The following is a 104,886-nucleotide window of genomic DNA, read 5'->3' as shown; positions in this document are numbered from 1 at the left end:
TTGGAAGCCTTACATTATTTATATGGTGGTCAGTCATGTTTCCCAACAGTAATCTTCTTGTGCTAAAGTTGCAAATCTCTGCTTTTTTGCATTCGGGGGATGAGACAACAAAGAATAAATCAGTCCAAAGGCTTAGAGATCAGCACACCATCAACTCCCTTAAAAGGTGCAGAACGATGCAGTGAAGTATGCCCATTCTCCCCGGAGATCACTGCTAATAAGAGGGCCTGTATTTATAGAAGAGCCCCCCTAGTGGATACCCCATAATCCTGCCTGACCCCTTTTCATCCCTGCCCCATCCCTGTGCCTCTGCAGTCTCTGGCTTCAGTCTCATCCTCACCCTGAATCAACTGAGGTAGAGAACTCTTTAATACAACACTGTTGTTTTTTTCCCCTTTAAATTATTTTTGAAAGAAGGGGAAATTGCTTGTCCTCTTTACTTGCTTGATGAGAAAGAGGATAAATTGCCTGGACTATTATTACTTTTCCCTATCTCTCCTGTTCTTCCTTATTGTTCATTTTTTTTATCCTTCTGCTCTCTTTGACCTGCAGCTAAGAAAAGCAAATAAGATGCCCACCAGCGAGCGTTTAGACTGCCATTACTGCAAAGACTCCCTGCTGGGGAAGAAGTACATAATGAAAGATGACACGCAGTACTGCACTAAGTGCTACGAGAACTTGTTCGCTAACAACTGCGAGGCATGCTCCTTACCAATCGGCTGTAACTGCAAGGTAAGGAAGCAACAGTGTAGACAGTGAGAATAGTGTAGTGCGAGATGAGAATGTGAGGTTAGTGGTTTGAGTCTGTAGATGAGAAATGTGGAAGGATTTCAGTTTTAGAGCTGTTAAATGAACCATTAGCCTTACAGAACATCAATAATAATCACATGCAAAATATTTGCAGGATCTCTCCTATAAGGATCGTCACTGGCACGAGCAGTGCTTCAAGTGTGGCAAGTGCAGCCGCTCTCTAGTGGAAAAGGCCTTTGCCGCCAAGGATGATTTGTTGCTCTGCACTGAGTGCCATGCACAGGATTACTCCTCCAAGTGTACCACCTGCAAGAAAACCATCATGCCAGGTACATGCAGTGATGATGGTACTGGATAATGTCACCTGAAAGCTAGATCATAATATAGTGTTAAATATATATTCAGAGGTTATGGCTAAAATTTAAGGATAAGGCAGCAATGAATTGGTGAAACCTCTTAAAGTATCGACTTTGAAGCTACAATGAACAAAAAGATATGCCTGGGAAAATCTAAATTCAACAAGTTTTTATTACACACATTTATTACACACATTTATTACACACATTTATTACACACATTTATTTCTTATTGGGGGAAAAAAAGAGTTCAAAAGACTAGAATTTCTTCCTTTGCCTAAAATTCTTTCCAAGATTATTTCAGTTGCATCATCCCCTCCCTGCAGACAAAGCAGGCCAGCTTTGGGCCGCGGTGTGTTTCTGTCATAGAGGGACCATATGCTGACTAAGCTGCTCTCGTCCCGTGTGCCAGGTTCCCGCAAAATGGAATACAAGGGGAACAGCTGGCATGAGACCTGCTTCCTGTGTCACCGCTGCCAGCAGCCAATAGGAACCAAGTCCTTCATCCCTAAAGACACCGGTTACTTCTGTGTGGCCTGCTTCGAGAAGCAGTTTGCATACCAGTGCTCCGCTTGTAAGAAGGTAGGGTTACAGCTGAGTGGATTACGTGTATTGAGTGCTACAGTAAATCCCCCTGACTCTGGCATTTTTGTGTTAGTCACACTGCAGGGAGGAGAATAAAGAGAAGAAATGGGAATAGCACTGTATGTCTCTTTTTGCTAAGCGCTCTATTTCTCTTGCTTGTGCTTCTTCTAGGCCATCACAACAGGTGGGGTGACCTACCAAGAGAAGCCCTGGCACCGCGAGTGTTTTCTGTGCATTGGATGCAGAAAGCAGCTGTCAGGCCAGCGCTTCACCACCAGAGAAAATTACCCCTACTGCCTGGAGTGCTTCAGCAACCTATACGCAAAGAAGTGTGTGGGCTGCACCAAGCCCATTACTAGTGAGTTTTCATTCTACTCACATTTAAGCTTTTAAGTTTGTGTTGTCGAGGGAGTGTTAGCAACACAAGGTGATGATTTTACATTGACATAAATGCATGGCTCTCTGATGCATGCAGGTCTGGCAGGAGCCAAGTACATCTCCTTTGAGGAACGCCAGTGGCACAGTGAGTGTTTCACCTGCATGCAGTGCTCTGTGTCACTGGTGGGGCGTGGCTTCCTCACCCAGCGTGACAACATTTTGTGCACTGACTGCGGGAGGGACAAATGACCTTTACATGCCAGGATCACAGCTCTACCCAAATGACAACAACGCCTGCTGTCTGATAGAAATACTGTGGATCTACGAAAGTCTCTCACAAGAATGCCTTGCACATAAAAAGCCTTCAAGTGTCATTATTTTAGTGTGTTTGTTTTTTTTTTAAAAAGAAGACATTATCTCTTGTATGTCACTCACACACACCCACACACAGATTTTAAAGTTAATCTGGCATGTATGTTTTTCTTGATGACAAAGCAATCATTAGCTGTCTGATGCAGTTTATTGTACATCTGTTGTGCCTAGATATAAACGTATCCACACTAAAGAAACAATAAATGATGCATGATTTTTGGATTTGCCTCAGGTGAAATATGTCTTGCCATATAGATCTTTTTTAGTATTGCTTTTGTTCATCTCATCATAACTTAATCTGCTCCGGGCCTTTTGTATATTTAACTCAAATTCCATAGTGAGGACAGAGGGCACAAAGTTCACTGTAACAGATATAGCTGCGGTGGTAGGTTTTTTTTCTGTTTTTATGACCACAGTGTCTTCTCTTAGTCATCCTTGGGGCAATCATCGCTATAAAACAATCCCCCTTGCTGTGTTTCTGTTGCCTCTTGACCTCATCACACCCATCTCACGGACATTGTAAACAAACTCAAACAAACCACGATCAGCAGATCGCTTCTGCTTGTCCATTATCCACTGACCAAAGTGACCGCTTCAGCCCTACGCGCATACCAAGAACACAAGAAGCCGTAACTGTGGCCACCTCAAAAATATCCATCTTCTTCACCATGAACTTGTAAAAGTTGGTTTTCTTGGTGAGGCTGTTGGATGAGTTGTGTAAGTGTCCTCACATGGCAGGATGAGCGGTAAAAAATGCTGACATAGATTTCCTGTCAGGATATAGTCACATGGGGGGAGTTGTAACTTTTTTACACTTCATAAACTTGTAGAGGAATTAGAGGAAGGTTGGACAACAGAGAGGTAGGAACATCTTACTGTGTTTAGCTTTGATTTAAGCATATATCAGTGACTTTTGAAAGAACTCCTTTTTCTTCTGCTTGAACTGCATCCCATTATTCAACATTAATACTTTTTTGCAATGGCTTTTAGTGCCTTCAGACAAGCTCACATATATGAAAAACGAGCAGTCTCGAAAGAGGACAAATCCTGCCTCCAGTGCCTTGAGTGCTATGACCAAAATGTTTACATAGGGACTAAAGATGCAACAGTCCAACACCTCATTCTGACAAGCAGCACAAATGGAGACAAGAGCCCTGGCCTGACCAAAATCAGAGAAGGTAGGGCAAGAAAACTAGGCTCAAGCAACTCTGTAAATCAACTGAGGGCAGTCCCACTTTTCAACCATCTGCTGGTCCTGTGGGACCGGAGCGTTACTGCCCTCAACATGTTTTCCTTAGAGCCTGTTCCTGCTCTGAAGAAGATCCAGCATGTGTCTTTGTTTGAGGTGTGCGACTCATTGCTCGCATCGGAGGGGACGTGTGTGCAGATGGTGACGTCTTCCAGCCGCAGGAAAGTGCTCCGGATCCATGTGGTGGGAGTGGACAGGTGGGAGGTTGTAAAGGAAGTCTCTGTGCTCCAAGACCCTGTGGCCTTGGCGGTGGATGGTGCAACTCTGTGTCTTGCCACCAGTGACAGGTACCTCCTCTGTGATATTCAGACTGGCAGCTGTGAGGAGCTCTTTCCTCATAATCACAGCAGGCAGCATGTTATCGTTACCTCACTGGGAGAAGGAGAATTCCTCTTGAATGGGCCCGAATTTTTAGGTAAGAGCTGCCAAAATATCCAACAGGCTTTACATTCATGTGCCATTATGCTTAGCTTCTAAAACAGCTCATTTCATATCACTCATAAGTCATTAATCCATCTAGCCAGAGGATATTTATTTTGCCAAGATATCATTTCTCCATTCTCATCCCTCAGGCATGTTTGTGATGAAGACAGGGATATGCCAGCGCCCTCCCCTTCAGTGGCCTCAGGAGGTGCTGGCAGCCGGGGCATGTTTCCCTTACGTCCTAAGCCTGCAGCCCGAACTGTTGTCTGTTTACAGCATGTTGGATCAGCAACGCAAACAGACTGTGAGTCTCACTGGAGCAAGGGGTCTACTTTCCACTTCAGGTAAATCCAGCGACATCAGTTTCTCATCTGATCCAGGTCAGATTAATCGCAAAGAGCCTGCTTTTGTTTTTAAAAGACGTAGTCATGTTTGTCTCAGTTTGCTCAGATATAGTCAGTCGTTCTTGCGCCTTCTGAGAGTTTCTAAAAACCAAAAGCAAATGTCCCCTCAGATGGTGTGTTAGTGTTCACAGAGAGAGACATTTTCAGCCTGAGCCTGGTGCCATTCGAAGAGCAGATCCAGGCACTTGTAAGGCACCAAAGGGTTGAGGAGGCCTTATTGCTGCTGGAAGGGGCTCAAAGCCGTCATCCACTTGACTCATACAAGGTGAAACAGAATTTATAGGCACACTGAAGGATGCAAACTCACATCACACTGATTTTAAAATATAGCTTTGGCGTTATCAGGTAGCCTCCAAATCTTTTACTTTTGCTGCCTGCTTGTGTGCTGCTGTAGCTCCGGCTGCTTTGTACAATCATATTGACTTTCAGATTCATGCATTACAAACCCAACTAGCAATGCATAATATGGTTTGAATTTACCATTGATCAGACTGTCAAAGCATAGACTTGTTACCTTACAGAGAGTATACGCAGGTATATTCGATATCGATGAATGCAACTGAAGGCAGCAGATGGCGTTTGACTTTTAGCGTAATCTGTGCCACATCTCAGCTTACAGGTTAAAGATGAAGAGGCTAATTAGCACAATCATGAATCATAGACATTTCCCATTTTTCTGCTACTTGTTTTTCTTGAAGTGTAACATTTTAGCCTCAAGAGAGTCACAGTGTCTTCTGCCTCAGTTATTTCAGTTCACATATTGGTGCGTTAAATATGCTCATACAATATGTGCCTGGTTTAAAAATAAGACTATTTTCCCCTCGCAGGAGCTACAGAAGGCCATCACTTGCCTGGCTGGATTTGCTCATTTTTACCAGGAGGGTTTTTCCCAAGCCAAAGATCTATTCATGTGAGACCAAACTCCCTCTCCCATAACAAAACACTCCAAAATACATGCTAAATAAATCTCAGAACACTGCTTTAAAGATGTGTACTTTCTGCTTCTTCCATATGTAAAAATGTATACTTATTACCCACTTGAACAGTAAAGGTGAGCTGGACCCGAGAGAAATCATCCGCCTCTACCCGGATATGTGTCTCAGCGAGGACTTTCAATCTCATCTTGATCAAATAAACAAGGGCAGAGATCTCCAGGTGCTCAAGAAGGAGGACAGAAACAAATTTCATCATTACCTGGCCTTCCTGGGAGATTTTCTCAGAGCAGTAAGGGGGACAGAGAGAGGCCTGAAGTGCAGTAAGGAAGTGGACAGCACCCTCCTGAGGCTGTATGTAGAAATGAACGATGATGAAAAACTCCAACAGCTTGTTGCTTTTCCCAGTAAGTGCAGTCTGGACCTCTGTGTCCCTGTTCTGGAGCAACACCACAGGTGAAAATGAATCATTATTAGTTATACAGATGATCTGAAATCACACCTATAAATCTGAATATTTTGCTTAGGACACAACCATGCTTTTGATTTTAGATTATTTATTTCAGATAATTTACTTTTTGAGAATCGTTTTGACTTCTTTTCTTTTTTTCTTTGTCTTTTACAGATTTTTTGCTTTAGGTTCCCTCTACGAAAGCCACGGGCTGCACACTGATGCAGTAAAGGTACACCCCCCCCCCCCCCAATCCAAAAAAACATCACATATGTTCACACAAACTTGATGTATGAAAGCAGTGTATTTTAACTGGTTGTATTCTTCCAGACTTGGGTGAAGATTACAGATGGCTTGTGTAAAGATTCTTCCTGCTCAGATGTATATGGACACATCGTGGCGACTCTCAGTCAGCTCAGAGACAAAGACACCGTGTGGGCATTTGCAGATTGGACTTTACAAAGAAACCAAGAGGTGCCTTTTTCATTTTTCACACTCACTACCAAACTGCAGAGGGCAGAGTTGTACAATACAACTATGTATTGCAGACATAGAAAAGTGACAAATTAAAGGAAAATCTGAATTGCTTTGTCTGATTGGTGGAATGGCTTCTTCCAGGACGTTGATACCCTCATCTGCAGTAGAGTCACTCAATGGTTAAATACATATGAAACTGTCTGAATCACCTGCAGTGACCTTTAAGGTTTGGTAGTGCATTGAACCACTATCATCAAAACACCAAATGAGGGGTTATCTTTAGAAAGAATCATATTCCATCCCTCCATCAGAGTCTGAGAAATGCTAAATAAATAAATGGTAAAGTGCATTAAAGCTGCTAAAGTGATTCATGGTCCCACTCCCATGCTTTACTAAGAAACAGTGAGGTGTTTTTTTTTCCTTTAATCTGTCTCTGGTCTACATAAACCATATACTGTATATGTGGACATCAACCAGTGATTTATGTACTCCTGTTTTGAAGCCTTGAGCTGATCATTTTGGCTGTCATCGTCTTGTTTTAAAGAAACTGAAGTTGATGACGGGTGTGGCAGATATGATTGAAAAACCAAGGGCCACTTTGTGCTCATATGGTAGCAATTTGTCAAACATAAAGTCAGTGGCAGAGCCAGAGGTTTTTTTATGTTTAAATTCTTGTTTTAAATGCCGATAAATCCCATAAGATTATTGGAATATAAATGTATCTGTGACTGTATACGTCAACAGCTCTAAATGGCACCACCTTTTTTGTAGAAATTGCCTTATAAACCAATTTGTAGTGATTAAATACATTTTACTTTATTTGATAAAGACAGGTGTGCAGATTTTCATCAAGCGCCCACCAGATGGTCAATTTGAAACACAAGATGTCCTCACATTCTTGGAGACGTTTCCACTGGCATTGATTTTCTATCTTGAGTACTTAATCCATGATTTAAATAGCGAGGTGGGTACACCAACAGCTCCTTAATCTAATAACCTAAATTAAATGCGCAGACATGATTGATGTAATCTGCCCCCAGGAAGAGAGCCATCACAACCGTCTGGCCCTGGCATATGTTACTCAGATGCTGCAAAAGGAAGATGAAAGAGTGAGGGTGACCAGAGGGAAGCTGCAGCAGCTGCTATGGGAGTCCAAATTCTATAACATCTCCACAGTGTATGGTGTGTGAATTAGTTTGCGTATTAAAATAAATCATTGTGGAATTAGCAGCAAGTTAAAGTAAACGTCATGATTTTTAACTCATTGCAGACAGAGTAAAGTCAACAACCCTACACCCAGAAAAGGCCATTCTCCTTGGTAGGTCTGGTGAACACTACCAAGCACTGCAGATGCTTGTACATGAGGAGAAAGACCTCCAGGCTGCAGAGGCCTACTGCTGCAGGGCAGCCCAGGACCAGGACTCACAATTCAGGGAGGTCCTCCTGCTCACTCTTCTCCAAATCTACCTGAGCTCCAAGGATCTCACAGGCGCAGCTGTGGATCTTCTTAACAGCCAACCTCATGTTTTTGCACTGGAGAAGGTACTCCAGCTCCTTCCTGAGTCCTGGTCTGTTCAACTGGTCTCTCAGTTTTTAGTCGTATCCCTCAGGGAAACCTTCCACCAGAGGCAGATGGTGAGATTGCAACAGGCTTTGGCCCAGGCGGAACTCCTGAGGCACAAGGTCACTTGGGTGAGTTTAATGATACAGTTCACATTTTTACTGCAGTGAACACTGAATTTCTCCTTTTTCTTTATGAGCCCTGTTGCACTTTTACTCTCTCGTCTGCAGATGCAGGTCTCAAAAACAAAGTTCAGAGTGGACAAGGAGCAGAAATGTAGAGTTTGCCAGAGAGAACTTACAGAACCACACTTTGTCCGTAACCTGCGAGGTGAGGTGGTGCACATAAGCTGCATGGGCTACTCTGCATTATAACAACAGACTTTTTTTTCTCACTGGACTTTTAAGAATCTCATTCATTTTTTACATTTCTGCTTCCAACCTGATGATTGGTCTGATCATAGAGCCAGACTCTACCAGAATCAAAGTCAAGGACAACTTTGCTACTAAGATTTAAAAAAAAAATGTTTAAACAAAGGGATTCAAACTGGAAAAGAACAAGCAATGCAGTTTTTGCAGGCAACCATTTTTAGACAGATTGTAGACATCAAGAGCAATAAAGTCAGTTGAGAAAAACCCTCAGGGGTGTATATTCACTGATCAGACAGTGGTATTTTACATGGAAACCACCTGTGGTCACCCTGATGACCAGAAGGAATATGGCCGTCCTCCACTGCTGTATATATACATCCCTGCCATCATGGTTTCCACTGTGTATATTTGTGTACACAGAGCTGGAAATAGACAGTCAACAACCGAGAGGCTGCACGTGAGAGACTTTTTTTATTCAGCACAAGCATTAATAAACGTTTATTACACCCTGAAATAGAAATCACAATTGCAGGTTTAAAACTGGAACGTAAACACTGTGGTCAAAGTTTTGAGTCACTTTAATTTAATAAACTAATTTTACGAGCAAGCAAATGACATGTCTGCACCATCTATAGAATATTTTTTTCCCCAGCATCATTCCTGTATCATTAGAGAGCTTCCAAAAACTATCACACAAACTCCAGTGCGTCCACATGTACAGCATGGAAATCATCTGAACACTTAAACATATATCATTAAAGTCATAAAGTATTTGTCTGTTTGTGCTGTAATTTTGTCATTAAGGCTAACCATAGCAATTTCTTTATTCTGATGCATTTTGAGATAAGCGCTCAGGAGACGCCTAAAGCAGCAGCACTAACTCGGGCATGTGGTTGGACTGCTTAAGGTTTCAGCTGGAGCTGAGTGACTAATTGTAGTACAGATAAATGGGGAGGGGGGTGGGGGGGATTTCGTTGTTCTCACTGCAGGTCTTAAAGTTCATTTGATGTTCCACAATGTTGGTCTTAAGAAGCGTTTTGGGAGCGTAGCTAGGATTAAAGGCTACACGAATAATACACTTGACTTAAGCTTTAACTTGAAAAGTGTCACCCTGGATGGATATATTTAACTTCAGGCTCTTATAAAAATGACGTGACTCACAAGACCCCAAAAAACTGTATTTTTAACTTCTTGCTTTCATGTGGATGCAGGAAAATTGCCACATCTCCTCTATCGGCTCCTGATAATTTTAACAATCTACGCATTTAGTTTTATATCATAAGCAATCTTGGATGGACAGCTGAAAGATATGAGTGTCCCCCCCTCCCTTGATTCTTACTTGTTCCTCTCAGCTTATATAGACAGACAGGGAGGGCTGCTTCCATGTCATTGGCTGATCTTTGGGTTGTGCTGATGACCAGTAACCACTGGGTGGATCTGGGCCCGTGATTACGTCCACTTCTTTCCTTCTCACGGATATCCTCAGGGACCGTTAATGCTGTTTTGAGCACTTGTGGTGATGCTGTACCTCAAAAAATGTTTTTCCCACTTTGATTGTGTTGACCAATAGCCATAAGTAACCACAAGGTAAAAATACACAGGTACAAGTATGAATACGTCTTCTTCCACATAAACTAAGGCTGCAGAAAGAACATTTTGTGCATTAAAATGAGTTAAATTATTGTAATATTTCCAATTTGGTGCAAGCCTGGATCGTCCAGGATGGCACTGATGATCATTTTACATAAAAGAGGAATGGATTGGATGCAAACATCAGCAGTTATGGAGGAAAGAGTGGTAGGCATCCAGACGTTGGTCTCCCATTATAAATATCCATGTCACCACAAAGTCAGCACGAGAGAGGAAAACAGGAACATTTTCTGCTTTTGCTTTTCTAAATTTAAGGAGGAAAAGAACTGTCTGATGTCTGGATTTTTGCATGTAGCTGTGTACATTGTTTTGGACTTTTTCTCTCCAACACTGTTTTTAGCAAATTAAAAATATACTTGACATTGTTTTGCCCCCTTGCTATATGAGAATCCTATGTTAAGGTGACAAAAAAAACCCTTTAAAAAATGTCTGTCCTCACACACGAAGTTTGAGGTCACGCAAAAAATGTAGCATATGACATAAATATTAATCAGAAATGTTGAAACTGACAGTAATTAAAGAGATCGTTCTTCATAAACCATTTAAGAATTTGCGCAGACATACACAGGCCCATTTTCAGAAGTCGTCACGCCAAAAACTGCTGATTAAAGACGCAATAAATTCTGCTAGCGGAGCATCTGGTGCACCATTCTGTTTGAGTTTAATCATAGTCTCAATGTATCTCAAAAGAAGGGGAAACTGCCAAAGGTTTTCACACAACAATATCAACCACTCTGCACACCAACACAATTGTGCCATAATGGGTACCATTTAATGAAACTGCCAGTTAAGGACCTGTGAGGCATCTCTGTCTCGACCTAGAGACTGATTTACTTACCCTCTGTCTCATTTGTGCAGCGGGGCCTCCCACTTTGTTCTTTTTTGGTAGGAGCCAAACTTTGCTGCTGTGTAACCTTGTAGGAGTATGAAATCCATCGTTTCAGAATAAAGTACTTTTTGGGGGGCGTTTTGATTATCCACTAGGCTGATGCTCCAGACACTCAACTAGCCAAACACATGATCAGTTTTAAGCTCTGCTAACATGACTAGAAAAGAGTTTAGCCTTTTATCGTGCTGAACTGCATTGCAGTTTGGCATTGGAACATAGGAGCATTACTTCTGCATTTATCTCTGTATGCCGTGATAAATGCTGATCTATTTATTTGATAAGTTCTGTATTTGCTTCCTAAGACTAATAATTTCTTTGAGTGATCTCGGTAGAAACTTACATAAATGACAATAAAAAGATTAAGCTGTTGTCTTAATACTAAATTAGTTACTTGTCCGCCCCTCACCCCAAACCAGTCATGGCAGTTGGCTGCCCTACGCTGAGCCTGGTTCTGCTGGGGGTCTCTTACTTTTAAGGGGTTTTTCCTTCCTACTGTTGCCAAGTGCTTGCTCATAGGGGGGTCTTCTGATTGCCGGGGATTTCTCTGTATTATAGTAGGGTTATACATTTACCTTACACTTTAAAGCGCCTTGAGGCAACTGAGCCCTTTGTCAGATTGGCCTCCTGTCTAGGGTGCATCCTGTCTCACACCCTATGAACCAAAATCAGAATACTTTATTAATCCCTGAGGAAATTATGTGGCCACAGTTGCTCCAAGACAGTAAGAACAGTAACTAAACTAAATTAAATAATACAATAAATAATACAACTAAATATATATGATTGAAATGGCAGCTGACAGGTTGATCCCTGAAGGATAAGTGGAATAAAATGGATGGATTGATGGAAACAACTGTTGTTGTAATATGTTGCTATATAATAAAAAGCTGAAATGAAGTGAATTGTTTATCCAGCTATCTATTTTCTTAATTACTTCAGTATTTAAGAAACTTAGTTGTTAATTACCTTAAAAGTTATGACGATATCTCTGTGTACTCCTCATTTTGGCAACACCTCTAAAAAGAGACTCTGTGGAACATTATATATTTAAAGTTATGAAAATTGCAGCAGGTACCTCACTTAACAAAGCCTCTGGGGAAAATGAATATACTGTGTTTCTCTATGTATCATGCATCATATTTATAGCCAAAACCACAAATTACTGTATCATGTCCCTTATGACGTATTTTTCAGGCTTGGTGGTTGACAAGAGACAAGGAGAATCTCAATTTGCAACCTTTTTGGTAGCAATAATGGTAAGGTAGCAGAAAACCTAAACGATTGCACTTAAAGTCCCATTTTAACCAGCAATACTAATTCTGTAGATATAGCTGAACAAGCATGGGAATAAACAGCCAAAGAGGATGATCAAAGCATAACTTTTTTTAACTCCTAAGGCAACACTCTCATTTTCATTGCGTGCTACCTTGGGGGTTTGGCAGAAAGCCACTGGGTTAAATGTGCAGGGGGGCCCACTGGAGACACTGAGAGCAGAGACAGTGACCACAAGCACCCACCCTGCCCTGCTGCTCCAAGGCATGGGTTATATGCATCATACTGTGTCATATAGAGAGTTTACAAGGTCCATGCTGTTTCTCTTTACCTCACTCAGCATTTAAGTATTTTTATAAGGGAGCTATGATATATCTCAATTTTGTTAATAACTTTCATAATAATCATGTTTGCTGCTAAACTCTGAGCTATTTGCCTCAAGATAATTAGTTTATCTAAGAACTAAATAAAAATATAAGCAACTGGTAAAGGGACTGCACCAATATTTTGCAGGGGTACAAAAATTGAGAGGGAACAGTGAGTTTATTATCATCATTATAATTATTATTTTAGGGAAAATGGGGAAGAACTGAATGTGTTTTATATATCAAACACCTGCATTCTGCATGCATACTTTTGAGTCCATAAGCAATTTAAGCTCACCCACTTTTATACGCCCACCATTAACTAAAGCAAACCACCATGTAAAATGTAAACAAATATTTTGTTCTTTATACAACCAGGTGATACAGAGCAAATATGCAGTACTATGTCTTGAACCATTCCTCATTTCTTCTTATTTTGTTTCCAATGACCATTTTCAGATGAATGTTTTTATTTTTTTTTATTTGTTTCTTTTGTTGTTGTTGTTTTCTTTTGTTTTTATTCCCATTTCTCTAGTTGAGTCTGAAAAATCCCAATGATGATATAGTTTGATAGACATAAAACAGTTTTTGCAGCAGCAAGGTGATTCCAAAAGAGCTATTAGCCGAAAACTTATCTCAGCATTGAATGCAGTGTGACCTTAAAAAAATCTCAAGACACTGAACAGTGTCTGAAAGTCATCACTTAGAAATAGGCCTTTTCTTGACACGGGATGTGAGAGATACATCTGGCTTTTCAATTGATCCACCTACTGAAGCTTCATCAGAAATGGTCTGGAGAGTGGCTGTCAAGAAGCCATTTTTAATGAATGGAAAGAGGGTGAAAAGGCCGAGGTATTACAAATTTAATAAGAACTGGACTGAAAATCAGGGCGAAACAAGTCTTATGCAGTGACGAATTGAAATTTGACATTTTTGTTTCAAATTGTCATCGACATCTACGGATGAGGTCAGACACGTGCAATAGTGAGCGTCACAGCCATCTGTAAAACACAGTGGAGACTCTGTCATGGTTTAGCTCTGCATTCAGCCAGTTTCTTGACAGATAGATGGGAAAATTAATGCAGAAAAGGAGCATCAGGCTTTCTTCCACAATGTAATATCGTGTGGAAAGCGTCTGATTGGCAACAGCTTCTACAGACAACGCTCCCAAGCACACTGCCAATGCAGTACAAACATACTTGGACAGAAAACACGCAGTGGAACATTATCAGTCAGGACTGGCCTCCCCAGGGCCTGGACCTCAATAATATGGAAGCACCGTGGGATTATCCTGACAGAAAACTGATAAGATCAAAAGAAGAGCTTGGAGATAAGTAATTCTCCAGAATTTCTTTAAGCTCTCGTTTTGGTCTCCACCAGCTGCTGAGGGGATGGTCTGGCTCTCATGGTGCAAACTGTCATTTCATGCATCAAAACTATTAATAATACTTTGAAGCCTTGCTTGTGGATATTGCTGCAAATAAAAAATAACATATAAACGAGTAAAACATTTGGTTAAACACTTCAGCAAATCAGTTTCATGGTCTGCTTTAAACTGCTTTGCCCCTATAACATAAATGTAAATCAACAAAGACAAGATAAAAACATAAAGATATCTTTCAATCCACCTTCCCACCCCACTTTCAAATAAACAGAAAGCCTTTTCAAACACTTCTTTCATTAACCTGAAGTCAGCCATAAATAGATAAATTCCGAAACAACTTAATTGGCATTAACTTAATGATGTGCACTTTGCGAGCCTAATGGCTCAATTTTGGATGAAGAATGAGAGTTGGGTTTGGAAAGTGTAAGCTGTTTGGCAGCTGCATGTGTTTACACTGCTCTTTTCTAATGAGAGAACTTCAGGTGGAGAGTTAAGTACTCAGCTCATGGGGTCAAGCTGTGCCCTTCCACCTGGTTTGTGGAATTTAGAAGCTCGTGTCTCACATCCAGGTCTATCAACTTTCATGTGTGGCCAGTTTGGCGCTCTGGGAACAGAGGCAAAAGGATCTGCTGAGTACTCTAAAAGCTGGTGAGAAACTGCAGTTTGGGCCAACTGCTTTATTGTTAAAAACTGAGTCATATAAATTAACTTTATCACATATAAGCTGAACAAGCTGGAGGTGATCAATTTAGTCCCACAAAAATGGCCTTTACTGTGTGAAAGAAACATAATTAAAGCCCTCAACAAAAGAGGGGACGTGCATACTGCACCAAATTAAAGATTTATCTGTGAGAGTGTGCCTTATGTGGTCTTTGACATTACTGATTACAGAGCACGTGCTACATCAAGTTACTGTTACTGTACCCTGGGAACGCTGAAACGTAAGGCCATACATAATTAGACAGTTAGCACCAATCCTCCCCTACATATAAACACTCCCTTCACCACAACAGATAGGCCAAGCAGTTAAAATTGTCCCAACAGCCCCAATATCGTCTCTTGGAGTCTGAAACACTCTGCCTGTGCTATCAAGGACTGAACTTACTGTAACCCACACAATAAAATCCCAAGGGGAGAATGAAATACAATACTCACCTCAAAAGACCTCATTTAATCGACTGAAAAGTCTCCACAGCGCTACAGCAGAAAAAAAATCCAGTGACCTATCATAAACTTATATTTAGCAATCAAAGCTCCAATCAGAGCACTGACAAATTAGGGGTATATTGTACTTAAGCATAGAATTACAATTCTATTTCTACAGATCGAACATCTCCGCAGGCATCGAGAGAAGGTTATTTCAAAGCTTTCATTAAGTCTTTCACGACCCAATTCTCTGCTGATGTGAAACAGCACAAAATCTCTGCAGTTTGTGGTCGCATGCACCAACACATACCCATACTTGAGAGTATTTCAAGAGTGACCAAGCATCACTTTGCATCTAAAAAAACGCAAAGAATTCTCAAAGAGTACAACATGTACTCAGACAAAAAATAAATAAATAAATAAACGCACACATAAAAAGTGTTTTTTTAAATCATTAATTTGGGTTGTAGTGTCCAATTTTCCTTTTCATTTAGTTGTTAACGTGACGTTTTCAGCAAACAGTAGCTTCTATTGTGTTATCAAAGTCTGCTTATTGGTCTTGGAAAGCAATATGCTTTTTAAAATGTGGTATAAATCAGATAAATTTCAAATTTCACTTGAGCAGTTTTATTTCAGTCTAAAGCCAATGTGTTAAATAAAGATATTTAAAAAAAAATATTACAGAAGTGCCAACTTTTCTACATAATAACTTCACCTTACACAGTCTGAAATTGAGACAAACGTTCTGGGATGTTTATTTGCCTAATTTTAAAACTCAGTAAAGACCAGGTGATTTTTTAAAAATAACGTACTATACTGACAAGTAAAACCTTTCTTTTTGCCATGATTTTATCTATTACTCCACATAATGCAAAAACGAACTGGAACACTATTAATTTGAATACCAGAAATGTATTTATCCCTAATTTTTTTAGATTAGGGATTTGATTTTCTCAAAAAAGCAAAGACGCTAAATTATCTTAACTAATGCCTTATTTCATCACTACATTTTTAGGTGAACTTTTTAAAAGGTTTGTAGATTTAGTTACTTGAGTATAACACTACTTAATTACTTCCTTCAGCTTTTTCTGGTCTATCGTCTGGTCATCGATGTCCTCTATCAGTGATGGATTATTTGGTGAATGATGTATCCACTATAGTTTTCGGCATCTACTCAAACTCCGTGGGTCCAGATGTAAATCAAAGAGCGGCCGTCATTGCGGGAAAAGCACAGTGAATCACAGCATCCTAAATAAAGCTCTCTAGCTTTCCTTTGTCTAAACACCAAAACCAACTTTCAGCTCTATAACATAACATTGTGTATGCTTAACATGTTGCTTAACGAAGCAACAAAACCATGGCAACAGCCACTATTATATGTATGAGTAAACCAGAGCGGGCTTGTTGTTAAAGCCCATAAAATCTAGGGTAGTGCATTTGCACGCTGTGTTTATAACCTGTGGCATAAACTGCTTTATATATTTTCAACCCTTTGTCTTGAAACTTTAGTGAATGTTAGATTAGACGAGAAAAAAGCCAAACTGGTCTGTGTTGTATCGTCTAAGCTTCCTTCTTATGGCTTATGTTGAGTCGCCTAATCTTACATAGAGCACATGCACAGAGTGCCAACTCTGATTAATAATTGAATTATGAATTAAAGACACTGCTTACATTATTACAAAGTAATAGATACATCTTTTTTTAAATCTCAAATCATGAATAAAACCAGAAACCGCCAACTTTTAAAAAGAATACTTTGTGTGAATGATGAACAAACTGAGTTTTCTGTAGTGGCTGTGATTTGAAAAAGCTGAGCACACCTTCCAGCTAGGACCTGATTTGAAAATATTTTTGACAAATAGTCTGTGCACCTCTGTATGACTACACATAACAGTCTCTTTTCTTTATCCCCAGGTGATTACTGACATTTAGAGTCTATCGCTGCATTTCATCACAGGGCAGAAATCCCAAAATGTCTGTGGAAGCACATTTCAGCTCTCCCGCTCTATCTGCACAAGCAGAAGGGAAAAAACAGATTTTCATAGTCTGCAGCTTAAGCTAAGCTCTCAGTTGGCGGCTGATGTCAAACTGGTGCAGACTGACAGACTGGAGCGACTGGGCAGCTTTTAATTCTCAAAAAAAAACCTGCTTATAATGTAAGGTTCTGGCACATTTCCGACCTTTAATTTGGAAGAGGGTGTTTCACAGTCATGAAACACTAAAGAGATAATGGCTAGTGAAAGTACAGCTTAGAGTAAATGCGTGTGTTGAGGTGTGGAATATAATTAGTCTAATTTCAATGAAGCAAACCGCTTGTCTGTGAGGTTACAGAGGGGATCAAACTCAACAGAGGGGTTTCGCACTGTGATAAAGTGAAAGTGAAGGGCTTTGAAATAAGAACACAAACATGAAACCTATCTCATTTAGGCTTTTAATCTGTCATTTCAGCAAGGAAAAGAGCAAATGTATGCAATTTTTGCATGACAAGGCGACAAAAGAGGCCAATCCAGTCATGAGAAATGCAATGTAATCACCGATAACAGACGTTTTCCAGTCACTCATAAATCACCCCTCACTTTTATGTCAAACATATAATGTATTTAGGCATACTGAAGTTCAAACTGAGCATCAGGACGGGGAGGAAAGGTGATTTAAGTGACTTTGAATGCTGGATGGTTGGTGGTGCTAGACAGGCTGGTTTTTAGCAACTAATCTACTGGGATTTGACCATGCAACTATCTTAAGGGTTTACAGAGAATGGTCCACAGAAAGGAAAATATCCAGTGAGCTGCAGTTCTCAGGAAAAATGTTGATGGGAGAGATAAAAGGAGGGCGGCCACACTGCTTCAAGCTGACAGGAAGGCAGTAACTCAAATAACGACTTGTTACAACCAAGGTATGCAGAAGAGCATCTCTGAATGCAAAACAAAAGCATAATGGAGTTTCAGTGGTGTGAGTGGGGGATATATTGTTGGCAAACGATGAGCATTTAAACACCATGGTCTACCTGAGCATTGTTGCTGACCATGCCCATTCCTTTGTGACCAGTGTGCCATCTTCTGATGGCTGCTGGAGCCTGCCACAAAGCTCAAATCATCTCAGAGTGGGTTCTTGAATTTAACAATGAGCTCAGTGTGTTTAAATGGCCTCCACAGTCACAAGTTCTCAATTCAATAGAGCACCTTTGGGATGTGGTAGAATGTTCTCATTATGGTTGAGTAGCTGACAAATCGGCAACAACAGTGTGTGATACTATCATCATGAACCGAATGGCCAGCAGGGATTGACCTCAGTTGTTAAAAAGAATTCTGATTGTATAGAAGTCTACAGGAAAGTAACTGCATGGTCCCAGCTGTTAGTTTTAAGACTCCTTCAATACAGCATCATACGTAAATTATTGTGCCACTGAGAGCAAACCAGACAATAAAGCAGGACAGGCTTTATGGTGTGGCTCCTCGATGACTGACAAATCACTACCAAATGAGCGTGCAGTGGTCTCAGGTTGTCAGTCAAATCCACCACCCACCACCTACTCATGGCATCGAGTTGCAAAACATCAAAACGGTGAAGGCCAAAATGCCAAATTAAAGGCTTCAAAACAACAAGCCCAAGAAACAGATGATCTCATGATGCCTTTGTTCATCTTTTATGACGACATCACTCTTATCGACTTGTTTCCAGTTTCAACAAACGCTGTAAAAACTTGGAAAAAGCTGTTCACACTGTTGTTCTGCATCAGACAGACAACGACATCTAATAACTCCTGAGCACAGGAAAGTATTGAGCAGAAATACTGTTAGTTTTTAGGAGTTAGCAGTAAGGCCAGAAACACTGCACTAAATAAAATGCTAATATTACACTGTATATTATGCAAAAATGCAAAAGTTTACTAATCATTACTGGCATTAATTTATTTAGGATATGTTTAAAGTCTGTGCTTGAGCACAGCACAGATGCACACTGCGACTAGCTTTCTTTGGTGATCCTGTGAAATTAAGTACAGTATATACCAATATACCCCAAATTATTAGAAAGTAATCTGTGTTTATATAAATGCACAAATTGACCTTATAAAAACCAGTCAGACGGCTGAAAATAAAATAAACATTCACTGCCCGAGTACTTACCACCTAAAAATGGCCAGTTTTGGCACACTGAGTGACATGCACGTGGCAGCACAATCTGCTAGTGAGGGGGTTTTCCATTTACGGGAAAACATGTCTGATCAAATGTTCTATCCCTTTATTAGAAAGCCACTTGAGAAAGCTGTTGCCATCTAAATGCGACTGCAAGAGTTTCCAGACAGAGTCCACCTGTCTGTCTGGAATAAGATGGGTTTCAAACAGCAGCGGCAGCAACAACCACAGTTTTACTCAACCACATGCTGTTGCAATCCAGAAAGTGACTAGACCAATGTAAACACTGTAGCAGAAAAAGCGCAGCAGTATTAAGACTGTAATTCTCTCTTCCTTCACCACAGGACCTCAGACTTCCACATTTGGAGATTTTGTTTGAAATACAGAACCGTAAATAGCTGAGAAAAAGACAAATTGGAAAGTCTTTTAAGTCTTATGTGTCCCATTCAGCCGAGTTAGCAGTTCACCTTGTGCCACTTGACTGTCCAGCTCCAACTCACTGCCATAGAGGAAGACATATATTTACAGGGTTTAAGAGAAAAGCCCATAACCTTGGAAAATAGTATTTACAGTAGATGCATTATCCAGAAAAAAGATTATAGAAGAGATTAACAGAGGCTCTTTGTCGGGAAAGAAGGTCAGAAACCCAAAATAGTCATCAGGCCTGTCCTAGAAAGATCCTGCAGCAAGCTGTCATTGCAGTTAAAGCTATACATGCTGCAATTGAGGGAGAGAGCTGGAAGTGACATTATAATTATTACGTTAACAGGAAAGGAAAGTCTTACATGTGGATCGGGCCGGTTAACAGGTCTCCAGTCGTGGTCACTTAAGACAGCTGCAGTGTGCCTAAATTACAGAGCACAATGACTCACACTCTTTCTGTGTTTAAGACCACTTGGCTCTGCTCGCGAGGGGACAAGCCCTCACAGTGAACTCGACTCTCCAAAGCGAAACTGATGGTTCAACAAAATGACAAACTCCTTGTTCTGCTTTGCAATGCTGGATGTATTACTGGCTGTAGGAAAAATAAATCATCTAGACCCTCCAAGAAGATTATAAAATCCTGTTTCCTTAGCTTCAATCCGCTGGATGTCACAGAAGCTCGGCTACAAGTCCTCCCAGCAGGCACCTAAGGTTTAGTCACGCAAGTAAGAATTTTATGTACAAGCGCACAAAAAATGTTATATGCCTCTAAGTTCTAAGCGTGCATATTCCTTGTACAGCATCTTGAACTCCAAGTTACCTGCAAAGCATTTGGTGTTTCAACAGCTCATTTCATGTAAATTTGGGTCTAATAGCTCCTTTAAAGATGTACTAAACCATGTTTTTTGTCAGGAAAAAAAGTTTAAATTGCTTGTAATTTCACAGCATCATGCAGAACTGCAGACACGGGCACTACATCATACAATTCTGACTAAATGTGGACATTTAGTCAGAATTGTCTATTTTAGGCTACAAGTTCTCTTACAGTTTCACTACAGATTTGTTTTGTCTAAATGTCAGGGACGGTCTCACATGACCTGTGGTTAGGCAAGTTTAATGCACTATATTTTCCTTTATAGTAGGCGATCAAACGATACACTGAAGAAGAAATACCTCGGACCCTTGCTGTGTCAGACAGCTTTCCTTTTCCACAGTCCCGGCCCATGTAAAGCTCTGGACAAACTCACTCAATACAAATGTTTTTGGATCCACCTTTGGCCCGTCTCTTCGAAATATTCTGCAAATATAAAGTCTGGTCCCAAAACCCCCTTAAACAAACACAATGAGACGCCAACTGCCAGCTTGTGTGTTCTCCTCCTGACTTATTCTGGGATGTTCTTGTGTTTGTGGATTACCAACAACAAACTCCAAAACATCTGCAGCGAGCCATTCGTCTGAATAACTGTTTTTCAAATAGCCAGCCAACTGAATACTTTCACATTGGTTTTTTATGGCAACGCTTCAGATTTTTGGTCACATCTGAGTTCAGTTTACAAACCAGCTGCATATTTGTCGTTTTTATAATATTTTGCAGAGGTTAGTGTGTGTCTTTCATTACTGGTTTTTCTGATGTGTCAGTTTCCGTTTGGTGATCGGACTTTATTTTTTTCTTTTCCAATTACAAACAATAAAACTCAATAAAATAAACAAAGCACAATGACATAACTCGGATCCAATGCTGCACTGACTCAGAGCAACTAAGGGGGTGAAGCCGTTACAAAAGACTGTGTATAAAAAAACTGGAATAACCAGTTTAATAAGTTTGAGCCTACAGTACAAAACAATATAAAACTCATTTGCAAATCACTATCCAGTGTGCCCCCAGTCCTGGTCTCAAGCAAGGATAAATGGTGCTGCTGGCCAAGACGGTGATGGTGGAAACTATGCTACTGTTGGCCGAATACAGAGGAGGAGAAGAAGGGAAGGTATGTTGTAAGGCAGCATGAGGGAAGGAAAGGTAGGAGTATGTTAGTGAGAATAGAAACTTTAAATGTTGGGACGATAGAGCTGCCGGACAGAAGGAAAAGAGGAAGAACAGAAAACATTCAAGGATGTAGTGAAGGAACAGGAGAAGCTTGTGTGACAGAGGAGGATGCTGGGATAGGGTGAGATGGAAGCAGATGACCCGCTGTGGCGACCTCTAAAGGGAACAGTCGAATCCATCCATACATCACTCAGGTTCACCATGAGGCTGAAACCTATCCCTGCAGACACTGTGTCAGGTCAATACTTCATCACGAATCAACCAAACCAAATAACAAACTTAAACCTTATAAGGAGAAAACTCTGTGTGCACTATTATTTTTACTGCAACTATATTTTATAGAAAGTAGACAGCACACTATTGTTTGTTAGTGTTTTATAATGTGGACTCGTTCCCATTTAGACACAGTTAGGGTTACTGTTTCAGGCCCAGTCAAAGTATCAACCCACACAGGGTTCATCAGCCAGCAAAACAAACCTCAAAACCACAGCGATGGAGCCACGGCCCCGGCATTGTTCTGGACACGCTGTACATTAAACTCTAGCTAACTTCCTGTGGCTGTGTCTTTATATAAGGTTTGTGAATTGTGTGGGTGCTAACTCACAGGTTAGCCCCAACACTTATTTTGAGACAGACATGGCTCTTCCCAAATATAGTGTACAGAAACAACACTTGTCTTGTCTCTCCAGCGGTCATTATGGCGCAGTGCTAACAATCTGCTCCAGCAAGTGAGGTGACATTGTGTTGTGTAAACATGGTTCTTGGTTGTCACTCTGGATTTGAAGCACACAAAGTGTCATTCCCCCACCACACGTTCAACTCAGATGTGATTATGAACAGACAAGACAAATAAATAATAAATCCACCTCTGCTCCTCCTGCCTTTCACAAGCACTTTCCTACACACACACACATACACACACTCTAACAGATTCTCTTGCATTCACTGATACAGACGGTGAAACCCTAAATTTTCACAGGCACGATGTAGCGGATTAGTCATTATCCTTAAATACAGGACTCTGCCACCTATGCTTAAGCGCTGAAAATCCCATTAAGGTCGTTTTATTTCGCTTTGATATCTTTAAATGATCCCACAGTAAACAGATAGTCTCAGCAGTCTGTCCTCTGTTTCACCGTTTGTTTGTTTCAATCCCCCAAAAAACAACCTCATGATAAAAACGATAACGAGCAAAGATCGCCTCCTCGCTTGAGGACACAACAAGCATGCGAAAAATATCTGTATGTTCTTATGACCTTTTTACCTTTGAAGTAAATTGGGTGCCCTGTAGCACCCCATAAACTGTCTGGCTGAGTACTCATTCAATTAGTTTCTGGCTGCTGCACTTCTGAAGGCCTGATTTCCTCTGCAAAACTAAAGAAAGCTGCCCGAAAATGACAGCTGAGTCAGACCTTTCTATAAGTAAACATACAGCATACTGAACTATGGAAACAGAAGCAATCAAATCAAGTAGCATTCGACTCGCTTCACTGGCAATAAGCAAGTCCTCATTTTCAGAAGTGCGTCTAGCACCAGCTTCAACAGCCAGAACGGCGATACCTTCACAAGCAGGCAGTGAGCACAAATTTCAAACTATTTCCAACTTATCGGCTTAATTACACAGCAAATGTAGTGTGTTTACGGGGGTAAAACACCCTAAAGTCAAAAGAATTTACGTTAGATTACCATGCGGTGTCTGGCTGAGGAAAGCTTTCATGTTAACACGCAGCTACATGCGTTTACACCTGGCATCTGTCAAAGAACACCCAACAGGCGCTTTCTCATTCATCCCCCCAGTTTTTCTGCCTTTCTGGATTTCAAACTGGTGACCTCCCAGACACCAGCTCTCGTCTCTAAAGCTACCGCTGCCATTTTTCAGTTACTTTTACGCTTCCGGCACCATTTGGGTCCCTGTTTGTTTTCAGGACCCTATAATTTCCCCACCAATCACTCACATAGGCCCCTGTCAAGGCTGCCATTCATAAAGTTTAAAGTAGTTTTTAGTGGTCCGTGGAGTTTATTGAAACATTAAATTTGTATCCCAGCAGTGATGGTGTATCTTTAGCCTTTAACTCACGTGCTCGGCCCGGGCCCCCTTACATCAACCACCAATTATGTGCCTCTGCTGGGTGTGGGTTGAGCCTCGGCCAGAATGTCGAAGAAACCAAAAACATCGATTCCTAGGCAGTGGAGCGCACAGAAAGAGAAACAAAATGCGAAAAGCTTTCCCTCAAATACTGTTATCATTGCAGAGTACAGGCACAAACATCACCAGCATTGCCAGTAATGCTGTCCACTCTCTGGGGATTTTAGTGAAATCCACAGGCTGTTGTTAGATACGGATGAAGGCCTGAAGAACATGCAAGGCCTCAAAATGCCAGTTCATGTCCTCTGCAGAAGGGTCAGGCAAGAAACTTTGCCCTGTCATGGCTTCCCATGCTTGTTTTTATCCTTATTTCAGCCCATGTTTGTTTTGTGGGGCATATGAAGAATCTACAAAGAGTTATGCTCCAAAATAAGAGTTTCTGATTGGACACTAGCAGCAATAAAAAAAAGTATATATGAATCCCTGTGTTATGCAATAAAAAAGCATTGACATATGACTCCATTAATAATCTGAAACTGCAAAGCTACTAACAAGAGTTGTGAGACAAATATAGTGAAATAAATACTGCAATAATTATTGGATAGTGAAGTACCAAAAAAGCAAATACTCAAGAAGTACCTCAAATGACTCCTTAAATGACTGCTGTCACTAAACTACATGAAAAACAGCCATAAAATCTGTGCGATCTTAAAACAAGGAGCGATTCAGCTTTCACTTGCTCCCAGTGACTTTGGGCGTGTGCATAATTAGCTGTTTTCTCTGTTTTCTAAATTCAGTAAAAAAAATATTTGATGTCACATATCAAGGGTACAAAGTGACACAAAACTGAAAGCATGTGTGTGTTTTACAGTGGGGGGCTCACAAGGAATATAAGCACGAAGCGACGTCACTACCTCAAGTTTGAAGGCCGTTAACCTAATTCCTAATGGTTATTACAATGAGGCTTGCCAGCCACATCAAGCTGCTGCGGCGAAGTAATGAGAAGAGCAGATAGAGCTCTGCCATGTACTTTTCACAGCCTTCAATTCAGCTGCTAGAAGGCACAAGGACACTGCGTCCTTCTCGAATAAGTGCAGTGGCGTGTTAAGAAAAGCAAAAAAAATATATGCTGCAAGGTTATAAACAACATCAAAATTGCACTGTCAATTCAAGTCTTCCTCAAGCCAAAATGAGCTCTGGTTCCAAAGCGCAGCATGAGCCTTCCTGTCGCTTCACATGCAAATGCATGATGGGAGTTTTTTTTCATGCATAAAGAGATGAATCATTGTTTTCAGAACAACAGACTAAAAACAGAGAGCCTCTTTCGCATTGGCTTTGCCTTGTTTGAAAAAACATAAACTGAAATGATCTGAACCTAAACATACAAAATCCTAACTCCACCCTCCTTTGCTCTGTTCTTTCATCTAAATCTGACTAAAGCCGGAAAGCCTCGGCCTCCTCCTAGGGCACAAGCATAAAGAGATTTTAAAATAATAGAGCATAACTTAAAAAAAAATACATAGAACAAAACTGGTGGCACACTGATGTGGCGTTGGTGTGGCATTCACCAGTAATTTCATCAAAATAGAAACCTTCTGCTGTATATTTGCAGGAGAAACCTGATTTTCCAAAGCTGATGAAGCAAGACTAAACATGCACATTCAAAAGGAAAACTTCCAGTAGTGATAACTGGCTTAAGTGCTCTGCTCCTTCCAACTGAGACACACTTCAAGTAAATGCAATGTAACTTCTCTCTATCATTTTACTGCCTCTGGTAGTCAGTCTACACCTTTGCCGCGAGCTATCACTCCCAACTCTTTCATGAGCAAAATTTCAAATATTTGAAAATGAAGATCGCAAATTATATTACGTTTTATTTGACAGCAAGAGTGAACTTAAACAATACTTGCCAAACGTGATTAAGTGATATGAGCCGGGTGAAGGTAGCACTTTGGAAAATTGCAGATAATTTGGTCTAATTTACTAAAAAGGGGGTTCCAACAACCCATGTTGTAGAATCTTTAATTATATATGTGGTGGAAGATGCCAGTCACGGTCACATGTAGTATAGACGCCTTATGTAGAAACATTTTGAAGCCCTCAATCACGCAGTTCATCATCATTTCTGCAAATATACACATGTTGTCAGCAGTATGTATATACATTATAAGAACACAGGAAGAACATGTGCCATAACTGGCTGCGCCATTCACCAAGGAGATTTTGGGATGGGCCATGGACTACCCTACACATCGTTTATGGCTACTTGTGTGTTTGAGAACATGTGATTATTTGGGTGTATGCATTTCCTATGTGGCTGGGGTGAAACTGAGAAATTACAGTTGGAACATCTCAAAGTAAGCAACACAAGGTGGAGGGTGAGGGCGAGGGAGGATAATACTGGAGGACAGGAGTGAGGAAATACAACATTTTGACAGGAACTAGCTTTTATTGTAGGGATAGGACTGAAACCTCTGATGATGCACTGAGGCGGCCAAAAATAACAAGTGACCACAGGAGCATGGCCCCTTCTCTACAGCAGCGGTACCTCACTCCAGGGATAGGTGCTGTACCTCAGTAAAACCTGCCCTCTGGTGTTTAAACAGGAGTAGTGAACTCTAGTGTAGCAAACACTGCTACACTAGAGTGCATTTACAAGACTGCACAGAAACAAGCCCAAATGCCTTTCCCAGTGGCTCTTTATATAGATTTATTAGCTGTTTTGAGGGTGAAACACATACAAAAATATCCAAGTTAAGAAAAAGTGTTCATCTTGAAATAGAGGCTGAAATGAAATCTACTTTGTCCTCTATTAGTCACATAACAAGCTGACCAAATAATAATACCCAGGAAATGTACTGAACTAAATATACGAATCTCTTAAATGACGCCTTCACATCAGTGAAAAAAATATTTTTAGTTCATTTCAGTCAAACTCCACAAAAGCTACTGTACCTTTCATGAAGGCAAGCTTTCCCCACCACTTCCCTTGTTTATGTTATCATGCAGGCATAGAGGTGTCCAGACAGACGGCACAGGTAAAGACAAGTTTCACCAGTCGGCTGGACAAGATGTAAATTTGGAGATGAGACATATAGTGCACTATACATCCTCAAAGCACGCTTTGTGAAGCTATACAGGTGCCGTTACAGACCTACAGTAGCTGTCTGTTTTGACTACCTTAAGATATTTTCATATTTAGAAAGAGGAATTTTAACATAAACATGTCCAGAGCAGATTTTTAAATGCCTCCTGTAAAATGCCATATGCATGTAACCAAGATGAAAATGAAAGGTGTCCTTGTTGCTCTCGTTGAGATTGTTTTTGTCCATTGCAAAAGTATACTTTTTTATTGTTTTATAGTTCAGGAGAAGACAGAAATAAGTGATAATCATGTGTCTGGATATTCAAGACATGGAGGAACCCTGATGTGACATGCCCGCTTTGGGCAGATCTTTCTGCTAATTACAGCCTAGCTGGAGGAGGGAGGTACTTGAGTGGTGGGGGCTTTTTTTTTTTTTTTTTAATGATGCGCAGGGTAGATATGGTATAAATACCCACATCATTGTACTGGAGGGCAGCATATCCTCAGTTGTGCTCCTACCCTAAGGATATACAGCAGCACCGGGAGCTCACTGGTGCTGAGGAGTTTGGTTCTTCTCGTTGGATGCTGGTATGTGAAATTTCCTCTCTATCTCTAGGGGAGTGCTGTCAACATCTAGGCTTTGTGTGGGCCTTCAGTCATTCCTGTGACTGGTTGGAGAAAAATAGAGCAACTTCTGCTGCCTTTTACCTTCATTTGTAATACATGAGCCTGAAGTGTGGAAATAGAAAATTGTGCTTTCTGTTCTTATTTGTTGTCTAGTATTGTTTCTGTAAGAAAGATTAAAGCATGTTCTTGTACCAGAAAAGTTTTCAGGCTCTCTAAAATTCACACTAATACAAACACTAAAGCTTGATGGCACTTTTTATACCTTGAAAACAGATGTACTGACTTTCTTCTTCTTCTCCTCCTCCATTGCAGGTTTGACCTTGCAAGATGGACATACGTGTAGCGACCATCCTCCTCCTTGTGGTGGCCTCTGCAGCAGCCCACGGAAAGGGTTACGTAGTGAGGAAGGTGATGCCTGTGAAGAGCCATGGTAAGAATACGCATCATTTCGCCCTGTGTTCAATCAGTTTGTGAGCTTCACGAACAGCCTATCAACTTTATGGGAGATCTTCTTCCATAAAGTTGGTCTTATTTGAGCAACACTGTATGGCAGGATTTCCTTACCTTCAGTGAGGGGGATAGCTATTTTGACCAATAGAGGTACCGTAAGCAGCCTGACAGATGATAGGCACAGCTGCACTTTACTTTGAAAGCTGAACTCCACCTTGCTCTGGGCCAGTGTTGCTCTCTGATTGGCTACAACAGGTTGCATGCCTCTCCTGATTGCAGTGAGGCCGGAAATTGCAGGTTATTTGCACGAAGCAGAGCTTGCAGGTTTTTGTTTTCCTCTAAATCACCAGATTAAATCTCCCTCTGTAGTTTTTGTAGCATTTCCTGTATATTTGTATCCTTATATTCACCCAAAGCGCTAGCTCCGTAGTGTAGTGGTTTAAACATTCCCCAAACAAGCAAAAGATCCCTGGAGGAGATAAAAAAAATCTTGTTAAGAAGGGAATCGAACAGGCGGAGCTTTTCTCTGTGGCGACCCCTTATGACTAAGTGAGCCGAGTTATTCACATTAGCAACAGTTTTATTACTTTATTTTATTCTATTTTGCGCACGTTTCACAGGAAGGCACTTTAATTCTGTTTACAATCTGGCAGAGTTATTCGCTCTATTTGTTAAGCAAGCGATTTATTTAATTGTTAACATGAGTTACGTTTGATTTTCTTTTCTTTTTATTATTTTGCCAAACACAAAAAGAGAGGTTGTGTGTTTCCCAAACGCAGTGCAAAATGTGAAGTGTCGCTTTTGTGTCATCAGCTCATTGCTGTTTCTATTTGAGAAAGTAGCTGTTATGGGGTTATTTTTAGTTTCACACTGACAATTAAAGTCCAGTCACCCAGCAGTGTGGTTTGTTTGGGTGCGCCTGTTTAACGCAAAAGTAGAAACATCTGTTTGGCTTTATCCAAACTAAATCAGAATAAGCCAAGGAGTGAGCCTTTTACACTCAAACCCATGTGACCACATTAAGGCAGCAAATAAAAAAGAGCTCCCTCTTATTTTGCTTGAGTAGCTCCTAAACAAATCATAAGGCTCTCATTAAAATCTGAAACCTGTACTTTGTATTAAAAATAGTCATTCAGCAGGTTACATGCAGCCATATTTCTTTACGTTATGCTTTTTCTGTATTAAAATTAATTATTAGAATAATACTAAACATGCATCTGTTTATAAGGGGTTGCTTCAAAATAAAATATGCATGTAACATCTTATAATATCTGTACATCAATAGGTGAGTTGTATGTGGGCGTATCTCACAAGTTAGACCATTGCTTCATTAGAGTTAAACATGCCCCGCCTTCTGGATCAATTAGTCGATCATGTTTCAGCCATTTTAAAAAATAAAGAACATTATGTAGAGAGGTTTTCTTAAAAGCTAAAATTCAGCTCATATTTGATTGCTGAAAGTCATATTGCTTGTGAACACTGCAAAACTGATGCACACTCAAACACACTAAGCACTGAGAGCTGGCCAGAACATCCATGACCCAGCACTTGTCCCTTGAATGGGATGCAGTCAGAGTTACTGAACATCCTAAACAGACCCTAATTTGAAATAAGTGGTTGAATTTTATGCACAGACTTAAGGTATCCTGAACATACACACAGAGATTTCTTTCACTTTGTTACTTTGTGTCCATTTTTGTTTTTTGTTTTTGTTTTTTTGTTGTTTGCTAATGGAACTAATGATGGTTTCTCTTTAACTCTTCACAGTGGTGTCAGTGGCAGGTGAGCCTGGTCCTCCAGGTGAGCCAGGCCCCGAGGGACCTTCTGGCCCTCCTGGCCCACCAGGTGAAAATGGTGTAGGCTATGCTGGACCTCAAGGACCTCCCGGACCCCCTGGATCTCCTGGCCGCTCCATTGCTGGTAAACCTGGATCTCCAGGTGGTCCTGGCAAACCTGGCAGGCCTGGAGACTCTGGTGAGAAGGGAGATACTGGAGCCACTGGCCCTCAAGGACCTAGGGGAGTCCCTGGATCACCAGGAAGCCCTGGACCTGCTGGCCTCTCTGCTACTGGCAAGCCTGGACCATCAGGTCTTCCTGGAGCAATGGGACCTAGAGGAGAGCCTGGTCTGAAAGGACATCCAGGTATCCCTGGACTGCCAGGTTCTAAGGGTGATAGAGGGGTGGGAGCACCTGGACCTCAGGGTGAGACAGGACCTGAAGGGCCTATGGGTCCACCTGGAGCTACAGGTTCATCTGGAGTTGGAAAGCCAGGAAAACCAGGTTCCCCAGGTGAGCCAGGAAAATCAGGTAGCCCAGGTAGCGATGGTGCCCCTGGTCCCATGGGACCTCAGGGACCTAAAGGACACACCGGTGCCCCAGGTGTTGGTATTCCAGGTAAACCAGGTGAGAATGGTGCCCCCGGTCTGCCTGGTCCAAGTGGCCCTAAAGGCAACCAGGGACCTACTGGATCCACTGGTGCCCCTGGAGTGCCTGGATATGGAAAGCCAGGTGCAAATGGAGAGAAAGGAGAAAGGGGAGCTACAGGTAGCACTGGTGCTACAGGCCCAAAGGGTGAGCAAGGTCCAACTGGATATACTGGTGCTACTGGTGCAACTGGCCCAACTGGTCCTACTGGACCTCAGGGTGAAAGAGGTTTCACAGGTGCACCTGGTGCTGTTGGCCCTAAAGGTGACACAGGAGCAACTGGTCCTCAGGGACCTAAGGGAAACAAGGGAGATCAGGGAGCACAGGGTTTCCAAGGTAAGCAGGGTTACCCAGGACCAGCTGGTCCTGCTGGGGCCAGAGGGGAAACTGGACCCACAGGTGAAAAAGGAAATGGAGGTGCCCCAGGTACCCCAGGAGCCCCAGGTATCCCAGGCCCTGCTGGACCCAAAGGTCATCCTGGTCGCCCAGGTGAGCAAGGTCCCTCTGGATCAGATGGTGCACCAGGTTCAAGAGGACCTACTGGGCCTCAAGGTCCCGCTGGTGCTCCAGGCCTCAAGGGACACCCAGGTCTCCCTGGTGCCCCTGGCCCCGCTGGTTTGGCTGCTAAGGGTCTCACTGGACCTGAGGGTCCTCCTGGTCAACCTGGTGAGCCCGGCTCTGATGGAGAACCTGGCCCAGCTGGCCCTCCTGGTCCCCCTGGCCCTCCAGGTGAGGTTGTATTTGAGAAGGGCAAGGGCATGGAAGTGAGCGAGATTATGGTGAAGTCCCCCATGTCTGCTTTCACTGCAGCTCTGACCACCCCCTACCCTCCTGCTGGCAGCCCCATTAAATTTGACCACATAGTGTATAATGCTGAGAATCACTATGACCCTGAGTCAGGCATTTTCACTTGCCAGGTTCCTGGAGTGTACTTCTTCTCTTATAGCATCCATGTCAATGGAGCTCATGCCCTGGTGGCTCTGTACAAGAATGGCCAGCCTGTTATGTTCACTTATGATGAGTACAACAAGGGTTTCCTTGACCAGATGTCTGGTAGTGCTGTCCTCTTGCTCGATGAGCAGGATACAGTTTACGTCCAGATCCCTGACGATGAGGCCAATGGCGTCTTTGCTGCAGAGAATGTCCACTGCTCTTTCTCTGGGTTCCTCATCGCTTCAACGTGATACGTTGATTCAGTAGTTTCCGAAAGCCAACCAACTAAATTTGCCATTTCTCAAACTAAACTCCCTGTTCGTTTTTCCTCAACCTAACAGACAGGCAGTTCACCATTTTTGAGAAATAGTTGCATCTCGACTTGAAAACTACAAGAAATAGGTGCTTAGAAGAAGGAAAACTAATTTATGAACACAGGTGATCAGGGGTGGGGTAAGCAATCCACAATGTTACCAGTGAGATTTTAATGGAGACAGCATGTGAAATTGAGATGTTAAACTGTGTTATGTCCTGACTTTTTCTTTTCCATTCTGTTCCTTTTACTGACTTCAACTGGTGACTCTTAATTTAGTGTTTGTCTGCTTTTGTTTGTTTTTATACAACCTTGTTTTTTTTTCTTTCAGTTTTTTTGTTTGGGTTACCAATAATCTTATTAAAAGTACCCTAATACTTTTTTCTGTGCAACCTGTTGTACTAAATGTGACTTGAATATATTGTGAAATGGTAATGGTCAAATTGACCGTTATGACGAAATAAGTCACCAAAATGCTGTCATGGAAACACAAACTGTTTTAACAGCAACATCGTTGTATCCCTGGACATACATTGTGTCATGTAAACCATAATGACCAAAATAAATGATGTCTTAATGAATGTTCTGTATCAGAAGTTTTTTTTTTATTTAGCAGCTCATTTAATTTGAAAACTAAAAAAGAACTCAGTTAGAGGCACATAAAACAACACAAAAACTGCTTAAGAAGACACACAGTCATAAGAGTCAACTCACTTTGAGTATTTTGTGAGCACTGGTTGAGTTCTGTAAAAAAATAAAACCCTAATCCAATTTAGTTTTCCTGCAGATTCATAAATTAAAACAAGAAATCAAGTTATAATTGTGATCTGTGACAGGTTCAACACAAGATTAAGTTATTGTGAAAAAATACAAAAGTAATTTAATATAAATATTATTAATACTAAAGTTACCTAAGATGAAGCATCTTAAGTCAGCAACATGCATTCATCTACTTAATGGAAGCTTATTCCAGCTGACTACCACAGAAAGGCGGGGCGTACCATGGACAGGTATGCCCACAGAGACACAGGGATAAGATGAACAATCCACAGCGAGGCTCTAATCACCCAGCAGGTTCAAACCAAGCACTGGACTACCATGCCATTATTTGTTAGTAACAAAACGTTTTAATTTTAAGCACTCATATGGGTTTTGTAAGCAAAATTTTGGCTGACAAATGTGAAGTGGAAGTATCAGGTACTATAAAATGGATCTTCCTACCAACGTTACTGTTGGACTTACTGTCCTCAGTGTAATGTAACTTATATAATTATATATAATGTACATAATGATGTATTTCTATTCATTTGTGGTCATTTTGTTAAATGTATCACCATAAATTGGTATCCTGTGCACAGTATTAACTACATGCAGCACTGTGCAAAAGCCGCCCCTCATTTCTCTATATTTTGCTGAGAAAATGGGAAATAGGTGCAGCAGACATGTGCAAACATACATGGATATACAGTTTATAAGGGGAAAACAGCGTTTGAACATTTCTAACAAGCTTAAAAGTCAATATATGGTATGACCACCTTTATTCTTCAACACAGTCTTAACTCTTAGGCAATAATAGTAATTATTATTATGTAAGACCAACCATTGCTAATTTAGTCTACCCTTGAAGTTGAGATTCTCTCACAAATTTGCCATTGATCATATCAATTTAACCAGCTTGTAGTCAGTATATGTGTTTAAAAAGTGCTTAAAATTCACACATACTTCAGTGCAGTACATGGTCCTAAACAGAGGCTAAAATAGATTAAATAAAAAATCTCTCTCCACATGATGGCTACCAGTTGCCTGCTTGGCAGCCAAAGTTTACAAAGGCTACTCTACCATGCAAGCCTCAATATGAGAGTGCTGAATATAGTTTGGGTGTGGAATGAGGGACAGGGATGGTCCTTTGGCAGGGAGGCAGCTGTTTGATCTCGCTTGGGGGAAAGAGCGTGACAGTGGTTAGGTGAGGGGCCCAAGGGAAAGAAAAGAGAGGAAGCTGGCTGAAGTAAACTGCTGGGGATTGCCATCTGAGGGTACTTCCATTTGGAGATGGCCTGTGGTTGTTGCAATGAGGTGGGACAGCGCAGATGGAGAGCTGCCTCTGGCTGACTCCACAAGCCGCACTCTAAAATTATCTGCTGAGACTACGAAGAATAATTTACTTTGATATATTTTTGTTAGTAGGTTCACCTTGTATGTCTATCTATACAGTTGTGCATCTGTTTGGAAAGAAAGAAGCAACGCAAAGAGGAACCAGATGTTCTTGAGTAGGATGCAGAGAGATGTGTGTATGGCAGCATGTGAGGAACACTGGGTGTTACAAGAAGCAGCACGTCTCTCAACAACCTAACCAAAATGGACAAGCAGTTTAAGAAGCAGAAATAGAAGTATTATGTGTAAAACACACTCTTTTTGCGGTGGCCAGAGCTACGGTGTCCAAGGTTAGAGTGGGTGCAAAGGAAATAGAGGGTTTGAAATGTGCACGGGTAGAGCTGTGTGCTGCCAAAAAAACACCCTGCAGGAGTGTTTTGCTTTCTCCTCCACTCTTAAAAACATTCTGGTGTTTATGGGGTTTCATGGAAGGAATCTCGCACAGGCATCAATTCAGTCTATGCTGTTTGCGAAAGACACTAAACCTCCAGACGTCGTAAAAATGTTTGTTTCAAACACTATCATTTATGGTCCAAAACCAGAAACTGAGTTCAGATGCAACGCTACTGACCCTGAATCATGTGGCACAATTATGTTGTGTAGTTCCTTCATTGGTAAATCACTAAAAATACTATTGGGCAGCAATCATATCTCACTTTAGGTTCACTCCAGATTAAGTTTGTTTTAGGGAAAGAAATGTGCCTGTCTTAAACGCAACAAGGTCCTCAAAGGCCAACTTCACCAGCTAATTTATCATTACTTTTGCTCTAATTTAGTAAATGAGGTGAATATTTAAATAAGTGACCGTCGCCTCTTCATTACAAGGACTGCAGTTTTCTTCTAACATCTTGGAGTATTACCTCAAAGACTTTTGTCAAATTTAGTTTATGTTGATGTTGTGTAATGTATGTATGGTCGGAAGGGTAAGATGGCACTGGCAAAAGGTCAGCAGCCTTAACCTAATTTCCTTCGGGTCAACCTTCAGGATCAATAAAGTTTTATTGAACTGAGTTGAATTGAAAATCATTCCCCTCAAGGCTTCTAAAAGTAGGATAGGGGGCAGATCTAGACCCCTCTCCTGAGGAACTAGCTTACAGTTTGGATTTAGCAGACAAATACTTAGAATCCTAAATACAACTCATTGCATTAACAAAAAAAAAAAAAAAAAAAAAAAGCCTTCTGTATGTGTAAAATCTTTCAGTGCACCACACGATGGTGCTGTGAAACAAAGAATCTGTATATCTGTGGCTACAGCAGCCGACCTCAGCTCTGAATACCAGTCTAAACTCTCCCACTCCCTCTCCAGATTTATGATGGGTATTATAAAAGGGCAGCAGTGGTGTTTTTATGCTTTTTAAACATAAATAAAGGAGCTCAAGAGTGCCAATCCACATTTTGTTGCTTTATTCTTCAGCAGTACTCACATATAATAAACTGAACACCTTAATACCAGTTTGCAGATATTGTTACATTTCATGTTGAATAAGGTGAGTTTCATATACAAAACAAAAAGAGAAAAAAAACAAAAAAAAAAAAAAAACCCCAATGCTGTTTAAAGACAGTACCCCCAACCACAGATTTATGTGCTTTCTTGTGTAGATTTTTAGGTATTGTAGGCATTGTAGTCATCACAGCTTGATGCGAAACTTGCTTAAAACATCTCCCAATTTTATTCAATCTTACAAATGGTGAAAAAACAAGAAAACTTCATTTACAATGGGTAATCTGTTAAAAACATCAGTCATTTAGGTACATCTCAGTCATAAAACCAGTAATATCAAAGTCTATACAACGTGCATTACTACAGAGTTTGGAAACAGTGGAATCTAATGGAAAGTGATGAGCACCTACTGTTTTAACAGTTGACTAAATCTAGTTCATTCAGGAATGGTTTGTGTTCACAGGAGTGTTGAGCTTCAAGAGTTGTAAACAACTGTGCACTGCAATGACAACATTTAAGACTTGGACTTTCCCTTTAAATACCACAATGTGTCAGATCTTGCAGACACAGCTTTAGCTGCTACATCCAATTGCCCAGCACCAAACACTTTTGATTAAATATGTGTCAAATTCAGCAACGTGTTGACAGTCACGGTTTCATGTAGAGAAAAGAAAAAAAAAAAAAATAGGGGGAAAAAAAAAGTAAAAAATTCCCACTCACATTTGCACTCTCACACTCACCCATATCACAAATGCAAGCACCAATAAGCAGTGAGGAAGCAGCACACTCTCCATTACACCTCCTGTCCATCACTGCCAGGGACATTGCAGTTATGGATGAGATGGTTGCAGAGTAGTAAACAAACACTAAAGCAAAAAAAACAAAAACAAAAAAAATCCCTGGTTTTAGACAAAGTCCTCGCATTCCTTCAGATGGGCTACATTGTCTCCTTCATTCTGTTGTCTGGTTCAGCAGGATTACTCGGCGGCAGCAGCGGCTTCTGGACTGGCTGCCGTTTCTGGCTCAGTAGGTGAAGCTTCAGCTGGCTTTTCCTCTCCTGCGGTTTCCTCTGCCTTCCCCTCCTCGGCCTTTGGCTCCTCAGCTGCAGCTTCCTTGGCTTCCTCGCCGGCCTCATCTGGCTTGGCCTCTTCAGTAGGTGCCTCAGATGTCGCCTTCTCCCCTTCGGCTGGTTCTGCTGCTGCTCCCGCACCGTCCTCTGTCGCCTCTTCGGACTCTTTCTTGGTCTTCTTGAAAGAGAAGCCACTGAGCTTGAAGGCCGGTTTCTTGAAAGAGAAACGCTTTTTCTTCTGCTTGCCATCCTCGCTAGTAGACGGAGTGCCTTCCTCAGGTTTGGCAGAAGCTTCTCCATTTGTGGCGGCAGGCTCCTTCTCTCCATTGGCTTCGGCACCCTCTACCTTTTCACCTTCTTCTTTTGGTGCCTCCTCAGTAGGAGTGCTTCCATTGGCCTGCACTTCGGCTTTGTTGACTTCCTCTGTAGCAGGAGAGGTATCCCCATTGGTCTTGGCATGGCCATTTTCCTGGAAGAAAACAGAATAAAAATGAAATTACTGAACATGCACTTATTTAAGTTCATTAGGTCAAACACACTCATAAGTGTGTGCAGGGCTATCCCCTGCAAAGCCTGGTGTCCTGTGATATTTAATTATACTCACAGACTAGCAGTAACCAATAAGAAAAAGCTCCTTAAACTGCAACAACATCTGTTACCAGGAGAGTGACGACAGATCTGTGGCTTACAGCAGTAGGCTAGTTGCTTAGACGGTAGTACAACCGGGATCCACGAGGTGGCGTTCAGATTGAAGCCAGTGGAAACAACATAGGAATTCGCAACCCCCCCCCCCCCCATCGTCTCATCCCTTCCTTTAAATGCCCCGTGTAGTCCACCAATGTGCACCATTTTTAAAATTTTCATGCACTTAGCTCATCCTACTCTTTTCTGCTTTTTATAGTTTGCGGATTCTGCGGCCCGTGTCTGCAACAAAAAAAAGAAAGAAAAAAAAAACCGTGGCTCATTTCGTCAATCTGGCAACAAAGGCGTGGTACCGTTTTTTAAAATGGCCATGCCACATTGAGAGCGGCCACAAACCCCTGCTGCACACATTTCAACCAAATGAATAAGCACAGGCGCAATGTTTAGACACAGGAGCCGCAGAACAGCTGCGATTATTTTACAAACAATTTAAAAAGAAAACGATTTTTAAATAATTCTGCGATCATCACTCACTGGAATAGTTGTGCAGCAACATTCAGGCATTTTTTTTGTAGGATGAATTAAAAAAAAATACATTTGTGTATCAATTTAAATGATTTCACTTAAAAGTTTTAATATATAGTTTAAATGCGTTAGAGAAAATAACCTGAAACTGTGCATTTGCCGGTGAAAAACGTGCAGGCCTACATGTGGCCACTTTCCCTGAAAGCCGGTGAGCGTGGAGATGCGCTACAGGGAACATTGAGCACACCATTGACGCAACACATTGCTAAATTGAGGCAAAATTCCGCGTGCGCAATTAAGATCTGAATCATTCTTTTCAACAACAAAAAAGCCCACAAAACTACCTGTCCGTTCGTTTTTGCTGCAACGGCTGCACCTTCTGCTGGCTGTTCCACGGCGGCTTCCTCTTTTCCAGCGGTTTTGGAGATTTGTGCTCCCATGCTTTTGTTCCAACAAAGGGACCCAACCGATGAAATGAATGAACAAAGACCGCAAGCTTCCTCCCCAGAAAAATCAAGTCAAAAGCCGACTCCCCCTTCTGCAACCGAGGAATCAGCACGGAATCACGATGACCACAAAGGGACGTGCGAGCGCTTGCACAAGGAAAAAGTAGCTAAGGTGCGAAAGACGCGAATTCTTTCGATTTTTTTTCCCCGAACGGAGTTCCTTAATGGAGAAATTGGCCCCGCCGCAAATGAGATGCGGAGTACAACGCCCAAGTCCGCTGATGAATGGGCAATGGGGCTATGACGACAAAGCCATCCGGTCTCCACCAATCAAAAGTCCGAAATCCCAAAGAGTGGGGAGGTCATGGAGTGGCTGGCGGAGGGGAGGGGGGGCACGGACAATAGGAGAGACACAACAACATGGCTTACAACTTGTTTTTTCTTTTCTTTTCTTTTCCCAGAAACTTGATGTTCCATGTTTTGGTTTATATTGAGCACATGGTTTAGATTAGACATATCTGATGATTCTCCCCTGGAAAAGTGCAAAATATTTGCTTGCACATAAACATGGCCACTGATTTGCACTGAAAAACGTCTGTTCTCTGTACCGGTAAATATTTTGTTTTGTCTAATTTCTAAGTGCATGATAACGGCGATTGTGTGCAACACAGCAATCATGTATATTTTTTACATATGTGTAATATTTTATAGAAAACACGGCTTACACTTTAGCCTAATTTGGCTGCAACAAAGAGCCCTAAAACTGTTCATCACAGCTTGTAAATGAATGCAAGCCCTCCAAACAACAGTATCTTCTGAAGGCTGGGTTGACTAAGCATCACTCAGCTGGTCTCACCTTATGTCATCATGGCACCCTACTGACATACGCCCCACTCAGTAAACAGACATCCCCTGTTACTATAAGACCATGTGCCCAAAACTTCTCTTATCCCTCTTCTTGCATAATAGTGTCTTGTCTGCTCCTTGCAGCGGGAGCATCCCAGTGACCCAGATATAATGAGAGTTTATGGCTCTCTGCTGCTGTCTGCTCCAGCAGCCTGCAGTGCTCTAACTCCACCAGCAGCCACAAGTCTCCTCTCTCTGCTAGAGCTGCATGACCCACATCTCCATGGTTACTGTTAGTCCAAAATGGCTGCAAGGAAGAGGCAGTGCATTTGCTGAATAGGGCTTTAGAGATGGTGACTCTGGGAGGTGGAGAAGCAGGGTGAGAGTGGAGTGAAGACAGCCCGGCAAAGCACTCAGCAGTTTGTGGATTAGGGTGCCTTCTTTAACCCACCCTCAGCAGCCTAACTAGGCCACACTCATTGTTGTTATATTTTGATTAAATGCAAAGCTGTAGCATAATTATGATGAGCTGCCATAAATATGATAACATGGGGAGAAAGCATAAAGATGTTTGTTTAACTTTCATTCTTTTTAACAGGCCACATTTTTAAGTCAGCATCTACATTTATCAGTATCACAGTTTATTGTGATCATTTGTTTGCTTTTGTCAAATTCATAGAGTAGTTACACTATCCTAGTTAAATAAAAATAAATACAAAATATAGAGTTTTAGTATAAAAGCACTTATTTCTTTTTATTGTTAATAGCCATGCTAAAACCCAAGGGAGTATACAGCTCACATACAGAACCATGAAGCATTTTAAGCTCATTTCCAGTAACAACTATTGCTATCCTGAGTTTTTTTTTTAATGAATATTTCTGGTCAGACACATATAACAGACAAAATGTGAGTTTCTTCATATCCTATTAAAGCTGAAGAGCTGAACCAATTAGCCAGCTGCCACAAAATATGGATGAAATTTGAAGTCTGTATAATTACGGCGAGCTGTTCTTTTGTTTTTTCTTTATTTTCTTAATTTTATTGTCTTTTATTTTTATTCATTTGGCAGTGGCAGGTTTGGTTTTTAGCTCCTGTCTTTATGTCAGAGTGTATATGAGCAAGTCATTATTTGTGACTACTGTGAATAAAAATGTTATCATTTTTTATAGATAGCTGATAAATACTAACAGCTGAAAAACTGAATGAATGTTAAGTGAATGGAGGAAATTTATGAAATTTATTTATGAAAATATCCAAATCATTTGTCATTAGTAAGAGTGACATGAGGGTGCTTATACATTGCTTACCTGGGCAAACGATGGTAACAGGATGAGGAGAAGGCAAGCAAATGGAGGCAGTTTTGTGCTCCTGCCAATGTTGTACTGGGAAATCCTGCGATCTGACTTTCATGTGGACGTTGCTTTGACATGTACTGCCCACCTTCTCTTCACAGCAGCAGCATTTCTTGATAGCAGTGCACCCACACAGTGGTTTGAAGGCTATGGAAAAGAGTTCAAGGTGTTGATTTGGCCTCCAAAATCCCCATAAGTCCAGTCTGTAGTCAAGTTCACAGACCACAGGACAACTTCAGAGCTCTTGTGGATTCTGTACCTCAGCGGGTCAGGGCTTGAAAGCACAAGGGGACTTACACAGATGATTGATGGATGCACACTGAAACACTCTTACTTTAGTGCAGTACGCATGGAAACAAAAGTACTGTAACTTTATTGGACTTCCCTTCAAGTGCAATATTCAGTGTAACATTGTCACTGTGATCATTTTAAAACCTTTTATAGAAGTCATGTGATTGATTTAGACTATAGGTGTCAAACATAGGACCTGTTGGCCAGACCTGCCTTGGCAAAGGGCTGAACAGCACTTGTACTTAAAGAAAAGGGAGCATGGTGTATGTGTAGATAAAATTATTTAGGGGAATCGTTTTTCTGTTATCATCCACTTGGATTGTACAGATTGGATTGTATTTGGACAAGGAACTAAAAGGAATTTCACACATCTTGATTAGATTGTATATAAGGGTAAAACTTACGGCAGAGGTAGCCTGAAGATAGCCTGAAGTTTCACAACCCAGTGGATGAATATCTGATTTCCCAAAAAGCTCATTCTGTTCATCTGGACATACAGTTGTTTGTATGTGTGTGTTTTGGATGAATAAGTGTTTTAATCTGTCTTTTGTCTAGACCTAATTTCCATTTTTAGGTAGCGTACAGAATGTTTTTTCTTTCTGTTAAAAGGGAGTTTTCCTTCCCACTCTCGCCAAGTGCTTCCTCATAGAGTGTTGGGACTGAATGGGTTAACAAGTCTGAAACTGAAGGAATGCAAAGTAAATGGAGGTTAGAGGTCAGCATTGGGATTCATTACTAAAGCATAAGTGGTCAATTCTGAATGACTACTGTCTTCATTGCATGTTTAATTTTCACAAAACATTCCCAATCAATGCTGAAATTTTGCTGGTGTGTCATTATCGCAACAGAAGAGAAACACATTTTCATGTGTGTACTGTATACTCTCTGTCTGATATTCATCAAAATAATAATAAAAAAATATCAACAATTATTTAAAATATTTTTAAGTCTTTCAAACAAAAAACTCATGCAAACTACATATAATTGTATTTATATAATATAATTGCACTGATCCCTTTAATTATTTCAATAAATAAAAACGCTACAGATGTGTTGAATTTCATTTTGCATCATATCTGTGCATCTGTGTTTTACTCGCACTAAAAGGCGAAAGAAGCTACTAAATAGAGCTCTACGTTACTTGAACAAAAACAGAGAATTTGCCAACCTTGCCCCGTTTTTCAGTCATACTCCAAAGAGGAGGAGGTGCCCGGCCACACATTGTAATCTCTCATTGGAGGAAAGCGGTGTCAGTCGAAGCTACTGGTCGGTGTGGATCCGCATCAAGCGTACGCAATAACATCTGCGTCAAGACAACCAGAGACAGACCCAACAATAAAACACCATATGCTGCCCAAAATAAAACCACCCTAGCAGTTTACTTTTCTAAATAAGTCTTTTAGTGGCTTATTATTGTTTGAAAGCGATAAGAAGTAGTGGAACTACTAAATCTTGAAATACCTTGAATTAATTTTGGTTCCACAAACATGCCTTTTAGCGTTGCTTTCGTGCAATATCGATTTTTACAAAAAGCTTTGCCAACCAGGAGATTTATTTTGATAGTACTTGGCGGAAGCTGCAGTTTTACTGTGGTGAACTTGACCCCCTGCGCCTTCGTCATCATCCGTACACACGGCGGCGACAGGAGCTCCTGTATCGGCAGGGACGGGTCTCCCACCGCTATTCTCTGTCTGTGCGGAGGAAAAACACTGACAGAGAAGAAAGACGACCGCGAATTTCCTCCACGAAGCTCCCTCTGGAAACTCCGATGGATTAATTTGATTTTTCTGCGGTGAGCGCGCTTTTCTTTTTCTTCTGTTGAATTTCAATTGGTGCGCCAGCCTTGTCCCCTATTTTGCGCTGTGGAAAGCGAGTTGAATTCATCTCGAGAGGGAGAGAGGCAGAGAGAGCAGATGAGATAAATAACACATTTTGAGTGGCTGCAGTCACGCCAATCTTTACTCCGAGTCTTCCTCGGAGGGCTGGCTTTGTGTGGTTTGCGTAAACATTGCCCTCGTTGAGGAAAAGACTGGGAGAGCGGTGATGGTGACTGTGGATGATGTTTTGCAGTGATTCTGGAGAGGGGGCTCTTGTGTTGCAGCAGGGATGGATGCGCTGCAGAACAGAGCTGACCACTGAGGCCATGCACACACACACACCTAATAAACGCCAGGCTGGCCTTCGGACAGCCTCTTAATTGTTTAACTCCACAGGAATTATCATATGCTTTGAGTTAATTGCATTGCCACGCTGCTAAACATCCAATTAAAGCTGTTCCAGTCGGGTTATCTCATGTGTCTGGAGGTGCAGCCATCCATCTTGTGAGCAAACACTGGGGATGATATGTGTGAGCTAACCCCACTGTTACCCATGTGCAATAAGTTAGTCAGCAGTTATTGTTTTGGTTGTTAAATTGTTCAGTCAGCTCCCTGAAGGCCTGAGTTCAGCCTGCCTATGAATGAGTGCACAATTGGTGTGCATGGTATGTATTAAATTTGAATGAAAGGAGTTGGATGTTGTGCTTCGTGGACCGTGCACTTTTCCCCCTTCAGGCTCGCTCTCCCTTATACAGTTCAACCTGCTGGCGCATAATCTGCCAAACCTGAAATAAGTTATAAAGAAATGCAGATGCTTTTCAAAATAAGGCTCAGTTGATAACTTTAGTTTAAGACCATTTTGTTGGTTTTTAAGATTTTTGGAAGGTGTTGGTTTGTTTTGACATCTACTGTGATGATTATCATTGTAAAATTAATCTGTCAAGCAGCAGAAAATAAATTAGCACTTAACTGTAAAATCATCATTAAGCCACATTTGAAGATATTTTTCTAGTTTCTAAAATGTGAGCATTTTCCATTATTCTAAATATTTAGGAAGACTTAGTTGTTTGGGGGTCTGAAAAAAATCAGGTTTCATTGATGGAAATTGCAGTGGGTATATTTTTTTGTATTCTGATGTTTTGGGCACTAAACTAATGAGAAGTGTAAAACAGCCACACATTTTTAGCATTTTTTTAATTAATAATATAAATAAATCAAACAAGTTGCAATTTATTTCTTTTTTGGGGGGTTGCATCTGCTAATTGGCTTATCGTTGTAGATCTGCGTCCAGCACTTGTGCGCCATGTGGCTCGTGCCAGTGTTTTACACTTTCCATCAACTCAAGTGCGATTTTTAGTTCTGCCAGAAACCTTCCATCCTCCGTTCCTGTAAACCCACCTCATCATGATTTCCACTGGATTCTTGCATCGACCATTACCCTCCACTGGCACAAGATTTGGAAAGAATCATTTAAACCCTCAGTTCAGACTGCCAGGCAGAAGCAGCAAGAATCTGCTCTGGTATCTGGATAACACTTTTTTCCTGTTTGGAAAGTGTTCACCTAGTCTGCACTGGTCTCGCTGACTGAATAGACATACACAATGGGATCGGTGATTTAACAACATGACTCAAGAAGCTCAAGTATAGACACTGTGACACTAAAACACAGCTAGGCTTAAACCCACACGCACGTACTGTATGAATCTCAGCTGCGTGTTTTATAACTAGCTCTGTTCATTCAGCACACGAAGAATGCTTTGAAAGCTTTAACAGTGTTTCATTGTGCTCATAATCTTGTAGCAGAGTGAAAAGTGGCCATTGTCTCGTTGTTGATACACTGAATGAACTCGGTTGTCTGACACAAGCAAATGTTGTAACTATTCAGAGAATGGCAGCCATAAGGAGGAGATTGTCAGTGTTGTACCAAATCCAGCAAACATAACAGTGGGTTTCACGTGCATTCAAATGTCACACAGCTTTTCTTAAAAAGGAAAAAAAAGATCCTCTGTTGGTTCGTTGGTCTCGTCTTTGTTCCATGATCAGAACGTTGAATTATGGAGTTGAATAAGGTCACAGTGAGTGCGATGCCAGTGGGAGGCATGTGGGAAGTTTGACCTTGTTTTGTGCCTTGTCAGTGATCTGAGTGTAAAAGGACCCCCACACTTCAACTTAAACAGGATACCTTTTAAGAAGATGTGTTGAATTGCAAAATAGACTGAGGAAAGACTGTATTCTGGAGGGATTTGTTAGTTCGTAGAGGTTAAATTATCACAACATTGCCAGATGTAATGCTCAATTGACCATAATTTCCACAGTTTATTAGTCAAAGCCACGTTTCAATTTGTTTTTCTAAGCTGAAATAATATCTTGTAAACTTGTTACCATTAGGTTCACATGTAGCAATTACTCTGCAGACTTGTATGATTATTTTATATTGTAGCATTAAGACTTTATTGATCTCCAGAGAGTGAGAGATTAATAAGGTTACAGCATTTTAAGGAAAATCTAAAAACATAAAAATTACTTAAAATGATGAAATGATTGAAGGACTTGCTGAAGTCAGTCAGTTGCACGTAATGTTACATACTTTCCCTGAGCTCAAAGTTATGCACAGATAGATACATATTTCATAATCTTGTAACACTTAGGAAATCGTCAGATGTTCCCTTTTTAGAAGCTGCAGATGTTACACTCATTCTTACGTAATTCTTAATGAAATAATTGTTGCTGTTTAGGGAATTTCAGTCTTTTTCTTTTTTTTTTTTTAGTCTTACACATCCAATTATCTTTTTTGTTCTTGCTCGTAACACAAATCAGACTGCAGATATATTTGTTTTTCAGGCCTGACTGAGTCTCTCCTGGTAAATCCATCAGTTAGTCTGTGCGACCCTGACATGTCTGTCCTTTTAATATAGTATATTGATTGCAGCTTTACTCCAAATGACCCACTATCTCATTATGGCCTCCAGCGCTATGACTGTTGTTATGGATGATTAACACTCAAGCTTGTGCGGCATCAAAATAAAGGCTTTCATTTGGGTAAATTAATTTCCAGTTGAGCCGAGCGGTTGTGACAGATAAAGTAAAGCTGACCCCGTTGCTGTGTGTTCGGTACCCATTCAAAAAAACTGCTTGTTCAGTGGTGCATTTGATAAAATAGTGTGAAAGCCGATAGTTACTAAAAACAGGTTGTGGATTTACCTGTGGTGGTAGGCGTGATGGAAGTCACTGCAGAGGGTGTCCTGCAGCGATATTCACAGATATTCCTAAAATTCCTCACATTTTTTGATGTTTCAGTTTACATATGTTCCATGAACACCTCATTTATGGTCAGCTTCTTTAAAAAAAAAACAAAACCTCAACATTTTAACACAGATTTTGTGAAAATTAAAAAATTAAACCAAAAACACCAACAGCAGAAAACTGCAATTTATTGTCCACTTGAGGCTTGCTCTAAAAGGAGTTGGTTTCAGTCCAATTTACAGCTGATGGTAAATGGTAAGTAGCAAAAACGTTTTAACACGTTTTTGGTGAAAAACTTGAGGCCTCTCACCTTTTCCTTCTCTTTGGCTTTTGAATTAACTCTTACAGCACATTGCAATCTTGTCCCCGAAGGACCCTCCTGATCACGCCATTGTCACTCTCTCTACAGCAAGCTGCTCATTTGGGTCTGAAAATAGCGTGATGATTGCTATTGCAGAGGCTGAGGTGGTCATGCAATACCCAGGCTGTGCCATGAAAGGGAACAAGCCCCGAGGCTTTGACGCCATCATCTGCTGGTTTGGTGTGGGGGGTTTGAGTAGACTTGCGTGTGTCTGTGTCCATCTCCACCATGATGAAATGCAGCGAGAGCACCAATCTAAAACTTATGTTGTGATCTCATACGTAGTGTTGACTCATGTGTAACCGGAGAGCAGAAATGTATCTATGATGAACGCTCGTGAAACTCTTATTAAATTACCGTGTAAATGTGAAAAGCTGCTGATTCACCGACTCATCTAAAGGATTCTTTATCTTGTAAATATGAGATTATTAATTGGAATCGCAACACAGACATGATTTAATGTTTACAAATACACACTGTGCAATAAAAAGACCACACAGGGAACATGTATGAATACTATATTAAGGCAAAATGTTATAGATTCTGTGCAGCTGAATGGTAAATGTATGCTAAAGCTACAGTAGTCCCTAGTCTTTTTAACTTGAAGAGCAAGATTTTCATAATCCCCACAGGCAGCACAACGACATGAGATTTCCCCTCATTTACTCTGATCCCTGCAGGAGTGGAGGCAGTGCTATTTCAATCACTTGAGTTGAAGAGAAAATCCACCAGAAATCAGACTTCACCTGCTCAGTTAATATATTCTGGTGCTACGTTAGTCTTATTAACGCCACGTTTAGAGGTTTTTGTATCGACGGGGAAGGTGAGTAAAGAAATGCAGTAACTATGGGAAGTTAACATTCGTGGCCTTGATATTGTTTTTCTCTCTGTTGTGTATTCATAAGAATTTATTTTTATTTTCAATGCCTGACTACCTCAGGTCACCTCTGTCATTCGCGTGGACTTCGGGCACGGTCTTGTTAAATACAGTCATGTGATAGTTCCAAGTTCTAAAACGAAGTACCCTCATGATTCAGTAGTTTGTAGTAGAACAACCTTTAGAAGTTATAACTTGAAGCAGACGTTTTCTGTATGACTCACTTTCTTACATCATTGCGGTGGAATTTTTGCTCAATTTTCTTTTCAAAGATGGTTCAGTTCATTGAGGTTTTTAGACATTTGTTTATGCTCAGCTGCCTTAAGGTCCCACCACGGCATTTCAGTCAGACTGAGGTCTGGACTTCGACTGGGCCGTTACAACACTTTAACCCAAATGGCCAAGCTTTAGCTGTCAGACAGATGGCCTCACATTTAACTTTAGAATACTTTCATATGCAGAGAAGTTCATGGTCGAGTCAGTGACTGCAAGGTGCCCAGGTCCTCTGGCTGCAAAACAAGCCCAAATCACTCCCCCTCCCCCACCGTGCTTGACAGTTGGTGTTTGTGCTGGTACGCCTCGTATCTCCAAACATGGCTCTGTGTGTTATAGCCAAACATCTCTACTGTCCTTTAGACAGATGAGACCACTTCTGAGGCCACTTCTGTTTTAGACATTTTGTAGTTTGTTCAGATTCAACTTTGCAAACGTAAGCTGTGCTGTCATGTCCTTTTTAGAGAGAAGAGGCTTTTTCCTGGCAACCCTTCCAAACAAGCCATACTCATTCAGTCTTTTTCTAACTTTACAGTCATGAACTTTAATATTTAATAGCTAACTGAGGCCTGCAGAGTTTTTTGGGGTTTTTTTGCAGTTTCTCCGACCATTGAAGAGTCTGACCTTGGGCTGAATTTACTGGGACGTCCACTGTGGCATTGCATTACCCACACACCTGAATGCTTCAGTTATATGGACAAAACGTTTTCACATAACTGTACATTCATAGCTTTCCTGGCCAAATAAATACTGTAATGTCCCAAGCCGAGTGACAGTACTGGATATGTGGTTTTCTTTGTTTTTGTTTTTTTATTTTAAATTATTTGAATTGGACTGAAATCACGACGTGTCCCAGTCCTCCTTTTTTCTTTCTCCATACAATTTTGAGCCCTGATGAATTCACACTCATCGCCACCCAGTGTTAACTTGGTTTGGAGGCCGTCTTTGGTTACTGTCAGCTGTCCCGATACTAATGAAATCACTGCAACATGTTGAAAAGACACGTTTTGAACTCAACTGTGGAAAATCAATTCATTCTGCTGTGTTTGTAGTACTGCTGCTTCTTCTCCTCAGTGAATTGTTAGAGCGGATCCCCTTTTTGTTTTATATCAGTTCTCAGATGTCGATTAAAAAGTCAGAAAATACCCATCACAACATCCTGAAGTCTTCATTTACTTGCTTTGTCCAGCAAAAAAAGATAAAACAAACAGCAAAATAGGGCTGCCACGATTAGTCGACTAGTCACGATTATGTCGACTATTAAAATCGTCGACGACTAATTTAATAGTCGACGCATCGTTTGAAGCTTTGTAAGATCACAAAGGACGCAGGAATGAGTAGTAGGATTTAAGAGTGTAATAACGGACTGAAACAGAAGATGGCAGCACTGCATGTACAAGGATGCCAGCTGCCGTTAAACCCCGAAGAAGAAGAAGCTGTGTCCCAGAATTCATAGCGCAGCCCAGCGCAGTTGTCAACAATGGCGGCAGCCAGTTAGTTTTAACTTTACTCTTATTATTCTTTCTTGGTCACAAAATAAACGTTTAACATATTTTCAGGCGAGAATGTAGCTGTGTAAACCTCAAATATCTGCTCAGTTTATCAAGACACCACATATTTTCAAAAGCGCTCTGACGTTTTCGGAGACGTCTGTTACCCACTAGCTCGTTAGCTAGGCGGGGGCAAGGCTAACTAGAGCCGTGAGAACACCGGACTCCCGGCAAATCGTTTTCAAACCCACTGCCGTCTTTCGCTAGTCAGGTTAAACATATATATAAGTCACTTAGATAACTTAAAAATGTTAGTGTTTGGCTTTCTTTAGTATTTTATTTGTTCCTGAGTAAATCGGTTTGGCTGAGATTAAAGTTATAGTTTTTGCACAGCTAAAACTGTCAAGCAGACAGCTGATTATCAGAAGTGTGAGACGCTGGAGAATATACTCCGGTGTCCTGTTATATTTTAGAAAGCAAGGAGTTTATTAAACTTCACCGAAACAATCTGCAAATTTCATTAAAAATTAATAAACGACCATCTTGTCTTTATTTTTAGTTAGCACAAACACTTCAAGCTGTAAGCTAATGATAGTTATATAAGACCAGATGCTGCTGGTGCAATAAGCTGTATGCTGTATGTCCAATGGATGATGATCTGATTAGTCGACTAATCGCAAAAATAATCGGTGACTAGTCGACTATCAAAATTATCGTTTGTGGCAGCCCTACAGCAAAACCAAGTGTGGAAGCACTAAAAAGTCCACGTATTCGCTTTGAATATTGCTTCATTGCCATTCATATATAGGATTTTTACATTCAAATATATCAGCTGTACTTTAGAGCAACGTGCTGTAAATACCAGAAGATTGGAGATATAAATATAGATGTCAAAACAGATTATTTTATATCTGAAGGATTATTGGAGACGCAACAGCAGCCGTGCTTCTTGTATTTCTGTCTGCGGTCTCTGCTTCGGTCAGAGCTTATACTGTAATGCTGCTGGGCTCGTTTCTTCTTCTGCGTATTTTATGGGGTTTTATTGGCAGTAATGAATCACAGTGATGTCGGTCTCTCTGCAGCAGTTACGTCCTTTTGTTACTTAAGCAAACTGGAGCTAAGCTGTATAGTGTGGCAATAATGAAATCCTGTATACAGAAGGAAAACTCAGTTTTTGGTGTCAGAGTCCCTCTTGGTACTTTTTCCATGCAGGCAACACAGCAAGGATTTTTCTTGTCGAATGAATGAATGAATGAATACAATTTTATGCAGCAGAATTCGTTTTTCTAGCTGGTTAATCATCAGATGTAACGTGATCTTTCAGAGAAATCTGACCTCAGACTTAGCTTCTTCTGGACCAAACTGCTCTCTCTGAAGTATAATAGATAAGCATTGATGGGTTTACAACAACTTGCACTTGAAAACCACTTTTGGTGTTTTGCAACTTTGCAACAACAATAATCATTTCAAGATTTTGACACTGCACCATCATGTGACCTCTTCTCAAAGAGGGCATTATTTCCCGTTCATCTGATACGTTCATGCATTTTCTCCTCATCTACATATAGTGCTTGACTTGTTACATTCTGCAGCATTTTCTCCCACTGTGCAGCAAGTGACACATCTGTTTGCACTTTTTGCCTGTGCAGGCATTAAAGTTTCTTGCTAGTAAATGTAAAACAGGCCTGAAGGGTTTGATCTTATACTGTGTAGCTTTGCTTGTAAGCATTAAGCACCAGTCCTTCAAAAACAAGCCTGTGGTTCCTGCTTGTTTTCTGCTTGGAAAATAGTTTCCTTAGAAAGACGTGCTTATTTTCCAATATTAGCAACATTACCTGCTGTATAAAGGCAGATTGTGCTTTTTGGGGTGTTATACAGCTGGGGTAAAGAGCACTGGGATGATTTCCCTTGTCCTCGATCTGTTGCAGTGTTGACTTTTGTTCCGAACACCACCTCTCTCCGTTCACCGACACTGTAAACAAGTATGTTTCCAATTAGCTGCCTCTGAAGTCAGCTGCCTGCTTATGCCATTGAAAGACAGCGCTGCTGCCGGGGCCCTCTTCTTAGACATGCTGAACCGGTTTCACGAGCTTCCAGGGCTTAAAGGGGGGGTTGGGGAGTGGGACACGGCGAGCCGAAATGTTCATTAGCTTAACTGGGTCTGCAAAGACGGTAAGGCTCTTTTTAATTGACAAAGCAGAAAGCAGGCTGTGTCCCTCATTTCAAAAACTGGTTTATCTTTGCTTTAGTGAGGACAAATGTTCCATCAGCGCGCGTGTGCGTGGCTCCTTGTAAAGCAAACAAAAATAAAGTAAATGCTCTCTTGTAAAGTCAGTGGCTCGGTGTAGACTCTTCTCCTCAGTGTGGTCATGCAATCAGATGGAAAAGTAAACTGTGATAAGTAGGGCCATTAAATTGTTTTACGGCCAGTTTAACTGGATATTCTCAGCATAAAGCATTAATGCGAGCGTACATATGCAGCGGTCATATTTACCGAGCACATACAGCTGTGGTGCATTGTGTTCCTCCATTTAATTAGTAATGCATCTTTTAAAGCGTCGTGTTTAATTTCAGCCTAATTGAAAGATTTTTCAGAAGACTCTGTGGAGCTCTCAAAGGAAGCTCTGAAATAATGGGAATATTGAATCATAATTTCCCCAGTGGAGACGGCTTTTGAGCTATTATTTTACCTAAGTGCTAATTCCATCTCGCTCTCTTTCTCTCTCCACCCACAGACAGTAGAGAATGGGCTGTGTCCAATGTAAGGATAAAGAAGCAGCAAAACTCACTGATGACCGGGAGACCAGCCTTTCGCACAACTCGGGCTACCGCTATGGGTCCGACCCCACTCCGCAGCACTACCCCAGCTTTGGGGTCACCACCATTCCCAACTACAACAACTTCCACAGCGCAGCCTCGCAGGGAGTCACTGTGTTCGGAGGAGTCCACACGTCCTCGCAGTCTGGGACCCTGCGATCTCGGGGAGGCACAGGTAATATTAGACTGTGAATGAATGTGAGCTACTTTACATGTCTTAAAAATATTTGTCACCTTTTAAAGGGCTAATGTGCATAAAAACTGCAAATAAACGGAACATTTGCATAATTTGAACCTGAAAAATACATCCATCCATCCATCCTTATCCTGTTCAGGGTCGCGGGGGGCGCTGGAGCCTATCCCAGCTGTCATAGGGCGAGAGGCGGGGTACACCCTGGACAGGTCGCCAGTCTGTCGCAGGGCCAACACACAGAGACAGACAACCATTCGCACTCACATTCACTCGCACATTCACACCTATGGGCAATTTGGATTAACCAATTAACCTATCCCCACTAAGTGCATGTCTTTGGACAGTGGGAGGAAGCCGGAGTACCCGGAGAGAACCCACGCAAACACGGGGAGAACATGCAAACTCCTCACAGAAAGACCCCGGCCTGATGGTGGAATTGAACTCAGGACCTTCTTGCTGTGCGGCAACAGTGCTAACCACTGTGCCACCGTGCTGCCCTGAAAAATACATGAATAGAAAATATCACATTTTAAAAATGATATGAATTTGGTTGCCCGGAATAAATTCACTGAGTACCCTGTTGGAAGATAAACTTACACGCTGTTAAGTAATGGGTCAAATTACAAATAAAATGTCTAATTTAAACTGTCTAAAAATGTCTCTGAAGGCTGCTAGCTGCCGGGTAGGATGGATCCATTCTTTCATGTTGTTGTGTGCTTACAGAGCCAGGTGGCTTTATGAGTTAGTGTTGTTTTCTCGTCAGCTCAAAGCAGTCTGGCTATTCTCCTCTGACCTCTGGCATCATCAAGACATTTTCACCCCGAGAACTGACACTCACTGTATATTTTCTCTTTTCCGGGCCATTCTCTGCAAACCCTAGAGATGGTTGTGTGGGGAAAATCCCATCAGGTCAGCTGTTTCTGAAACACTGTGACCAGCCCATCTGGCGCCAACCACCTTTAAGTATTCAAAGTCACTTAAAGTCAAAGTCACTTAAATGACCCTTCAGTTTGAACTTCAGCAGGTCATCTTGACCATGCGTACAGGCCTAAATGCACAGACTTACTGCCAAGTGACTGGCTGATTATAGATTTGCATTAACAAGTGTATGGCCTGTGAATATAGATGTTTAACAAAAAAAAACAGCTTATGTTGGCTTGTCAGCTTTCTGTTCTCAGAATTACAGGCTCAACTTAAATAACGGGTGAAGTTCGTGGCTTGTGTGCCATTTACTAAATGAATAAGTGAGCCTTCTCTTGTGTGTAGTAGAGCCTCAAAATGAATAGAAATGCCCTAAATTATGACCAGTTCTCTGTGAAGAACAATGACAGAGAGCAGACTTTTTGCTGAAGAGCGCTTCAAATGGGGAGAAATAAGCTTTACACTCTTTTGCTCGAAATTTGAAAGCTTCGTATCATCAGATTTATAAATCGCCACCATCCTTGCTTTGATGTCTGTGACGTACTTTGAACCCTTTTTGCGGTTGAATAAAACCAACATCTTTGAAATTGCCGTCGCCAGCTCGCATGAACAAGAAACTACTCTAAGAGGGGGAATGAGAAATAAAATGCATGTCTAATTTGTACAGTGAAGACTTGAGGCGTAAGAAACTGAAACTATAACAGATGTAGAGCCGAAACTTGATCTGATCTGCAATGACCTCAACGGACAGTGTGCAGATTTGGTCGACATTAGGATTGCAGCTTGGAGGATTTAGATCAAATCAGAAAATGAACACTTACAGTTTTAGGCTTATTAACAGATACTGGCAGATTTTTGATTGGCTTCCCTCATCTAGACCATGATAGCACCAAGTAGTATCTATATTTGCTCGTTAGGTCTGCAGTTTTATGTTAGTTAAGTAGGCATCACAAGTCAGTTAATAACAAAAGTTGTTTTTGTGAAATCTTTTTTACCCCATCAACTTTTTTTTATTATATTTTTTGCCTTTTTAGAGTCTAAGTGCTCCTTTCTTGTTAAACTGAGATCATACAGCTGTCATTAAGGTATCAGGACATAAATCCAAATCAGTTAGTGGCAAAGAGTTTGCTTCTGTAAGCTAAGCTTTGTGTCACACCTGTAGCAATTAGCTTTTTAATATGAATGTTTTACTTTATTTGAAAAAATAAAATGTCCCACACAAGTCCTTAAAAGTAAAACATCACCATAAATCACAAACTGCGCTGAAACATCTCAAGAGTCTCCAAATTGTTGCTTTTATTTAAAATTTCTATAAGCGAAAAACTCCCACAATTCTTTTTAAGTTAGCGCTGCTAGTGAGATGTTTGGAAAGATAAAAGAGTAGAAATTTGTTTTGTTTCTAAGGTGAAAATAATGCAGCAGATGGGGTGTAAAGAATAAACAAAGAAGGCAGTAATATTTATTGCCGTTACATAAGCCCCATGTGTTAGACAGATGAACGAACCCTACAGTAAAAATGGAATGAAAAACCCACCGCCATAATATTTCAGCCACATAACCGCCACATGCAACATTTTTGTTTTGCGGCAGGGGTGACTCTCTTTGTGGCCCTTTATGATTATGAAGCCAGGACCGAGGATGACCTCAGCTTCAGAAAAGGGGAGAGGTTCCAGATCCTCAACAGCACGTAAGTGTGAAAACATCTGCATGACAGCACCAAAAGGGTGGTGGTTGTGTTTTCCTTCTCTGGTCCGGCTGTAACAAACGTTACACCGGCACCAATCTGACAGACTTAACCGGGTCTGTGAGGTTCTTGGATTCTCCTCACTTTTTGTGTAACTACAGTGATTTGTGTTGCTTTATCGCATCTTTATAGGAGAATTAAACAGTCAGACCATACTTGCGGGCTGTGCGTGGGCGTTTCCCATGGTAAATGCTGACTGACATCTGAGAGCCTCTGTTCTGTCTCCCTGTCATTTTGTGTTTTCTCTTTCGCTGAATCCAAACCAAGCATTTCCCCTAAATCCAACCAGTTATCTCAGCTACTCATGACAGTCAAACTTCAGTCCCTAACTCCAAACGGAATGGGAGGTCCTGCTGGAAACATACACTCACCAGCCACTTCATTAGGTGCACCTTCAGAACTGCCTTAATTCATTGTGACATAGATTCATCAAAGTGCTGCAGAGAATTTGGTACATATTGACATGACAGCACGACACAGTTCTTGCAGATTTGTTGGCTGCACATCCATGATGGGAATTTCCTGTTATACCACATCCCAAAGGTGCTATATTGGACTGAGATGTGGTGACCGTGGAGGCCATTTGAGTACAGTGAACTCGTGTTCGAGAGCCAGTTTGAGGTAATATGAGCTTTGTGACACCAGACATTATCCTGCTAAAAGCAGCATGTCAAATATGGCGCTTAAACAATGCGCATTTAGTGTTTAGGAGCCTAAACACTAGCCCACCACTAACCTAAAGTAGATCCGCGTTGTTTACACCAGATGTCTGTCCCTTCTCTTCTGACCTCTGGCATCAACAAGGCATTTTCCCGTTCAAACCATTCTCTGTAAATCCTGGTTGTGCGGGAAACTGACACCAACAACCATGCCTCGTTCAGCGTCACTTAAATCCCCTTTCCTCCCCATTCTGATGCTCAGTTTGAGCATCAACAGGTCGTCAAGACCACGTCTACATGCCTAAATGCACCGAGTTGCTGCAACGTGATTCGCTGATTAAATATGTGTGATAGAAAGCAGTTGAAAGGTGTATCTAATAAAGTGGCAACGAGTGTAATTCTTTTTTTAAACCAGGAAATGGTCTATAACAAAGGGGAACCAACAAGCTATTGCTAGAACATTTACATATTTATATATAAATAATATTAATATATATTTGCACAAGGTTGGAGGTGATTCCCACTGGATATTATTTGGGATATAAGAAGCGCATTTGTAAATGGCCTGTATTTATATAGCACTTTACTAGTCCTTAAGGACCCCAAAGCGCTTTACATATCCAGTCATCTACCCATTCACACACAGGTGATGGCAAGCTACAGTGTAGCCACAGCCACCCTGGGGCGCACTGACAGAGGCGAGGCTGCCGGACACTGGCGCCACCGGGCCCTCTGACCACCATCAGTAGGCAACGGGTGAAGTATCTTGCCCAAGGACACAACGACCGAGACTGTCCAAGCCGGGGCTCGAACCGGCAACCTTCCGATTACAAGGCGAACTCCCAACTCTTGAGCCACGATCGCCCCGTGGCGACAAATGAGCAGACTGTCCGAACGTTGTCCTGAAAATTATAAAGCACTCAAATCATAGTTGCGAATGAAGAGCTTCAGCTGTAGTCAAATTTATGAATTCAAAAACTGAGTTTATAATTTTAATTTCAGAATGGTTAAATCACATAAGGGTGGTCATGCACGGGGGTCTCTACATTACAACTGCTTTGTCTTAGATTTGCACTAAAACAACAGCATTCAGAGTATTAAGAAGAGTGCGTTTATTTCCTTAAATGTAGTGCATCCACTCTGTTTACACGATGAGTAAATGGTGATCTAGCTCTGTTAAATCCACCCTCTCATTTTTCAGCGAGGGAGACTGGTGGGAGGCTCGTTCTCTCACTACAGGTGGAACTGGATACATTCCCAGCAATTACGTAGCTCCTGTGGACTCCATCCAAGCCGAGGAGTGAGTGAAACTTTTTCATTTGAGCACACGCTCTCACACACAGCCTCCACGGGTCTCCGAGGCACGGCAGCTTCATCACCAGAGAGCATAAATATTTCAGAAGTCAGCTCATTGCCTTTGTTAGATGTGACATGGTTGCACGCACAGTACAAATAGAATATTTAGGAAAGCACTGAAAACAAATTTCCCACATCTTTTTTTCCATTTCTCCTCCTTCCTTCAGCTGGTATTTTGGTAAATTGGGTCGAAAGGACGCAGAGAGGCAACTGCTCTCCAACAGCAACGCCAGAGGCACTTTCCTGATCCGTGAGAGCGAAACAACTAAAGGTACTCAAAACGAGATGGTGACTGTTTGAACGCTTTTAAACTTTAGGAAAACTGACAGGTGTTTGTACATAAGTAAAGGAGCACATTAAAGTGAAAGTAAGTAGAAGCAAATTATTTATGGATAAACCTAGAATAAGCCGTGAGACTAAAGATTGAATAACTTAAAATAACATCACAACCAATCTGTTCTAGGAGCCTACTCTCTCTCCATCCAGGACTGGGATGACGTGAAGGGAGATCACGTTAAACACTATAAAATCCGCAAACTGGATAATGGAGGCTACTACATCACCACCAGAGCCCAGTTTGAGACACTCCAGCAGCTAGTGCAGCACTACTCGGGTGAGACTCTGCTGCTCAGTGTGTACAAAAACATCTTAATGGTATATTGTGTGTGGGATTTTTTTTCTTCTTCTTTTACACTTCCACATTTCTCATGTGACCCCAAATTGCACGGTCATTTCAGCCAGGGCTGCAGGCCTGTGCTGCAGACTGATCGTGCCGTGCCACAAAGGCATGCCTCGTCTGACCGACCTGTCTGTCAAAACCAAAGACGTGTGGGAGATCCCGCGGGAGTCGCTGCAGCTTATTAAACGCCTCGGCAATGGCCAGTTCGGAGAAGTCTGGATGGGTGTGTATCTTATTCCTCAAATTCCAAAAATTCCATTTTGACTAGAATGCCATTTTTGAACTTGTTGTGATTTCTGAGTGGATTTAAGATTTTGGGGAGGGCTTGGGTTGTTGAACCCTGGGAAAAACAAAAGCAAATTATTAGAATATTTCTAGCTTTATCTAATTCATCAGCATTAAAATAACATTTTGATTCATTTCTCCCATTAAAAAAAAATATGTATCCATCTGTGCAGGCTCTTAACCGCTTAACCAAATCAGGTTAACGGGGAAGCTTGGAGTCTGTCCCAGCTGTGACTGGGTGATAGGCAGTGTGCACTCTTGGTACAGAGAGAGACAGCCAATGCATGTATTTGGACTGTTGGAGCTCCTGAAGCAAACCCAGAAAATACATGCAAACCTCAGTTTTAATTACAATCTGTTATGTCATACTCTGATACACTTAATGCAACTTTCAGGGAGTATTTGTTTCTAGTTATGTCTTCTACAGATTAAGTTAAAAGAAGCATGGCCTGTTCATTTTTTCTTTTAATTAGACTGAATGTCACATTTTGGGGTTTTTCTTCCCAGGTACGTGGAATGGCACCACCAAGGTGGCAGTAAAGACTCTTAAGCCCGGCACGATGTCACCTGAGTCCTTCCTGGAGGAAGCTCAGATAATGAAGAAGCTCCGACACGATAAGCTGGTGCAGCTCTATGCTGTGGTGTCCGAGGAACCCATCTATATAGTCACAGAGTACATGAGCAAAGGTAGAGGCTGTTTTAACAGTGTCATCATTGCATACATGCATTCATGCATGCACCTAAATAATGTTGCTATATATATATATATATATATATATATATATATATATATATATATATAACGATCTATCTGCATAGGATGTAAAGTATGTCTCCCAGTTTGCTGTATAGCAAATGAAGTTTATTTCACATTGTGACTGTTGGGCAGGATGCATTTGCGATGGAAAAACAGATTTTCAGTTACCACAGCAATACCTAACAAACATCTCACTAAGATGTAACATTCTAGGCAGAAATCCCAGAACTGATGCAACATTAGCACAACGTGATGCTTGTAATGATGTGGCAGCCCAAGAAAACAAAAGCCTGATATCCTGACTGTATTTTTTTTTCTTATCTTTTCAGGGAGTTTGCTTGATTTCCTGAAGGACGGCGAAGGTCGAGGCCTCAAACTGCCAAATCTAGTGGACATGGCGGCTCAGGTGTGAAAATCTTGATGCTCAGAAAACATGTTCCCAGGGAAGGATGTTTCCTTTAAGAGCTTAACTGACTTTAATCATCTCCAACTGTTCCCAGTTTAGTCATTTAATCTCAGCACTGCTCATTTAAAGTCTTTTGTTTTGGTGATTTCCCAATTTTTCACACACTTTGCACAAATTCCACGTGATTTATGTTGTTTACTGAGAAAGTAAATGTATATAAAGCAAATCTGTGGGCTTTCAGTTTAGAGAGATGCTTCACTTTTGCTGTCCCACTTTTTTAGGGTGATAACATTTGTGTAAATCTTGCTTAGCACAGATTTAATGACCTTGAAGCTATACATTGAGATGATGTTCAGTAGGAAAAAAAACCCTCAATTTCCCAGGTGGCGGCGGGCATGGCTTATATCGAGAGGATGAACTACATCCACAGAGACCTAAGATCTGCCAACATCCTAGTCGGAGACAGCCTGGTGTGCAAGATTGCTGACTTTGGTCTGGCTAGACTCATCGAGGACAACGAATACACAGCAAGACAAGGTAGGCTTCACTCCAACACATTTTCATGAATCCATTGCTAATGCCTTCCTGCTTGTTTAAACCACAAATGAATTAAAATGACGTTGCAACAACACACAGTACAGAAACTGCAACATAGGTTCCAAACTTCAAAACTGAAAAAACTTCCTGTCCCTGTAAATGTAGAATTTATTGTATTTGTGCGTACTTTCAAAGATGAGCAGCAGATTTTGTGTCAGAATTGAGTAATAATTCAGTCACTTTTGAAAATGCTGACATAGTACACACACCTGTGATCTATGTGCTGATGAACTAAGATGAGATCTATGGATCACCTGGTGTGAGTACACACTTAAACTTTCTTTGTGTTTATGTTGCTTAGACATTGTAATAAAGACAATATATGACTACAGACCGTGCTTGAGAAATGTCTGTTCAGTAGCAAAGTTGTCCAGTGGTGGTTTTCTACTAGATTTCTTATGTTTCAGTGAGTCAGGTCAATTATTGACTACTACTGGGAAAAAGATTAGAAGCTTGCACATGTTTTGTCTAACTCTGTTTCTGTAGGATTCATTAAGTTCCCTGTAAACTGCCATCAGAGGAAAAATGTTGGTGGCTTGGCAAAAGGGCTTATTCCATCCAGTTTCACACACGAACACACACACATTTGTGTTTCTGTAACTTCAGAGGACATTGCTTTAACCAAAATGAATTTCATGGATACAAAACTTAAACTTTCCTGATGTTGACCCCTGACCTCTTCACCTTAAAATGCTGTTACTGACAGACTCATATCACAACATGAGCACTTAGAGCATGCTGCTTTTCTTTTTGAGCAAGAATTTGTCTTGATGGAACCACTGGAAAGCGGATGCACGTGTGGTTAGCGCAAAGACAACCAAAGATGTGTTTATACAGGGGTACGGTGCCGGACTTGAGACCTCTTAAAAGGGCACTTGTTTTACACGAAAATATGCCGCTGCGATTATTGTTTGAAGGATGACGAGGAAGCAGCCAAAACCTGATTCACTCCAGTGTTGTTTCCCCCCTGAGTCAGACGTGAACCACACCAGGAGGACTTCAAGCTCTGTTAGTCACTCTGTCAACATGTTCAGTCACTCATTTGGTAGAAATGAAATGTTTACTTGCTCGACTCGGGCCAAGTGCAAACTGACACGGAGATGGATAATGGAATGGTTCCGTTATTTCCCTGGTGGGATGTAATGATGTCCTTATGTGCCTGCACTAATCAAATCAGTGAAGGGAAAAAAATCAGTACAGTGAAGACTGACCTACTTTAGTCTAGGTTTTGGTGGAAGCCGCTGCTGTGTATCTTTGTGTATATCTGGAGGGATGCAGAAGCAAAATAATAAAAGTTTGAGACTGTTTGTGAAATTAATATCACCTGAATTTATTTTAGGTGCGAAGTTTCCCATAAAGTGGACCGCTCCTGAGGCTGCCCTCTACGGGAAATTCACCATCAAGTCAGACGTGTGGTCATTTGGTATCCTGCTGACAGAGCTGGTGACCAAGGGCAGAGTGCCCTATCCAGGTGAGAGTGCTGAGCTTGAGGGTTATGTAATCACCTCTCAAAACCAATCAAACTGCTGCATTCAGTTAATGCAGGCTGTGACACGAGACTTTGCATGATTTAAAAGGAAAAAAAGCAGTAGTTAGTTGCATAATGCATTATACATAGAAATGTTCCAAGCTAATGAATGTGAATTGTTCCAGTTTCACTGACATTATAATTCCATTTTAACCTTTATATAAGCTGTCTAGTGTCTATGCGATGATTGCTGCGATGTTTTCAGTTTCCAGTGTAAGGCTTAAGGCGTCACCACTTCTATGCAAAGCACTATTTCTTCAGTTCAGATCAAAACGGAAGGCTCTTTCCCGCCTTGACTGTTCACATTTTTATGCTAATCGACTATTACCCCCATCTTAATGTCACATTGCAACCAATAGTAGGTGCAGGAAGTCATCTACTAATCTGTTCCACGATACTGAAACTCAAAAGCAAAGTCTAGAGTAATGCAACTTATGGAAACGGCACAGAAAGACTGCTTACAAACTTGGTGATTTGATGGCAGCACAGCCCTAAACTCTCACTCTATGTGCACCTTTGTTCAGGCATGAACAACCGTGAGGTGCTGGAGCAAGTGGAGCGAGGCTACCGGATGCCGTGCCCCCAGGACTGCCCCTCGTCCCTGCATGAGCTAATGCTACAGTGCTGGAAGAAAGACCCAGAGGAGAGGCCCACCTTTGAGTACTTGCAAGCCTTTTTGGAGGACTACTTCACTGCCACTGAGCCTCAGTATCAGCCAGGGGATAACCTCTGAGCGCCGCGGCCCTCGTCTCATGTCGTTTCACCAAAATTCCACCAGAGGGAGCCAGACACCACGCGTTCTTTCTCATTCTGCGGCTCTAATGGTTTTAAAAGCTGGCAGACTCGCTTTCCAACCTTCAGACGTCATACAAACAGGACAGAGGGGTGCAAACACAGCAACGTGACTATCAGAATTAGAAGTGACTGTCATGGATGAACGACATGAGTTCTGTTGCGTAACGTGTATGTAATGTAAATACAAATTGCTTGTTTACTTATTATCTTTTTTCTGTTTTGTATTCCTTTTGATAATTTGGAAATGTGTGATTTTTTTTTTTCTTCTTCTTTTTTTCCATTTTTAAATGTAAGGTTACATTTGTTATGGCTCATAGAGAAGTGTGTGAGGCTCACAAGCTGGTTACAGATGTAGGAATAATAATTGTTGGGAATAGTTAGACACTGTGGACCAAAGTGTATCTGAAAATTAGTTTTTTTCCTTTTTCTGGGAGTCCACTGACTTTTTTCTTCTTTTTTCTTTTTTTATAAGGTTAATGTAACAATACTTTTCTCCTCTTCTCAAGGACTTTAGATGTACTATAACACCTGTTCTTGCCTTTTCTTGTTTAGTAATATTCTTATAATGTAAGGGAATGCCTTCATGCTTTACACACACTAACTCAGTGCATCATGGGCTCTTCCTCCCAAAACTGTATGCCATCTGCACTAATATTGTGCATTCATTGCATTCCAGCTTCTGCCAGTGATCTTTTTTTTAGGACTGGCTTAAAGTGACTTTTAAGTTGAGCTTTACGTAATTCAAATGAGGACTGAACTCCTCTCTAACTGCAATCTTCGTTCAGCTGACTGCTTAGTATACTGACAGTATTTTTAAATGTATGTTGCAGATGGCAGCAGGCTGTGTAAGACTTCCACACTGTCTTTATGCTTCAACAGCCAAACAAACTGCCACTTACATGATATGAATGAAGGATGTGTACCTGTGTTTGTCCCTCCATAATGTGTATTTGAATATAACAGTTTGTGAGACCAAATACCTTTTAATTTCATTTTAAGAACATTTCAGCCAGTTAAGAGACGCGAATAATTGATTATTTCCAGGCATTAGGCTTTGGATAGCATTTCATCTTCCTTTACTATCAATCTCCTCTCACTCTTGGTGTGTAATCACATGACAATGTGCCATTTATGTGTATTTATGTTGCTCTCCACGGGTGTAAAAGTCAGCAGAAACTTTTGTATCACTCCGTTTGCCCTGAGTTTAGTAGGTATTCAAAACTTTTGGTCTCTATTTATTGTCTCTGTCTGTTCTGCGTGCACAGCTGTTTTTGAAATAAAGAATCCTGCCATGACGACGCACTATTTAACACTGTTTGTGAAGCTCGTCTGACTGCTCCCATTCTCAAGCAATTTCAGGTTCTCAGCAACAGGCGTGGTGAATAAGCAGACATGACTATTGAAAATGACAGAGTACAAATGAGCCTGTGGTTTTGTTTTTTTTCCCTCGGGGTGAATTTCACGCAGATGACAAGGCTGAATATGCAAATCATCGGATACATGTATGCCCTGAAGCCAAATATCAATCAGATGCATAACCTAAGCCTGTTTTATCCCACGCTTTGTTTTTTTGTTTTTTTAAAGTTCTAATGTGGACTGCTTATAAAAAAAGTTTCACAATTTAAAAAAAGAGTTTAAAAACAACTAAATTCCTTACTCATGCAGGCTTTCCTGTCCAATCTGGCACAGGCATACAGACTGCATTCTTGGCTCTGATTGGACGCGCAAAGGCGTGAGATATTTGCATATAGTAGGTTCCAGTGCAAGTCTGTGCATCCACAGGAGTCCTGAAACCAGACTTTTAACAGGAGGGTGATGCCTCTCTCTGGTACTTAACCATAGACATGTTTATGAGCATGAACTTTCGTGTTGTTGTTTTTAATACCTGCAAGTAAATTAAGCTCGATCTATTGATTTTAACACAAGGAAATGTTTGTTTTACACATCATCTAATTTGATGTGGTACAGGATGTGTCTCAAGCTGAGATAAAATGGAGAAATCTGGAAAGGAGCCAAAGCTAGAAAACAGCTTTCAACTTATGAACGCTGGAGTAAGAGAAAATGAAATGGATCGACCAAGATGCTGCATGAATGCAGATTATTTCTACCGAAGCCCAAACAGATGCAGAGAAATGAATCAAGAGTTTTGCGAGCAGAAACTTCATTTTATGCAGCATGTGGAGATGATCCAACCCAGAGTACCAGAAGATGGAAGAGAAATATCTTCCAGGATGAATCTACATCATCAGTCTTCTGATGACTGCTTTTCTCAAGGAGCGATGCCGAATGGCACAAAAAGAGAGTGCGGCTGCTGGGAATGTGGAGCAAAGCGTTGTGGAACAACTGAGCCTGCAAATGGAAACACAGCGAGGTAACCATGTTACACTTTTAGGGAGTAAAATACCAGCACACATTTGATTAGTTAAAGCATTCATTTTCAGAGGGGAGGATGAATGCGACGCTCAACCTCAGAGTGATTTAGAAGAGGAACTCGAGGCTCCTTTGCCGCTGAAAGATGACAACGAGTGGCAACACTGTACTCCCTTTTTACTTCCCCACCACGACGTGCATAGCTGCGGTAAGGAAAGCAGTTCTGTGATCTGTTGTGATTCTTTTATTTGTGTAATTAGATAAAAGAAACCTTGAAAGAGGCTGTGAATACTCTGTATGTTTGTAATACATATAGCTATGACACACCTGTAGGGTAACACTTCATAATGTGGCCTGCGACTAAGAGCACTGTTCCCCTGTAATGAAATGGAGTTTTAACGTATTTAATTTGAAATTACCAACATATACTTAAAGGTAAGTACACTAGAATAAGGGGCTAGCAAGTATGCTGTACTTCGGGGCATGTGGCTGTATTATGGAATGACTTAACCTTGCCTAACTTCTGAGTACTTTACAGGAAAGGTGTCAAACTTTATGCAGTAAGTAATTTTAAGTACAATGCAGGTAAAGTAAAGCAATTGAAAAATAGAAAAAACAGAAAAATGTAAAAGAAGTTTTAAATATTAGGATGAAACCTGTTGTGAATTTAAGGGTTGTGATTAGTATTTACTGTTTGAGGTAAAGAAAAAAGATGCTTATTTACTCTTGATTTTGAAAAAACTGCTTTTACTGAAACACTTTCAACAGACACTCCCATAGAAATGTTTAAACTGTACACAATGACCTTCGTCATATTATGAACTTAATACTCTGCAGGAGAATGGCTGTGTAATCTCAACCGATACCATCCTCAGTCACGTCACCTCTCTGCTCCTTTCCAGCACTGGACACCTCGGAATCAACCCCAAAATGGGTAAACACAGCTGACGATGTATTCAGAAAACAACATTTTTTACATGTATGGTATATTGATAAAGGTTGGCAAGATTATGTGAAAGATGTTGGTCTTCGTATATTTTTCTTTCTTGCTGCTTCAGGCTCCAGTTTCATGACCACTTTAAGAATAACATCATGGGAAGTGTCTCAGTTAACGTCCCTCACTTCTCACTTCCCACTGTGGAGGATGTTTCACGGGTCAGCATGCTGAATGTGGGCTCAGCAGGAGCAGAGGAGTCCGCTTCACATCCACACGGGAAAAGGAAGGGCATCCGTTTGCCCGATGAGTGCCGTGAGTCACTTTTTTTGGCACTTTATTGTCTCTGTAACAAGGAATGCACATTTAAGTGTTAACGGAACAGATTAATTAGTATCTTAGAGACATTTCGTCGCTAGCGCAGAAACTATCTACTTAGCACGTAAACTGAAGTAATATTTATTTGTATTGTCTTTATAGATTCACATTTAAAATAAAAAGCAAGCTCAAAATATTGTAAGAAAGCTAGCTTTAGGCTATATTTTTGATTAATTTTTCAAATTTATAATATAGGAATGAGTTACTTAGAATAATGATGAAGATATTTTTGCTGACCACATTTTTTATATACATTTTTTTTTTGTTTATTTTTAGAAATCGGTGACCCAAACCCAGTGGTAGCTTAATTATTTTCTCAAAATGTAATTTGATACCAAAAGCAGTCAGGATAAAGGTACTTCACCTATCTGATCATTTTTATTTGCTGCTGTTTCTTCTTTTTTGAAACGTTTTAAGTCACAGTTTGGCTTTGAACACTTGCACTAAATGAAGCATCAACAGCCAAACCAGTATGTAACAGTATAGCAGAAAATACAAGTACGCTTATATTAAGCTGACACTGAACATCCAGCAGACCCAGCCAGGCTCCACCATCAGCCAGCAGGCCACAGCCAGGCTCCACCATCAGCCAGCAGGCCTAGCCAGGCGCCATCATCAGAAATTCCGCTTCCGGGTCCCTCGTGGTGGCTGCCTCGTGCTCTCGCTTCAGTATGCCACCCAAGAAAGGCCCAACACCAGAGGAGGTTGAGGACATTAAAACCTCCCTCGGAGCGCTGTGCGGAGACGTGGCCGCAGTCAGGGCACAGCAGGAGCTGCTTCTGGGGCTTCTGGAGGAGGTAAAACAGCTACGCCTCCAAAATGCCGAGAAGGACAGACGGATCATGGATCTCGAGCGGCGGGTGGATGAGCTGGAGCAGTACACCCGTACGAACGACGTGGTCATCAGCGGTATTAAAATCAAGCCGCGCTCGTACGCGCGCGCGGTGGCCGGGAACGTCGGGGAGCCCAGCGACGAGGAGACCCGCTCGGTGGAGCAACAGGTGGCGTCCTTCCTCCAAAGCAAGGGGATAGAGATGGACCTGGAGCACATAGAAGCATGTCACTCACTGCCCAGGAGGAGTGACAGACTGCCGGCCATCATTATGAGATTTGTCAATCGGAAGAACAAGGTCGCACTGCTGAAACAAGGACGCAAACTGAAAGGCACGGACGTTTTCATTAATGAGCATCTGACACGAAAAAACGCAGACATCGCGAGGAAGGCAAGGCAACTGAAGAAGAACGGTAAAATACAACATACATGGGTAACAAACTGTAAGATTTTCATTAAGCTAAACGGGACACCAGAAGAGGCAAAAGTACTGATAGTGAGGAACATGGAGGATCTGGACAAGTATAACTGACACCAATGTATCAATTACACCAGGAAATGACATGGACACGTTGAAATTAGTTCTTCAACAGAAAGTAATTGATCTAGATTGTGAATATAAGGAGCATAATATAATAGATCCAGAAATAGATTCTGAAAGTAACTTTCTCTCTTCTTTTGTTAAAAATTGTAATTATTTCACTCAGGAACAATATGAAAAAGAAATTAACCTAGACGGGAAGCTCTCATTAATTCACTTTAACAGCAGAAGTATGTACTCTAATTTTGATTTCATTAAGGACTATTTGCAACAATTTTCTCGCCCCTTTAGTGTTATAGCCATCACTGAAACTTGGTTCAATGTCGATAAAGGAATAGATTTTTGTTTGAATGGATATGATTTAAAATACATGAATAGATTAAATAAGGCGGGCGGCGGGGTTGCTATATATGTTCATAACTCTATAAAATATAATGTTGTAACAACTATGTCTATGGCTATTGATGGAATTTTGGAATGTTTGACTATTGAGATTATGAATGGAAAAAAAAGAGAAATGTTATAATAAGTTGCATATATCGGACACCCAGTTCAAGTATTGACACTTTTAATGAATGGATAGAAAAAACGTTTGCTTCGGTGAACCAAAAATTACTATTTATCTGTGGTGATTTTAACATTGATTTGCTAAATCCAACAAGGTTAAAAGCCATTGATGACTTTACTGACACAATGTACAGCTTATCACTATATCCAACAATAACAAAGCCAAGCAGAATAACTTCACATAGCGCCACTATTATTGACAACATTTTTACTAATGTCATGGATTTCCAAATTAATAGTGGCCTGCTTGTCTGTGATATAACTGACCACTTACCAGTTTTTACTTTGTGTGACTGTGATTTTAAAAAAATAGATACCAAGATCATGATAGCAAAGCGAACAATAAATGAAGAAGCAATTCATGCCTTCAATTTCGATTTAGCACAACAAGATTGGAGTTCGGTGTATGAAGAGTCAGATGTGGACAAGGCTTATGATAATTTTCTAGATATTTTTACTATGTGGTACAATAAACATTGTCCTGTAAACGAACACATGACAAAGAAAAAAAAAGATAAAAAGTCCTTGGCTCACAAAAGGAATTATTAATGCTTGCAAAAAGAAAAACAATCTGTATAAACAGTTTATCAAAGTAAAAACAAAAGAAGTGGAACAAAGATATAAAGCATATAGAAATAAATTGACTGATATTATAAGAACGAGCAAACAACTTTATTATAGAAGAAGATTATATGAAAATAAAAACAATATAAAAGGAACTTGGGATGTGTTAAACAACTTAATTAAACAAGGCTCTTCTGGAACATCATATCCTGAATATTTTACTGATGCAAATGGTGAAAATCACAACATGAGTAATATTGTCGATGGGTTCAATAAATTCTTCATAAATGTTGGCCCTGAACTAGCAGCGGACATCCCGTGTCATAAAAATGAAAATATCAGTAATATAAAATCAAATCCCTTTTCACTGTTCCTCTCAGCTACAAATGAGCAAGAAGTAATAAATATCACATTAAAATGTAAAAGTAAGTCTTCAATGGATTATCATGACATAAATATGTCTGTAGTTAAACAGGTTATTCTGAATATTGCTAGTCCCTTAACATATATCTGTAATTTATCATTTCAGTCCGGTTGTTTTCCAAAAAAAATGAAAATTGCGAAAGTAATACCACTATATAAAAGTAATGACAAACACAGTTTTACCAATTATAGGCCTATTTCTCTACTGCCTCAATTCTCAAAAATTCTAGAAAAACTTTTTAATTCAAGATTAGAAAAATTCCTTGAAAAACATCAAATAATAAATGTTGGTCAGTATGGTTTCAGAACGCAAAGAACCACTTCAATGGCGATAATTGAGGCAGTAGAAGAAATTACTGATACACTGGATAAAAATAAATATGCAGTTGGTATTTTTGTTGACCTCAAAAAGGCCTTCGACACAATCAATCACTCAATTTTACTGGATAAATTGGAAAGATATGGTATTCGAGGGAAAGCTGGTAACTGGTTAAAAAGTTACCTAACAGGTCGGGAACAATATGTTAGCATAGGGCATTACCATTCAGAGAAACTTGGTATTACATGTGGTGTTCCCCAAGGGTCAGTGTTGGGACCAAAACTTTTCAATGTATACATAAATGATATTTTTGATGTTTCTCAAGTACTTAAACTCATACTGTTCGCAGATGACACCAACATATTTTTCAGTAGCGATGATTATACTGATCTTGTAATGACTGTAAACAGGGAGCTAAAATTAATAAAAAAATGGATGGACATAAATAAATTATCATTAAATATAAATAAAACTAAAGCAATGTTTTTTGGTAATTTAAAATATAATATAGAATTACCAATTATCATTGAAGGTGTACCAACTGATAATGTGAGTGAAAACAAATTTTTGGGAGTTATAATTGATAACAAAATTTCATGGAAACCCCACGTCAGACACATAAAAACCAAAATTTCCAGAAGCCTCGCAGTTTTGAACAAAGTGAAACAATTCCTTGATAAAGATGCACTTCGTACTCTGTACTGTACCCTGGTTCTTCCATATCTTACATATTGTGTGGAAGTGTGGGGAAATACATATAAAAATACAACTAATCCATTAGTCACAGTACAGAAACGAGCACTGCGTATTATTCACAAGGCTGGTTATCTAGATCATACTCACAAATTCTTTCTTCAGGCAAAGTTACTTAAATTCCAGGATCTGGTTAATTACAATACATCCATAATTTTGTATAAAGCTTTTACTAAACTTTTACCGGCAAATTTACAAACTAGATTTGAAATTCGAGAAAAGGTTTATAATGTGAGAGGCTTTGGAGAATTCAAATTACCCAGAACTCGAACAACCCGTAAAGGCTTTTGTGTGTCTGTATGTGGTGTGAAAATCTGGAACAGTCTGAGTTTACAATTGAAACAATGCAAAAATATTCATAGATTTAAATTTCTCTACAAACAGTTGGTCTGGTCACAGTATACTCAATGATGGGTTTTAGTGTGCTCTGTAATGTCTGTCCTCTTACCATTGCTGGTATGGATTCCAAAATAAAAAATAAAAAATAAAGTGTGCGTATGTATGTACATATATGTACTTGTGTGTGTAGATATATATGTATGTATATGTATGTGTGTCTGTTACTTGTAGTTATTACTGCCTGTTACCTGTGGTAATGCAATTTATAATTTATATATTCTGTATTCAGTTATGAAGGCTCCAATTGTTGGTTGCGAGCTGCCGCTTAGATGCTTGTATCTGCCCGGGGCTGTTGATGGGTCTGTATGCAATGATGGGCGTAGCTGCGGGAAGTTTATTGTTTTTTTTTGTTGATGAGTGAGTATAGGGGTGGGATTTAATAAGTTTTCTTCGTCCCACTCCTTTTTCAGGCAAGTTTTGTTTTTTGTTTTGTGTATTTTATGTTCAATATAGGTATTTGTTGTGCCTGAAAATGAATAAATAAATGAATGAAATGAAAATGAATGAAATGAACATAAAGCTTTAAGATTCTGATTGTTTGGGTTTTATTATCTTGCCTCTTCTCAGGAAACGTTTTCATCACTTACTCTTCGGACGTGTCCTCAGAGATGGTCCCCTTTGTGGATTTCCTCACAAAGCAAGGTTTTCGACCGGCTGTAAGTTTCCACCCTGTGTACACTATCATTCTGTAATATCATTAAACACTTTGCTCACAGCACTAACCTAAATTTCACAGATTGACTTATATGACAGCTCCATTAGATGTATGGACGTCAACAAGTGGACAGACAGTTACCTTAAAGATGTAAGTAATTATGAGAACTGTGTGCGAAGTTATATTGTTACCATAAATTGCTGCAAGTATCTCTACAAGTCTACCTTTTTAATACTCCTTACTAGGCTACACTATTATTTTCACAGGTCTTGTAACATATGTTTTTCTATCTTATTTTTAAACTATGATTCTAGCTTGATAGTCAGTCTGCTTTCTGTTAGTGTTTATGTAGTTATGTGGTTGTGTGAGCTCCAGAGAATCTCAGATTCCCCCTGGGATTAATAAAGTACCCATCATCAAGATCAGCAAGTGTGTTACCCTCTATAACAGATAAAATGATATTTCATATTCCATGTTTTTGCTGTATCTGTGTTTATTTCAAGTTACTTTTGTATGAACACTGTCTTTTTATTCAGTGTCTGAAATTTCTGTCTGTTTTTTTTTTAACAGCCGTTAACCCTTATTATTATCGCCATCAGTCCAAAGTACAAGGAGGATATTGAAGGACCTGCAGTTGACAGCCATGGTCTACACACCAGATATATCCACTCAATAGTGAGGATAAATCAGCAATGGAGGAAATACTCAAATACTGTATTTTAGCAGAGGAGTTAATTCTACACTGAATTAGAAAATGCTATTAAAATATTAGAGTTGTGATACTGCGCAAAAGTCTTGAGCCACCCTTAAATTATTTCATTTAATTTCTTTAGAGGGCCTTGAGCAATAATTCTCCAGGCTTTCTGAATGGCTTTTTTCTTTGGACATTCAAGCATAAAAATGCATTTAACTTGAAGGATGAACCAGCGTTATGTCTACACACGACAGAGAGCTTAGCAAAGAAACAATTTAAAATTGTATCTTTAGACACTTTGTTACAAACACTATGTCAAAACATAAGGACTAGGCTTAAAAACAGATCTATAGCAGACTCAAGGATTTATAATCCTTATATACATTAAAAAAAAACGTTTTCACGTTTCAATGAATTGCTGCAGCAATTTCCAGTCGTCCTAGCAAAATATAAATAAATGGAGCTGACTCCAGACTTTTTCCACAGTATTGTTATTTAGAAGTGTTCAGTATGTAAAAGAACATTTATTCATTTTTTTCTTAACAGTAAGTTTTATGATTAAGTTCTTCATTCCTTTAATGTTTATTAATGTTTATGAACACAAAAAAATAATGTCATATTTCTTTACATAAATAATATGCAATAATGCTGACAGGTAAACTTAGAGTATTTTATTGTATATTTAATTTTGCCAGATGCAGAATGAGTTCATCCAGCAGGGGAGCTTGAATTTTAGATTCATCCCGGTTCTCTTCCTTTGTGCATCCCAGGTCAGAAAACATTTCCCATATTTATCCCTTTGCATTTATCTTATCTTTATTATATATATATTTTTTAAAAACTGTGGAAAATCTCGACAGAAACATGTCCCAAGCTGGCTCCAGAATACTCGCGTGTACCGCTGGCCGCAGGACACTGAGGATTTGTTACTGCGACTGCTGAGGGAGGAGAGATACGTGGCTCCTCCTGTACCTGTGGAGCTCAGCTTATTCATCAGGCCTGTTACCATGAGCGACGCAGCTACACTGTAAACAAACAAACTGGTGTTCGGGCATGTGTCTGGGTTTAATGTTTTGCTTTAAAAGCTACATTTTGCAGTAAGTTTATTTTACAAATCCACAGTTTGATCCAGTTTAAGCTGAGATATAAGCTCATGTTCCAAGTTCTATTTTATGTTAAGTGCTGTTTTTCAGATGACTCAATAAAGTTTTTTCCATGTATTTAGACACATTTCTCTGGTACATTTACTATGTAAACATACGCAGAATATATTATATAATAACTCTGAATGGCATTCCTACCAATGGTGTGGCTTATTTGCACAGGTGTCACCTTTTGGAGGTATTGGCCTGTGGGAGACTTTCTTGGAACCACCCACATACTTGTAAATGTCCAGATTACCTTCTCTCTCTTTGCAGCATCCCCCCCCTCCCCCTCCTTCTCATTATTCACTCCACAGCAGTGTTTGCTAATCACAGTGTTATACACAGCGCTTTTGTTGCTATTATTTTTAATATTTTCATGGTTGTTTATCATGAAAGCAATGTTCTTAGTTTAGCATCAGGATTAAGAGGGTGGCCTTTTTGTTGTTGTTGTGGTTTGGATTGGATTGCTCTTTTTACTGTGTGAAACTATCTAACTTTAATGAAATTATATTAAGACTGGCCAAACCGACCAATCTAAAATATATTTGAATAAAACAGAACAGACTTTATCCAGAACTTTGGGGTGCAAATCAGTCACCCTCCATCACTTTAGCTGCTACTCAGGTTTTTCAGATGTCCAATGTCAGTGGGATTTTCATTGTGGTGGTTTTTTCTCAGATGGAAAACATACTTAAAGTCATATCAATCATTTTGTCAGTATTTTATACAAAATGTCAATGCTAGCAGAGACCACTGAATTTAAGTAACTACCGATGATTAATTTATTATGTTCATGTGAAAAAAAACCAATACTGGAAATAGGAATTTTAAATAAGAAATGAACTTTAAGCTCTGTTGCCTTGAAGACACAAACCATGGATCCCGCGTTGCAGGTATTAAAATAAATTAAAATAAAAACCTGAACAACTGGAAGAAGCAGTTATGGAAAAGATTTAGGCCACCGGGGGGGAAACAATTCTGACTTCTTTTCTTTCGATGGCCCTAATCCTTTTCCATAAGCAGTTGCAGTTTTGGCTCCTGTTAACTTTTGTCAAACCAGGATCAGGCTACATTTATCCATGATTCCTATTAATGACCTCTTGCAGAAAAACATGCACTTATGGACCTTTTTATGGACTTTTATTTAATCAACTAGTACTAGTTCTGAAATTACTCAAAAGAAGCTGTTTTAACCTAACTTGAAGGTAGAAGGGGGGGATTTGAAGGTAGTTTTCATCTGAATTGCCATTAATCGTGGGCCTGTGATTTGTTTTTAGTGGACAGAGTACTGCAGCAGCCAGTAGGGGTGCTCAATTCAGCCAGCTGATCTTGCACACCCTTGAACGTCCAAAAAAGGTCTGCCAGAGCGGCTGGTGAGCAGAGCTCCAGCTAAGAATAACCTGTATTTTCTGGGCGGATAGAGTTACCTTGCAGCCTTCCTGCTCTCTGCACTGGCCTATACCCATGTGAGCCCCCAGAAACACTGGGTGAGATATTGTGCATTTCCCCTCACCCTGCCCAGCCCTGTGCTTAGCTTGGCTGATTCTTCCCCTGTGTCGCTTTACTTTGCCCCACTGTCCCCAGACCCCCTTTTTTAATGCTGCCTCACAGGCAGCTCCAAATTCCCCAACATATGTAGGCTTTCAATTCATGCTTAATTTTCCATTTTCTACTTTTTAAAACCTTGGACAAGTTCCACCTGTGGATGTTATGGGTAAGAAGACAAGGCTGTGACGGTCCAAGTGACAATGGAATAATTTACCACCTGGGACACTTTTTTTTTTTCCTGAGAAAGTGGATTCAAACTGGATTTACTGGAGCCGTCACCAGTTAATTCTTCATGAGGAGGCTTTGTCTCCAATTTAAAGTATCCTACCTGAGATAGTCTACACGTCACAATGGCTGAAGGTAGGGTTGTTACACCTGGGTCTTCAAGCACAACTGTTCAAATAAAACCTTTACTACAGCACAAAAATCCACAGTAATAAATTCTGCATAACAAATAAACGGCAGTGTTTTGATAAGTTGTGTCCTCTGACGATGATGTGTCGAAAGTTGGTTGCTATAAATATAAGCTATCAAGTCACCAGAGTATTCGCATTGCTCTCCTGTGACAGACTGCAGCTGCAGCTGACCTCAGCCAGGGTGGTAGACCTCAAGCACGTCAAAAGGAATATACATAAATAAATAAAAGTGTGAAAAAACACCTGCAAGTCCTGCATTCACAGTACTGTGTAAATGTAAGACACTCTTAGATCATGCTTAAATGTGCAAAAGTGGTGTTAGTGGAGGAAAAAAATCGTCTTCGTCTGATATATTAATGCAGAAGACTGCTGCTACTGATCCACCAGTGTCTATAAAGAGCATTTCCTTGTGACACTGTAGACCTGCTTTTCACTTATATATGTACAGTTTCTTATTGCAGTCAGCAAGTTTAGACAAGTGTTCCCTATTCTGTATGCCTTTGTGCTACTCTTTGAATCGTTAGCCGTTATTTTAAAGGCATCAAAAGCACTGTAGAAAGCTGATAACAATAAATAACCTGTAAAGCTTTATAATGCGCTCCAGCACATAGTCTTTTCTTATGAAGTGTATAGTGCATATTGGCTACTCTGTAAACAAAGCCAATGCTCATAATTACTTAATGTTATTACTTCAGTTATCACCAGTTTTAAAAAGCACATTTTAAGATCGAATGTTTTTGGGTTTGGGGTTTTTTAACAGCGAGTGAACTTGTTGTGTTTTCACAAAAAATGTAATAACACGATAGTTACTTAGAAAAATTGCACAGCTCTAAACGATGCTGTTGATTGAAGAGTTGAGTTTGCGTTTGAGAGGTTTTTTTCCCCCGTGTCCTACACGCTGGAAGCAAGTGGTCATGCATCGAACATTTTCAGAGTTCATTCAACTTGGACCTTGAGTGAAGGTCTCCCTGACGCCTGACATTACAGTAAATCAGTACAGATAATCTTACACTCTGTGCACAGCATTTAATGATGATAACACTGTTACTAAATGCTGCATTGGGCATTTTTCACTGTGCTAAGCCAGTCTAAAGTGTGTCAGTACATTTGGAAAATGTCACTGCTAAAATTGGAGTGCCCTATCACACCATGACTTTTCTGATGACGTTTAACATTTCCGATTAATATAAATAATAAGGAAATAAAGAGACAGTATAGGGTCATGGTAAAGATGAAAAATTATATATATACAACTAATAATGCACTATGTGCGCAAAATGTCTTCCTGTCAGGGTTTGTCTTCATTGTGTAGATGATAAGACTTGAAAGGTTTAAGAAAATGGGCTTTTATTAAGACGCCAGGGCAAAATCATTGTTACGATAGTGAAATTACTGAAAGAGGGCGATAATATGACCGAAAAAGACTTACGCAACAATTGACAGATCTGATAAAACATACATAGTTTGCACACTTTGTAACAGAGGAACAAAACACGGAGAAACACTTTCACTGTTGTTAGGAGACATACAGAGATTTCACAGCTAAAAGTGTAATGTCAGCTCCCTCTGGTGGACAAACTATGCAAGTGTGCAAGTTCTTGCTACCAATCACTCATTATAGACAACAATAAATATGTGTACAAGCAGACATTTAATTGTTTTATCAGTTCTGATCCATATAGGTTTTGCACATGATCTGCAGTGGATATTTATAAAGAACTGAAACCCTTGTGGTTACTTTAGCAGTGCAAGAATATCAAACATTACAAGCACAAGAACAAAAGCAGAAAGAATTTGTCAGACTAACTTTTGTCTATTTATGTCTTCCACATATAGTAGCCAAATCAGCCTCCCACGCTGCAGCCACTGGGTCCAGTGACGGAGCAGCAGCGCCACAGACGAGCTCTCTCAGATCCAAAGGTCTGGGGCTGCTCAACAAGGTGAAAATGTCTGTTGAGCTGCTGATTGCCCTTGCTGCTCTCCTGTCCTGGCTGGTTGTAGGTGTGGTGATGTTTGACTTTGTTGAGTACAAAGCAGTCCCCGGTAAGCCACAAAATCTAAAAGTGTATGTCCCCAAGTCTTTTAAGCCATCAGTTATGCAGAATCTGACCAACATGTTTGCTATCATCGTTAGACATCCAGCAGATCATAACGGACCCTGTCCAGGCCGTGAACGACGCCACTGATGAGTTATCCAGTCTGCTCAATAAGTTTCAAGGTAGTGGGGAATTTATCTTGGCACAGTTTTTATTTGTGTAAGCTCTCTAATGCATGACCTGCTGTACTTTTGCAGAATGCGCACCGGATTTAAGTGACCCCATGTCAGCTGCCAGATACGCAGCCGAGGAAATATCAGAAGCAAAAGATGGGTTTGTTCGATATTTGTCAGATGAAGAAGGTATGACCGCTCACTCCTACCAACACAAGCAAAAAAACAAAAACAAAGACTGCTTAATAAGTACAGAATAATCTTCTGAAACCACAGGGAACTTCTACCTCAGCTACATTGACCCTGTGGTCATTGGTAGACAAGCTTTCCATTCAACGAATGACTTCATAGGTGGAGCACTGGGTTCCTTCAGGGACACACTGTGTGCTGTTGTGGATACATCACTGGAAACCATAGAAGATATTAAAAAAGGTATGTAATTTATACTTGAATCCTTTTTCTACTCAAGACTGTTTTTCTCTTGTTTCACATACAGTTAATGAATGAATAAATCTGTCTTTTTTTTTAAATACTTGAACTAAACTTTAACTCCCTTGCTGGTTTGTAACATTATTAATTAATGCAGAATGTACTTACAAATGCACTTACTTTTCTATTTCTTTTCCATTCAGGAAAAACTGATCTTGGCTATATTGACCCTGTAATGATAGGCAGAGGTGTCTTTAATGCTACTAATGAGTTCATGTGTGGAGTGGCGAGCTACATCCAGGATGTGCTCTGTTCCATACTGGACACTACACTGAATGTAGTGAAAGGTATTTGCGCTCTCTCGTTTAACCCATAACCTCTTAAAAACAACATAAAAGAATATCTATCTAACACAATTTAGAGAGTTTGCTTTGCGTACTTTCTGTCCGTATTCATTTCCTGTTTGTGTTTCTCAGGAACCGTCGACATTAGCTTCATGGACCCTGTGGTAATAGGAAGAAATATATTCCACGTCACAAATGACACAGTGAGTGGAATATTTGGCTACATCCAGGACGTGCTCTGTGCCATCGTAGACATGATACTGGATGTATTCAAAGGTATTCAGTGCCTCCATATTGTCTCATTTGTGATGTTTGTGGCTTAATATTTACAGTACATCTTATATTCTGTATATACTGCTTATGCATTTTACAGACTTTATTAGGAATGTATTTTTAGATCAACAGTAACTCTTTTTAGCTTGTTATGGATGTTGTCCACTAAACAAAAACTTATATAACTTATCTAACTTTGACAATGCATGCTTTTATAAGGAAAATGTTGGCCTTAAACACATTTTTCTAATGTCTGTGTAACTGTCAAGTACATGTATGTTTAATGAAGTACTTTACTGCACCTTTGACCTGAGTGTGTGTTGTCCTCAGGAACCACTGACATTAGCTTCATTGACCCCGTGGTTATTGGCAGAAATGCCTTCAGTGTTACTAATGACTTTGTGAGTGGACTATTTGGCTACATCCAGGGCGTGCTCTGCGCAGTCTTGGATGTCATACTGGACACGCTAAAAGGTACACAGTCTGCCAAGACATCACCTGATACAATGCACACACTGCAGGTTTCCCAGACTTCACGAAGGATTGTTTTATTTTCTCTATTATTTTCTCTGTTGGTTAGATATCCAGCATACCTTGGGATTTAGCCCCGTGTCAGTTTTTAAGTCAGCAGTAGAAATCACCAAAGAGCAGACAAACCTGCTTGCGAGCTACATCTCCTCAACACTGATTGGTGAACAAGGTCTGTTTTAGCCTACGTCATTATCAGAAAATTGGTTACATGTTATCCTTACGGCAGCTAAGCTGATTTTCTAAATAAAGACAAAGCAGCTTTTATTCACTGTCTGGTGTTTTTCATTTTCAGGAATCATGCCTGAAGTGTCCATTGACCCAATGAAAGTTGTTGAAGATGCTGTGTCAGAGCTCACAGACAAGAAGGATTTGCTCTTAGCTTACATGTCAAGCATGATTGTTGGTGATCAGGGTATGGCTATTAGTATTAGATGTTCAGTACTATTAATTAGGAAATATTAAAAATCCATCTGCTAAATATTTTCTATGTTTCAGGGGAACCTGTCACCACCCCAGGTGTAAATGTAGTAACAGAAAAAGGTTTCTGCTTTAATCCACTCAGAAATATTCTGATAAACATTTATGATTGGCAGGTTTTCACAAAATGTCTTTGTTTCTTTTAGATGAAGCTGTACCTTCCCCATCTGATATCAATTTAGTAAGAAGGAAAGGTAATGACAGTATTTCTTCTGTTTTCCATTGCAGTAATACAGAAAAGGAAATATTACATTTAAGTGTCTTTTTCCATGTGTTAATACAGGGAAATTTCTGCCTCCATTTGAAAAAGGTAAGAAAATATCTTCGTTAAAGACATTTAAAATGTGCTTTTAAACTTGCGCAATGTGTGTTGCAAGCAACTAGACTGCATAGATTTTTTGATTTTTGTTTGTTTCTTGCATGTTTGTACAGACTTGTGTTTTTCAAGGGACATTATTCAATCTGTTTTCAAGTCTGCCTCATGGTATGCCTTACTGTTCAGTGTAACCCTGAAGATCTATGAAACTGCGTGCCACTGTGTTTGAAAAATACTCGATTTGTACTCATTACATTATAGCATGGACAAACATGCATCATATCTGTTCTTCATTCTGTTATTCTAATTGTCATTAAGCTGCTACATTGTTATGGATTGGTTTACTTCATTCCTCCCTTTCTTTGTCACACTGACCATTTGTTGTAATATTTTACAGAACTTCGCAGTGATATGTCTTGACTCAGTCATCATGTTTTTCTGTGTAACATTGTGCATGACCATGTGTGTCCTTCAGACTTGCATTCCTTTGTTGCTCTTTCTCGCATTTTTTGTGCCACTGACTGGTTGCCTCCTGTTTTTGACCATTTACACTGTTGTCATATGTATATCCTTGGATCGTCCGGACTGGATTGCATGTGTTTTTGTATACTTTTTACCTGTGCATGTAACTATTAAACACACCACATGTTGCAAAGATAGCATTCACAATACTTTTACACTGTATTTACCATTGTAGCCAGTTTTGATACATCATGTTCCTTTGGTACTGTGGTTTTATATAAACGATTTGATCCAGCCAGCTCCTTCATTAAGATCATCACGGCACTGTAGCCTAATTTGATCCTCTGCTGTAATGAGTGGCTAAACATATAGCTCAGCTGCAGTTTGTACCAGCTACTTCAGGAAGTTACAAGGCATTTAAAAAACACTTTAAAAGAAGCTAAATAGAAAAGAAACGAGATATAAAATAATTCCTGCTTCAATTTATGAAGCAATTTTAAAAATCCACTAACTGCAATCTGTGGTGTATTCATGCTGTAATGTTGCTATGATTTTGCACCATTAAAATCACCCTATAAAGAAATGAAGATCACATAAGAGGGATGATAAGGTTCGTAATACAGTTACAGAGATCATGCGTGCTGCCAAAGATGAAGCTGCTCCTGCTGCAGAGATAAAAGAAGACTCCGAGATGGCACCCACTGAAGCAGATGTGACAGAGGAAGATGATGGTATTCACATGATTTTTGTTTCTTTCTTTTTTTTTAAGTCACATTAATTAAGTTAAAAACAGACACTAAATTTATTGCTATCACATCACTAGCAAGACACACTGAAGAACCAGAACTGAGACCATCACTGAAGGAGGAGGAAAAGCTTGATGATGACACCAAGGAGGAGGAAGAGGAAATTGGAGAGGGTGATGATGACGAAGTTCAAATAAAGGATAATGCAGAACAATTAATAAAAGAAAAAGAGAATAAAGAGGTGATAGAAGGAGGAGGTGATGGTAGAGGTGAAGACCAAGAAAAGAGAGACACAAAGACAGATGAATTTGCGATAATTGTAAATGATGAAGTGATACAGCACAAACGGGTGGTAGAAGATGAAGAGGTGCAGGAGACAAAAACCAAAGACATTTTGGTAGAAGATGATGAGGAGAGCAAAACTGAAGAAACTATTGTGGATAAACATGAGAAAACAAAAACTGAAGACATTTTTGACCAGGCCAGAACTGACGATGCTTCAGTAGAACATGAGGAGGTAGAAGAAGAGGCCAAAACTGAAGATGATTTGGTAGAACATGAGGAAGAGGAAGAAGCCAAAACTGAAGATTATTTGGTAGAACATGAGGAAGAGGAAGAAGAACCCAAAACTGAAGATTATTTGGTAGAACATGAGGAGGAAGAAGAGGAAGCCAAAACTGGAGATTATTTAATAGAGCATGAGGAGGAAGAAGAAGCCAAAACTGAAGATGATTTGGTAGAACATGAGGAGGAAGAAGAAGAAGCCAAAACTGGAGATTATTTAATAGAGCATGAGGAGGAGGAAGAGGAAGCCAAAACTGAAGATGATTTGGTAGAACATGAGGAGGAAGAAGAAGAAGCCAAAACTGGAGATTATTTAATAGAGCATGAGGAGGAAGAGGAAGCCAAAACTGAAGATGATTTGGTAGAACATGAGGAGGAAGAAGAAGAAGCCAAAACTGGAGATTATTTAATAGAGCATGAGGAGGAAGAAGAAGCCAAAACTGAAGATTATTTGGTAGAACATGAGGAGGAAGAAGAAGAAGCCAAAACTGGAGATTATTTAATAGAGCATGAGGAGGAGGAAGAAGAAGCCAAAACTGAAGATGATTTGGTAGAACATGAGGAGGAAGAAGAAGAAGCCAAAACTGGAGATTATTTAATTGAGCATGAGGAGGAGGAAGAAGAAGCCAAAACTGAAGATGATTTGGTAGAACATGAGGAGGAAGAAGAAGAAGCCAAAACTGGAGATTATTTAATTGAGCATGAGGAGGAGGAAGAAGAAGCCAAAACTGAAGATGATTTGGTAGAACATGAGGAAGAGGAAGAAGCCAAAACTGAAGATGATTTGGTAGAACATGAGGAAGAGGAAGAAGAACCCAAAACTGAAGATTATTTGGTAGAACATGAGGAGGAAGAAGAGGAAGCCAAAACTGGAGATTATTTAATAGAGCATGAGGAGGAAGAAGAAGCCAAAACTGAAGATGATTTGGTAGAACATGAGGAGGAAGAAGAGGAAGCCAAAACTGGAGATTATTTAATAGAGCATGAGGAGGAAGAGGAAGCCAAAACTGAAGATGATTTGGTAGAACATGAGGAGGAAGAAGAAGAAGCCAAAACTGGAGATTATTTAATAGAGCATGAGGAGGAGGAAGAAGAAGCCAAAACTGAAGATGATTTGGTAGAACATGAGGAGGAAGAAGAAGAAGCCAAAACTGGAGATTATTTAATAGAGCATGATGAGGAGGAAGAGGAAGCCAAAACTGAAGATGCTTTGGTAGAACATGAGGAGGAGGAAGAAGCCAAAACTGAAGATTATTTGGTAGAACATGAGGAGGAAGAAGAGGAAGCCAAAACTGGAGATTATTTAATAGAGCATGATGAGGAAGAGGAAGCCAAAACTGAAGATGATTTGGTAGAACATGAGGAGGAGGAAGAAGCCAAAACTGAAGATGATTTGGTAGAACATGAGGAGGAAGAAGAAGCCAAAACTGGAGATTATTTAATAGAGCATGAGGAGGAGGAAGAAGAAGCCAAAACTGAAGATGATTTGGTAGAACATGAGGAGGAAGAAGAAGAAGCCAAAACTGGAGATTATTTAATAGAGCATGATGAGGAGGAAGAGGAAGCCAAAACTGAAGATGATTTGGTAGAACATGAGGAGGAAGAAGAAGAAGCCAAAACTGGAGATTATTTAATAGAGCATGATGAGGAGGAAGAGGAAGCCAAAACTGAAGATGCTTTGGTAGAACATGAGGAGGAGGAAGAAGCCAAAACTGAAGATTATTTGGTAGAACATGAGGAGGAAGAAGAGGAAGCCAAAACTGGAGATTATTTAATAGAGCATGATGAGGAAGAGGAAGCCAAAACTGAAGATGATTTGGTAGAACATGAGGAGGAAGAAGAAGCCAAAACTGGAGATTATTTAATAGAGCATGAGGAGGAGGAAGAAGAAGCCAAAACTGAAGATGATTTGGTAGAACATGAGGAAGAGGAAGAAGCCAAAACTGAAGATGATTTGGTAGAACATGAGGAAGAGGAAGAAGCCAAAACTGAAGATTATTTGGTAGAATATGAGGAAGAGGAAGAAGCCAAAACTGGAGATTATTTGGTAGAACATGAGGAAGAGGAAGAAGCCAAAACTGAAGATGATTTGGTAGAACATGAGGAAGAGGAAGAAGCCAAAACTGAAGATTATTTGGTAGAATATGAGGAAGAAGAAGAAGAAGCCAAAACTGAGGATGATTTGGTAGAACATGAGGAAGAGGATGAAGCCAAAACTGAAGATTATTTGGTAGAATATGAGGAAGAGGAAGAAGAAGCCAAAACTGAGGATGATTTGGTAGAACATGAGGAAGAGGAATCCAAGACTCGTGATATTTTGGCAGGATATGAAGAGGAAGATAGTGAGCTTCCCAGTATTTTGGTAGAAGCTGAGACGGAGGCAGAGGAAATTAAAACTGAATACATTTTTGAAGATCAAGAAGAGACTAAAATCAGAGACGAGGAGGAGGAGGAAGAGGAGGAGAAAAATGAAGACGTAGTAGAATATGAGGATAGTGGGGAGAAGGGGCCAGAAGAACCTATTGTAGTAGAACAGGAAGAGACCAACACTGAGGAGCCATCAATGACACACCTTAAAATACTGTTATCTGAGAAAATCAGTAATGACAGCGCTGTACCTGAATCTGCTGATGGTGAGGAGGAAGAGAAAGAAACTTTTTTTCCTGTTTACGAGGAGGATAAATACTCCAACATCCTTGATGATCATGATGAAAATAACAACAACAGCGAAAGCAGAAAGACTGAACCTAAACGAAAGAGGAAGGCCGATGTTACCCTTGAGAGATTTGGAGGACTCAAATTGTCTCACAAAGCAGAAGGCCACACCAAATATGAAAAAGGTACTAAACTCTTCCCCTCACATATTTGTCATCATGTTTTTCATTATGAGGCTATGAAAATACATGATGCATGTATTAAGTAATGTTGTGTTTTATGTGGAATGGCAGTGTTAATTTACATGCTCTTTGAATAGTTGGTAATGACAGGACTAAAGTTATTCAGACCTAACATGTAATGTGCTGAATGATTCATTTAACTTTTTTTTAAATTTTTAATGTTTAATATTTTATGTCACAGTTTTTCTTCTTTGGGCTAAAAATGTGTGAATGTTTTTTCTAACTTTTTGAAACATCAAGTATTGGAAGAGTATTTTATGCCACGTATTTTTCTTTTTATAATTGTCTTAGAAAATCACTATTAGTAGTATTACTAATGAAGATATGGTAATAATAGATATTTAAAAATACACCATAAACATACCCAATGTTACATACCATATATATATATAAAAAAAAAAAAAAAAAGTATTTGGCACAAATTTGTAATTTGTCTGCAATTATTTGAAAAATACCCTGCCTGCAATTACATTTGTTCAACTTTATATTTAAGCTTGTAACAGATATTTAAGCCAATATAAGTAACATAATGAAGTAAATGCAGAATAAACACAAAGAATGTATGCTTAAATTCAAAGAGATTTTTAATAGTCATTGTCAATCTAACACAGATTCTCTCCTAACAATAGAAATATAAATAACAAAATGTAACACTTTAATGCTGAATTTCAAAAGGGTGCACAAAAGTCAATATTTAAAACACAAAAAGACAGCTGAAAACCCAGAGTGGTGAACATTATTCTCTCCAAAGCAGCAATTTGGCTTAGTCCTTTACACTCAGCCAGTTATTGAGGCAGACTATTTTGTTGACATCATCTGAAGACAAAGAAGCACTCCTCTTTTGAATGATGTGACCTGAGAGTGAGAATAATCTCTCACAAGGCACTGTGGTTGCAGGGGTTGACAGGTATTTGCATGCAATAGGTGCCAGCCTGGCATGTGCTCCTTCTCTCTTTAACCACCACTGTAGTGGACACTCCTCTATGTCTATTTTGGGCTCTGCTTTGTACCGATCCAGACAGCGATCTATAGAGTCTTCCTCTTCCTCTGAATCTGAATCTGAAGAACCCAGCAAGCAGATGGCGATCTTTCTCTTTTTTGGTGATGGTTCCTCTGTTGTCTGAGCAGATGGTTGATGTGCATGTGTCTCTGCCATCACAAGGTCATGTAATGAAGCCCACACCTCTCTTCTTTCATCTTTGGAAACACACTTAAGGTCTTTAAACCTGGGATCAAGGGCAGTAGCGATCTTCAGCCATGTCAGATTGATGCTGTCCCTCCGCTGAGCTAGGTCTGTGGTAAAAACCTTCTTAAACCTCAAAACGTAGACTGGGTCATCATCTGAGAGCTCCATAACCCTGAACAAATAACACAAGGCTGGCAACACCACGGAGCAGGAGACATACTGCTTCCCCCCCAGCAGTTCGGTCACATATCTGCAATAGAAAGAACAAAAGTTGTAAACAAGCCTATATTTTTATATTAATCACACAGAGACAAACTCACAGAGGTGGAGGGGGAGAACATACCTGAAGACGGAGCTAGAACACAGAACACAAAGGTAGACGCCCACACACACATGATAAACAAAATGATTTACCTGCAAGGTTCAAGTAGTTCCTCCAGCTTTTGCAGTATGTCAAACTCCTGGTCGGTCAACATAGTCACCATGCTGTTTTGCTGAGCCAGGATGGTGGTCAGCACAGATTTGTTTCTCTGGATCCGCTTGATCATCTCTAGGGTGGAATTCCATCTTGTTGGAACGTCCCGAACAAGTGGTTCTGTTTTTTGTCCATGTGCAACTTGCTGTTCCTTTAATTCCTGAGCGTTCGCTGGACTCTGCTTAAAATGTCCAACAACCTTGCGACATTTGGCCAGAACCCTTTCAAATTCACTGTCGTTAAGAGAAACTGTGATCGTTCTTTGCAGAATGTGGGCCGTGCAGGGCATGTGTTCAAATGGAAGTAGTCTGGCGGCTGCAACCATGTTACGAGCACTGTCGGTGCCAAACGTGGTTAACTTGTCCTTAATTTTCCATTCATTTGCAACACTCAGAAAATGGTCAGCACACGCCTCAGCACACTGTCGCTCTTCAGTTTTACTCACTGTTAGTGCAAACGATTGTAGTGTCCAGTCGTTATCAATAAAATGCGCCGTGACGCCAGAGTAGTTATCGTTGTTCACCGAAGTCCAGCGATCTCCTGTGAGAGCGACATTCCTTACTTGCACAAGCTTGCTGGACCGCTGATCCCTCTGGTCCTCATACAAAGTGTGCAGTCTCGACACGATGGTTCCTCTCGAGGGAAGATTATAACGCACGTCTCCTGATGCAACGCGAATGACTTCTCTCAGTCCATCATCTTCTACTATGCTAACTGGTCGGCAGTTTTTAGCTATCCAAACAACCAAAGAATTGGTTAGCTTTTCACTCACATGTTTTGTTATCCGTCCACGAGCACCATAATCCTGAGGCGTAGATTGGCAAGATCCCGTAGAGGTGGATTCTGGGTGTTTTGCTCTCAGGTGATAGCACAGAGACGAATTGCTTCTGTGGTACCTGAATTCAGCTTTGCAAATTGTGCACGTTACTTTCGTTTTGTCCAACAAGCCGTTAGGCAACTTCTTAAAGTAAAACTTCCCCCCCAAAAGCCCGTCCTTATCCATTGTTGCGTGTTTGCTTATAATAGCGTGGTAACACTTCTTCTTCGTCTAATTATTTCCGGCAGGCAAAACGCCAGAATAGCACAATGCTGCCCCCTCCTTCAGAGCTGCCGATGAGTTAAAAGGTCTTGTATTACAGGGGGAAACTGCGTTATTATTTTTTTTAACGCGTTAAACATTTCACATTAATCTCAAAAAATTAACTCGTTAATTTTGACAGCACTAATATGTACAGGTAATCTTCTGTATATGAGCATATGTCCTAGAGTGGGTTTCATTAAGATCCCATAGAAGTATTTTGTGTGCCCAATCAATTTTCAGGCAGACACACAGTGATAAAGTTGTACATTTCCAAAACATCAGGCTGATTACTTTTAACAGTATGACGACGATATTGTGGCGTGTTTGTAATCATAGTTTTTTTTAACACTGTGATGCTTCTAGTGCTTTTGCAAGCATGATTATTTGTCATGTTAACTGTATTACAAGTCCAGAAATTAATTATTGTATGCTGAATATTTTTGAATATTTCTGTATGCTGTATTTCTGTATATCTAATATACTTTAGTTCTGAAAGAAGCAAAGGAAAGACATGCAATAGAAGAAGTTAAAGATGGCATTATTAAAGGTACATTTTTTGAAACTGTGCATGTCTTTGATTTTTCTCAGCTTATTTTTTTCTAATATTAAATTGTAAATATTTGTGCCAATTTGCCACGGATAATCTTGTGAGGATGCATTGCTGCTTACAGATCTCAAAGCTGCAGCCCCTGTGATGGAGAAGAAAAAAGATAAGGAAGCCAAAGAGTTTGAAACAGTAGCAATAAAACCAAAAGAAGTAAAACTAAAGGAGAAGCCCGAAGTTGACACAAAACCTCTTAAACTGAAAGAAAAGAAGCCCAAAGGTAATAACATTATATTTTGAAATTACAAAATACTGTTCAGAAGTATAAATAGACTTACAAAATATGAAAAATAAATACAAAATATATACAACCAGTACAAATGTATACCAGTAACTTCTCCACACAAATGATATTCCCTACAGAATATATTAAACTGACGCCTAAATTGTTGCTTTTAGAAGAAGAGCCAGTAAAGAAGCTGCTCAGAAAAGATGTAAAAGAACTGCCCAAAGAAAAGAAAAAAGATGTCAAACCTAAAGATGAGAGGGAAGTGAAAGAACCTCCCAAAGGAAAGGACGAGGCGAAAAAACCAATTCACGCAGAGGTCAAAGCAACAAAACCACCTAAGAAGGAAACAGATCTCAAGAAGATTTCCAAAGAAAGGAAGAGGGTAATGAAACCAGCGACAGAAGAGGAACAAGTCAAAAAACCTCCAAAAGAAGAAAAGGAAATCAAGAAAACACCTAAAAAAGAGAAAGAATTAATTAAAGCTACCAGAGAAGTTAAAGAGGAAAAGGAACCAATAAGACAAATAAAGGAACTCAAGAAATCACCCAAAGAAGATAAAAAGATCAGAATACTAGAAAAAATAGAGACAGAAGTAACCCAACATCCTAAAGATGAGAAGAAACCACCTACAGTAAAGACAGAACTTAAGAAACTTCCTGAACAAGACAAAGACTTGAAGAAATCTCCCAAAGAAGAGAAGGAGAGAAAACGGATTAAAGAAGAGGAAAAATCTCCCAAACAAGAGAAAAAAGTTAAGAAACCTGTCAAAGAAGAGAAGAAAGAGGAGAAACCTCTTAAAGAAGAGAAACCTGAGAAGGAACATCTCAGAAAAGAGAAGGACAAGAAGAAACCTCTCAAAAAAGAGAAGGAAGAGAAGAAACCTCTTAAAGAAGAAAAGGAAGAGAAGAAACCTCTCAAAAGGGAGAAGGAAGAGAAGAAACCTCTTAAGGAAGAGAAACCTGAGAAGGAACATCTCAGAAAAGAGAAGGAAGAGAAGAAACCTCTTAAGGAAGAAAAAGAAGAGAAGAAACCTCTCAAAAAAGAGAAGAAAGAGGACAAACCTCTCAAAAAGGAGGAGAAACCTCTCAAAGAAGAAAAGGAAGAGAAGAAAACTCCCAAAAAAGAGAAGGAAGAGAAGAAACCTCTTAAGGAAGAAAAGGAAGATAAGAAACCTCTTAAGGAAGAGAAACATGAGAAGGAACATCTCAGAAAAGAGAAGGAAAAGAAGAAACCTCTTAAGGAAGAAAAGGAAGAGAAGAAACCTCTTAAGGAAGAGAAACATGAGAAGGAACATCTCAGAAAAGAGAAGGAAGAGAAGAAACCTCTTGAAGGAGAAAAGGAAGATAAGAAACATCTTAAGGAAGAGAAACATGAGAAGGAACATCTCAGAAAAGAGAAGGAAGAGAAGAAACCTCTTAAAGAAGAAAAGGAAGACAAGAAACCTCTCAAAAGGGAGAAGGAAGAGAAGAAACCTCTTAAAGAAGAGAAACCTGAGAAGGAACATCTCAGAAAAGAGAAAGAAGAGAAGAAACATCTTAAGGAAGAAAAGGACGAGACGAAACCTCTCAAAAAAGAGAAGAAAGAGGACAAACCTCTCAAAAAAGAGGAGAAACCTCTCAAAGAAGAAAAGGAAGAGAAGAAACCTCTTAAGGAAGAGAAACCCGAGAAGGAACCTCTCAGAAAAGAGAAGGAAGAGAAGAAACCTCTTAAGGAAGAAAAGGACGAGACGAAACCTCTCAAAAAAGAGAAGAAAGAGGACAAACCTCTCAAAAAAGAGGAGAAACCTCTCAAAGAAGAAAAGGAAGAGAAGAAACCTCTTAAGGAAGAGAAACCTGAGAAGGAACATCTCAGAAAAGAGAAGGAAGAGGAGAAACCTCTTAAGGAAGAGAAACCTGAGAAGGAACATCTCAGAAAAGAGAAGGAAGAGGAGAAACCTCTTAAGGAAGAGAAACCTGAGAAGGAACATCTCAGAAAAGAGAAGGAAGAGAAGAAACCTCTTAAGGAAGAGAAACCCGAGAAGGAACCTCTCAGAAAAGAGAAAGAAGAGAAGAAACATCTTAAGGAAGAAAAGGACGAGACGAAACCTCTCAAAAAAGAGAAGAAAGAGGACAAACCTCTCAAAAAAGAGGAGAAACCTCTCAAAGAAGAAAAGGAAGAGAAGAAACCTCTTAAGGAAGAGAAACCTGAGAAGGAACATCTCAGAAAAGAGAAGGAAGAGGAGAAACCTCTTAAGGAAGAGAAACCTGAGAAGGAACATCTCAGAAAAGAGAAGGAAGAGGAGAAACCTCTTAAGGAAGAGAAACCTGAGAAGGAACATCTCAGAAAAGAGAAGGAAGAGAAGAAACCTCTTAAGGAAGAGAAACCCGAGAAGGAACCTCTCAGAAAAGAGAAGGAAGAGAAGAAACCTCTTAAGGAAGAGAAACCCGAGAAGGAACCTCTCAGAAAAGAGAAGGAAGAGAAGAAACCTCTTAAAGAAGAGAAACCTGAGAAGGAACATCTTGAAAAAGAGAAGGAAGAGAAGAAACCTCTCAGAAAAGAGAAGGAAGAGAAGAAACCTCTTAAGGAAGAAAAGGAAGAGAAGAAACCTCTTAAAGAAGAGAAACTTGAGAAGGAACATCTTAAAAAAGAGAAGGAAGAGAAGAAGCCTCTTAAGGAAGAAAAGGAAGAGAAGAAACCTCTCATAAAAGAGAAGGAAGAGGAGAAACTTCTTAAGGAAGAAAAGGAAGAGAAGAAACCTCCCAAAAAAGAGAAGGAAGAGGAGAAACTTCTTAAGGAAGAGAAACCTGAGAAGGAACATCTCAGAAAAGAGAAGGAAGAGAAGAAACCTCTTAAGGAAGAGAAACCTGAGAAGGAACATCTCAGAAAAGAGAAGGAAGAGAAGAAACCTCTTAAGGAAGAGAAACCCGAGAAGGAACCTCTCAGAAAAGAGAAGGAAGAGAAGAAACCTCTTAAGGAAGAGAAACCCGAGAAGGAACCTCTCAGAAAAGAGAAGGAAGAGAAGAAACCTCTTAAGGAAGAGAAACCCGAGAAGGAACCTCTCAGAAAAGAGAAGGAAGAGAAGAAACCTCTCAAGGAAGAGAAACCTGAGAAGGAACATCTCAAAAAGGAGAAGGAAGAGAAGAAACCTCTTAAGGAAGAGAAACCCGAGAAGGCACCTCTCAGAAAAGAGAAGGAAGAGAAGAAACCTCTTAAAGAAGAGAAACCTCAGAAGGAACATCTTGAAAAAGAGAAGGAAGAGAAGAAACCTCTCAGAAAAGAGAAGGAAGAGAAGAAACCTCTTAAGGAAGAAAAGGAAGAGAAGAAACCTCTTAAAGAAGAGAAACTTGAGAAGGAACATCTTAAAAAAGAGAAGGAAGAGAAGAAGCCTCTTAAGGAAAAAAAGGAAGAGAAGAAACCTCTCAGGAAAGAGAAGGAAGAGGAGAAACTTCTTAAGGAAGAAAAGGAAGAGAAGAAACCTCTCATAAAAGAGAAGGAAGAGGAGAAACTTCTTAAGGAAGAAAAGGAAGAGAAGAAACCTCCCAAAAAAGAGAAGGAAGAGAAGAAACCTCTTAAGGAAGAGAAACCTGAGAAGGAACATCTCAGAAAAGAGAAGGAAGAGAAGAAACCTCTTAAGGAAGAGAAACCTGAGAAGGAACATCTCAGAAAAGAGAAGGAAGAGAAGAAACCTCTTAAGGAAGAGAAACCCGAGAAGGAACCTCTCAGAAAAGAGAAGGAAGAGAAGAAACCTCTTAAGGAAGAGAAACCCGAGAAGGAACCTCTCAGAAAAGAGAAGGAAGAGAAGAAACCTCTCAAGGAAGAAAAGGAAGAGAAGAAACCTCTCATAAAAGAGAAGGAAGAGAAGAAACCTCTTAAGGAAGAGAAACCCGAGAAGGCACCTCTCAGAAAAGAGAAGGAAGAGAAGAAACCTCTTAAAGAAGAGAAACCTGAGAAGGAACATCTTGAAAAAGAGAAGGAAGAGAAGAAACCTCTTAAGGAAGAAAAGGAAGAGAAGAAACCTCTCATAAAAGAGAAGGAAGAGAAGAGACCTCTTAAAGAAGAAAAGGAAGAGAAGAAACCTCTTAAAGAAGAGAAACCTGAGAAGGAACATCTTAAAAAAGAGAAGGAAGAGAAGAAACCTCTTAAGGAAGAAAATGAAGAGAAGAAACCTCTCAGGAAAGAGAAGGAAGAGAAGAAACATCGCAGAAAAGAGAAGGAAGAGAAGAAACCTCTCAAAGAAGAGAAACCTGAGAAGGAACATCTTAAAAAAGATAAGGAAGAGAAGAAACCTCTTAAGGAAGAAAAGGAAGAGAAGAAACCTCTCAGAAAAGAGAAGGAAGAGAAGAAACATCTTAAAGAAGAAAAGGACGAGACGAAACCTCTCAAAAGGGAGAAGGAAGAGAAGAAACCTCTTAAGGAAGAGAAACCTGAGAAGAAACCTCTCAGAAAAGAGAAGGAAGAGAAGAAACCTCTTAAAGAAGAGAAACCTGAGAAGGAACATCTTAAAAAAGAGAAGAAAGAGAAGAAACCTCTTAAGGAAGAAAAGGAAGAGAAGAAACCTCTCAGAAAAGAGAAGGAAGAGAAGAAACATCTTAAAGAAGAAAAGGAAGAGAAGAAACCTCTCAAAGAAGAGAAACCTGAGAAGGAACATCTCAGAAAAGAGAAGGAAGAGAAGAAACCTCTCAGAAAAGAGAAGGAAGAGAAGAAACATCTTAAAGAAGAAAAGGAAGAGAAGAAACCTCTCAAAGAAGAGAAACCTGAGAAGGAACATCTCAGAAAAGAGAAGGAAGAGAAGAAACCTCTCAAAGAAGAAAAGGAAGAGAAGAAACCTCTCAGAAAAGAGACGGAAGAGAAGAAACCTCTCAGAAAAGAGAAGGAAGAGAAGAAACCTCTTAAGGAAGACAAACCTGAGATAGAACATCTTAAAAAAGAGAAGGAAGAGAAGAAACCTCCTAAGGAAGAAGAAAAGAAGAAACCTTTAATAAAACCCATTGAAGAAAAAGAAATTAGCCATCCTTCAAAAGAGAAGAAACTACCTGAGAAAGGAGTCACGAGACTGCCCAAAGACATTAAGAAACCATTCAAAGAGGACAAGGAACCTCCTAAAGAAGCGATAGAAATTGGGAAATCTCCTAAAGAAGAAAAAGTAGAGGTTCCTCCCAAAAAAGAGAAAGAAGTGAAGAAACCCTCTAAGGCTAAAACACCACATATAGAGGAGAAAAAAGTCACCCACCCTCCAAAAGTAGAAAAAGAGGAAAAGGAACCACCGCTAAAAGAAGAAGAGACAAAAACTCTTAAAGAAGAGAAAGAAGTTAAGAAATCTAAGGAAGTACCTTCCGAAGATGAGACGGAGAAGAAACAACCAAGAGAAGAGAAACATTTCAAAGAACAAAAGAAATCCCTTAAAGATGAGAAAGCAGAGAAAAAATTACACAAAGAAAAGGCAGTCTTAAAAACATCTAAGGAAGAGATGGTTGAGAAAGTAGAGAAGGAGGTGAAGACCACAGAACCAAAAGAAGTAACAAAACCTCCAAAGGAAAAGAAAGAAGTGAAAAAACCCTCAAAGGATGACAAAGAAGAAATAAAACCATCCATGGAGGAGAAAGAAATTAAACCTATAAGAGAACAAAAGGAAAAAGAAGTTAAGGAACAATCTAAAGATGAGGTTCCATCCAAGGAAGCAAGGCGAGAAATACTTCATCCAAGGAAAGAAAAGGAATCAAGAAAGCCTTTGAAAGAAACAAAAGATCAAGAAAAACCACCCAAAGATGCTGAGCAAGTAAAGAAGATTTCAGAAGAGCCAGAAAAGATCATCAAAGAGAAGAAACCAACAGCAGAAATTTCTAAAGAGGTGAAAGAGGACATAAAGAAAGAGAGACCTTCTAAAGAAAGGGCAGTACCAAAGGAGTCAGCAAAGGAAAAACAAGTAGTTAAAGAACCAACAAAACCTTCTAGAGAGGATGAAAAAGAACCAAAGAAGCCTATCAAAGAAGAAAGAGAACTGAAGAAGCTCCCCAAAGAACCTGTCGAAAAGAAACCTTCCAAAGAAAAGAAAGAGGAGATTCACAAAATAGAAAAAGTTAAAAAGCCTTCCAAAGAGGAGAAAGAAATCAAGACTCCCAAAGAAGACAAAGAACCTGTGAAAAAAAGAATCACAAAGACAGGTACATGTACAGTACAGAGTTTTTATTTTCATAATGTAAAGATCCACAACACTATTTCCTCTGATTGGCTGCCCCTCAGAAACAAAAGATTTGAACAGTGAGAAAGAGGATATTAAGGATATCATGTCTCTATCGAAGAAAAAGAAAAAACTCATTTGACTCATTACAGTAAATATCTTTAAAACGTTGTTTGTTCTTTTGGATGAATGTTGTTGACCCGTAAGAAGAATAGTGATGTATAGTTTTCATAACAATATAATATTTAGATGCATTTATTTTGTGGGGAATATAATTAATCCGTTTTCTAAAAATGTTTAAAGCAGCTTTTCCTTTTTACTTTAGAGCCCAAAAAGCCTGTAAGAGGAATTAAAATTGTCAAGAAGGAGGTTGCATCTGTTCTTAAGAAGGAACATCTCAATGTTACAAAAGCAGGTGAGACTATGCTGGACTATTGGTTAATATATGTAAGGCATGAATCACCGCATTTTCTTGTTTTCTCTGCAATGTGTAAGTTAAAGCTATTCTGAGGGAGATATAATGCCTCATTGATTTTTCAAGTCATTCAAGAAATACATTTAAGCATGTTCTAATTCGTACTTTGTTTGCTGACACTGACAGTGTAATGCCTAATGAGAAAAGATTTTCATGCGGAATATAAAAAAATTAAAAGAAAGTGTTAATGCATAAGCAACAATCTTTAGAAATCGATGTCTTATTTTCCACTAGAAGCAGCTCCGAAGGAGCCTAAGAAGGAGCCAACGCTAAAAGTAAAGCCTACACCTGTAAAACCAGGTAAGGTAAATATGATGATGGAGTTGAAACACTGAAAATTAAACTCAAACAACACGCCAAATCTAAACATATTTTCATATTAGAGCATAAAGGTAGCACTAGTAAATAAAAGAGGTAATGCTGCTAAGCTATTACAGTCTCTGCAGCACTTTACTGATATTTTATTTGTCTGTTGCTCAGTTTAATAAATTATATGGAGCAGTATACTTAATTACTAGCAAATTACATATTCTTATCAATTCCTGTGTTATTTTCTGTTTTTAGATGCTGAGGTTACAAAAGAAAGAGTAAAACGAGCTCCTTCAGAGAAGGGTAAATATACTTACCTTTATGACAGTGTCAAGACTTAAAGGCAGAAGAGTCACAGGTCTATGGAATTAAGTGGACACTACTACTGACACCTGCTAACTCTTATGGAGAATGTTCCTGTGCATCCGTTTTATGAATATCACTAACGATTACGTTCCAGATGTTTTAAAGTCTGAACTGTAAAAATAACCAATCAAAGCCAGAGTTATGGTAAGTTTATGCACTTGTGTTGTGTCACAGAAGCACCAAAGAAAAAGCCTAAAGCACATCCTGCAAAGAAAGGTCATGTTCACATATTACATTGATAATCTTGCGATCACCAAAAGATAAAATGATTGCATTATCCTGCTGTTAAAAAAATGTATTTTTCATATACAGAAGCTGTTGCTCCAAAAGAAAAGCCCAAACCAGCGATCTTGGCTAAAGGTAGGTGTGGTGCATATTTTGATGCACAAAGAAACACCAACTTAACTATACAGGCTGCATGCAAATCTCACAAATAGTTGTTTTTTTCTTGACAGAACAACAAGGTACTGCTAGAAATGCCTCACTGGTGAAAGAGAGGGTTAAAATTGTGCCTATGAAGAAAGGTAATCTACTTTTATTTTATGTTACACTGATTTCAGATTTTTGCATCCCACTGTTCCTAATGATATTCTCCGTAACCTGATGTCTGTTCTTTGTTCATCAGTGGTCAAGATGCCAAAAGAGAAAGTCAGAGCTGTCTCTGCAAAGACAAGTACGTACAGTATATCATGTCAATGTCAAAGATCAAAATTTTAATAACATGAAAGAGGTCTGGATGTCATACTGAGCATCACGTTCTGTGTTTTTAACATCAGCTGAGGTTTCAAAACAGAAGCTCAAACCAGTTGTAACCAAGAAAGGTAAGAAACAGTTATCATTGAGTTTCAGTATTGTCCTGTCTTCCTCCCCTGAGCCTGGTCCTGCTGGATATTTCATCCTCTTAAAAGCAAGTTTTTCCTTCCCACTGTCGCCAAAGCACTTGCTAATAGGGGGTCATCGGATTGTTAGGGTTTGTTTTCTTTGTATTATTGTTGGGTCTTTACCTTACAGTATAAAGCACTCTGATCCAGCTGTTATTGTGATTTGGGGCTGTATTAATTAAACTGAACTGAATTATTGTGTAGCGCTGAACCTAAAATTTCTTTACTTAGAGCCAGCTCCAGTTAGGACAAAACCAGCCCCAGCTAAAGGTAAGCTGATGCTAACCTTTCCTTTAAATAGTTTTTGAAAGTAATCAAGCTTTTGATTTTCACACTCTTTTCTCTGTCACAGAGGCAGAAGCACCACACAAAAATGTTACTCTAACAAAGGAGAGGGTGAAGGTGGTGCCACTGAAGAAAGGTGCATCTCTTTGTTTAAGCAGCTGTTCTTGTGTGATTACCACCATGCACTGTTATTATGTTGTTGTTGTTGTTTTTTTTTTATATATATTTTTACAATTATTGAATACTTTCTGAATGTTTCCAAACATAACCTGCCAACTTTTTTCCTCTCTGTTAGTGCCTGTAACTCCGAAAGTAAGAGCCAAACCAGAACCAACCAAAAAAGGTAAAAATAGTGACTGAACATTTTACTAGTCAAATAGTATCTACCAATACTAATACTAATTCCAATACATAGATTTAGAACTTAACAATGTTTTTGAATGTGAAGTTTTTGTATTTCTATGCACGTTTTTGTATTTTTTTTATACAGCATCATAGTTTGGAATAATCACCTGTGACTGTAATAATAGAAACCAGATTATTGTCCTCTGCAGTAAACTGGACCTTATGTTTTCTGTTGCTATTGTTTAGAAGCTGAGGTTCTTAAGAAGAAGAAAGCTGAGCCAGTGACTCCCAAAAAAGGTATCCTTTTAGCTTTTCACCTCTTTCACAGGTCTTATTTTTCTTTTAATTATCTAACAGGTAGAACAGCAGTATTTCAGTGGTTTCTCACCTTTTTATAAATATAATTCAAGTTAATTGTAGCATTTATTATTCTAGCAGCTGTTACCAAGACAAAACCATCACCTGCTGAAAAGAAGAAAGGTATACAGCAGAATCGTGTGTTGTTTTGCTGTAGAAACATCACACGCAGCACTGTGCTGATATTAATTCGGTCATGTTCAACCCACGTCACATCACGACTGATTCGCTGACATGTAGCTGCTGACGATATGCTTCGCTGACACATGATAATGACCCAACTAAAAATGCTCAAAGTATCATAATCTGCTTTTATTTTGCTTAAATTATTATGTTACCGCTGAGTTTTGTTCTTTTCAAGTTGGTCATTTTCATGTTTCAGCATTCTTCAATACATGCTTGATTGACAAACTAAGTATGAATGCTGTGTCACAGTGTCTTATTTTCTGCAAGACTGAACCTAAAATTTCTTTACTTAGAGCCAGCTCCCATTAAGACAAAACCAACCCCAGCTAAAGGTAAGAGCAGACTTAACTTTGTTAATCATAATTTTAAAATGTACTCAGGCTTTTGATTTTCATACTCATTTATCTTTGACAGAAGCACCACACAAAAATGTTACTCTAACAAAGGAGAAGGTGAAGGTGGTGCCACTGAAGAAAGGTGCATCTCTTTGTTTAAGCAGCTGTTCTTGTGTGTTTTTATACCAACTTTCTAAGTTCAGAATACTTTCTCAATGTTTCCAAACTCAAACATTTTTCCCCTCTGTTAGTGCCTTTGACACTGAAAGAGAGAGTTAAACCAGAACCAACCAAAAAAGGTAGAAACAGTCATATATGAGAACATTTTGTATTCAATTTTAATTATTTATCTACAGTACTGTGCAAAGGTGTTAAGCCGCCACTCATTTCTATATATTTTGCTTCCAAAGAACCAGACTATTATGGAACTTTTTTTAAGTCCTGTGTCTTTTCCCCTCACCCCCAACCGGTCAAAGGGGATGACCCTTTGACCGGTCCAGCTGAGCCTGGTTCTGCTGGAGGTTTCTTCCTGTTAAAAGGGTTTTTTTCCTTCCCACTGTCACCAAAGTGCTTGCTCATAGGGGGTCATCTGATTGTTGGGGTTTTCTCTGTTTTCTCTGTATCATTGTTGGGTCTTTACCTTACAATATAAAGAGCCTTGACACAACTGTGGTTGTGATTTGGCGCTATATGAATAAGTACATTGAATTGAATAAAAAGGCACCTTACTCAACTTAACTCCAGGGTTGACTCAATGTTACGGCTACACATATCAGACAATTTGGCAGATTATCTTTAGATCCTTTGCTTTCGATCAACCAGAACACCCGTATAGGTGCTGGAAACTTTATTAATGGTCTGGTGTAAAAACAAATCATTTGTTCTAATTTTTTTAGTTAAATCTACAAAGAAAAAAGTTAAAAATAAATAAATAAATAAAAGCACAGTACTCTAGATTTTCACAGTCAGACTTTAAACAGCATTTTATTGTCTTTAAAACAGTTTTTGGTTGTTGTTTTGGATGACTGATGTGGACCTGTAAGAAAAATTCATTAGCATTAGCTGTACTCACACAGAAGGAAACCTACATTGAGCCTAAAAGGGAAATGGACTTATAGGCTTTATTTGTTTTGTGGAGGATAAAAATGTTTCCTTTTCACTTCAGATGCCAAAAAGCCTGTAAGAGGAATTAAAATTGTCAAGAAGGAGGTTGCATCTGTTCTTAAGAAGGAACATCTCAATGTTACAAAAGCAGGTGAGACTATGCTGGAATACTGTTTAATGTAAGGCATGAGACACCACATTGTCTCGTTTTCTCTGCAATGTGTAAGTTAATGGTTGACGATATAGTGTCTCATTGATTTTTCAAGTCATTCAAGAAATACATTTAAGCATGTTCTAATACACACTGACAATGTAATGCCGAATGAGCCTAAAGACTTTCATGAGGGATATAAAAAAATCAAAATAAAATTTTAATTCATAAGCAACAATCTTTAGAAATCAATGTCTTATTTTCCACCAGAAGCAGCTCCCAAGGAACCTAAGAAGGAGCCAACGCTAAAAGTAAAGCCTACACCTGTAAAACCAGGTAAGGTAAATATGATGATGGAGTTGAAATCAATGTCCAAAATCTAATAAAAGTCAATATAAAGAGCCTTGATGCATCTGTGGTTGTGATTTGGTGCTATATGAATAAATAAACTGAATTGAATAAAAAGGCGTTGTGGCTTCACATAACACACAACTTGGCAAAACATCTCTAAATCCTTTGCTTTTGATCAACCAGGAGACCTGTAGAGGTGCTGGAAACTTTATTACTAGTCTGTTGTAAATTAAATCATATCCTCTACAAAAAGTGCGAAAAATAACACAGCACAGTATCTAGATTTTAACAGTCAGACTTTTAATAACATGAAAGAGAATTTGAATTTTATACTGAACATGAGGTTCTGTGTTTTTAACATCAGCTGAGGTTTCAAAACAGAAGCTCAAGCCAGTTCCAATCAAGAAAGGTAAGAAATAGTTATCATTGAGTTTCATTGTGTCTCTGTAACACTGAACCTAAAATTTCTTTACTTAGAACAAGTTACAGCTAAGCCAAAAATGTGTTCAAGCTTTTGATTTTCACACAATTTTCTCTGTCACACAAAAATATTTTTCTGAATGTGAAGTTCTGTTGCTATTATTTGTTTAGAAGCTGAGGTTCTTAAGAAGAAGAAAGCTGAGCCAGTGACTCCCAAAAAAGGTATCCTTTTAGCTTTTCACCTCTTTCACAGGTCTTATTTTTCCTTTAATTATCTAACATGTATAACAGCAGTATTTCAGTGGTTTCTCACCTTTTTATAAATATAATTCAAGTTAATTGTAGCATTTATTATTCTAGCAGCTGTTACCAAGACAAAACCATCACCTGCTGAAAAGAAGAAAGGTATACAGCAGAATCGTGTGTTGTTTTGCTGTAGAAACATCACACGCAGCACTGTGCTGATATTAATTCAGTCATGTTCAACCCACGTCACATCACGACTGATTCGCTGACATGTAGCTGCTTCGCTGCCATGTGATAATGACCCAAGTAAAAATGCTCAAAGTACCATAATCTGCTTTTATTTTGATTAAGTTATTATGTTACTGCTGAGTTTTGTCCTTTTCAAGTTGGTCATTTTCATGTTTCAGCATTCCTCAATACATGATTAATCAATAGATTGAGTTTATGCACTGTGTTGCTTTAGTTTTGCAATTAGCTATCAGTGATAACAGTCATCACTCTTCTCATATGACCTCTTTTCTTCCCTTTCTCTTTAGAAGCTGAGGCTAAGCCAGTTCCTGCTAAGAAAGGTGAATTGCTTACAATCCATGGTTATTATTTATTAAAGTGAATTATTATTAACACTTTCATGCTTTTTTTTTTATCAGAGCCAGAGGTTACAAAGGAAAAACTGAAACCAGCTCTTGAAAAGAAAGGTATATGTTTGATTTAAACTCTTTAAATAGTCACATATTCTATTTCTGTTATAGATCATACACACTCTATACTGTTTAAGTAGTTCTTTAAAAAAAAAGTTGAAAATGTTATTTTTCCCTGTTTTACAGCTCCTAAAGCAGAGGTCGAAGCAAAGAAGGAAAAGATTAAATCCCTTCTAAAGACAAAAGGTAGACTGCCATTGTCATCTGCATGTAGATGCTTTTTATTATGTAGTACCATTAGAAAACTATCACAAAATAATGATAATGGTGTAGATAAACACTGATTATCTTTACATATCATACCTTTTTGTTTTATTACTCAGAGCCAAAAGTACCAGAGGTAAAAGCAAAACCAGCTGTAAAAAAAGGTAATTTATAAAACTCTTTGGTGTTATGGGCAACAAGTAGAATCATTGTTTTGTTCTTTAAAGACTGAGCAAAGACTTATCTAGGAATCCTCTATAGAAGAAATCTACCAGTGGATTTGATTTAATGTGCAAAAACAGATCGTTGGCTCTATCGCAGCCACATGGACCCCCGAATACTCCACAAAGTCAGAAGCAAACCAAAGAAAAGTAATTTCTACTAAGGAAAAGGAATGTTTTGTATAATTAAAATTACATAACAGGCCTATTTCATATCTGAAAAGATGACAAAACAAACTAAAAATGTGTTCTGGCTGTTTGTAGAATGGACTAAATCAGTAATTTAAAAAAATAATTGAAGCTTTCACACTGCAGAAAGTGGTTTGAGCTGCTATAAGTATTGTTTAAAAGTAAGCTAATTGTGGCTTCTGCAGTAAAATTCTTCAGGTTGATTGCTAAAATCTGACCAAAGTTGTTCTTTTACAGAACTGGAAACACCTAAAGAAAAGGCCAGGCCTGCTGCAGTAAAGAAAGGTACAGTGCAAAGTTTTACACTTTATTTATGACACTGTGGGTACAGGGCTTTACGGCTACGTGTAATGTCAGGATACTGTCACAAATTTGAGATTTTCCGATGTCTTAAATACACTAAAATACTTCCAACTGTATGATTTATCGATTGCATTTTTGTCCCTGATGGCACAGCCATGTTGAGGGAAAAGACCAAACCAGCCCACGTGAAGAAAGGTACATGTGGTGCTTCAGTGCAGGCAGCACTTCATACTTCATGTAACCATCAGTGGTAATCTGATTACAACATGAAGGCCCCTCTAAATGTAGATAAGTAACTTAGAGGGGAAACAGCTAGTTTGCTTATAAAAATTAAGTAACCGTTAAACACGCTGCTGCTGATAGTTGAGAAGATTTTCTTGCTGGGTGTGAAATAGTCAACCAGACATCTAAGTAAAGAGCTTCAAATGAAAATCCTAAATTAGCAAAGATTATAGGCAACTGAATGGCCAGCAAGGAAATGATCTCAAAGTTATTTAATCTGCCATCAATAAAATATTTATAGGTTGATGTAAAAAAAAAAAATGCTTCACAGTAATTTTTACACAAAGCATGCATGCAGGTAATTAGCACAAATCTGAGAATGTACTGCCACTTTCTAATAAGGCCTCATACATAAAGGATTTGTAGGTTGTAACTACTAACTTAATCATGAATAAATATTTTCTAAATAATTTCTTTAAAAATGATTTATGAGCTATGCTTGGAGAACACAGAGTCTGAGAAATCTGGCTGTTGATGTATTTCGTTATAATTCTGTTATGACAGTTGACAAAACGTTATCAAAATCTGTAGTTAAACTATAAAACCAAGCAGATTTTCATCTATATCACACGTGGCTCTTTTTTTTTTATTAATTGCGAATTTAAAAAGCCACGTTTTCACAACCTAGCGCTCCCAAGTTGTTGTTGTTTTTTTTTTTAAATATATGCTGTCACCAGACCAACAGACACTTTATTAGATACACTTTGCCAGTACCATATTAAGCTCCACTTAAGTGCAGCCCCAGACTCAGTAAGGTGCTGGAAACACTCCTCAAAGATTTTGGTTGACGTGTTAGCATAACAGTTGCTGCAGTTTTGTCAGCTGTACATCAATGATTTAAATCTCCCATTCCACTACATCCTGAAAGTTGTTTATTGGATTGAGATCTGGTGGTTATGGTGGCCGTTTGAGTACAGTGAACTCATTGTCAAGATCTGAGCTTTGTAACATGGCAAGTTGACCTGCTGGAAGTAGCAGACGGTGGGCAGATGGGCAGACGGTGGTCATAAAGAGATGGACATGGTCAGTAACAATACTTAGGTAGGCTGTGCCATTTAGGCAATGTCCAGTTGGTACTAAAGTGAAAATATCTCCAATACGATTACACAAGCAGCAGCCCATTCTTCTCCATTCTGGTCCTGGTTTGAACTCCAGAAGGTTATCTGCCTATATGTCTAAATTGCTGCCTTGTGATTGGATGATTAGATATTTGCTTTAATGAGCAGCTGGACGGATGTACCTAATGAAGTGAGAGTGTATATACCAAGCAGTAGCACATTATAAATCTTAAAGGTTACTTTATTAGAAAGTGGTTCTTCATTTAACATTTTTCTCTGAGCTTACTGGGCATCACTTTTCATTCTGCGCATTTGCTTTTCATAAGCGTTTTTAAGTCATTCAGTTGCATTACAACTGCAAAAAAAGAGCCCTCTACCCTTTACTGAAATTTTCAAATCACTTATTTTAAAGCTTCACCTTTTTCTTCCCTCCAGTAATTTTTATGCATAAATGTTGTGTATTTCATGCCTGTTTGTGTTTGCTTCACATTTGTGAAACAGAGCCTCGTGTTTTAAAAGAAAAGATAAAGCCCATTGCAACAAAGAAAGGTATGCAGTCAGCTTGGAGAAACTAAAATAAATGTAGAACACGCAGTCACTATTACTGAGTTGAAACTGCTGTTTGATTAATTAGTGAACAGGGTGAAAATAATCCGCGACTATCTTAATATTCAGATGTTTCTCAAGCGAAATATGTTTACACAAAATTCACAAACATTTTCCTTTTAAAAAAGAAAAATGTTGTGTTTTCTTTTTGAGAGAAAACACATTTAAATTATTCATGTCATAATAAATTTTTATGTCAAATACATTCAAATTAAACACTTGAGAAAAAGTGTTTGACTTTTTTATGTCTTGCTGCCTTTTACAGAGGACAGGGTTCTCAAAGAGATACAAGAGCCTGCAAAGAAAGGTTTGTTTGTGACGCCCTTCATTTCTGAGTATTCAAAAAAAAAAACTACATTATAGCTTTTATTGACTGTATGCAAAACGTTTGCAGGAAAAACTGCTGAGAAGAAAGCTGATAAGGAGGAGAAAGTTAAAGGTATCACGTTGATCCTGTAATTTAGAGTCATATAACACTTTATTGATTTGTAGTTAACATTATGTTCATATTTTAACAGTGGAGCCGTCTCTATCGGACAGCTTTCTCATGGAAGGTACGTGCAGATTTTTAGAACAAAATGTTGCAGAGTGCGCAAATTTCAGGCATTTTTCTCTCCAAATGCTAAAGGAAAGGGAAGGAACATACTGTTCTTCGCTGTTTTACCTCTTTACAGATGAGCTGCCCTACTTCCAGTGTTTCTTTGTGGATGAGGACGAGGCCCAGTTTCCGTTTTACGCCTTCTCGCCGCTGCAGATTTGACACGTCAGTCTGTGGTCTGACATTTACAATTTAGTCAAATTACCGATAAGGACGAGGTCACTTCACACCCTGTACTGTTGAAACACGGGTGATGCTGTTCGCCTTCAGCAGAAATCTCTGCACAGCAGAAGACGACAGGTTATGAGATGGACCGTTATTTTTCTCTTTCCAGAATTGGTTGAGCTCTCATACCAAATACATGCAGTCAGTGTCATTCCTTTTCTTTTCTTTTCTTTTTTTAATATTTTTTTAAGTAATAATTTCTTTTGCATATTTTAAATAGAGCAATTTACTATTTCACTTCTATGGATTCAAAGCCTTTAATATATTTACAGCTTACTTTATTTTCTCATAAAAGGTCCAGAAAATGGTGCAGTATTTTTAAAGTAGCTACAAAGTGTAGAGTAGTTTACACTGTGAGGTTAACAGGGTACAAAACTGCCACAGTTGCTACTCCAAGACAGACCTTCTTAGCCCACATTTACTTGAACAGTGGTTTGCGTTGTAATTGTACATCTCTGTGGCGTCTTTCTTGATCATGTTGCTCATCCCACCCTTTATAGCACTTGTTCATGATTCATTCTCAGTTTCCTATTGTTCTTCCCAAATGGAGACACAACAGATATCATATCATTACTGAATGACTTTTTTACCTTTTATTTTTGTTTTATGCATCAAAAGGAATGACCATGCACTGTATATGAGAGCTCCCAATCTTGCTACCTGAAACATTTAAAGTCTTATCAAACTGTACCATCTGGATATCTGCACCAGCTCCTCGTTATTATATTGGTGCTAGTAAGAGGCATTGCCTAAAATCTCAGAATGAGGATTGAGTTCAGTTTTTTTTTGTTCCTTTCAATCTATCAAAAACATCAGCAAATCAAGCGTCAGATTTATTCTGCAAATTCCTTGATTGACCAAAATCACACTGTAGCTGACTTTGGTCACTGCTGTTGCACTGTGTGCACACAGTAGAAGCTAACGTACTGTAGAAACCTATAGAGCAGGTTCCTTTAAACAAGAATGCAATCAATATTGCCTAAATATGCTATGGCAACATTAAGATAATATTAATGACAACTGTATAATGATATCTCAGATTCATGCTGCTAAAATGCAGCATAATACAAACAGGATTTCTGTTATCTGAATATCCTTTACTTGATAATGTCTGATGAACACAAAAGCAATGTTGGCTGAGTCTAATGTCAAATTTTACATTGTTGATTGCACCGGCACACCGTGTGATCACATTATAAGTCGCTGCAGAAGGTGTCACATGTTTGGACAGGTGATCTCAGATGTAAAACATTTCTCAGTCTGCTTTTAGCAGCTACGTATGGCTACATTGTTGCATTTGCTCCATATGTTGCACAGAGAGCAGTTTTTACATCCTGTGTCGCTAATCCTGAAGCTTATATATAAATCTGCTTATCTTTTAAAATGATACCAGTGCACACTTTGTCAGTCTAGGAATAATGAAAGCTCACACTCTGCAGCTCTCAGTGAGCTCAGAGTTTAATAGCGATTCATGAACTGATGAAGTTTTGGACACTTTTTACAAAACAATTTTGATTATTGTCATTATTATTATTTATGGTACCAAAAGATAAATAAACTTGTTTAAACTGTATATTAATGACTCACGTTTACCAGGTGAACATGTGCAATACTTAGATCAGCGATCAAAGCGCATTATGTTAGTCTAATAGTCTTTTAATGGAGTATGCATGATGTGTGTGCCTTTGTTTTATGCTCTTATATTTTTATGTGGTTTCCTAATAGCGCGAACACTTGAAGACAGGAATCAGTGAATTTGATGATGTGTGCCAGTGTCACTGTATGGTGTCGCTGACATCATACACACTGTGTTAAAATGCTCTTGATGTAAATAGTTAAATATACAGAAAAACTGATTGTTTTATCCCTGATTCATTATTCCTGAAGCGGCTCTTCATCTTCAGTAAAAACCACAACGTGTATCATTTGTCACTTAATCCCTTGCGAATAGAACAATTAGGCATTAAAACATAGCAATGCAAGTGTTTTGACTTTTCTTTAAGCATACCAACATTTCTAACACAAAAATGGGCTGACGTCGTTTTTATACTGTATACTTTATGTTTAATGCATGA

At 39.6% G+C, this 104,886-nt stretch overlaps 8 protein-coding genes across 40 annotated transcripts; 6 read left to right on the top strand and 2 right to left on the bottom strand.

Moving 5' to 3' along the window:
* The first annotated feature begins 283 nt into the window (after positions 1 to 283).
* fhl5 (four and a half LIM domains 5) lies at positions 284 to 2,462 on the top strand. Of its 2 annotated transcripts, XM_086274114.1 has the most exons (6): positions 284 to 355; positions 553 to 732; positions 905 to 1,079; positions 1,519 to 1,688; positions 1,863 to 2,049; positions 2,167 to 2,462. In XM_086274114.1, the coding sequence occupies exons 2-6, from the start codon at positions 571 to 573 to the stop codon at positions 2,316 to 2,318; spliced, it is 846 nt and encodes a 281-aa protein (XP_086130240.1). In that variant the 5' UTR covers positions 284 to 355; positions 553 to 570; the 3' UTR covers positions 2,319 to 2,462. The 2 variants fall into 2 exon arrangements, with proteins under 2 accessions (XP_086130240.1, XP_086130238.1); XM_086274112.1 differs by lacking the exon at positions 284 to 355 and having other exon boundaries at positions 369 to 732.
* An 830-nt stretch (positions 2,463 to 3,292) lies between these two features.
* On the top strand, positions 3,293 to 11,715 carry LOC147307086 (transforming growth factor-beta receptor-associated protein 1). Of its 2 annotated transcripts, none has more exons than XM_086275456.1 (11): positions 3,293 to 4,105; positions 4,263 to 4,457; positions 4,628 to 4,782; positions 5,345 to 5,427; positions 5,564 to 5,905; positions 6,075 to 6,132; positions 6,231 to 6,374; positions 7,207 to 7,341; positions 7,418 to 7,559; positions 7,648 to 8,069; positions 8,169 to 11,715. In XM_086275456.1, exons 1-11 carry the CDS (start codon positions 3,421 to 3,423, stop codon positions 8,310 to 8,312), a joined length of 2,505 nt encoding a protein of 834 aa, XP_086131582.1. In that variant the 5' UTR covers positions 3,293 to 3,420; the 3' UTR covers positions 8,313 to 11,715. The 2 variants fall into 2 exon arrangements, with proteins under 2 accessions (XP_086131582.1, XP_086131581.1); XM_086275455.1 differs by having other exon boundaries at positions 4,263 to 4,493.
* Positions 11,716 to 27,260: 15,545 nt separating this feature from the next.
* Positions 27,261 to 32,117, top strand: col10a1a (collagen, type X, alpha 1a). The gene is made up of 3 exons (XM_086274985.1): positions 27,261 to 27,377; positions 27,729 to 27,846; positions 29,634 to 32,117. Exons 2-3 carry the CDS (start codon positions 27,744 to 27,746, stop codon positions 31,472 to 31,474), a joined length of 1,944 nt encoding a protein of 647 aa, XP_086131111.1. The 5' UTR covers positions 27,261 to 27,377; positions 27,729 to 27,743; the 3' UTR covers positions 31,475 to 32,117.
* A 2,959-nt stretch (positions 32,118 to 35,076) lies between these two features.
* On the bottom strand, positions 35,077 to 38,085 carry marcksb (myristoylated alanine-rich protein kinase C substrate b). Its single transcript, XM_086275510.1, has 2 exons — positions 37,709 to 38,085; positions 35,077 to 36,666 (listed from the first exon to the last, which is right to left on the bottom strand). Exons 1-2 carry the CDS (start codon positions 37,802 to 37,804, stop codon positions 36,106 to 36,108), a joined length of 657 nt encoding a protein of 218 aa, XP_086131636.1. The 5' UTR covers positions 37,805 to 38,085; the 3' UTR covers positions 35,077 to 36,105.
* Positions 38,086 to 41,913: 3,828 nt separating this feature from the next.
* fyna (FYN proto-oncogene, Src family tyrosine kinase a) lies at positions 41,914 to 62,408 on the top strand. The gene is made up of 12 exons (XM_086273998.1): positions 41,914 to 42,092; positions 51,097 to 51,353; positions 53,883 to 53,979; positions 55,897 to 55,995; positions 56,219 to 56,322; positions 56,515 to 56,664; positions 56,789 to 56,953; positions 57,523 to 57,702; positions 58,102 to 58,178; positions 58,562 to 58,715; positions 60,115 to 60,246; positions 60,828 to 62,408. Exons 2-12 carry the CDS (start codon positions 51,107 to 51,109, stop codon positions 61,034 to 61,036), a joined length of 1,614 nt encoding a protein of 537 aa, XP_086130124.1. The 5' UTR covers positions 41,914 to 42,092; positions 51,097 to 51,106; the 3' UTR covers positions 61,037 to 62,408.
* Positions 62,409 to 62,829: 421 nt separating this feature from the next.
* LOC147307082 (uncharacterized) lies at positions 62,830 to 71,757 on the top strand. 3 transcript variants are annotated; one of them, XM_086274971.1, is made up of 10 exons: positions 62,830 to 62,926; positions 63,067 to 63,469; positions 63,540 to 63,676; positions 64,306 to 64,402; positions 64,527 to 64,717; positions 69,746 to 69,834; positions 69,915 to 69,983; positions 70,404 to 70,508; positions 71,223 to 71,297; positions 71,388 to 71,757. In XM_086274971.1, the coding sequence occupies exons 2-10, from the start codon at positions 63,090 to 63,092 to the stop codon at positions 71,556 to 71,558; spliced, it is 1,314 nt and encodes a 437-aa protein (XP_086131097.1). In that variant the 5' UTR covers positions 62,830 to 62,926; positions 63,067 to 63,089; the 3' UTR covers positions 71,559 to 71,757. The 3 variants fall into 3 exon arrangements, with proteins under 3 accessions (XP_086131097.1, XP_086131096.1, XP_086131098.1); XM_086274970.1 differs by having other exon boundaries at positions 62,878 to 63,469; XM_086274972.1 differs by lacking the exons at positions 62,830 to 62,926; positions 63,067 to 63,469; positions 63,540 to 63,676; positions 64,306 to 64,402; positions 64,527 to 64,717 and adding an exon at positions 64,896 to 66,025.
* A 1,375-nt stretch (positions 71,758 to 73,132) lies between these two features.
* On the top strand, positions 73,133 to 104,667 carry LOC147307080 (uncharacterized). Of its 29 annotated transcripts, none has more exons than XM_086274935.1 (51): positions 73,133 to 73,580; positions 75,473 to 75,679; positions 75,771 to 75,854; positions 75,930 to 76,034; positions 76,122 to 76,277; positions 76,478 to 76,621; positions 76,751 to 76,894; positions 77,222 to 77,365; positions 77,472 to 77,591; positions 77,715 to 77,834; positions 77,918 to 77,962; positions 78,046 to 78,093; positions 78,183 to 78,209; positions 79,301 to 79,408; positions 79,501 to 82,827; positions 86,114 to 86,173; positions 86,298 to 86,450; positions 86,630 to 87,460; positions 87,602 to 92,599; positions 92,942 to 93,031; positions 93,326 to 93,391; positions 93,656 to 93,703; positions 93,941 to 93,982; positions 94,079 to 94,126; positions 94,222 to 94,290; positions 94,392 to 94,439; positions 94,543 to 94,587; positions 94,879 to 94,917; positions 95,000 to 95,068; positions 95,228 to 95,275; positions 95,524 to 95,574; positions 95,713 to 95,757; positions 96,114 to 96,152; positions 96,235 to 96,297; positions 96,407 to 96,454; positions 97,321 to 97,410; positions 97,681 to 97,746; positions 98,126 to 98,170; positions 98,353 to 98,403; positions 98,542 to 98,586; positions 98,964 to 98,996; positions 99,075 to 99,122; positions 99,252 to 99,311; positions 99,449 to 99,493; positions 99,977 to 100,024; positions 100,196 to 100,237; positions 101,884 to 101,931; positions 102,254 to 102,295; positions 102,383 to 102,427; positions 102,507 to 102,542; positions 102,663 to 104,667. In XM_086274935.1, the coding sequence occupies exons 1-51, from the start codon at positions 73,571 to 73,573 to the stop codon at positions 102,746 to 102,748; spliced, it is 12,519 nt and encodes a 4,172-aa protein (XP_086131061.1). In that variant the 5' UTR covers positions 73,133 to 73,570; the 3' UTR covers positions 102,749 to 104,667. The 29 variants fall into 29 exon arrangements, 24 of the variants coding, with proteins under 24 accessions (XP_086131061.1, XP_086131047.1, XP_086131060.1 ...); XM_086274921.1 differs by having other exon boundaries at positions 86,630 to 87,601; positions 87,632 to 92,599; XM_086274934.1 differs by having other exon boundaries at positions 86,630 to 89,044; positions 89,135 to 92,599.
* On the bottom strand, positions 83,419 to 85,610 carry LOC147307081 (E3 SUMO-protein ligase ZBED1-like). Its single transcript, XM_086274945.1, has 2 exons — positions 84,485 to 85,610; positions 83,419 to 84,320 (listed from the first exon to the last, which is right to left on the bottom strand). Exons 1-2 carry the CDS (start codon positions 85,546 to 85,548, stop codon positions 83,648 to 83,650), a joined length of 1,737 nt encoding a protein of 578 aa, XP_086131071.1. The 5' UTR covers positions 85,549 to 85,610; the 3' UTR covers positions 83,419 to 83,647.
* Positions 104,668 to 104,886: the final 219 nt, after the last annotated feature.

This window comes from Aulonocara sp. 'chitande type north' Nkhata Bay, linkage group LG19, assembly GCF_057382095.1.
Source record: "Aulonocara sp. 'chitande type north' Nkhata Bay isolate Kocher_YH1m ecotype deep benthic linkage group LG19, A_spYH_male_GT1.1, whole genome shotgun sequence".
In the NCBI taxonomy this organism is placed as follows: Eukaryota; Metazoa; Chordata; class Actinopteri; order Cichliformes; family Cichlidae; genus Aulonocara; species Aulonocara sp. 'chitande type north' Nkhata Bay.
This window is presented reverse-complemented; position numbering and strand designations above follow the sequence as displayed.

Bases quoted from the DNA above. Each gene is read 5' to 3' on its own strand.
- fhl5 (XM_086274112.1), top strand. From the start codon at position 448: ATGAGAAAGAGGATAAATTGCCTGGACTATTATTACTTTTCCCTATCT. The intron at 733-904 runs GTAAGGAAGCAA...AAATATTTGCAG, and splicing joins CAATCGGCTGTAACTGCAAG to GATCTCTCCTATAAGGATCG. The intron at 1,080-1,518 runs GTACATGCAGTG...CCCGTGTGCCAG, and splicing joins CAAGAAAACCATCATGCCAG to GTTCCCGCAAAATGGAATAC.
- LOC147307086 (XM_086275455.1), top strand. From the start codon at position 3,421: ATGGCTTTTAGTGCCTTCAGACAAGCTCACATATATGAAAAACGAGCA. The intron at 5,906-6,074 runs GTGAAAATGAAT...TGTCTTTTACAG, and splicing joins GTTCTGGAGCAACACCACAG to ATTTTTTGCTTTAGGTTCCC. The intron at 6,133-6,230 runs GTACACCCCCCC...GTATTCTTCCAG, and splicing joins TGCACACTGATGCAGTAAAG to ACTTGGGTGAAGATTACAGA.
- col10a1a (XM_086274985.1), top strand. From the start codon at position 27,744: ATGGACATACGTGTAGCGACCATCCTCCTCCTTGTGGTGGCCTCTGCA. The intron at 27,847-29,633 runs GTAAGAATACGC...AACTCTTCACAG, and splicing joins GATGCCTGTGAAGAGCCATG to TGGTGTCAGTGGCAGGTGAG.
- marcksb (XM_086275510.1), bottom strand. From the start codon at position 37,804: ATGGGAGCACAAATCTCCAAAACCGCTGGAAAAGAGGAAGCCGCCGTG. The intron at 36,667-37,708 runs GTAGTTTTGTGG...GTTTTCTTCCAG, and splicing joins CAGCAAAAACGAACGGACAG to GAAAATGGCCATGCCAAGAC.
- fyna (XM_086273998.1), top strand. From the start codon at position 51,107: ATGGGCTGTGTCCAATGTAAGGATAAAGAAGCAGCAAAACTCACTGAT. The intron at 51,354-53,882 runs GTAATATTAGAC...GTTTTGCGGCAG, and splicing joins GCGATCTCGGGGAGGCACAG to GGGTGACTCTCTTTGTGGCC. The intron at 58,716-60,114 runs GTAGGCTTCACT...AATTTATTTTAG, and splicing joins CGAATACACAGCAAGACAAG to GTGCGAAGTTTCCCATAAAG.
- LOC147307082 (XM_086274971.1), top strand. From the start codon at position 63,090: ATGGAGAAATCTGGAAAGGAGCCAAAGCTAGAAAACAGCTTTCAACTT. The intron at 63,677-64,305 runs GTAAGGAAAGCA...AATACTCTGCAG, and splicing joins CCACGACGTGCATAGCTGCG to GAGAATGGCTGTGTAATCTC. The intron at 64,403-64,526 runs GTAAACACAGCT...TTGCTGCTTCAG, and splicing joins CGGAATCAACCCCAAAATGG to GCTCCAGTTTCATGACCACT.
- LOC147307080 (XM_086274918.1), top strand. The intron at 98,997-99,074 runs GTGAATTGCTTA...TTTTTTTATCAG, and splicing joins GCCAGTTCCTGCTAAGAAAG to AGCCAGAGGTTACAAAGGAA. The intron at 102,428-102,506 runs GTATCACGTTGA...ATATTTTAACAG, and splicing joins TAAGGAGGAGAAAGTTAAAG to TGGAGCCGTCTCTATCGGAC.
- LOC147307081 (XM_086274945.1), bottom strand. From the start codon at position 85,548: ATGGATAAGGACGGGCTTTTGGGGGGGAAGTTTTACTTTAAGAAGTTG. The intron at 84,321-84,484 runs GTAAATCATTTT...TTTCTATTGCAG, and splicing joins GAACTACTTGAACCTTGCAG to ATATGTGACCGAACTGCTGG.